The following is a 137443-nucleotide window of genomic DNA, read 5'->3' as shown; positions in this document are numbered from 1 at the left end:
AAGCTAAACGTAAACAAACAACCCGTCCATAGGAAATGCATTAGACTATACTTTGCAGGCTCGTAACTCTGTTTCTACTGAGATACGGGGATGTCCTTTGAGTATGTTTTAGTCCAATTTGTCCCCCATCTAACCATTTTAAAAACTTTGGGCTACGACAAACAGGGGCCGAGTAATTAAGCTAAACGTAAACAAACAACCCGTCCATAGGAAATGCATTAGACTATACTTTGCAGGCCCATAACTCTGTGTCTACTAGAGATACGGGGATGTCCTTAGGATATGTTATAGTCCAAATTATCCCCCATCTAACCATACTAAAAACTTTGGGCTACGACAAACAGGGGCCGAGTAATTAAGCTAAACGTAAACAAACAACCCCTCCATAGGAAATGCATTAGACTATACATTGCAGGCTCGTAACTCTGTTTCTACTGGATATACGGGGATGTCCTTTAAGTATGTTTTAGTCCAGTTTGTCCCCCATCTAACCATAATAAAAACTTTGGGCTACGACAAACAGGGGACGAGTACTTAAGCAAAACGTAAAGAAACAAACCCCCTCCATAGGAAATGAGTTAGACTATACTTTGCAGGCTCGTAACTCTGTTTCTACTGGAGATACGGGGATGTCCTTTGAGTATGTTATAGTCCAATTTGTCCCCCATCTAACCATGCTAAAAACATTGAGCTACGACAAACAGGGGCCGACTAATTAAGCTAAACGTAAACAAACAACCCGTCCATAGGAAATGCATTAGACTATACTTTGCAGGCCCATAACTCTGTGTCTACTAGAGATACGGGGATGTCCTTAGGATATGTTATAGTCCAAATTATCCCTCATCTAACCATACTAAAAACTTTGGGCTACGACAAACAGGGGTTGAGTAATTAAGCTAAACGTAAACAAACAACCCCTCCATAGGAAATGCATTAGACTATACTTTGCAGGCTCGTAACTCTGTTTCTACTGGAGATACGGGGATGTCCTTTGAGTATGTTATAGTCCAATTTGTCCCCCATCTAACCATGGTAAAAACATTGAGCTACGACAAACAGGGGCCGAGTAATTAAGCTAAACGTAAACAAACAACCCCTCCATAGGAAATGCATTAGACTATACATTGCAGGCTCGTAACTCTGTTTCTACTGGATATACGGGGATGTCCTTTGAGTATGTTTTAGTCCAGTTTGTCCCCCATCTAACCATAATAAAAACTTTGGGCTACGACAAACAGGGGCCGAGTACTTAAGCAAAACGTAAAGAAACAAACCCCCTCCATAGGAAATGAGTTAGACTATACTTTGCAGGCTCGTAACTCTGTTTCTACTGGAGATACGGGGATGTCCTTTGAGTATGTTATAGTCCAATTTGTCCCCCATCTAACCATGCTAAAAACATTGAGCTACGACAAACAGGGGCCGAGTAATTAAGCTAAACGTAAACAAACAACCCGTCCATAGGAAATGCATTAGACTATACTTTGCAGGCCCATAACTCTGTGTCTACTAGAGATACGGGGATGTCCTTAGGATATGTTATAGTCCAAATTATCCCCCATCTAACCATACTAAAAACTTTGGGCTACGACAAACAGGGGTTGAGTAATTAAGCTAAACGTAAACAAACAGCCCCTCCATAGGAAATGCATTAGACTATACTTTGCAGGCTCGTAACTCTGTTTCTACTGAGATACGGGGATGTCCTTTGAGTATGTTTTAGTCCAGTTTGTCCCCCATCTAACCATTTTAAAAACATTGAGCTACGATAAACAGGGGCCGAGATATTAAGCAAAATGTTCGTCAACTTTGGTATCGTCTCACTTATTTTTATTATGTTACTTATGATTTTTGCACTAAAGTTTGGAGGCTCATAACTCTTGTTCTACAAGAGATACTGGGATCTCCTTTGGATATGTTATAGTACTCTTTGATCCCCATACAAGGATACTTTAAACTTGAGGCTACCTCAATATCGTCGTCAACTTATTTATTGTCTCACTTATTGTTAGAAGGTTACTTTTGATTTTTGAAAATAAATTTTGCAGGCTCGTAACTCTGTTTCTACTGGAGATACGGGGATGTCCTTTGAATATGTTATTGTCCAATTTGTCCCCCATCTAACCATACTAAAAACTTTGGGCTACGACAAACAGGGGCCGAGTAGTTAAGCTAAACGTAAACAAACAACCCCTCCTTTGGAAATGCATTAGGCTATACATTGCAGGCTCGTAACTCTGTTTCTACTGGATATACGGGGATGTCCTTTGAGTATGTTTTAGTGCAATTTGTCCCCCATCTAACCATAATAAAAACTTTGGGCTACGACAAACAGGGGCCGAGTAATTAAGCTAAACGTAAACAAACAACCCGTCCATAGGAAATGCATTAGACTATACTTTGCAGGCCCATAACTCTGTGTCTACTAGAGATACGGGGATGTCATTAGGATATGTTATAGTCCAAATTATCCCCCATCTAACCATACTAAAAACTTTGGGCTACGACAAACAGGGGCCGAGTAATTAAACTAAACGTAAACAAACAACCCCTCCATAGGAAATGCATTAGACTATACATTGTAGGCTCGTAACTCTGTTTCTACTGGATATACGGGGATGTCCTTTGAGTATGTTTTAGTCCAATTTGTCCCCCATCTAACCATGCTAAAAACATTGAGCTACGACAAACAGGGGCCGAGTAATTAAGCTAAACGTAAACAAACAACCCGTCCATAGGAAATGCATTAGACTATATTTTGCAGGCCCATGACTCTGTGTCTACTAGAGATACGGGGATGTCCTTAGGATATGTTATAGTCCAAATTGTCCCCCATCTAACCATATTAAAAACTTTGGGCTACGACAAACAGGGGCCGAGTAATTAAGCTAAACGTAAACAAACAACCCCTCCTTTGGAAATGCATTAGGCTATACATTGCAGGCTCGTAACTCTGTTTCTACTGGATATACGGGGATGTCCTTTGAGTATGTTTTAGTGCAATTTGTCCGCCATCTAACCATAATAAAAACTTTGGGCTACGACAAACAGGGGCCGAGTAATTAAGCTAAACGTAAACAAACAACCCGTCCATAGGAAATGCATTAGACTATACTTTGCAGGCCCATAACTCTGTGTCTACTAGAGATACGGGGATGTCATTAGGATATGTTATAGTCCAAATTATCCCCCATCTAACCATACTAAAAACTTTGGGCTACGACAAACAGGGGCCGAGTAATTAAGCTAAACGTAAACAAACAACCCCTCCATAGGAAATGCATTAGACTATACATTGTAGGCTCGTAACTCTGTTTCTACTGGATATACGGGGATGTCCTTTGAGTATGTTTTAGTCCAATTTGTCCCCCATCTAACCATGCTAAAAACATTGAGCTACGACAAACAGGGGCCGAGTAATTAAGCTAAACGTAAACAAACAACCCGTCCATAGGAAATGCATTAGACTACACTTTGCAGGCTCGTAACTCTGTTACTACTGAGATACGGGGATGTCCTTTGAGTATGTTTTAGTCCAATTTGTCCCCCATCTAACCATACTAAAAACATTGAGCTACGACAAACAGGGGCCGAGTAATTAAGCTAAACGTAAACAAACAACCCGTCCATAGGAAATGCATTAGACTATATTTTGCAGGCCCATGACTCTGTGTCTACTAGAGATACGGGGATGTCCTTAGGATATGTTATAGTCCAAATTGTCCCCCATCTAACCATATTAAAAACTTTGGGCTACGACAAACAGGGGCCGAGTAATTAAGCTAAACGTAAACAAACAACCCCTCCATAGGAAATGCATTAGACTATACTTTGCAGGCTCGTAACTCTGTTTCTACTGAGATACGGGGATGTCCTTTGAGTATGTTTTAGTCCAATTTGTCCCCCATCTAACCATACTAAAAACATTGAGCTACGACAAACAGGGGCCGAGATATTAAGCAAAATGTTCGTCAACTTTGGTATCGTCTCACTTATTTTTATTATGTTACTTATGATTTTTGCACTAAACTTTGGAGGCTCATAACTCTTGTTCTACAAGAGATACTGGGATCTCCTTTGGATATGTTATAGTACTCTTTGATCCCCATACAAGGATACTTTAAACTTGAGGCTACCTCAATATCGTCGTCAACTTATTTATTGTCTCACTTATTGTTAGAAGGTTACTTTTGATTTTTGAAAATAAATTTTGCAGGCTCGTAACTCTGTTTCTACTGGAGATACGGGGATGTCCTTTGAGTATGTTATTGTCCAATTTGTCCCCCATCTAACCATACTAAAAACTTTGGGCTACGACAAACAGGGGCCGAGTAGTTAAGCTAAACGTAAACAAACAACCCCTCCTTTGGAAATGCATTAGGCTATACATTGCAGGCTCGTAACTCTGTTTCTACTGGATATACGGGGATGTCCTTTGAGTATGTTTTAGTGCAATTTGTCCGCCATCTAACCATAATAAAAACTTTGGGCTACGACAAACAGGGGCCGAGTAATTAAGCTAAACGTAAACAAACAACCCGTCCATAGGAAATGCATTAGACTATACTTTGCAGGCCCATAACTCTGTGTCTACTAGAGATACGGGGATGTCATTAGGATATGTTATAGTCCAAATTATCCCCCATCTAACCATACTAAAAACTTTGGGCTACGACAAACAGGGGCCGAGTAATTAAGCTAAACGTAAACAAACAACCCCTCCATAGGAAATGCATTAGACTATACATTGTAGGCTCGTAACTCTGTTTCTACTGGATATACGGGGATGTCCTTTGAGTATGTTTTAGTCCAATTTGTCCCCCATCTAACCATGCTAAAAACATTGAGCTACGACAAACAGGGGCCGAGTAATTAAGCTAAACGTAAACAAACAACCCGTCCATAGGAAATGCATTAGACTACACTTTGCAGGCTCGTAACTCTGTTACTACTGAGATACGGGGATGTCCTTTGAGTATGTTTTAGTCCAATTTGTCCCCCATCTAACCATACTAAAAACATTGAGCTACGACAAACAGGGGCCGAGTAATTAAGCTAAACGTAAACAAACAACCCGTCCATAGGAAATGCATTAGACTACACTTTGCAGGCTCGTAACTCTGTTACTACTGAGATACGGGGATGTCCTTTGAGTATGTTTTAGTTCAATTTGTCCCCCATCTAACCATACTAAAAACATTGAGCTACGACAAACAGGGGCCGAGTAATTAAGCTAAACGTAAACAAACAACCCGTCCATAGGAAATGCATTAGACTATATTTTGCAGGCCCATGACTCTGTGTCTACTAGAGATACGGGGATGTCCTTAGGATATGTTATAGTCCAAATTGTCCCCCATCTAACCATATTAAAAACTTTGGGCTACGACAAACAGGGGCCGAGTAATTAAGCTAAACGTAAACAAACAACCCCTCCATAGGAAATGCATTAGACTATACTTTGCAGGCTCGTAACTCTGTTTCTACTGAGATACGGGGATGTCCTTTGAGTATGTTTTAGTCCAATTTGTCCCCCATCTAACCATACTAAAAACATTGAGCTACGACAAACAGGGGCCGAGATATTAAGCAAAATGTTCGTCAACTTTGGTATCGTCTCACTTATTTTTATTATGTTACTTATGATTTTTGCACTAAACTTTGGAGGCTCATAACTCTTGTTCTACAAGAGATACTGGGATCTCCTTTGAATATGTTATAGTACTCTTTGATCCCCATACAAGGATACTTTAAACTTGAGGCTACCTCAATATCGTCGTCAACTTATTTATTGTCTCACTTATTGTTAGAAGGTTACTTCTGATTTTTGAAAATAAACTTTGCAGGCCCATAACTCTGTGTCTACTAGAGATACCGGGATGTCCTTAGGATATGTTACAGTCCACTTTGTCCCCCATCTAACCATACTAAAAACTTTGGGCTACGACAAACAGGGGCCGAGTACATAAGCAAAACGTAAAGAAACAAACCCCCTCCATAGGAAATGAGTTAGACTATACTTTGCAGGCTCGTAACTCTGTTTCTACTGGAGATACGGGGATGTCCTTTGAGTATGTTATAGTCCAATTTGTCCCCCATCTAACCATGCTAAAAACATTGAGCTACGACAAACAGGGGCCGAGTAATTAAGCTAAACGTAAACAAACAACCCGTCCATAGGAAATGCATTAGACTATACTTTGCAGGCTCGTAACTCTGTTTCTACTGAGATTCGGGGATGTCCTTTGAGTATGTTTTAGTCCAATTTGTCCCCCATCTAACCATTTTAAAAACATTGAGCTACGACAAACAGGGGCCGAGATATTAAGCAAAATGTTCGTCAACTTTGGTATCGTCTCACTTATTTTTATTATGTTACTTATGATTTTTGCACTAAACTTTGGAGGCTCATAACTCTTGTTCTACAAGAGATACTGGGATCTCCTTTGGATATGTTATAGTACTCTTTGATCCCCATACAAGGATACTTTAAACTTGAGGCTACCTCAATATCGTCGTCAACTTATTTATTGTCTCACTTTCGATAGTTCTAGGAGAGCGATAGCTCTCTTAGATAAGACCTCATACCGACTTCAATGTATAAGGATGGTTTTTTGATTGGTTATAACTTTTTTTGTATCGTATTAACTGCTTTGAAAAAATTCCACAGAACTACAATTCGGGCCCTCAATATGTGGTTAAAATTTCAAGAAGATCCACCCATTAGTTTATTGTATAAAAAATAAAGTTGCTAAGGGTGGTTTTCATTTCCATAAAATTAATCAGCCCTTTTGGTGAAAAAGTTAAATGTTCCCATAGAAATAACATGGAGTTTTTTTCAAATTTAGCCATTTTGTCGCCACCCTTTTGAAATGAAATATTCGTTTGTTACGTTTGGGAACGGTTTTATATCAAAATTTAAACCTTTTTCTAGGACCATTTTTAAGGTTTTTGAGAAAAATTAATTTTAAGTATGTTTAATTTAAAATTTTAAAAACTACCCCAATCTGCGATATTTTAGCATGGATACACTGTTTTATTAGTAGATATCAGCGCGACCAATATTGGCCTTTTTTTACGTATAGTTGCCTCATAATAATCCGATTGTTTATTCTTAATGCCTTTTGGTTGAAATGGCCTATCGATAGTGAGATAAGACTGCTTTAATAGCTCTTTTCCCCTTTTTCACCCCGTTTGTGGCCGCCATTTTTTTTTAAGGGGAAAACATTTTAGAGTGGGTCCTTTTTCGTTGTCATTTTCATATGTTTTGAGGATTTGCTCATGGATGGATTTTAAATATAATATAAAGTAGGTTTCAAGCTTTAATATAAGCCTAATTTCATAATTTTCCACCTTTTTATTGTCCCACAATCTATTTGTAAACTTGGCACTTTTTTTAAGACGGTGAAATTGCGCTAAGCCTTGGCTTAACGTTAATTTTTGCCGTTTATAAAAATGTTTATTTCTCGTTGCCCGTTACTTCGCCTTCTCGTATCGTCGTACTTTAAAAGTTTAGACTTTGAAAGTAGTGCTTTGTTTTCTTAAATATTACTTAATTGTATAAAATTTCAATATTATAATTGCCTAAATCGTCCGTATTAACGAATTCAATGTTTTTTGTTGAAGGGACGCGCCTTGCATTTGAATTTCGTTCCCTCGAAACTACCCCCTTTAAGAGACCGGCCGCCGGAGGCTTTTTCTTTTACGCCCTCTCGGTCGCTCGTTCAGCCCCGATTCCCCCGAAAACAGCTGTAGTGAGTGACTCTGTTATTTACCAAAAATGTATGCGGTCAGTGTGTTGTTTTTGCATTTTAATGCTTCTAATCGTGGTGCACGTCGAGGTTTACGAATCCAACGTGTGTTGCGTAATGAAAATCAAGGGTGGATACTATATGATCTAATGATCTATGCTTTAAAATGAATTTGACGGCGACAGTCATGCAAAAACGGTATTAGGCCTTGCCAAAAGTTGACTAAGCTATAGTGAGCCTTCGTCAGTCAATGATATAAGAAATTGACCCTCGGATATCCTCTGACTAGGAGATGGTTATAAAGTTACTAACTCTCGATTTTGGAGGTAGATACTGTCTAGTGACACTTAAAGTAACGACTTAATCTTATAAACAGACTAACATCATAAGCCCATATCGTAAATTCACCGATGTTGATATCTAAGCTTACTTGAAATACCAATACCAATTTTTTTAACTCAATGAATCTTAAATATCAACATAAAAAATTATCTACTGAAAGAGATATCTACTAATATTCCATTCAAATTTCTCGCAACATTTCAAATTAACGAATAGAAATGTGCAAATGAAGTTCAAACTGATTAATTGGGCAAATTGCTATATTGGTCACCATTACCGATCACAGATAGATTTGCGCCCTTCAGTAGTGTTTATTATGCTTGTAAAATGGTAAGCGAAATCTGTGATTAAAGTTTAAAATAGACATGAGCAAAAAGGGCTTTATAAATATCAACTCGATTACCGAATATCTAAATTTGACCAAAATTAAAAAAATATTCTCTTCGTGATTAAAAATCTTGTTTGAAGCAGCAAGCGGCCATCTAATCCTTATTTACCTTATTTTGAATTAAAAAAAAATAGGTTAATACCTCTTTCAGTAGATGATTCATTGATATTTCAGTTTCATTGAGTTTAAAAAAAATTAGTTCCACCATTGGTTGATTTTCAATATTGACCAATCGATAATCACAAATTTTAATAACTAAATCACAAAAACCGGTTCAAAACCATATTAGTTTTGAAACGATTAAATTATAATTTTAAACATATATATACTAGTTAATTCCTCGTAGTCGTAGGTAATTAGTTTATTTCCTTAGTGAAAATAATGCTGAATATTATATACACAAAGTAAATAATAAATTGACTTCTAAAATTTAAATGTAAAGTGTGTGCATTATTTCCCAATTAATAAAAGATATCCACCTATTTTTCATTCAAATTAATTACTAATTTGTGGATAATGGATAGAAAATGTCGAGCTCTTAAAATAGTATTACAATTTTTTTAATTAAATAATTATTAATAAATTTCAATAAAATAAATTCTGGTTAAATACATAACACTACTTTTTATTAAGTTTCTGAAATTATCAGAGCTAAATATCAAAGAGACACATAATTAATTGTTCTCATAAGGTGAAAACCCAGCTGACTTATAGCGTTTTCCTTTGGGTCCTCGCGGAGCGCTCCCAAGGAGCAATAAAAATGGTAGTAGTAGTTTCCAGCTTCGTTAAAGACTGTTTTTGAAGCATAGGATCTCCTAATTTTATTCCTCCATGGGAGCGCTCCGCGAGGACCCTAATAGCGAATTCCACTTACTGCTCTCGGAGCGCTCCCATGGAGCAATAAATATAGGAGACCCTGATTTAGCATAAACAGTCTTTAACGAAGCCGAGAACTACTTCTCCCATTTATATAGCTCCATGGGAGCGCTCCGCGAGCAGTCAGTGGAAATCGCTATAAGGAAAACGCTATTAGAAGTAAAAAAATACCAGGCTGCCAGGCTGTCTCTTACACAACAGAGTTGGCCATTCTCGCTTATGAGAAATGAATCCTTGTCATATGCATCTCTGGACTTTAGGAGCTCCAGGACTCCCAACTGAATCAGGGTGGGAAATAGGAATTTTTTTAAAACTAGACATTGGGCCAGCGACCCCCTGCCCAGGAATAAATAAACTGGTCCATGACCATTGACCAGGGCGCGGCGTCTGCTAAACTAAAGAAGTGGGTAATTAAAATAGTTGAGATAATGTCTGGACCCTGGTTACCCTAGAATTTCCATTATGGTCGTGTGGACCACTGCTCACCCTCCGATTTAATTTTTAAACTGGTCATTTTCCCGGTGCCACCGCCTTATTTGCAACGCTGATCTGAAGATTTCTTTTGACCGGACCATAGCCTACTCGATCACGCGCAACACGTCGCAAGCTGCTTGCGCTATAGCGCGAGTCAGGGTGGGAAATAAGGATTTTTTTAAACTGGACATTAGGCCAGAGACCCTCCTGACTTGGAATAAATAAACTGGTCCCTGACCATTGGCCAGAGCACGTCGTCTGCTAAGCTAAGGAAGTGGATAATTAAAGTATTAGAATTTTAATGTGTGGACTCTGGTTACCCTTGAATTTTTTAGTAGTCTCGTGGACCACTGACCCCCCTCCGATTTAATTTTTGAACTGTACCAGGCAATTTTTAAACTCGTCATTTGCCCTGTGTTACCGCCTTATTTCCCACGCTGGCGCGAGTTGCTTTGCGTTGTCGAGTGCGTGATGGAGCGGGCTATGCCTGGAGTCCCAACCCCCGTTACTTACTACCAAAATACCCACTAGCATAGCCCACTCGATCACGCTCTCTTTTCCCCGGCTACATATTTTGAAGAGGGCACTTTTTAGGCGTATTTTTAACAATCTTGGATCACCTTTGTGGACTTTTAGGGTAGCCCTTATAAATTGAGTCTTCATTGCCCTGACTATATTGTGTTTAAGGTTTATAAGCTTAATATCAAACAGACGTTAGTTAATGCTACAAAAAAGTTCGAAATTGATAATCTTGGATCGTCTTTGAGAAGTTTTAAGGATATCCGAATTTCATATTGGGCTTATGAAAAGTTTGAGCTAAAGGTTAAACAGACATAAATCAGCGTCTTAAAAAATTGTGTAAAACTGTCAATTTGGTTCGATTTGTGGAATTTTTAGGGGAGCGCCCCGCGTTTCAATAAAGGGTTGTAAAAAATTGTATTATGTTAATTACAATAAGAATACAAACTTTCAATGAGTTACGTTTTTATTTTTTGGAGTATCATTATAAATAAATGACTGATTGAGCTAAAGTTACGGTCGCTTTTATATATGTTTCTGCTTAGTGTAGATTTTGAAAATGTAAAACAGTTTCTTAACAATCTTAATTAAAATGAAGACTGAAGGAACAGATATTAGTCAAAAATGTCTTGATTAGAATCAAGTCCTAAAAAGTATCGATAAGACTGAGGTTATCACTTGACTGAAGGATCAGATATTAACTTTTCTTTTTAATTGAAACTTAAAGGCATGCTTAAGAAAAAACAACGTTCCATTACCGTTTTCCGTTGAAATAACTTATTTTACAGGTAATCAATTTCAAAAATTTACTTATCTCGGGTTTTCGGGCACAATTCCATTCCCCCAAAACATTTTATCATTACATTAATTACTTTTGAGAGATAACGTGTCAAAATAAGCTTTAAAACAATAAAAAACTGAATGAGCGGTCTGTTTAGCCATGACCAAAACCTTCAAATCAGTGTTGCTAATGTTAGAAAGTGGATGTTCCCACTTCCATTTTAAAAATTTGCCGCATTTCCCACACCCCCTTTTTTACAGTCATATTTATCTGGACTATTTTATCATACTAAGTTTAATATGGAATATCACTCCGCATGGCTTTGACAATATGTACAAATGCTTTAAAGCTTTAAAATTCTCAAAATATGCTTTCTTTTTTTCAGTGCCAAACTTAAAATCACCGAATTTATTTCAAAATGTCGCTTGAAATTATTAAACCGAATAAAATTTTCGAAAATGCACTTATTTTAACTGTGCAGTTAAAATTAGTGCATTTTTGAAAATTTTGCACTATTAACCCTTGAACAGGAAAATTCCGACATTTGATTGATTTCGGAAAAATATTACTTTTTCCCCACAGAGCCTAAAACCAAACCTAAATCTCCCACGATGTGAGAAATTACCCACACATTGGCAACACTGCTTTAAAAACTTATAACAAGCACACTTTCGAGACATGTTCTGAACAAATTAGTGCTTAACCCTCTAATAGTACGACCACGGAGAATTGATGTAAACTGTAGTTGAAATATATTCATGTGCGACCTGCGGCACTGAATGGTCTCTAACCATTGTTTGAAACTAGAGAGAGAAATAGTGAGCAGCATTAATCATGTCCTGAGCTATGAGAATGAACAGTATGACTGTTGACTGAAGTACACTAGACATTACATCATTTTGCATAACCACGAGTAAAAATCTAACTGTCCCTACTTAATTTTCCGCCATTGTTTTAAAACGTATCCACTGCGAAGCATGCCGGGCACAAATGAGGGAACCTTTTAAAACTCAATGTCATACACGTACTCTCTCAAAAGTAATTAATGTAATGATAAAATGTTTTGGGGGAATGGAATTGTGCCCGAAAACCCGAGATAAGTAAATTTTTGAAATTGATTACCTGTAAAATAAGTTATTTCAACGGAAAACGGTAATGGAACGTTGTTTTTTCTTAAGCATGCCTTTAAGTTTCAATTAAAAAGAAAAGTTAATATCTGATCCTTCAGTCAAGTGATAACTTCAGTCTTATCGATACTTTTTAGGACTTGATTCTAATCAAGACATTTTTGACTAATGTAGATCATGAACATCTACTAAACAAACTATACAAACAAGGGATCAGAGGAACTGCAAGTGCGTGGCTAAAAAGCTACCTAGAAAATAGACAATGCTACACTAGAGTGGGAAAGGATTTATCGGCGCCAAGTCAATTAATATCTGGAGTTCCCCAGGGCTCTATAATATCACCACTCTTATTTAATCTATTTATAAATGACCTCATTAAACAGGCACCGTCTGGTAACATGTTCATGTACGCAGATGACGCGCTCCTTTTATATAAATCCGCAAACACAATAAATGCAATAGATCAAACAAACCACTACCTAGATAAAATATTTAAGTGGATCACAAATAACGGGCTTCTCCTTAATATAAAAAAAACGGAATGCATAATATTCCATAATAGAGGTAAAGATGTCAGTAGGGTACTAAATGGTATCGAACTAAATAAGGAAAAAATTAAAATACTAGATAAATACAAATATCTAGGCCTATACTTTGATAAACACCTGACCTGGGACAGCCATGTTAATATAATTAGCTCAAAATTAGCCCGAGTGAATGGATTACTTTACCATTGTAGTAAAATGGTACCCAGAAATATTCTAATTGAAATATACCACGCATTATTTAATTCGGTGCTATCTTATGGAATACAATTCTGGGGCAACACAACAAAAGCTAATCAAAACAGGATACATATCCTACAAAAAAGGGCAATTAGATCAATATATAACTTATCATTTAGAGACCATACCCAAGAGTACTTTACTAGGGCAAAAATTCTAAACATACAAGAGAGTATACAGTATAATAGCTTATCTTTCATACACACAAACATTAAGCGTGAAAATAGCCTAGTAAAGATAAACCAGAAAAATAGACATACAAGATCATTAGATCTATTAGATTTACCTAAATGTAACACTTCAAAAAAATTCACGTCTATCTTTTATTCGGGAATAAAATTATATAACACAATATCACCAGAAATTCAAGCCAAACCGAATTTATTTAGATTTAAAAAGACTATAAAATCACTAATATTGGAAAAAAATAAAAAAAACCTTTACTTTTTTATTTAATTTGTTTTTATAAAGCCACCTTTGGCATAACCCATTGTTAAATTTTTTATGTTATACCATGCCATTGTTTAATTTCAAGTGGATATAACATATATACATTAAGTTTTTTCATGAATCTTTAACATTATTTATTATAAGACACCATTGTTAAATCTATTTTTATTTGATTAAATTAAAATTGTTATATTAAATTAAACAGATAGGCACGGGGCTTACAAGTCACAATGTGACTTAGCCCCGTGGTATACTGTATCTGTAATGCAAATAAAATAAACATTTTGAATTGAATTGAATTGTTAGAAGGTTACTTTTGATTTTTGAAAATAAACTTTGCAGGCTCGTAACTCTGTTTCTACTGGAGATACGGGGATGTCCTTTGAGTATGTTATTGTCCAATTTGTCCCCCATCTAACCATACTAAAAACTTTGGGCTACGACAAACAGGGGCCGAGTAATTAAGCTAAACGTAAACAAACAACCCCTCCATAGGAAATGCATTAGACTATACTTTGCAGGCTCGTAACTCTGTTTCTACTGAGATACGGGGATGTCCTTTGAGTATGTTTTAGTCCAATTTGTCCCCCATCTAACCATACTAAAAACATTGAGCTACGACAAACAGGGGCCGAGATATTAAGCAAAATGTTCGTCAACTTTGGTATCGTCTCACTTATTTTTATTATGTTACTTATGATTTTTGCACTAAACTTTGGAGGCTCATAACTCTTGTTCTACAAGAGATACTGGGATCTCCTTTGAATATGTTATAGTACTCTTTGATCCCCATACAAGGATACTTTAAACTTGAGGCTACCTCAATATCGTCGTCAACTTATTTATTGTCTCACTTATTGTTAGAAGGTTACTTCTGATTTTTGAAAATAAACTTTGCAGGCCCATAACTCTGTGTCTACTAGAGATACCGGGATGTCCTTAGGATATGTTATAGTCCACTTTGTCCCCCATCTAACCATACTAAAAACTTTGGGCTACGACAAACAGGGGCCGAGTACATAAGCAAAACGTAAAGAAACAAACCCCCTCCATAGGAAATGAGTTAGACTATACTTTGCAGGCTCGTAACTCTGTTTCTACTGGAGATACGGGGATGTCCTTTGAGTATGTTATAGTCCAATTTGTCCCCCATCTAACCATGCTAAAAACATTGAGCTACGACAAACAGGGGCCGAGTAATTAAGCTAAACGTAAACAAACAACCCGTCCATAGGAAATGCATTAGACTATACTTTGCAGGCTCGTAACTCTGTTTCTACTGAGATTCGGGGATGCCCTTTGAGTATGTTTTAGTCCAATTTGTCCCCCATCTAACCATTTTAAAAACATTGAGCTACGACAAACAGGGGCCGAGATATTAAGCAAAATGTTCGTCAACTTTGGTATCGTCTCACTTATTTTTATTATGTTACTTATGATTTTTGCACTAAACTTTGGAGGCTCATAACTCTTGTTCTACAAGAGATACTGGGATCTCCTTTGGATATGTTATAGTACTCTTTGCTCCCCATACAAGGATACTTTAAACTTGAGGCTACCTCAATATCGTCGTCAACTTATTTTTTGTCTCACTTATTGTTAGAAGGTTACTTTTGATTTTTGAAAATAAACTTTGCAGGCTCGTAACTCTGTTTCTACTGCAGATACGGGGATGTCCTTTGAGTATGTTATTGTCCAATTTGTCCCCCATCTAACCATACTAAAAACTTTGGGCTACGACAAACAGGGGCCGAGTAATTAAGCTAAACGTAAACAAACAACCCCTCCTTAGGAAATGCATTAGACTATACATTGCAGGCTCGTAACTCTGTTTCTACTGGATATACGGGGATGTCCTTTGAGTATGTTTTAGTCCAATTTGTCCCCCATCTAACCATAATAAAAACTTTGGGCTACGACAAACAGGGGCCGAGTAATTAAGCTAAACGTAAACAAACAACCCGTCCATAGGAAATGCATTAGACTATACTTTGCCGGAACAGGAAAATTTGGTCTCGCCGAATTGGTCTCGCCATTTTGGTCTTGCCGATTTGGTCGCGGGACTAATTGGTCTCACCGATTTGGTCTCGGTACTATTTGGTCTCGGGACTCTTTGGTCTCGGGACTATTTGGTATCGTGATTATTTGGTCTCGAGACTATTTGGTATCGTGATTATTTGGTCTCAGGACTATTTGGTATCGTGATTATTTGGTCTCGGGACTATTTGGCATCGTGATTATTTGGTCTCGGGACTATTTGGTATCGTGATTATTTGGTCTCGGGACTATTTGGTATCGTGATTATTTGGTCTCGAGACTATTTGGTATCGTGATTATTTGGTCTCAGGACTATTTGGTATCGTGATTATTTGGTCTCGGGACTATTTGGTATCGTGATTATTTGGTCTCGGGACTATTTGGTATCGTGATTATTTGGTCTCGGGACTATTTGGTATCGTGATTATTTGGTCTCGGGACTATTTGTTATCGTGATTATTTGGTCTCGGGACTATTTGGTATCGTGATTATTTGGTCTCGTGATTATTTGGTTACCTAATTAGTTACCTCCTTTTCCAAAGCAATGGTCCAAATAATTCGTTGCTACCTTTTCCAAAGCAATGGTCCAAATAATTCGTTGCTACCTTTTCCAAAACAATGGTTCCAATAATTCGTTGCCACCTTTTCCAAAATATTCTCCAATTAATTATCTGCCACCTTTTCCAAAACATTCTCCTACTAATTAGCTGCCACCTTTTCCAAAATATTCTCCAATTAATTAGCTGCCACCTTTTCCAAAATATTATCCTATTAATTATCTGACACCTTTTCCAAAACATTCTCCTACTAATTAGCTGCCACCTTTTCCAAAATATTCTCCTAATAGTTAGCTGCCACCTTTTCCAAAATATTCTCCTAATAGTTAGCTGCCACCTTTTCCAAAATATTCTATAATTAATTGGCTGCCACCATTTCCAAAATATTCTCCTATTAATTATCTGACACCTTTTCCAAAACATTCTCCTATTAATTATCTGCCACCTTTTCCAAAACATTCTCCTACTAATTAGCTGCCACCTTTTCCAAAATGTTCTCCTAATAGTTAGCTGCCACCTTTTCCAAAACATTCTCCAATTAATTAGCTGCCACCTTTTCCAAAATATTCTCCTATTAATTGTCTGACACCTTCCAAAATATTTCTATTATGGCTAATAAATTGTTCGTTGTAAGAGGCGGGCTTTTAATACTCATATAAATAATCTTCTTACCTTCAAACAAGGTTGAGTTGGGTTAGGTCCCGAGACCCATTTGTCCCGAGACCCAATTGTCCCGAGACCCAATTGTCCCGAGACCCAATTGTCCCGAGACCCAATAGTCCCGAGACTCATTTGTCCCGAGACCCAATAGTCCCGAGACCCAATAGTCCCGAGACCCAATAGTCCCGAGACCCAATAGTCCCGAGACCCAATAGTCCCGAGACCCAATATTCCCGAGACCCAATAGTCCCGAGACCCAATAGTCCCGAGACCCATTTGTCCCGAGACCCATTTGTCCCGAGACCCATTTGTCCCAAGACCCATTTGTCCCGAGACCCAATTGTCCCGAGACCCATTTGTCCCGAGACCCATTTGTCCCGAGACCCATTTGTCCCGAGACCCAATTGTCCCGAGACCCATTTGTCCCGAGACCAAAACGGCGAGACCAAAACAGCGAGACCAAATCGGCAAGACCATAACGGCGAGACCAAATTGTCGCGTACCGATACTTTGCAGGCCCATAACTCTGTGTCTACTAGAGATACGGGGATGTCCTTAGGATATGTTATAGTCCAAATTATCCCCCATCTAACCATACTAAAAACTTTGGGCTACGACAAACAGGGGCCGAGTAATTAAGCTAAACGTAAACAAACAACCCGTCCATAGGAAATGCATTAGACTATACTTTGCAGGCTCGTAACTCTGTTTCTACTGAGATACGGGGATGTCCTTTGAGTATGTTTTAGTCCAATTTGTCCCCCATCTAACCATTTTAAAAACATTGAGCTACGACAAACAGGGGCCGAGATATTAAGCAAAATGTTCGTCAACTTTGGTATCGTCTCACTTATTTTTATTATGTTACTTATGATTTTTGCACTAAACTTTGGAGGCTCATAACTCTTGTTCTACAAGAGATACTGGGATCTCCTTTGGATATGTTATAGTACTCTTTGATCCCCATACAAGGATACTTTAAACTTGAGGCTACCTCAATATCGTCGTCAACTTATTTATTGTCTCACTTATTGTTAGAAGGTTACTTTTGATTTTTGAAAATAAACTTTGCAGGCTCGTAACTCTGTTTCTACTGGAGATACGGGGATGTCCTTTGAGTATGTTATTGTCCAATTTGTCCCCCATCTAACCATACTGAAAACTTTGGGCTACGATAAACAGGGGCCGAGTAATTAAGCTAAACGTAAACAAACAACCCCTCCTTAGGAAATGCATTAGACTATACATTGCAGGCTCGTAACTCTGTTTCTACTGGATATACGGGGATGTCCTTTGAGTATGTTTTAGTCCAATTTGTCCCCCATCTAACCATAATAAAAACTTTGGGCTACGACAAACAGGGGCCGAGTAATTAAGCTAAACGTAAACAAACAACCCGTCCATAGGAAATGCATTAGACTATACTTTGCAGGCCCATAACTCTGTGTCTACTAGAGATACGGGGATGTCCTTAGGATATGTTATAGTCCAAATTATCCCCCATCTAACCATACTAAAAACTTTGGGCTACGACAAACAGGGGCCGAGTAATTAAGCTAAACGTAAACAAACAACCCCTCCATAGGAAATGCATTAGACTATACATTGCAGGCTCGTAACTCTGTTTCTACTGGATATACGGGGATGTCCTTTGAGTATGTTTTAGTCCAGTTTGTCCCCCATCTAACCATAATAAAAACTTTGGGCTACGACAAACAGGGGACGAGTACTTAAGCAAAACGTAAAGAAACAAACCCCCTCCATAGGAAATGAGTTAGACTATACTTTGCAGGCTCGTAACTCTGTTTCTACTGGAGATACGGGGATGTCCTTTGAGTATGTTATAGTCCAATTTGTCCCCCATCTAACCATGCTAAAAACATTGAGCTACGACAAACAGGGGCCGACTAATTAAGCTAAACGTAAACAAACAACCCGTCCATAGGAAATGCATTAGACTATACTTTGCAGGCCCATAACTCTGTGTCTACTAGAGATACGGGGATGTCCTTAGGATATGTTATAGTCCAAATTATCCCTCATCTAACCATACTAAAAACTTTGGGCTACGACAAACAGGGGTTGAGTAATTAAGCTAAAAGTAAACAAACAACCCCTCCATAGGAAATGCATTAGACTATACTTTGCAGGCTCGTAACTCTGTTTCTACTGGAGATACGGGGATGTCCTTTGAGTATGTTATAGACCAATTTGTCCCCCATCTAACCATGCTAAAAACATTGAGCTACGACAAAAAGGGGCCGAGTAATTAAGCTAAACGTAAACAAACAACCCGTCCATAGGAAATGCCTTAGACTATACTTTGCAGGCTCGTAACTCTGTTTCTACTGAGATACGGGGATGTCCTTTGAGTATGTTTTAGTCCAATTTGTCCCCCATCTAACCATTTTAAAAACATTGAGCTACGACAAACAGGGGCCGAGATATTAAGCAAAATGCTTATCAACTTTGGTATCGTCTCACTTATTTTTATTATGTTACTTATGATTTTTGCACTAAACTTTGGAGGCTCATAACTCTTGTTCTACAAGAGATACTGGGATCTCCTTTGGATATGTTATAGTACTCTTTGATCCCCATACAAGGATACTTTAAACTTGAGGCTACCTCAATATCGTCGTCAACTTATTTATTGTCTCACTTATTGTTAGAAGGTTACTTTTGATTTTTGAAAATAAACTTTGCAGGCTCGTAACTCTGTTTCTACTGGAGATACGGGGATGTCCTTTGAGTATGTTATTGTCCAATTTGTCCCCCATCTAACCATACTAAAAACTTTGGGCTACGACAAACAGGGGCCGAGTAATTAAGCTAAACGTAAACAAACAACCCCTCCTTAGGAAATGCATTAGACTATACATTGCAGGCTCGTAACTCTGTTTCTACTGGATATACGGGGATGTCCTTTGAGTATGTTTTAGTCCAATTTGTCCCCCATCTAACCATAATAAAAACTTTGGGCTACGACAAACAGGGGCCGAGTAATTAAGCTAAACGTAAACAAACAACCCCTCCATAGGAAATGCATTAGACTATACTTTGCAGGCTCGTAACTCTGTTTCTACTGGAGATACGGGGATGTCCTTTGAGTATGTTATAGTCCAATTTGTCCCCCATCTAACCATGCTAAAAACATTGAGCTACGACAAAAAGGGGCCGAGTAATTAAGCTAAACGTAAACAAACAACCCGTCCATAGGAAATGCCTTAGACTATACTTTGCAGGCTCGTAACTCTGTTTCTACTGAGATACGGGGATGTCCTTTGAGTATGTTTTAGTCCAATTTGTCCCCCATCTAACCATTTTAAAAACATTGAGCTACGACAAACAGGGGCCGAGATATTAAGCAAAATGCTTATCAACTTTGGTATCGTCTCACTTATTTTTATTATGTTACTTATGATTTTTGCACTAAACTTTGGAGGCTCATAACTCTTGTTCTACAAGAGATACTGGGATCTCCTTTGGATATGTTATAGTACTCTTTGATCCCCATACAAGGATACTTTAAACTTGAGGCTACCTCAATATCGTCGTCAACTTATTTATTGTCTCACTTATTGTTAGAAGGTTACTTTTGATTTTTGAAAATAAACTTTGCAGGCTCGTAACTCTGTTTCTACTGGAGATACGGGGATGTCCTTTGAGTATGTTATTGTCCAATTTGTCCCCCATCTAACCATACTAAAAACTTTGGGCTACGACAAACAGGGGCCGAGTAATTAAGCTAAACGTAAACAAACAACCCCTCCTTAGGAAATGCATTAGACTATACATTGCAGGCTCGTAACTCTGTTTCTACTGGATATACGGGGATGTCCTTTGAGTATGTTTTAGTCCAATTTGTCCCCCATCTAACCATAATAAAAACTTTGGGCTACGACAAACAGGGGCCGAGTAATTAAGCTAAACGTAAACAAACAACCCGTCCATAGGAAATGCATTAGACTATACTTTGCAGGCCCATAACTCTGTGTCTACTAGGGATACGGGGATGTCCTTAAGATATGTTATAGTCCAAATTATCCCCCATCTAACCATACTAAAAACTTTGGGCTACGACAAACAGGGGCCGAGTAATTAAGCTAAACGTAAACAAACATTCCCTCCATAGGAAATGCATTAGACTATACATTGCAGGCTCGTAACTCTGTTTCTACTGGATATACGGGGATGTCCTTTGAGTATGTTTTAGTCCAGTTTGTCCCCCATCTAACCATAATAAAAACTTTGGGCTACGACAAAAAGGGGCCGAGTACTTAAGCAAAACGTAAAGAAACAAACCCCCTCCATAGGAAATGAGTTAGACTATACTTTGCAGGCTCGTAACTCTGTTTCTACTGGAGATACGGGGATGTCCTTTGAGTATGTTATAGTCTAATTTGTCCCCCATCTAACCATGCTAAAAACATTGAGCTACGACAAACAGGGGCCGACTAATTAAGCTAAACGTAAACAAACAACCCGTCCATAGGATATGCATTAGACTATACTTTGCAGGCCCATAACTCTGTGTCTACTAGAGATACGGGGATGTCCTTAGGATATGTTATAGTCCAAATTATCCCCCATCTAACCATACTAAAAACTTTGGGCTACGACAAACAGGGGTTGAGTAATTAAGCTAAACGTAAACAAACAACCCCTCCATAGGAAATGCATTAGACTATACTTTGCAGGCTCGTAACTCTGTTTCTACTGAGATACGGGGATGTCCTTTGAGTATGTTTTAGTCCAATTTGTCCCCCATCTAACCATTTTAAAAACATTGAGCTACGACAAACAGGGGCCGAGATATTAAGCAAAATGCTTATCAACTTTGGTATCGTCTCACTTATTTTTATTATGTTACTTATGATTTTTGCACTAAACTTTGGAGGCTCATAACTCTTGTTCTACAAGAGATACTGGGATCTCCTTTGGATATGTTATAGTACTCTTTGATCCCCATACAAGGATACTTTAAACTTGAGGCTACCTCAATATCGTCGTCAACTTATTTATTGTCTCACTTATTGTTAGAAGGTTACTTTTGATTTTTGAAAATAAACTTTGCAGGCTCGTAACTCTGTTTCTACTGGAGATACGGGGATGTCCTTTGAGTATGTTATTGTCCAATTTGTCCCCCATCTAACCATACTAAAAACTTTGGGCTACGACAAACAGGGGCCGAGTAATTAAGCTAAACGTAAACAAACAACCCCTCCTTAGGAAATGCATTAGACTATACATTGCAGGCTCGTAACTCTGTTTCTACTGGATATACGGGGATGTCCTTTGAGTATGTTTTAGTCCAGTTTGTCCCCCATCTAACCATAATAAAAACTTTGGGCTACGACAAACAGGGGACGAGTACTTAAGCAAAACGTAAAGAAACAAACCCCCTCCATAGGAAATGAGTTAGACTATACTTTGCAGGCTCGTAACTCTGTTTCTACTGGAGATACGGGGATGTCCTTTGAGTATGTTATAGTCCAATTTGTCCCCCATCTAACCATGCTAAAAACATTGAGCTACGACAAACAGGGGCCGACTAATTAAGCTAAACGTAAACAAACAACCCGTCCATAGGAAATGCATTAGACTATACTTTGCAGGCCCATAACTCTGTGTCTACTAGAGATACGGGGATGTCCTTAGGATATGTTATAGTCCAAATTATCCCTCATCTAACCATACTAAAAACTTTGGGCTACGACAAACAGGGGTTGAGTAATTAAGCTAAACGTAAACAAACAACCCCTCCATAGGAAATGCATTAGACTATACTTTGCAGGCTCGTAACTCTGTTTCTACTGGAGATACGGGGATGTCCTTTGAGTATGTTATAGTCCAATTTGTCCCCCATCTAACCATGCTAAAAACATTGAGCTACGACAAAAAGGGGCCGAGTAATTAAGCTAAACGTAAACAAACAACCCGTCCATAGGAAATGCCTTAGACTATACTTTGCAGGCTCGTAACTCTGTTTCTACTGAGATACGGGGATGTCCTTTGAGTATGTTTTAGTCCAATTTGTCCCCCATCTAACCATTTTAAAAACATTGAGCTACGACAAACAGGGGCCGAGATATTAAGCAAAATGCTTATCAACTTTGGTATCGTCTCACTTATTTTTATTATGTTACTTATGATTTTTGCACTAAACTTTGGAGGCTCATAACTCTTGTTCTACAAGAGATACTGGGATCTCCTTTGGATATGTTATAGTACTCTTTGATCCCCATACAAGGATACTTTAAACTTGAGGCTACCTCAATATCGTCGTCAACTTATTTATTGTCTCACTTATTGTTAGAAGGTTACTTTTGATTTTTGAAAATAAACTTTGCAGGCTCGTAACTCTGTTTCTACTGGAGATACGGGGATGTCCTTTGAGTATGTTATTGTCCAATTTGTCCCCCATCTAACCATACTAAAAACTTTGGGCTACGACAAACAGGGGCCGAGTAATTAAGCTAAACGTAAACAAACAACCCCTCCTTAGGAAATGCATTAGACTATACATTGCAGGCTCGTAACTCTGTTTCTACTGGATATACGGGGATGTCCTTTGAGTATGTTTTAGTCCAATTTGTCCCCCATCTAACCATAATAAAAACTTTGGGCTACGACAAACAGGGGCCGAGTAATTAAGCTAAACGTAAACAAACAACCCGTCCATAGGAAATGCATTAGACTATACTTTGCAGGCCCATAACTCTGTGTCTACTAGGGATACGGGGATGTCCTTAAGATATGTTATAGTCCAAATTATCCCCCATCTAACCATACTAAAAACTTTGGGCTACGACAAACAGGGGCCGAGTAATTAAGCTAAACGTAAACAAACATTCCCTCCATAGGAAATGCATTAGACTATACATTGCAGGCTCGTAACTCTGTTTCTACTGGATATACGGGGATGTCCTTTGAGTATGTTTTAGTCCAGTTTGTCCCCCATCTAACCATAATAAAAACTTTGGGCTACGACAAAAAGGGGCCGAGTACTTAAGCAAAACGTAAAGAAACAAACCCCCTCCATAGGAAATGAGTTAGACTATACTTTGCAGGCTCGTAACTCTGTTTCTACTGGAGATACGGGGATGTCCTTTGAGTATGTTATAGTCTAATTTGTCCCCCATCTAACCATGCTAAAAACATTGAGCTACGACAAACAGGGGCCGACTAATTAAGCTAAACGTAAACAAACAACCCGTCCATAGGATATGCATTAGACTATACTTTGCAGGCCCATAACTCTGTGTCTACTAGAGATACGGGGATGTCCTTAGGATATGTTATAGTCCAAATTATCCCCCATCTAACCATACTAAAAACTTTGGGCTACGACAAACAGGGGTTGAGTAATTAAGCTAAACGTAAACAAACAACCCCTCCATAGGAAATGCATTAGACTATACTTTGCAGGCTCGTAACTCTGTTTCTACTGAGATACGGGGATGTCCTTTGAGTATGTTTTAGTCCAATTTGTCCCCCATCTAACCATTTTAAAAACATTGAGCTACGACAAACAGGGGCCGAGATATTAAGCAAAATGCTTATCAACTTTGGTATCGTCTCACTTATTTTTATTATGTTACTTATGATTTTTGCACTAAACTTTGGAGGCTCATAACTCTTGTTCTACAAGAGATACTGGGATCTCCTTTGGATATGTTATAGTACTCTTTGATCCCCATACAAGGATACTTTAAACTTGAGGCTACCTCAATATCGTCGTCAACTTATTTATTGTCTCACTTATTGTTAGAAGGTTAATTTTGATTTTTGAAAATAAACTTTGCAGGCTCGTAACTCTGTTTCTACTGGAGATACGGGGATGTCCTTTGAGTATGTTATTGTCCAATTTGTCCCCCATCTAACCATACTAAAAACTTTGGGCTACGACAAACAGGGGCCGAGTAATTAAGCTAAACGTAAACAAACAACCCCTCCTTAGGAAATGCATTAGACTATACATTGCAGGCTCGTAACTCTGTTTCTACTGGATATACGGGGATGTCCTTTGAGTATGTTTTAGTCCAGTTTGTCCCCCATCTAACCATAATAAAAACTTTGGGCTACGACAAACAGGGGACGAGTACTTAAGCAAAACGTAAAGAAACAAACCCCCTCCATAGGAAATGAGTTAGACTATACTTTGCAGGCTCGTAACTCTGTTTCTACTGGAGATACGGGGATGTCCTTTGAGTATGTTATAGTCCAATTTGTCCCCCATCTAACCATGCTAAAAACATTGAGCTACGACAAACAGGGGCCGACTAATTAAGCTAAACGTAAACAAACAACCCGTCCATAGGAAATGCATTAGACTATACTTTGCAGGCCCATAACTCTGTGTCTACTAGAGATACGGGGATGTCCTTAGGATATGTTATAGTCCAAATTATCCCTCATCTAACCATACTAAAAACTTTGGGCTACGACAAACAGGGGTTGAGTAATTAAGCTAAACGTAAACAAACAACCCCTCCATAGGAAATGCATTAGACTATACTTTGCAGGCTCGTAACTCTGTTTCTACTGGAGATACGGGGATGTCCTTTGAGTATGTTATAGTCCAATTTGTCCCCCATCTAACCATGCTAAAAACATTGAGCTACGACAAAAAGGGGCCGAGTAATTAAGCTAAACGTAAACAAACAACCCGTCCATAGGAAATGCCTTAGACTATACTTTGCAGGCTCGTAACTCTGTTTCTACTGAGATACGGGGATGTCCTTTGAGTATGTTTTAGTCCAATTTGTCCCCCATCTAACCATTTTAAAAACATTGAGCTACGACAAACAGGGGCCGAGATATTAAGCAAAATGCTTATCAACTTTGGTATCGTCTCACTTATTTTTATTATGTTACTTATGATTTTTGCACTAAACTTTGGAGGCTCATAACTCTTGTTCTACAAGAGATACTGGGATCTCCTTTGGATATGTTATAGTACTCTTTGATCCCCATACAAGGATACTTTAAACTTGAGGCTACCTCAATATCGTCGTCAACTTATTTATTGTCTCACTTATTGTTAGAAGGTTACTTTTGATTTTTGAAAATAAACTTTGCAGGCTCGTAACTCTGTTTCTACTGGAGATACGGGGATGTCCTTTGAGTATGTTATTGTCCAATTTGTCCCCCATCTAACCATACTAAAAACTTTGGGCTACGACAAACAGGGGCCGAGTAATTAAGCTAAACGTAAACAAACAACCCCTCCTTAGGAAATGCATTAGACTATACATTGCAGGCTCGTAACTCTGTTTCTACTGGATATACGGGGATGTCCTTTGAGTATGTTTTAGTCCAATTTGTCCCCCATCTAACCATAATAAAAACTTTGGGCTACGACAAACAGGGGCCGAGTAATTAAGCTAAACGTAAACAAACAACCCGTCCATAGGAAATGCATTAGACTATACTTTGCAGGCCCATAACTCTGTGTCTACTAGAGATACGGGGATGTCCTTAAGATATGTTATAGTCCAAATTATCCCCCATCTAACCATACTAAAAACTTTGGGCTACGACAAACAGGGGCCGAGTAATTAAGCTAAACGTAAACAAACATTCCCTCCATAGGAAATGCATTAGACTATACATTGCAGGCTCGTAACTCTGTTTCTACTGGATATACGGGGATGTCCTTTGAGTATGTTTTAGTCCAGTTTGTCCCCCATCTAACCATAATAAAAACTTTGGGCTACGACAAACAGGGGCCGAGTACTTAAGCAAAACGTAAAGAAACAAACCCCCTCCATAGGAAATGAGTTAGACTATACTTTGCAGGCTCGTAACTCTGTTTCTACTGGAGATACGGGGATGTCCTTTGAGTATGTTATAGTCTAATTTGTCCCCCATCTAACCATGCTAAAAACATTGAGCTACGACAAACAGGGGCCGACTAATTAAGCTAAACGTAAACAAACAACCCGTCCATAGGATATGCATTAGACTATACTTTGCAGGCCCATAACTCTGTGTCTACTAGAGATACGGGGATGTCCTTAGGATATGTTATAGTCCAAATTATCCCCCATCTAACCATACTAAAAACTTTGGGCTACGACAAACAGGGGTTGAGTAATTAAGCTAAACGTAAACAAACAACCCCTCCATAGGAAATGCATTAGACTATACTTTGCAGGCTCGTAACTCTGTTTCTACTGAGATACGGGGATGTCCTTTGAGTATGTTTTAGTCCAATTTGTCCCCCATCTAACCATTTTAAAAACATTGAGCTACGACAAACAGGGGCCGAGATATTAAGCAAAATGCTTATCAACTTTGGTATCGTCTCACTTATTTTTATTATGTTACTTATGATTTTTGCACTAAACTTTGGAGGCTCATAACTCTTGTTCTACAAGAGATACTGGGATCTCCTTTGGATATGTTATAGTACTCTTTGATCCCCATACAAGGATACTTTAAACTTGAGGCTACCTCAATATCGTCGTCAACTTATTTATTGTCTCACTTATTGTTAGAAGGTTAATTTTGATTTTTGAAAATAAACTTTGCAGGCTCGTAACTCTGTTTCTACTGGAGATACGGGGATGTCCTTTGAGTATGTTATTGTCCAATTTGTCCCCCATCTAACCATACTAAAAACTTTGGGCTACGACAAACAGGGGCCGAGTAATTAAGCTAAACGTAAACAAACAACCCCTCCTTAGGAAATGCATTAGACTATACATTGCAGGCTCGTAACTCTGTTTCTACTGGATATACGGGGATGTCCTTTGAGTATGTTTTAGTCCAGTTTGTCCCCCATCTAACCATAATAAAAACTTTGGGCTACGACAAACAGGGGACGAGTACTTAAGCAAAACGTAAAGAAACAAACCCCCTCCATAGGAAATGAGTTAGACTATACTTTGCAGGCTCGTAACTCTGTTTCTACTGGAGATACGGGGATGTCCTTTGAGTATGTTATAGTCCAATTTGTCCCCCATCTAACCATGCTAAAAACATTGAGCTACGACAAACAGGGGCCGACTAATTAAGCTAAACGTAAACAAACAACCCGTCCATAGGAAATGCATTAGACTATACTTTGCAGGCCCATAACTCTGTGTCTACTAGAGATACGGGGATGTCCTTAGGATATGTTATAGTCCAAATTATCCCTCATCTAACCATACTAAAAACTTTGGGCTACGACAAACAGGGGTTGAGTAATTAAGCTAAACGTAAACAAACAACCCCTCCATAGGAAATGCATTAGACTATACTTTGCAGGCTCGTAACTCTGTTTCTACTGGAGATACGGGGATGTCCTTTGAGTATGTTATAGTCCAATTTGTCCCCCATCTAACCATGCTAAAAACATTGAGCTACGACAAAAAGGGGCCGAGTAATTAAGCTAAACGTAAACAAACAACCCGTCCATAGGAAATGCCTTAGACTATACTTTGCAGGCTCGTAACTCTGTTTCTACTGAGATACGGGGATGTCCTTTGAGTATGTTTTAGTCCAATTTGTCCCCCATCTAACCATTTTAAAAACATTGAGCTACGACAAACAGGGGCCGAGATATTAAGCAAAATGCTTATCAACTTTGGTATCGTCTCACTTATTTTTATTATGTTACTTATGATTTTTGCACTAAACTTTGGAGGCTCATAACTCTTGTTCTACAAGAGATACTGGGATCTCCTTTGGATATGTTATAGTACTCTTTGATCCCCATACAAGGATACTTTAAACTTGAGGCTACCTCAATATCGTCGTCAACTTATTTATTGTCTCACTTATTGTTAGAAGGTTACTTTTGATTTTTGAAAATAAACTTTGCAGGCTCGTAACTCTGTTTCTACTGGAGATACGGGGATGTCCTTTGAGTATGTTATTGTCCAATTTGTCCCCCATCTAACCATACTAAAAACTTTGGGCTACGACAAACAGGGGCCGAGTAATTAAGCTAAACGTAAACAAACAACCCCTCCTTAGGAAATGCATTAGACTATACATTGCAGGCTCGTAACTCTGTTTCTACTGGATATACGGGGATGTCCTTTGAGTATGTTTTAGTCCAATTTGTCCCCCATCTAACCATAATAAAAACTTTGGGCTACGACAAACAGGGGCCGAGTAATTAAGCTAAACGTAAACAAACAACCCGTCCATAGGAAATGCATTAGACTATACTTTGCAGGCCCATAACTCTGTGTCTACTAGAGATACGGGGATGTCCTTAAGATATGTTATAGTCCAAATTATCCCCCATCTAACCATACTAAAAACTTTGGGCTACGACAAACAGGGGCCGAGTAATTAAGCTAAACGTAAACAAACATTCCCTCCATAGGAAATGCATTAGACTATACATTGCAGGCTCGTAACTCTGTTTCTACTGGATATACGGGGATGTCCTTTGAGTATGTTTTAGTCCAGTTTGTCCCCCATCTAACCATAATAAAAACTTTGGGCTACGACAAACAGGGGCCGAGTACTTAAGCAAAACGTAAAGAAACAAACCCCCTCCATAGGAAATGAGTTAGACTATACTTTGCAGGCTCGTAACTCTGTTTCTACTGGAGATACGGGGATGTCCTTTGAGTATGTTATAGTCTAATTTGTCCCCCATCTAACCATGCTAAAAACATTGAGCTACGACAAACAGGGGCCGACTAATTAAGCTAAACGTAAACAAACAACCCGTCCATAGGATATGCATTAGACTATACTTTGCAGGCCCATAACTCTGTGTCTACTAGAGATACGGGGATGTCCTTAGGATATGTTATAGTCCAAATTATCCCCCATCTAACCATACTAAAAACTTTGGGCTACGACAAACAGGGGTTGAGTAATTAAGCTAAACGTAAACAAACAACCCCTCCATAGGAAATGCATTAGACTATACTTTGCAGGCTCGTAACTCTGTTTCTACTGAGATACGGGGATGTCCTTTGAGTATGTTTTAGTCCAATTTGTCCCCCATCTAACCATTTTAAAAACATTGAGCTACGACAAACAGGGGCCGAGATATTAAGCAAAATGCTTATCAACTTTGGTATCGTCTCACTTATTTTTATTATGTTACTTATGATTTTTGCACTAAACTTTGGAGGCTCATAACTCTTGTTCTACAAGAGATACTGGGATCTCCTTTGGATATGTTATAGTACTCTTTGATCCCCATACAAGGATACTTTAAACTTGAGGCTACCTCAATATCGTCGTCAACTTATTTATTGTCTCACTTATTGTTAGAAGGTTACTTTTGATTTTTGAAAATAAACTTTGCAGGCTCGTAACTCTGTTTCTACTGGAGATACGGGGATGTCCTTTGAGTATGTTATTGTGCAACTTGTCCCCCATCTAACCATACTAAAAACTTTGGGCTACGACAAACAGGGGCCGAGTAATTAAGCTAAACGTAAACAAACAACCCCTCCTTAGGAAATGCATTAGACTATACATTGCAGGCTCGTAACTCTGTTTCTACTGGATATACGGGGATGTCCTTTGAGTATGTTTTAGTCCAATTTGTCCCCCATCTAACCATAATAAAAACTTTGGGCTACGACAAACAGGGGCCGAGTAATTAAGCTAAACGTAAACAAACAACCCGTCCATAGGAAATGCATTAGACTATACTTTGCAGGCCCATAACTCTGTGTCTACTAGAGATACGGGGATGTCCTTAAGATATGTTATAGTCCAAATTATCCCCCATCTAACCATACTAAAAACTTTGGGCTACGACAAACAGGGGCCGAGTAATTAAGCTAAACGTAAACAAACAACCCCTCCATAGGAAATGCATTAGACTATACATTGCAGGCTCGTAACTCTGTTTCTACTGTATATACGGGGATGTCCTTTGAGTATGTTTTAGTCCAGTTTGTCCCCCATCTAACCATAATAAAAACTTTGGGCTACGACAAACAGGGGCCGAGTACTTAAGCAAAACGTAAAGAAACAAACCCCCTCCATAGGAAATGAGTTAGACTATACTTTGCAGGCTCGTAACTCTGTTTCTACTGGAGATACGGGGATGTCCTTTGAGTATGTTATAGTCTAATTTGTCCCCCATCTAACCATGCTAAAAACATTGAGCTACGACAAACAGGGGCCGACTAATTAAGCTAAACGTAAACAAACAACCCGTCCATAGGATATGCATTAGACTATACTTTGCAGGCCCATAACTCTGTGTCTACTAGAGATACGGGGATGTCCTTAGGATATGTTATAGTCCAAATTATCCCCCATCTAACCATACTAAAAACTTTGGGCTACGACAAACAGGGGTTGAGTAATTAAGCTAAACGTAAACAAACAACCCCTCCATAGGAAATGCATTAGACTATACTTTGCAGGCTCGTAACTCTGTTTCTACTGAGATACGGGGATGTCCTTTGAGTATGTTTTAGTCCAATTTGTCCCCCATCTAACCATTTTAAAAACATTGAGCTACGACAAACAGGGGCCGAGATATTAAGCAAAATGTTCGTCAACTTTGGTATCGTCTCACTTATTTTTATTATGTTACTTATGATTTTTGCACTAAATTTGGAGGCTCATAACTCTTGTTCTACAAGAGATACTGGGATCTCCTTTGGATATGTTATAGTACTCTTTGATCCCCATACAAGGATACTTTAAACTTGAGGCTACCTCAATATCGTCGTCAACTTATTTATTGTCTCACTTATTGTTAGAAGGTTACTTTTGATTTTTGAAAATAAACTTTGCAGGCTCGTAACTCTGTTTCTACTGGAGATACGGGGATGTCCTTTGAGTATGTTATAGTCCAATTTGTCCCCCATCTAACCATGCTAAAAACATTGAGCTACGACAAACAGGGGCCGACTAATTAAGCTAAACGTAAACAAACAACCCGTCCATAGGAAATGCATTAGACTATACTTTGCAGGCCCATAACTCTGTGTCTACTAGAGATACGGGGATGTCCTTAGGATATGTTATAGTCCAAATTATCCCTCATCTAACCATACTAAAAACTTTGGGCTACGACAAACAGGGGTTGAGTAATTAAGCTAAACGTAAACAAACAACCCCTCCATAGGAAATGCATTAGACTATACTTTGCAGGCTCGTAACTCTGTTTCTACTGGAGATACGGGGATGTCCTTTGAGTATGTTATAGTCCAATTTGTCCCCCATCTAACCATGCTAAAAACATTGAGCTACGACAAACAGGGGCCGAGTAATTAAGCTAAACATAAACAAACAACCCGTCCATAGGAAATGCCTTAGACTATACTTTGCAGGCTCGTAACTCTGTTTCTACTGAGATACGGGGATGTCCTTTGAGTATGTTTTAGTCCAATTTGTCCCCCATCTAACCATTTTAAAAACATTGAGCTACGACAAACAGGGGCCGAGATATTAAGCAAAATGCTTATCAACTTTGGTATCGTCTCACTTATTTTTATTATGTTACTTATGATTTTTGCACTAAACTTTGGAGGCTCATAACTCTTGTTCTACAAGAGATACTGGGATCTCCTTTGGATATGTTATAGTACTCTTTGATCCCCATACAAGGATACTTTAAACTTGAGGCTACCTCAATATCGTCGTCAACTTATTTATTGTCTCACTTATTGTTAGAAGGTTACTTTTGATTTTTGAAAATAAACTTTGCAGGCTCGTAACTCTGTTTCTACTGGAGATACGGGGATGTCCTTTGAGTATGTTATTGTCCAATTTGTCCCCCATCTAACCATACTAAAAACTTTGGGCTACGACAAACAGGGGCCGAGTAATTAAGCTAAACGTAAACAAACAACCCCTCCTTAGGAAATGCATTAGACTATACATTGCAGGCTCGTAACTCTGTTTCTACTGGATATACGGGGATGTCCTTTGAGTATGTTTTAGTCCAATTTGTCCCCCATCTAACCATAATAAAAACTTTGGGCTACGACAAACAGGGGCCGAGTAATTAAGCTAAACGTAAACAAACAACCCGTCCATAGGAAATGCATTAGACTATACTTTGCAGGCCCATAACTCTGTGTCTACTAGAGATACGGGGATGTCCTTAGGATATGTTATAGTCCAAATTATCCCCCATCTAACCATACTAAAAACTTTGGGCTACGACAAACATGGGCCGAGTAATTAAGCTAAACGTAAACAAACAACCCCTCCATAGGAAATGCATTAGACTATACATTGCAGGCTCGTAACTCTGTTTCTACTGGATATACGGGGATGTCCTTTGAGTATGTTTTAGTCCAGTTTGTCCCCCATCTAACCATAATAAAAACTTTGGGCTACGACAAACAGGGGCCGAGTACTTAAGCAAAACGTAAAGAAACAAACCCCCTCCATAGGAAATGAGTTAGACTATACTTTGCAGGCTCGTAACTCTGTTTCTACTGGAGATACGGGGATGTCCTTTGAGTATGTTATAGTCTAATTTGTCCCCCATCTAACCATAATAAAAACTTTGGGCTACGACAAACAGGGGCCGAGTAATTAAGCTAAACGTGAACAAACAACCCGTCCATAGGAAATGCATTAGACTATACTTTGCAGGCCCATAACTCTGTGTCTACTAGAGATACGGGGATGTCCTTAGGATATTTTATAGTCCAAATTATCCCCCATCTAACCATACTAAAAACTTTGGGCTACGACAAACAGGGGCCGAGTAATTAAGCTAAACGTAAACAAACAACCCCTCCATAGGAAATGCATTAGACTATACATTGCAGGCTCGTAACTCTGTTTCTACTGGATATACGGGGATGTCCTTTGAGTATGTTTTAGTCCAGTTTGTCCCCCATCTAACCATAATAAAAACTTTGGGCTACGACAAACAGGGGCCGAGTACTTAAGCAAAACGTAAAGAAACAAACCCCCTCCATAGGAAATGAGTTAGACTATACTTTGCAGGCTCGTAACTCTGTTTCTACTGGAGATACGGGGATGTCCTTTGAGTATGTTATAGTCCAATTTGTCCCCCATCTAACCATGCTAAAAACATTGAGCTACGACAAACAGGGGCCGAGTAATTAAGCTAAACGTAAACAAACAACCCGTCCATAGGAAATGCATTAGACTATACTTTGCAGGCTCGTAACTCTGTTTCTACTGAGATACGGGGATGTCCTTAGGATATGTTATAGTCAAAATTATCCCCCATCTAACCATACTAAAAACTTTGGGCTACGACAAACAGGGGTTGAGTAATTAAGCTAAACGTAAACAAACAGCCCCTCCATAGGAAATGCATTAGACTATACTTTGTAGGCTCGTAACTCTGTTTCTACTGAGATACGGGGATGTCCTTTGAGTATGTTTTAGTCCAATTTGTCCCCCATCTAACCATTTTAAAAACATTGAGCTACGACAAACAGGGGTTGAGTAATTAAGCTAAACGTAAACAAACAACCCCTCCATAGGAAATGCATTAGACTATACTTTGCAGGCTCGTAACTCTGTTTCTATTGAGATACGGGGATGTCCTTTGAGTATGTTATAGTCCAATTTGTCCCCCATCTAACCATGGTAAAAACATTGAGCTACGACAAACAGGGGCCGAGTAATTAAGCTAAACGTAAACAAACAACCACTCCATAGGAAATGCATTAGACTATACTTTGCAGGCTCGTAACTCTGTTTCTACTGAGATACGGGGATGTCCTTTGAGTATGTTTTAGTCCAATTTGTCCCCCATCTAACCATTTTAAAAACATTGAGCTACGATAAACAGGGGCCAAGATATTAAGCAAAATGTTCGTCAACTTTGGTATCGTCTCACTTATTTTTATTATGTTACTTATGATTTTTGCACTAAACTTTGGAGGCTCATAACTCTTGTTCTACAAGAGATACTGGGATCTCCTTTGGATATGTTATAGTACTCTTTGATCCCCATACAAGGATACTTTAAACTTGAGGCTACCTCAATATCGTCGTCAACTTATTTATTGTCTCACTTATTGTTAGAAGGTTACTTTTGATTTTTGAAAATAAATTTTGCAGGCTCGTAACTCTGTTTCTACTGGAGATACGGGGATGTCCTTTGAGTATGTTATTGTCCAATTTGTCCCCCATCTAACCATACTAAAAACTTTGGGCTACGACAAACAGGGGCCGAGTAGTTAAGCTAAACGTAAACAAACAACCCCTCCTTTGGAAATGCATTAGGCTATACATTGCAGGCTCGTAACTCTGTTTCTACTGGATATACGGGGATGTCCTTTGAGTATGTTTTAGTGCAATTTGTCCGCCATCTAACCATAATAAAAACTTTGGGCTACGACAAACAGGGGCCGAGTAATTAAGCTAAACGTAAACAAACAACCCGTCCATAGGAAATGCATTAGACTATACTTTGCAGGCCCATAACTCTGTGTCTACTAGAGATACGGGGATGTCATTAGGATATGTTATAGTCCAAATTATCCCCCATCTAACCATACTAAAAACTTTGGGCTACGACAAACAGGGGCCGAGTAATTAAGCTAAACGTAAACAAACAACCCCTCCATAGGAAATGCATTAGACTATACATTGTAGGCTCGTAACTCTGTTTCTACTGGATATACGGGGATGTCCTTTGAGTATGTTTTAGTCCAATTTGTCCCCCATCTAACCATGCTAAAAACATTGAGCTACGACAAACAGGGGCCGAGTAATTAAGCTAAACGTAAACAAACAACCCGTCCATAGGAAATGCATTAGACTACACTTTGCAGGCTCGTAACTCTGTTACTACTGAGATACGGGGATGTCCTTTGAGTATGTTTTAGTCCAATTTGTCCCCCATCTAACCATTTTAAAAACATTGAGCTACGATAAACAGGGGCCGAGATATTAAGCAAAATGTTCGTCAACTTTGGTATCGTCTCACTTATTTTTATTATGTTACTTATGATTTTTGCACTAAACTTTGGAGGCTCATAACTCTTGTTCTACAAGAGATACTGGGATCTCCTTTGGATACGTTATAGAACTCTTTGATCCCCATACAAGGATACTTTAAACTTGAGGCTACCTCAATATCGTCGTCAACTTATTTATTGTCTCACTTATTGTTAGAAGGTTACTTTTGATTTTTGAAAATAAATTTTGCAGGCTCGTAACTCTGTTTCTACTGGAGATACGGGGATGTCCTTTGAGTATGTTATTGTCCAATTTGTCCCCCATCTAACCATACTAAAAACTTTGGGCTACGACAAACAGGGGCCGAGTAGTTAAGCTAAACGTAAACAAACAACCCCTCCTTTGGAAATGCATTAGGCTATACATTGCAGGCTCGTAACTCTGTTTCTACTGGATATACGGGGATGTCCTTTGAGTATGTTTTAGTGCAATTTGTCCGCCATCTAACCATAATAAAAACTTTGGGCTACGACAAACAGGGGCCGAGTAATTAAGCTAAACGTAAACAAACAACCCGTCCATAGGAAATTCATTAGACTATACTTTGCAGGCCCATAACTCTGTGTCTACTAGAGATACGGGGATGTCATTAGGATATGTTATAGTCCAAATTATCCCCCATCTAACCATACTAAAAACTTTGGGCTACGACAAACAGGGGCCGAGTAATTAAGCTAAACGTAAACAAACAACCCCTCCATAGGAAATGCATTAGACTATACATTGTAGGCTCGTAACTCTGTTTCTACTGGATATACGGGGATGTCCTTTGAGTATGTTTTAGTCCAATTTGTCCCCCATCTAACCATGCTAAAAACATTGAGCTACGACAAACAGGGGCCGAGTAATTAAGCTAAACGTAAACAAACAACCCGTCCATAGGAAATGCATTAGACTACACTTTGCAGGCTCGTAACTCTGTTACTACTGAGATACGGGGATGTCCTTTGAGTATGTTTTAGTCCAATTTGTCCCCCATCTAACCATACTAAAAACATTGAGCTACGACAAACAGGGGCCGAGTAATTAAGCTAAACGTAAACAAACAACCCGTCCATAGGAAATGCATTAGACTACACTTTGCAGGCTCGTAACTCTGTTACTACTGAGATACGGGGATGTCCTTTGAGTATGTTTTAGTTCAATTTGTCCCCCATCTAACCATACTAAAAACATTGAGCTACGACAAACAGGGGCCGAGTAATTAAGCTAAACGTAAACAAACAACCCGTCCATAGGAAATGCATTAGACTATATTTTGCAGGCCCATGACTCTGTGTCTACTAGAGATACGGGGATGTCCTTAGGATATGTTATAGTCCAAATTGTCCCCCATCTAACCATATTAAAAACTTTGGGCTACGACAAACAGGGGCCGAGTAATTAAGCTAAACGTAAACAAACAACCCCTCCATAGGAAATGCATTAGACTATACTTTGCAGGCTCGTAACTCTGTTTCTACTGAGATACGGGGATGTCCTTTGAGTATGTTTTAGTCCAATTTGTCCCCCATCTAACCATACTAAAAACATTGAGCTACGACAAACAGGGGCCGAGATATTAAGCAAAATGTTCGTCAACTTTGGTATCGTCTCACTTATTTTTATTATGTTACTTATGATTTTTGCACTAAACTTTGGAGGCTCATAACTCTTGTTCTACAAGAGATACTGGGATCTCCTTTGAATATGTTATAGTACTCTTTGATCCCCATACAAGGATACTTTAAACTTGAGGCTACCTCAATATCGTCGTCAACTTATTTATTGTCTCACTTATTGTTAGAAGGTTACTTCTGATTTTTGAAAATAAACTTTGCAGGCCCATAACTCTGTGTCTACTAGAGATACCGGGATGTCCTTAGGATATGTTATAGTCCACTTTGTCCCCCATCTAACCATACTAAAAACTTTGGGCCACGACAAACAGGGACCGAGTACATAAGCAAAACGTAAAGAAACAAACCCCCTCCATAGGAAATGAGTTAGACTATACTTTGCAGGCTCGTAACTCTGTTTCTACTGGAGATACGGGGATGTCCTTTGAGTATGTTATAGTCCAATTTGTCCCCCATCTAACCATACTAAAAACTTTGGGCCACGACAAACAGGGACCGAGTACATAAGCAAAACGTAAAGAAACAAACCCCCTCCATAGGAAATGAGTTAGACTATACTTTGCAGGCTCGTAACTCTGTTTCTACTGGAGATACGGGGATGTCCTTTGAGTATGTTATAGTCCAATTTGTCCCCCATCTAACCATGCTAAAAACATTGAGCTACGACAAACAGGGGCCGAGTAATTAAGCTAAACGTAAACAAACAACCCGTCCATAGGAAATGCATTAGACTATACTTTGCAGGCTCGTAACTCTGTTTCTACTGAGATTCGGGGATGTCCTTTGAGTATGTTTTAGTCCAATTTGTCCCCCATCTAACCATTTTAAAAACATTGAGCTACGACAAACAGGGGCCGAGATATTAAGCAAAATGTTCGTCAACTTTGGTATCGTCTCACTTATTTTTATTATGTTACTTATGATTTTTGCACTAAACTTTGGAGGCTCATAACTCTTGTTCTACAAGAGATACTGGGATCTCCTTTGGATATGTTATAGTACTCTTTGATCCCCATACAAGGATACTTTAAACTTGAGGCTACCTCAATATCGTCGTCAACTTATTTATTGTCTCACTTTCGATAGTGTAGATCATGAACATCTACTAAACAAACTATACAAACAAGGGATCAGAGGAACTGCAAGTGCGTGGCTAAAAAGCTACCTAGAAAATAGACAATGCTACACTAGAGTGGGAAAGGATTTATCGGCGCCAAGTCAATTAATATCTGGAGTTCCCCAGGGCTCTATAACATCACCACTCTTATTTAATCTATTTATAAATGACCTCATTAAACAGGCACCGTCTGGTAACATGTTCATGTACGCAGATGACGCGCTCCTTTTATATAAATCCGCAAACACAATAAATGCAATAGATCAAACAAACCACTACCTAGATAAAATATTTAAGTGGATCACAAATAACGGGCTTCTCCTTAATATAAAAAAAACGGAATGCATAATATTCCATAATAGAGGTAAAGATGTCAGTAGGGTACTAAATGGTATCGAACTAAATAAGGAAAAAATTAAAATAGTAGATAAATACAAATATCTAGGCCTATACTTTGATAAACACCTGACCTGGGACAGCCATGTTAATATAATTAGCTCAAAATTAGCCCGAGTGAATGGATTACTTTACCATTGTAGTAAAATGGTACCCAGAAATATTCTAATTGAAATATACCACGCATTATTTAATTCGGTGCTATCTTATGGAATACAATTCTGGGGCAACACAACAAAAGCTAATCAAAACAGGATACATATCCTACAAAAAAGGGCAATTAGATCAATATATAACTTATCATTTAGAGACCATACCCAAGAGTACTTTACTAGGGCAAAAATTCTAAACATACAAGAGAGTATACAGTATAATAGCTTATCTTTCATACACACAAACATTAAGCGTGAAAATAGCCTAGTAAAGATAAACCAGAAAAATAGACATACAAGATCATTAGATCTATTAGATTTACCTAAATGTAACACTTCAAAAAAATTCACGTCTATCTTTTATTCGGGAATAAAATTATATAACACAATATCACCAGAAATTCAAGCCAAACCGAATTTATTTAGATTTAAAAAGACTATAAAATCACTAATATTGGAAAAAAATAAAAAAACCTTTACTTTTTTATTTAATTTGTTTTTATAAAGCCACCTTTGGCATAACCCATTGTTAAATTTTTTATGTTATACCATGCCATTGTTTAATTTCAAGTGGATATAACATATATACATTAAGTTTTTTCATGAATCTTTAACATTATTTATTATAAGACACCATTGTTAAATCTATTTTTATTTGATTAAATTAAAATTGTTATATTAAATTAAACAGATAGGCACGGGGCTTACAAGTCACAATGTGACTTAGCCCCGTGGTATACTGTATCTGTAATGCAAATAAAATAAACATTTTGAATTGAATTGAATTGTTAGAAGGTTACTTTTGATTTTTGAAAATAAACTTTGCAGGCTCGTAACTCTGTTTCTACTGGAGATACGGGGATGTCCTTTGAGTATGTTATTGTCCAATTTGTCCCCCATCTAACCATACTAAAAACTTTGGGCTACGACAAACAGGGGCCGAGTAATTAAGCTAAACGTAAACAAACAACCCCTCCATAGGAAATGCATTAGACTATACTTTGCAGGCTCGTAACTCTGTTTCTACTGAGATACGGGGATGTCCTTTGAGTATGTTTTAGTCCAATTTGTCCCCCATCTAACCATACTAAAAACATTGAGCTACGACAAACAGGGGCCGAGATATTAAGCTAAATGTTCGTCAACTTTGGTATCGTCTCACTTATTTTTATTATGTTACTTATGATTTTTGCACTAAACTTTGGAGGCTCATAACTCTTGTTCTACAAGAGATACTGGGATCTCCTTTGAATATGTTATAGTACTCTTTGATCCCCATACAAGGATACTTTAAACTTGAGGCTACCTCAATATCGTCGTCAACTTATTTATTGTCTCACTTATTGTTAGAAGGTTACTTCTGATTTTTGAAAATAAACTTTGCAGGCCCATAACTCTGTGTCTACTAGAGATACCGGGATGTCCTTAGGATATGTTATAGTCCACTTTGTCCCCCATCTAACCATACTAAAAACTTTGGGCTACGACAAACAGGGGCCGAGTACATAAGCAAAACGTAAAGAAACAAACCCCCTCCATAGGAAATGAGTTAGACTATACTTTGCAGGCTCGTAACTCTGTTTCTACTGGAGATACGGGGATGTCCTTTGAGTATGTTATAGTCCAATTTGTCCCCCATCTAACCATGCTAAAAACATTGAGCTACGACAAACAGGGGCCGAGTAATTAAGCTAAACGTAAACAAACAACCCGTCCATAGGAAATGCATTAGACTATACTTTGCAGGCTCGTAACTCTGTTTCTACTGAGATTCGGGGATGTCCTTTGAGTATGTTTTAGTCCAATTTGTCCCCCATCTAACCATTTTAAAAACATTGAGCTACGACAAACAGGGGCCGAGATATTAAGCAAAATGTTCGTCAACTTTGGTATCGTCTCACTTATTTTTATTATGTTACTTATGATTTTTGCACTAAACTTTGGAGGCTCATAACTCTTGTTCTACAAGAGATACTGGGATCTCCTTTGGATATGTTATAGTACTCTTTGCTCCCCATACAAGGATACTTTAAACTTGAGGCTACCTCAATATCGTCGTCAACTTATTTTTTGTCTCACTTATTGTTAGAAGGTAACTTTTGATTTTTGAAAATAAACTTTGCAGGCTCGTAACTCTGTTTCTACTGGAGATACGGGGATGTCCTTTGAGTATGTTATAGACTAATTTGTCCCCCATCTAGCCATACTAAGAATTAGGTCTACGACAAACAGTAGTCGAGTAATTAAGCTAATCGTAAACAAACAAACCCCTCCATAGGAAATACATTAGACTAAATTCTGGAGGCTCGTAACTCTGGTTCTACCTGAGATACGGGGATGTAAATAATGTGACCTTGACAAAAATGTTCGGATAATTATAAAGGTCTTTGCATGTTCCAAGCAAAAAAAAAAAAAACTTCGCGGTTTCGAACCTGTGGCCTTCCGGGAGTGAGGCGGATGCGATAACCGCTACACTAAAAATATGTTATTATTTTTAATCGAAAGAACAGGGTCAAGTTATTAAGCAATACGTGAACAAACAAACCCCTCCTTAGAAAATGCATTAGACTATACTTTGCAGCCCATAACTCTGTGTCTACTAGAGATACGGGGATGTCCTTAGGATATGTTATAGTCCAAATTGTCCCCCATCTAAACATACTAAAAACTTTGGACTACGACAAAAAGGGGCCGAGTAATTAAGCTAAACGTAAACAAACAACCCCTCCATAGGAAATGCATTAGACTATACTTTGCAGGCTCGTAACTCTGTTTCTACTGGAGATACGGGGATGTCCTTTAAGTATGTTTTAGTCCAATTTGCCCCCCATCTAACCATACTAAAAACATTGAGCTACGACAAACAAAGGCCGAGATATTAAGCAACAAGTTCGTCAACTTTCGTATCGTCTCACTTATTTTTATTATTTTACTTATGATTTTTGCACTAAACTTTGGAGGCTCATATCTCTTGTTCTACAAGAGATACTGGGATCTCCTTTGGATATGTTATAGTACTCTTTGCTCCCCATACAAGGATACTTTAAACTTGAGGCTACCTCAATATCATCGTCAACTTATTTTTTGTCTCACTTATTGTTAGAAGGTTTACTTTTGATTTTTGAAAATAAACAGTGCAGGCTCGTAACTCTGTTTCTACTGGAGATACGGGGATGTCCTTTGAGTATGTTATAGACCAATTTGTCCCCCATCTAGCCATACTAAGAATTAGGGCTACGACAAACAGTAGTCGAGTAATTAAGCCAATCGTAAACAAACAAACCCCTCCATAGGAAATACATTAGACTAAATTCTGGAGGCTCGTCACTCTGGTTCTACCAGAGATACGGGGATGTAAATAATGTCACCTTGACACAAATGTTCGGATAAATATAAAGGTCTTTGCATGTTCCAAGCAAAAAAAAAAAACTTCGCGGTTTCGAACCTGTGGCCTTCCGGGAGTGAGGCGGATGCGATAACCGCTACACTAAAGATATGTTATTATTTTTAATCGAAAGAACAGGGTCAAGTAATTAAGCAATACATGAAAACAAACAAACCCCTCCATAGAAAATGCATTAGACTATACTTTGCAGGCCCATAACTCTGTGTCTACTAGAGATACCGGGATGTCCTTAGGATATGTTATAGTCCAATTTGTCCCCCATCTAACCATACTAAAATATTTGGGTTACGACAAACAGGGGCCGAGTCCTTAAGCAAAACGTAAAGAAACAAACCCCCTCCATAGGAAATGAGTTAGGCTATATTTTGCAGGCTCGTATCTCTGTTTCTACTGGAGATACGGGGATGTCCTTTGAGTATGTTATAGTCCAATTTGCCCCCATCTAACCATACTAAGAATTAGGGCTACGACAAACAGTAGTCGAGTAATTAAGCTAATCGTAAACAAACAAACCCCTCCATAGGAAATACATTAGACTAAATTCTGGAGGCTCGTCACTCTGGTTCTACCAGAGATACGGGGATGTAAATAATGTGACCTTGACACAAATGTTCGGATAATTATAAAGGTCTTTGCATGTTCCAAGCAAAAAAAAAACTTCGCGGTTTCGAACCTGTGGCCTTCCGGGAGTGAGGCGGATGCGATAACCGCTACACTAAAGCTATGTTATTATTTTTAATCGAAAGAACAGGGGCAAGTAATTAAGCAATACGTGAACAAGCAAACCCCTCCATAGAAAATGCATTAGACTATACTTTGCAGGCCCATAACTCTACTAGAGATACCGGGATGTCCTTAGGATATGTTATAGTCCAATTTGTCTAGCACTCTCGGCAACGGCCATATCACGCTGAAGACACCGGTTCTCGTCCGATCACCGAAGTTAAGCAGCGTCGAGCGCAGTCAGTACTTGGGAGGGAGACCACTAAGGAACACTGCGTGCCGTTGGCTTTTTCACTTTTTTTCCTCTTTTTAATTTTAATAGATATGAAAAAAGCAAACATGTTTTCTTATTGTTATTGTTTTAAAATGATGAAGGTTAATTTGTCTCACTTAATTTAAATTCGAATTATGAACTAGCACTCTTGGCAACGGCCACATCACGCTGAAAACACCGGTTCTCGTCCGATCACCGAAGTTAAGCAGCGTCGAGCGCATACAGTACTTGGGAGGGAGACCACTTAGGAACACTGCGTGCCGTTGGCTTTTTCACTTTTTTTTCCTCTTTTTAATTTTAATAGATATGAAAAAAGCAAACATGTTTTCTTATTGTTATTGTTTTAAAATGATGAAGGTTAATTTGTCTCACTTAATTTAAATTCGAATTATTAACTAGCACTCTCGGCAACGGCCATATCACGCTGAAAACACCGGTTCTCGTCCGATCACCGAAGTTAAGCAGCGTCGAGCGCATACAGTACTTGGGAATTCTGCGTGCCGTTTGCTTTTTCACTTTTGTTTCCTCTTTCAAATTCCACCAGATATGAAAAAAGCAAACATATCTTCATTTTGATATAGTTTTATAAAGATGAAAGTTAATTAAATTCAAATTATTAACTAGCACTCTCGGCAACGGCCATATCACGCTGAATACACCGGTTCTCGTCCGTTCACTGAAGTTAAGCAGCGTCGAGCGCAGTCAGTACTTGGGAGGGAGACCACTTAGGAACACAGCGTGCCGTTGGCTTTTTCACTTTTTTTTCCTCTTTTAATTTTTAATAGATATGAAAAAAGCAAACATGTTTTCTTTTTGTTATTGTTTTAAAATGATGAAGGTTAATTTGTCTCACTTAATTTAAATTCGAATTATTAACTAGCACTCTCGGCAACGGCCACATCACGCTGAAAACACCGGTTCTCGTCCGATCACCGAAGTTAAGCAGCGTCGAGCGCATACAGTACTTGGGAGGGAGACCACTTAGGAACACTGCGTGCCGTTGGCTTTTTCACTTTTTTTTCCTCTTTTAAATTCCAATAGATATGAAAAAAGCAAACATATCTTCTTTTTGTTATTGTTTTATTAAGATGAAAGTAAATTAAATTCAAATTAATAACGAGCACTCTCGGCAACGGCCTTATCACGCTGAATACACCGGTTCTCGTCCGATAACCGAAGTTAAGCAGCGTCGAGCGCAGTCACTACTTGGGAGGGAGACCACTTAGGAACACTGCGTGCCGTTGGCTTTTTCACTTTTTTTTCCTCTTTTAAATTTTAATAGATATGAAAAAAGCAAACATGTTTTCTTTTTGTTATTGTGTTAAAATGATGAAGGTTAATTTGTCTCACTTAATTTAAATTCGAATTATTAACTATCACTCTAGGCAACGGCCATATCACGCTGAAAACACCGGTTCTCGTCCGTTCACCGAAGTTAAGCAGCGTCGACTGCATACAGTACTTGGGAGGGAGACCACTTAGGAACACTGCGTGCCGTTGGCTTTTTCACTTTTTTTCCTCTTTTAAATTTTAATAGATATGAAAAAATCAAACATGTTTTCTTTTTGTTATTGTTTTAAAAAGATGATGGTTAATTTGTCTCACCTAATTTAAATTCGAATTATTATCTAGCACTCTCGGCAACGGCCATATCACGCTGAAGACACCGGTTCTCGTCCGATCACCGAAGTTAAGCAGCGTCGAGCGCAGTCAGTACTTGGAAACTCTGCGTGCCGTTGGCTTTTTCACTTTTATTTCCTCTTTAAAATTCCATCAGATATGGAAAAAGCAAACATATCTTCAATTTGTTATTGTTTTATAAAGATGAATGTTAATTAAATTCAAATTATTAAATAGCCCTCTCGGCAACGGCCATATCACGCTGAAATCACCGGTTCTCGTCCGATCACCGAAGTTAAGCAGCGTCGAGCGGAGTCAGTACTTGGGAGGGAGACCACTAAGGAACACTGCGTGCCGTTGGCTTTTTCACTTTTTTTCCTCTTTTAAATTCCAATAGATATGAAAAAAGCAAACATGTTTTCTTTTTGTTATTGTTTTAAAATGATGAAGGTTAATTTGTCTCACTTAATTTAAATTCGAATTATTAACTAGCACTCTCGGCAACGGCCATATCACGCTGAAAACACCGGTTCTCGTCCAGTACCGAAGTTAAGCAGCGTCGAGCGCATACAGTACTTGGGAATACTGCGTGCCGTTTGCTTTTTCACTTTTGTTTTCTCTTTCAAATTCCACCAGATATGAAAAAAGCAAACATATCTTCATTTTGATATTGTTTTATAAAGATGAAAGTTAATTAAATTCAAATTATTAACCAGCACTCTCGGCAACGGCCATATCACGCTGAATACACCGGTTCTCGTCCGTTCACCGAAGTTAAGCAGCGTCGAGCGCAGTCAGTACTTGGGAGGGAGACCACTTAGGAACACTGCGTGCCCTTGGCTTTTTCACTTTTTTTCCTCTTTTAATTTTTAATAGATATGAAAAAAGCAAACATGTTTTCTTTTTGTTATTGTTTTAAAATGATGAAGGTTAATTTGTCTCGCTTAATTTAAATTCGAATTATTAACTAGCACTCTCGGCAACGGCCACATCACGCTGAAAACACCTTTTCTCGTCCGATCACCGAAGTTAAGCAGCGTCGAGCGCATACAGTACTTGGGAGGGAGACCACTTAGGAACACTGCGTGCCGTTGGCTTTTTCACTTTTTTTTCCTCTTTTAAATTCCAATGGATATGAAAAAAGCAAACATATCTTCTTTTTTATTGTTTTATAAAGATGAAAGTAAATTAAATTCAAATTATTAACTAGCACTCTCGGCAACGGCCATATCACGCTGAATACACCGGTTCTCGTCCGATAACCGAAGTTAAGCAGCGTCGAGCGCAGTCACTACGTGGGAGGGAGACCACTTAGGAACGCTGCGTGCCGTTGGCTTTTTCACTTTTTTTTCCTCTTTGAAATTTTAATAGATATGAAAAAAGCAAACATGTTTTCTTTTTGTTATTGTTTTAAAATGATGAAGGTTAATTTGTCTCACTTAATTTAAATTCGAATTATTAACTATCACTCTCGGCAACGGCCATATCACGCTGAAAACACCGGTTCTCGTCCGTTCACCGAAGTTAAGCAGCGTCGAGCGCAGTCACTACGTGGGAGGGAGACCACTTAGGAACGCTGCGTGCCGTTGGCTTTTTCACTTTTTTTTCCTCTTTGAAATTTTAATAGATATGAAAAAAGCAAACATGTTTTCTTTTTGTTATTGTTTTAAAAAGATGATGGTTAATTTGTCTCACCTAATTTAAATTCGAATTGCAGGCTCGTAACTCTGTTTCTACTGGAGATACGGGGATGTCCTTTGAGTATGTCATAGTCCAATTTGACCCACATCTAACCATGCTAAAAACATTGAGCTACGACAAACAGGGGCCGAGTAATTAAGCTAAACGTAAACAAACAACCCGTCCATAGGAAATGCATTAGACTATACTTTGCAGGCTCGTCACTCTGTTACTACTGAGATACGGGGATGTCCTTTGAGTATGTTTTAGTCCAATTAGTCCCCCATCTAACCATATTAAAAACATTGAGCTACGACAAACAGGGGCCGAGTAATTAAGCTAAACGTAAACAAACAACCCGTCCATAGGAAATGCATTAGACTATACTTTGCAGGCCCATAACTCTGTGTCTACTAGAGATACGGGGATGTCCTTAGGATATGTTATAGTCCAAATTATCCCCCATCTAACCATACTAAAAACTTTGGGCTACGATAAACAGGGGCCAAGTAATTAAGCTAAACGTAAACAAACAACCCCTCCATAGGAAATGCATTAGACTATACATTGCAGGCTCGTAACTCTGTTTCTACTGGAGATACGGGGATGTCCTTTGAGTATGTTTTAGTCCAGTTTGTCCCCCATCTAACCATAATAAAAACTTTGGGCTAGGACAAACAGGGGCCGAGTAATTAAGCTAAACGTAAACAAACAACCCGTCCATAGGAAATGCATTAGACTATACTTTGCAGGCTCGTAACTCTGTTACTACTGAGATACGGGGATGTCCTTTGAGTATGTTTTAGTCCAATTTGTCCCCCATCTAACCATACTAAAAACATTGAGCTACGACAAACAGGGGCCGAGTAATTAAGCTAAACGTAAACAAACAAACCGTCCATAGGAAATGCATTAGACAATACTTTGCAGGCCCATAACTCTGTGTTCACTAGAGATACGGGGATGTCCTTAGGATATGTTATAGTCCAAATTGTCCCCCATCTAACCATACTAAAAACTTTGGGCTACGACAAACAGGGGCCGAGTAATTAAGCTAAACGTAAACAAACAACCCCTCCATAGGAGATGCATTAGACTATACTTTGCAGGCTCGTAACTCTGTTTCTACTGAGATACGGGGAAGTCCTTTGAGTATGTTTTAATCCAATTTGTCCCCCATCTAACCATACTAAAAACATTGAGCTACGACAAACAGGGGCCGAGTAATTAAGCTAAACGTAAACAAACAACCCGTCCATGGGAAATGCATTAGACTATACTTTGCAGGCTCGTAACTCTGTTACTACTGAGATACGGGGATGTCCTTTGAGTATGTATTAGTCCAATTTGTCCCCCATCTAACCATACTAAAAACTTTGGGCTACGACAAACAGGGGCCGAGTAATTAAGCTAAACGTTAACAAACAACCCCTCCGTAGGAAATGCATTAGACTATACTTTGCAGGCTCGTAACTCTGTTTCTACTGAGATACGGGGATGTCCTTTGAGTATGTTTTAGTCCAATTTGTCCCCCATCTAACCATACTAAAAACATTGAGCTACGACAAACAGGGTCCGAGTAATTAAGCTAAACGTAAACAAACAACCCGTCCATAGGAAATGCATTAGACTATACTTTGCAGGCCCATAACTCTGTGTCTACTAGAGATACGGGGATGTCTTTAGGATATGTTATAGTCCAAATTATCCCCCATCTAACCATACTAAAAACATTGGGCTACGACAAACAGGGGCCGAGTAATTAAGCTAAACGTAAACAAACAACCCCTCCATAGGAAATGCATTAGACTATACATTGCAGGCTCGTAACTCTGTTTCTACTGGATATACGGGGATGTCCTTTGAGTATGTTTTAGTCCAGTTTGTCCCCCATCTAACCATAATAAAAACTTTGGGCTACGACAAACAGGGGCCGAGTACTTAAGCAAAACGTAAAGAAACAAACCCCCTCCATAGGAAATGAGTTAGACTATACTTTGCAGGCTCGTAACTCTGTTTCTACTGGAGATACGGGGATGTCCTTTGAGTATGTTATAGTCCAATTTGTCCCCCATCTAACCATTTTAAAAACATTGAGCTACGACAAACAGGGGCCGAGATATTAAGCAAAATGTTCGTCAACTTTGCTATCGTCTCACTTATTTTTATTATGTTACTTATGATTTTTGCTCTAAACTTTGGAGGCTCATAACTCTTGTTCTACAAGAGATACTGGGTTCTCCTTTGGATATGTTATAGTACTCTTTGATCCCCATACAAGGATACTTTAAACTTGAGGCTACCTCAATATCGTCGTCAACTTATTTATTGTCTCACTTATTGTTAGAAGGTTACTTTTGATTTTTGAAAAAAAACTTTGCAGGCTCGTAACTCTGTTTCTACTGGAGATACGGGGATGTCCTTTGAGTATGTTATTGTCCAATTTGTCCCCCATCTAACCATACTAAAAACTTTGGGCTACGACAAACAGGGGCCGAGTAATTAAGCTAAACGTAAACAAACAACCCCTCCTTAGGAAATGCATTAGACTATACATTGCAGGCTCGTAACTCTGTTTCTACTGGATATACGGGGATGTCCTTTGAGTATGTTTTAGTCCAATTTGTCCCCCATCTAACCATAATAAAAACTTTGGGCTACGACAAACAGGGGCCGAGTAATTAAGCTAAACGTAAACAAACAACCCGTCCATAGGAAATGCATTAGACTATACTTTGCAGGCCCATAACTCTGTGTCTACTAGAGATACGGGGATGTCCTTAGGATATGTTATAGTCCAAATTATCCCCCATCTAACCATACTAAAAACTTTGGGCTACGACAAACAGGGGCCGAGTAATTAAGCCAAACGTAAACAAACAACCCCTCCATAGGAAATGCATTAGACTATACATTGCAGGCTCGTAACTCTGTTTCTACTGAGATACGGGGAAGTCCTTTGAGTATGTTTTAGTCCAATTTGTCCCCCATCTAACCATACTAAAAACATTGAGCTACGACAAACAGGGGCCGAGTAATTAAGCTAAACGTAAACAAACAACCCGTCCATGGGAAATGCATTAGACTATACTTTGCAGGCTCGTAACTCTGTTTCTACTGGAGATACGGGGATGTCCTTTGAGTATGTTTTAGTCCAGTTTGTCCCCCATCTATCCGTAATAAAAACTTTGGGCTAGGACAAACAGGGGCCGAGTAATTAAGCTAAACGTAAACAAACAACCCGTCCATAGGAAATGCATTAGACTATACTTTGCAGGCTCGTAACTCTGTTACTACTGAGATACGGGGATGTCCTTTGAGTATGTTTTAGTCCAATTTGTCCCCCATCTAACCATAATAAAAACTTTGGGCTACGACAAACAGGGGCCGAGTAATTAAGCTAAACGTAAACAAACAACCCATCCATAGGAAATGCATTAGACTATACTTTGCAGGCCCATAACTCTGTGTCTACTAGAGATACGGGGATGTCCTTAGGATATGTTATAGTCCAAATTATCCCCCATCTAACCATACTAAAAACTTTGGGCTACGACAAACAGGGGCCGAGTAATTAAGCTAAACGTAAACAAACAACCCCTCCATAGGAAATGCATTAGACTATACATTGCAGGCTCGTAACTCTGTTTCTACTGGATATACGGGGATGTCCTTTGAGTATGTTTTAGTCCAGTTTGTCCCCCATCTAACCATAATAAAAACTTTGGGCTACGACAAACAGGGGCCGAGTACTTAAGCAAAACGTAAAGAAACAAACCCCCTCCATAGGAAATGAGTTAGACTATACTTTGCAGGCTCGTAAGTCTGTTTCTACTGGAGATACGGGGATGTCCTTTGAGTATGTTATAGTCCAATTTGTCCCCCATCTAACCATGCTAAAAACATTGAGCTACGACAAACAGGGGCCGAGTAATTAAGCTAAACGTAAACAAACAACCCCTCCATAGGAAATGCATTAGACTATACATTGCAGGCTCGTAACTCTGTTTCTACTGAGATACGGGGAAGTCCTTTGAGTATGTTTTAGTCCAATTTGTCCCCCATCTAACCATACTAAAAACATTGAGCTACGACAAACAGGGGCCGAGTAATTAAGCTAAACGTAAACAAACAACCCGTCCATGGGAAATGCATTAGACTATACTTTGCAGGCTCGTAACTCTGTTTCTACTGGAGATACGGGGATGTCCTTTGAGTATGTTTTAGTCCAGTTTGTCCCCCATCTATCCGTAATAAAAACTTTGGGCTAGGACAAACAGGGGCCGAGTAATTAAGCTAAACGTAAACAAACAACCCGTCCATAGGAAATGCATTAGACTATACTTTGCAGGCTCGTAACTCTGTTACTACTGAGATACGGGGATGTCCTTTGAGTATGTTTTAGTCCAATTTGTCCCCCATCTAACCATAATAAAAACTTTGGGCTACGACAAACAGGGGCCGAGTAATTAAGCTAAACGTAAACAAACAACCCGTCCATAGGAAATGCATTAGACTATACTTTGCAGGCCCATAACTCTGTGTCTACTAGAGATACGGGGATGTCCTTAGGATATGTTATAGTCCAAATTATCCCCCATCTAACCATACTAAAAACTTTGGGCTACGACAAACAGGGGCCGAGTAATTAAGCTAAACGTAAACAAACAACCCCTCCATAGGAAATGCATTAGACTATACATTGCAGGCTCGTAACTCTGTTTCTACTGGATATACGGGGATGTCCTTTGAGTATGTTTTAGTCCAGTTTGTCCCCCATCTAACCATAATAAAAACTTTGGGCTACGACAAACAGGGGCCGAGTACTTAAGCAAAACGTAAAGAAACAAACCCCCTCCATAGGAAATGAGTTAGACTATACTTTGCAGGCTCGTAAGTCTGTTTCTACTGGAGATACGGGGATGTCCTTTGAGTATGTTATAGTCCAATTTGTCCCCCATCTAACCATGCTAAAAACATTGAGCTACGACAAACAGGGGCCGAGTAATTAAGCTAAACGTAAACAAACAACCCCTCCATAGGAAATGCATTAGACTATACATTGCAGGCTCGTAACTCTGTTTCTACTGAGATACGGGGAAGTCCTTTAAGTATGTTTTAGTCCAATTTGTCCCCCATCTAACCATACTAAAAACTTTGGGCTAGGACAAACAGGGGCCGAGTAATTAAGCTAAACGTAAACAAACAACCCGTCCATAGGAAATGCATTAGACTATACTTTGCAGGCTCGTAACTCTGTTACTACTGAGATACGGGGATGTCCTTTGAGTATGTTTTAGTCCAATTTGTCCCCCATCTAACCATAATAAAAACTTTGGGCTACGACAAACAGGGGCCGAGTAATTAAGCTAAACGTAAACAAACAACCCGTCCATAGGAAATGCATTAGACTATACTTTGCAGGCCCATAACTCTGTGTCTACTAGAGATACGGGGATGTCCTTAGGATATGTTATAGTCCAAATTATCCCCCATCTAACCATACTAAAAACTTTGGGCTACGACAAACAGGGGCCGAGTAATTAAGCTAAACGTAAACAAACAACCCCTCCATAGGAAATGCATTAGACTATACATTGCAGGCTCGTAACTCTGTTTCTACTGGAGATACGGGGATGTCCTTTGAGTATGTTTTAGTCCAGTTTGTCCCCCATCTATCCGTAATAAAAACTTTGGGCTAGGACAAACAGGGGCCGAGTAATTAAGCTAAACGTAAACAAACAACCCGTCCATAGGAAATGCATTAGACTATACTTTGCAGGCTCGTAACTCTGTTACTACTGAGATACGGGGATGTCCTTTGAGTATGTTTTAGTCCAATTTGTCCCCCATCTAACCATAATAAAAACTTTGGGCTACGACAAACAGGGGCCGAGTAATTAAGCTAAACGTAAACAAACAACCCGTCCATAGGAAATGCATTAGACTATACTTTGCAGGCCCATAACTCTGTGTCTACTAGAGATACGGGGATGTCCTTAGGATATGTTATAGTCCAAATTATCCCCCATCTAACCATACTAAAAACTTTGGGCTACGACAAACAGGGGCCGAGTAATTAAGCTAAACGTAAACAAACAACCCCTCCATAGGAAATGCATTAGACTATACATTGCAGGCTCGTAACTCTGTTTCTACTGGATATACGGGGATGTCCTTTGAGTATGTTTTAGTCCAGTTTGTCCCCCATCTAACCATAATAAAAACTTTGGGCTACGACAAACAGGGGCCGAGTACTTAAGCAAAACGTAAAGAAACAAACCCCCTCCATAGGAAATGAGTTAGACTATACTTTGCAGGCTCGTAAGTCTGTTTCTACTGGAGATACGGGGATGTCCTTTGAGTATGTTATAGTCCAATTTGTCCCCCATCTAACCATGCTAAAAACATTGAGCTACGACAAACAGGGGCCGAGTAATTAAGCTAAACGTAAACAAACAACCCCTCCATAGGAAATGCATTAGACTATACATTGCAGGCTCGTAACTCTGTTTCTACTGAGATACGGGGAAGTCCTTTGAGTATGTTTTAGTCCAATTTGTCCCCCATCTAACCATACTAAAAACATTGAGCTACGACAAACAGGGGCCGAGTAATTAAGCTAAACGTAAACAAACAACCCGTCCATGGGAAATGCATTAGACTATACTTTGCAGGCTCGTAACTCTGTTTCTACTGGAGATACGGGGATGTCCTTTGAGTATGTTTTAGTCCAGTTTGTCCCCCATCTATCCGTAATAAAAACTTTGGGCTAGGACAAACAGGGGCCGAGTAATTAAGCTAAACGTAAACAAACAACCCGTCCATAGGAAATGCATTAGACTATACTTTGCAGGCTCGTAACTCTGTTACTACTGAGATACGGGGATGTCCTTTGAGTATGTTTTAGTCCAATTTGTCCCCCATCTAACCATAATAAAAACTTTGGGCTACGACAAACAGGGGCCGAGTAATTAAGCTAAACGTAAACAAACAACCCGTCCATAGGAAATGCATTAGACTATACTTTGCAGGCCCATAACTCTGTGTCTACTAGAGATACGGGGATGTCCTTAGGATATGTTATAGTCCAAATTATCCCCCATCTAACCATACTAAAAACTTTGGGCTACGACAAACAGGGGCCGAGTAATTAAGCTAAACGTAAACAAACAACCCCTCCATAGGAAATGCATTAGACTATACATTGCAGGCTCGTAACTCTGTTTCTACTGGAGATACGGGGATGTCCTTTGAGTATGTTTTAGTCCAGTTTGTCCCCCATCTATCCGTAATAAAAACTTTGGGCTAGGACAAACAGGGGCCGAGTAATTAAGCTAAACGTAAACAAACAACCCGTCCATAGGAAATGCATTAGACTATACTTTGCAGGCTCGTAACTCTGTTACTACTGAGATACGGGGATGTCCTTTGAGTATGTTTTAGTCCAATTTGTCCCCCATCTAACCATAATAAAAACTTTGGGCTACGACAAACAGGGGCCGAGTAATTAAGCTAAACGTAAACAAACAACCCGTCCATAGGAAATGCATTAGACTATACTTTGCAGGCCCATAACTCTGTGTCTACTAGAGATACGGGGATGTCCTTAGGATATGTTATAGTCCAAATTATCCCCCATCTAACCATACTAAAAACTTTGGGCTACGACAAACAGGGGCCGAGTAATTAAGCTAAACGTAAACAAACAACCCCTCCATAGGAAATGCATTAGACTATACATTGCAGGCTCGTAACTCTGTTTCTACTGGATATACGGGGATGTCCTTTGAGTATGTTTTAGTCCAGTTTGTCCCCCATCTAACCATAATAAAAACTTTGGGCTACGACAAACAGGGGCCGAGTACTTAAGCAAAACGTAAAGAAACAAACCCCCTCCATAGGAAATGAGTTAGACTATACTTTGCAGGCTCGTAAGTCTGTTTCTACTGGAGATACGGGGATGTCCTTTGAGTATGTTATAGTCCAATTTGTCCCCCATCTAACCATGCTAAAAACATTGAGCTACGACAAACAGGGGCCGAGTAATTAAGCTAAACGTAAACAAACAACCCCTCCATAGGAAATGCATTAGACTATACATTGCAGGCTCGTAACTCTGTTTCTACTGAGATACGGGGAAGTCCTTTGAGTATGTTTTAGTCCAATTTGTCCCCCATCTAACCATACTAAAAACATTGAGCTACGACAAACAGGGGCCGAGTAATTAAGCTAAACGTAAACAAACAACCCGTCCATGGGAAATGCATTAGACTATACTTTGCAGGCTCGTAACTCTGTTTCTACTGGAGATACGGGGATGTCCTTTGAGTATGTTTTAGTCCAGTTTGTCCCCCATCTATCCGTAATAAAAACTTTGGGCTAGGACAAACAGGGGCCGAGTAATTAAGCTAAACGTAAACAAACAACCCGTCCATAGGAAATGCATTAGACTATACTTTGCAGGCTCGTAACTCTGTTACTACTGAGATACGGGGATGTCCTTTGAGTATGTTTTAGTCCAATTTGTCCCCCATCTAACCATAATAAAAACTTTGGGCTACGACAAACAGGGGCCGAGTAATTAAGCTAAACGTAAACAAACAACCCGTCCATAGGAAATGCATTAGACTATACTTTGCAGGCCCATAACTCTGTGTCTACTAGAGATACGGGGATGTCCTTAGGATATGTTATAGTCCAAATTATCCCCCATCTAACCATACTAAAAACTTTGGGCTACGACAAACAGGGGCCGAGTAATTAAGCTAAACGTAAACAAACAACCCCTCCATAGGAAATGCATTAGACTATACATTGCAGGCTCGTAACTCTGTTTCTACTGGATATACGGGGATGTCCTTTGAGTATGTTTTAGTCCAGTTTGTCCCCCATCTAACCATAATAAAAACTTTGGGCTACGACAAACAGGGGCCGAGTACTTAAGCAAAACGTAAAGAAACAAACCCCCTCCATAGGAAATGAGTTAGACTATACTTTGCAGGCTCGTAAGTCTGTTTCTACTGGAGATACGGGGATGTCCTTTGAGTATGTTATAGTCCAATTTGTCCCCCATCTAACCATGCTAAAAACATTGAGCTACGACAAACAGGGGCCGAGTAATTAAGCTAAACGTAAACAAACAACCCCTCCATAGGAAATGCATTAGACTATACATTGCAGGCTCGTAACTCTGTTTCTACTGAGATACGGGGAAGTCCTTTGAGTATGTTTTAGTCCAATTTGTCCCCCATCTAACCATACTAAAAACATTGAGCTACGACAAACAGGGGCCGAGTAATTAAGCTAAAAGTAAACAAACAACCCGTCCATGGGAAATGCATTAGACTATACTTTGCAGGCTCGTAACTCTGTTTCTACTGGAGATACGGGGATGTCCTTTGAGTATGTTTTAGTCCAGTTTGTCCCCCATCTATCCGTAATAAAAACTTTGGGCTAGGACAAACAGGGGCCGAGTAATTAAGCTAAACGTAAACAAACAACCCGTCCATAGGAAATGCATTAGACTATACTTTGCAGGCTCGTAACTCTGTTACTACTGAGATACGGGGATGTCCTTTGAGTATGTTTTAGTCCAATTTGTCCCCCATCTAACCATAATAAAAACTTTGGGCTACGACAAACAGGGGCCGAGTAATTAAGCTAAACGTAAACAAACAACCCGTCCATAGGAAATGCATTAGACTATACTTTGCAGGCCCATAACTCTGTGTCTACTAGAGATACGGGGATGTCCTTAGGATATGTTATAGTCCAAATTATCCCCCATCTAACCATACTAAAAACTTTGGGCTACGACAAACAGGGGCCGAGTAATTAAGCTAAACGTAAACAAACAACCCCTCCATAGGAAATGCATTAGACTATACATTGCAGGCTCGTAACTCTGTTTCTACTGGATATACGGGGATGTCCTTTGAGTATGTTTTAGTCCAGTTTGTCCCCCATCTAACCATAATAAAAACTTTGGGCTACGACAAACAGGGGCCGAGTACTTAAGCAAAACGTAAAGAAACAAACCCCCTCCATAGGAAATGAGTTAGACTATACTTTGCAGGCTCGTAAGTCTGTTTCTACTGGAGATACGGGGATGTCCTTTGAGTATGTTATAGTCCAATTTGTCCCCCATCTAACCATGCTAAAAACATTGAGCTACGACAAACAGGGGCCGAGTAATTAAGCTAAACGTAAACAAACAACCCCTCCATAGGAAATGCATTAGACTATACATTGCAGGCTCGTAACTCTGTTTCTACTGAGATACGGGGAAGTCCTTTGAGTATGTTTTAGTCCAATTTGTCCCCCATCTAACCATACTAAAAACATTGAGCTACGACAAACAGGGGCCGAGTAATTAAGCTAAAAGTAAACAAACAACCCGTCCATGGGAAATGCATTAGACTATACTTTGCAGGCTCGTAACTCTGTTTCTACTGGAGATACGGGGATGTCCTTTGAGTATGTTTTAGTCCAGTTTGTCCCCCATCTATCCGTAATAAAAACTTTGGGCTAGGACAAACAGGGGCCGAGTAATTAAGCTAAACGTAAACAAACAACCCGTCCATAGGAAATGCATTAGACTATACTTTGCAGGCTCGTAACTCTGTTACTACTGAGATACGGGGATGTCCTTTGAGTATGTTTTAGTCCAATTTGTCCCCCATCTAACCATAATAAAAACTTTGGGCTACGACAAACAGGGGCCGAGTAATTAAGCTAAACGTAAACAAACAACCCGTCCATAGGAAATGCATTAGACTATACTTTGCAGGCCCATAACTCTGTGTCTACTAGAGATACGGGGATGTCCTTAGGATATGTTATAGTCCAAATTATCCCCCATCTAACCATACTAAAAACTTTGGGCTACGACAAACAGGGGCCGAGTAATTAAGCTAAACGTAAACAAACAACCCCTCCATAGGAAATGCATTAGACTATACATTGCAGGCTCGTAACTCTGTTTCTACTGGATATACGGGGATGTCCTTTGAGTATGTTTTAGTCCAGTTTGTCCCCCATCTAACCATAATAAAAACTTTGGGCTACGACAAACAGGGGCCGAGTACTTAAGCAAAACGTAAAGAAACAAACCCCCTCCATAGGAAATGAGTTAGACTATACTTTGCAGGCTCGTAAGTCTGTTTCTACTGGAGATACGGGGATGTCCTTTGAGTATGTTATAGTCCAATTTGTCCCCCATCTAACCATGCTAAAAACATTGAGCTACGACAAACAGGGGCCGAGTAATTAAGCTAAACGTAAACAAACAACCCCTCCATAGGAAATGCATTAGACTATATATTGCAGGCTCGTAACTCTGTTTCTACTGGATATACGGGGATGTCCTTTGAGTATGTTTTAGTCCAGTTTGTCCCCCATCTAACCATAATAAAAACTTTGGGCTACGACAAACAGGGGCCGAGTACTTAAGCAAAACGTAAAGAAACAAACCCCCTCCATAGGAAATGAGTTAGACTATACTTTGCAGGCTCGTAACTCTGTTTCTACTGGAGATACGGGGATGTCCTTTGAGTATGTTATAGTCCAATTTGTCCCCATCTAACCATGCTAAAAACATTGAGCTACGACAAACAGGGGCCGAGTAATTAAGCTAAACGTAAACAAACAACCCGTCCATAGGAAATGCATTAGACTATACTTTGCAGGCCCATAACTCTGTGTCTACTAGAGATACGGGGATGTCCTTAGGATATGTTATAGTCCAAATTATCCCCCATCTAACCATACTAAAAACTTTGGGCTACGACAAACAGGGGTTGAGTAATTAAGCAAAACGTAAACAAACAACCCCTCCATAGGAAATGCATTAGACTATACTTTGCAGGCTCGTAACTCTGTTTCTACTGAGATACGGGGATGTCCTTTGAGTATGTTTTAGTCCAATTTGTCCCCCATCTAACCATTTTAAAAACATTGAGCTACGACAAACAGGGGCCGAGATATTAAGCAAAATGTTCGTCAACTTTGGTATCGTCTCACTTATTTTTATTATGTTACTTATGATTTTTGCACTAAACTTTGGAGGCTCATAACTCTTGTTCTACAAGAGATACTGGGATCTCCTTTGGATATGTTATAGTACTCTTTGATCCCCATACAAGGATACTTTAAACTTGAGGCTACCTCAATATCGTCGTCAACTTATTTATTGTCTCACTTATTGTTAGAAGGTTACTTTTGATTTTGAAAATAAACTTTGCAGGCTCGTAACTCTGTTTCTACTGGAGATACGGGGATGTCCTTTAAGTATGTTATTGTCCAATTTGTCCCCCATCTAACCATACTAAAAACTTTGGGCTACGACAAACAGGGGCCGAGTAGTTAAGCTAAACGTAAACAAACAACCCCTCCTTAGGAAATGCATTAGACTATACATTGCAGGCTCGTAACTCTGTTTCTACTGGAGATACGGGGATGTCCTTTGAGTATGTTTTAGTCCAAATTATCCCCCATCTAACCATACTAAAAACTTTGGGCTACGACAAACAGGGGCCGAGTAATTAAGCTAAACGTAAACAAACAACCCCTCCATAGGAAATGCATTAGACTATACATTGCAGGCTCGTAACTCTGTTTCTACTGGATATACGGGGATGTCTTTTGAGTATGTTTTAGTCCAGTTTGTCCCCCATCTAACCATAATAAAAACTTTGGGCTACGACAAACAGGGGCCGAGTACTTAAGCAAAACGTAAAGAAACAAACCCCCTCCATAGGAAATGAGTTAGACTATACTTTGCAGGCTCGTAACTCTGTTTCTACTGGAGATACGGGGATGTCCTTTGAGTATGTTATAGTCCAATTTGTCCCCATCTAACCATGCTAAAATCATTGAGCTACGACAAACAGGGGCCGAGTAATTAAGCTAAACGTAAACAAACAACCCGTCCATAGGAAATGCATTAGACTATACTTTGCAGGCCCATAACTCTGTGTCTACTAGAGATAAGGGATGTCCTTAGGATATGTTATAGTCCAAATTATCCATCATCTAACCATACTAAAAACTTTGGGCTACGACAAACAGGGGTTGAGTAATTAAGCAAAACGTAAACAAACAACCCCTCCATAGGAAATGCATTAGACTATACTTTGCAGGCTCGTAACTCTGTTTCTACTGAGATACGGGGATGTCCTTTGAGTATGTTTTAGTCCAATTTGTCCCCCATCTAACCATTTTAAAAACATTGAGCTACGACAAACAGGGGCCGAGATATTAAGCAAAATGTTCGTCAACTTTGGTATCGTCTCACTTATTTTTATTATGTTACTTATGATTTTTGCACTAAACTTTGGAGGCTCATAACTCTTGTTCTACAAGAGATACTGGGATCTCCTTTGGATATGTTATAGTACTCTTTGATCCCCATACAAGGATACTTTAAACTTGAGGCTACCTCAATATCGTCGTCAACTTATTTATTGTCTCACTTATTGTTAGAAGGTTACTTTTGATTTTGAAAATAAACTTTGCAGGCTCGTAACTCTGTTTCTACTGGAGATACGGGGATGTCCTTTGAGTATGCTATTGTCCAATTTGTCCCCCATCTAACCATACTAAAAACTTTGGGCTACGACAAACAGGGGCCGAGTAGTTAAGCTAAACGTAAACAAACAACCCCTCCTTAGGAAATGCATTAGACTATACATTGCAGGCTCGTAACTCTGTTTCTACTGGAGATACGGGGATGTCCTTTGAGTATGTTTTAGTCCAAATTATCCCCCATCTAACCATACTAAAAACTTTGGGCTACGACAAACAGGGGCCGAGTAATTAAGCTAAACGTAAACAAACAACCCCTCCATAGGAAATGCATTAGACTATACATTGCAGGCTCGTAACTCTGTTTCTACTGGATATACGGGGATGTCCTTTGAGTATGTTTTAGTCCAGTTTGTCCCCCATCTAACCATAATAAAAACTTTGGGCTACGACAAACAGGGGCCGAGTAATTAAGCTAAACGTAAACAAACAACCCGTCCATAGGAAATGCATTAGACTATACTTTGCAGGCCCATAACTCTGTGTCTACTAGAGATACGGGGATGTCCTTAGGATATGTTATAGTCCAAATTATCCCCCATCTAACCATACTAAAAACATTGGGCTACGACAAACAGGGGTTGAGTAATTAAGCTAAACGTAAACAAACAACCCCTCCATAGGAAATGCATTAGACTATACTTTGCAGGCTCGTAACTCTGTTTCTACTGAGATACGGGGATGTCCTTTGAGTATGTTTTAGTCCAATTTGTCCCCCATCTAACCATTTTAAAAACATTGAGCTACGACAAACAGGGGCCGAGATATTAAGCAAAATGTTCGTCAACTTTGGTATCGTCTCACTTATTTTTATTATGTTACTTATGATTTTTGCACTAAACTTTGGAGGCTCATAACTCTTGTTCTCCATATCACGCTGAAAACACCGGTTCTCGTCCGATCACCAAAGTTAAGCAGCGTCGAGCGCAGTCAGTACTTGGGAGGGAGACCACTTAGGAACACTGCGTGCCGTTGGCTTTTTCACTTTTTTTTCCTCATTTAAATTCCAATAGATATGAAAAAAGCAAACATATTTTCTTTTTGTTATTGTTTTAAAAAGATGAAGGTTAATTTGTCTCACTTAATTTAAATTCGAATTAAAAAATAGCACTCTCGGCAACGGCCATATCACGCTGAAAACACCGGTTCTCGTTCATAACCAAAGTTAAGCAGCGTCGAGCGCAGTCACAACTTGGGAGGGAGACCACTTAGGAACACTGCGTGCCGTTGGCTTTTTCACTTTTTTTTCCTCTTTTAAATTCCAATAGATATGAAAAAAGCATACATATTTTCTTTTTGTTATTGTTTTAAAAAGATGAAGGTTAATTTGTCTCACTTAATTTAAATTCGAATTATTAAATAGCACTCTCCGCAACGGCCATATCACGCTGAAAACACCGGTTCTCGTCCGATCACCAAAGTTAAGCAGCGTCGAGCGCAGTCAGTACTTGGGAGGGAGACCACTTAGGAACACTGCGTGCCGTTGGCTTTTTCACTTTTTTTTCCTCATTTAAAATCCAATAGATATGAAAAAAGCAAACATATTTTCTTATTGTTATTGTTTTAGAAAGATGATGGTCAATTTGTCTCACTTAATTTAAATTCGAATTATTATCTAGCACTCTTGGCAACGGCCATATCACGCTGAAAACACCGGTTCTCGTCGGATCACCGAAGTTAAGCAGCGTCGAGCGCAGTCAGTACTTGGGAGGGAGACCACTTAGGAACACTGCGTGCCGTTGGATTTTTCACTTTTTTTTCCTCTTTTAAATTCCAATAGATATGAAAAAAGCAAACATATTTTCTTTTTGTTATTGATTTAAAAAGATGAAGGTTAATTTGTCTCACTTAATTTAAATTCGAATTATTAAATAGCACTCTCGGCAACGGCCATATCACGCTGAAAACACCGGTTCTCGTCCGATCACCGAAGTTAAGCAGCGTCGAGCGCAGTCAGTACTTGGAAACTTTGCGTGCCGTTGGCTTTTTCACTTTTATTTCCTCTTTTAAATTCCATGAGATATGAAAAAAGCAAACATATCTTCTCTTTCTTATTGATTTATAAAGATGAAGGTTAATTAAATTCGAATTATTAAATAGCACTCTCGGCAACGGCCATATCACGCTGAAAACACCGGTTCTCGTCCGATAACCGAAGTTAAGCAGCGTCGAGCGCAGTCAGTACTTGGGAGGGAGACCACTTAGGAACACTGCGTGCCGTTGGCTTTTTCACTTTTTTTTCCTCTTTTAAATTCCAATAGATATGAAAAAAACAAACATATTTTCTTTTTGTTATTGTTTTAAAAAGATGAAGGTTAATTTGTCTCACTTAATTTAGATTCGAATTATTAAATAGCACTCTCGGCAACGGCCATATCACGCTGAAAACACCGGTTCTCGTCCGATCACCAAAGTTAAGCAGCGTCGAGCGCAGTCAGTACTTGGGAGGGAGACCTGTTAAATGTCGTATTTCAAGTAGGCTTTCGGGTGAATGGGAATTTAAGCGAACTGGGGATTTGGACAATTTATCTCAATGTGGCTAAAGGAATTATCTATTTTATGAAGACAACCAGGATTTATTAACTTAAACTTTTTTTAAAATGCATATAGTTATAACACCGCGTCTTGGGATTGATTAAACAACAAACTAACTCAAGAAATATCTAGGCTAGAACTGATGATTAAATTGATTCTGAGTTAGTTTTTATATACAAATGATAGTAATTTAAAAAACATCATCCGGCTGGTCTATTTTTTAACGATAACGTTTAAGTTTAAAATCTAATCTAATTTTTGCCAACATTAAATATTATTTTTAGATACAGTTCTAATCTACTTTTTAACATCCTCCCCCCGATAATATTTTGTGTTGAGAGTCGCTATCCTTTAGTTCCATTGGGTACAGGAGTTGCACCGGTCTGCGAAGAGTACCCTTTGCTGTTTTCACTAAGCATGCTCTAATTGTTCCGTCTCTGCCGGGATATAGCTCTTCAATTCGTCCAATTCGCCAAAGGTGTCGAGGGCACTTGTCTTCATGTATCAAGACCTGGTCATTGATTTGTAGATACATCGAGGGTTTGGTGTCAGAAGACATATGGGCAGATCTTAGTTCGAGCAAATATTCGTTGCGCCAGCGTTGCCAGAATTTATTGAGCAATGATTCTCGATACAGCCATCTTTTTGTCATGTCGCTCCGGTTTGAAATTTCCTTCAGTTGAATCTTCGGTGGAAGGGAATTGAGGCGTCTTCCAATTAATAGATGAGCGGGCGTCAATGGAGATGGCTCGGATGGGTCGCTGTTGAAATAAGTTAATGGTCTAGAGTTTATAGTACCTTCGATTTCGACCAATAAGGTTTCCAGTTCTTCATATTTGACTAAGGCGCGACCTAAGGTTTTCTTTAAACATGTCTTGACCGTTCTCACTAGGCGTTCGAAAAATCCTCCCCACCATGGTGCTCGTTCGACGTTGAATTTCCATTTGATGTTAAAGGTGATGAAGAATTCTTTGAGTTCGGTTTTAGATATCTTCTTCCAGAGGTCCTGTATTTCTCCATTGGCTCTCTTGAACGTCTTGGCATTGTCGGATAGAATTACTTCGCATATGCCCCGTCTTCCGATGAATCGTTTCAGCGCTAGTATAAACGTTTCCGTGCTGAGGTTGGTTGCAAGTTCTAAGTGAACTGCTCGACTCGTTGCGCATGTGAATAGTACGACGTACGTTTTCTCCGTTCTTGTTTCGGTGTTGACTTTTACGAAAATCGGACCCGCAAAGTCGATGCCCGTTGCTTGGAATGGGATTGTGTTGGAAATACGATCTCGTGGCCAGGGTGCGGTTTCTTGAGTGATGGCTTTCGCTTGTAGCTTTCGGCATATCCAGCACTTTGACAGGAGTTGTTTAACGACTTGACGCCCTTTTGGGATCCAAAAACGATCTCGAAGATGTGTTAGAGTACTAGTGAGGCCCAAGTGGAACATCCTTTCATGGCTGTTGATAATTTGTAGTTTGGCAAAGTGAGTATTCCCAGGGAGAATTATAGGACGAGAAACGTCGAAGTCGAATTGAGATTGTTGTAGTCGCCCTCCTACTCGTAGAATGAGTTGGTCGTCTAGGAAAGGTCGAAGGTTCTTGATCTTGGAGTCATGTTTTATTTCTTGATTGCTTGCTAGGCACTTGATTTCGTCGGAAAAGACTTCAAGTTGAACAAGTTTCATCCAATAAGTAGTAGCTGCGTCCAAGTCGGTGATCTCCAGTTCATTACCATGTCGTCTATTAGTTTTGTGTCTGAGATTGTGGTAATATCGCAGGACCCAGGCAGTGACGCGTAGAAGTCGGTTAAGGGCGCTAAAGCGTGTAGCAACTATGACGGGCTCTTGGATTCGAATGTGGCAGGTCGCTTGTGTAATTTGGACTATCTTCCTTTGTCGTCGCAATTCTGGATCTTGTAATTCTTCAGTTGGCTGCGTTGGTTGAATCTTCTTCGGCCAAAGATCGTTTGGTTTTGAGAGGAATTGGGTCCATGCCACCAGTTTGCACTGTTGTGTAAAGCTTCTATTTTCATGCCTCGGCTGAGAATGTCGGCTGGATTATCGGGACAGGGTACGTGGGACCATTGACTGGGTTCTGAATTCATCTGGATTTCCACGATGCGATTCGAGACGAATGGCTTCCAGTTGGTGGCTGCGTCTCTTATCCAATGGTAGACAATCATGCTGTCCGTCCAGAAATGTTGAGTTGGTTGATCGTTCTCGAAACAGGTAGCGACGGATTTCATAAGCCGTGATCCTATTACGGCGGCTAATAACTCTAATCTTGGGATCGTTGCTTTCTTGAGTGGAGCAACACGGGTCTTTGCAGATACGATGTTAACTTCAAATACATTATTGGGAAATGCCGTTCTCAGGTAAACCACAGCGCCGTAAGCCCTTTCGCTTGCGTCCGTGAAGCAATGAAGTTCATGGAAAATTCGTTGTTTCTTCGGTAGCGCGTGGTAACATCTGGGAATCTTTATTGCGTTGATTTTAGGAAGATCTTGACACCATTCGTTCCATTTCTTCAATAGATCTTGAGGGAGGGTTTCATCCCAAGTGCTTCCTCGTTCCCACATCTCTTGGAAAAGGCATTTGATAAGAATGACGTACGGCGATAGAAAACCAATTGGATCGAAGATACGAGAAGCGGTTTTGAGAACGAATCTCTTGGTGTCCCATTTGAGAGTCAGCATTTCTAGAAGCGGACTTGCGTCGAACTGAAAGATATCTTCCTCTGGTTTCCATATTACGCCAAGAACTTTTAGAAGCGTTGTTGTTGTTTCGACTGCGTCGTTTTTAGTTTGCAGATGAATGGTTTCCGAGGGAAATACTTTGCTCCAATGTCCTTGCAATTCCAATGAGTTGGTCTTCCATTTTCTAAGAGGCATTTGAGCTGTCGCTAGGATTCTTTCTGCGTCCGTTGTGAGTTCCAGAGCTTCGTTGACGTCGTCCGCTCCCGCTACCAAGTCGTCCACGTATAAGCATTTCATTAACATTTCACAAGCTTTCGGGCATCTTTCCTTGAATTGTAGAAGATGCTTCTTTATGGTGCTGGCGAGAAGATATGGACTGGCATTTACGCCAAAAAGAACCCTGGACATGCGTAGAGGAATGACTTTGAGACGTTCAGGATCATTTATGTTTCCGTCGATCCAAAGGAATCTTGCAACGTCCTTGTCTTGTTCATTGAGACTGATTTGTAGGTACGCCTACTCGATGTCAGCCATGAAACCGATTGAAAATCTTCGAAAGCGAATGAGAATTCCCAGAAGGCTTGGATTAAGATTAGGTCCGGTGTACAGGCAATCGTTTAGGGAAGGATAATTCTTGGCCCTTGAAGATGCGTCGAAGACGATTCGTAACTTCGTTGAAACTCGATCATTCTTTACAATTCCTCGGTGTGGCATGTAATAAACTTCTCCGTTAGTGGCGTGACCAGGAACTCTCTCTACGATCTTTCGTTGCAAATAGTCGTTAATGACAGCGGAATATAGGGCGAAGCAAGTGGGATTTTTCTGGAATTGTTTAATCAGGTTACGGAATCGGCAAGCTGCGACGTTGTAGTTGTCACCCAGTTCTTTGCGGGAGGTCTTCCACGGCAAGTGTACTTGATATCGACCGTTTTCGTCTTGTGTTATAGAGTCTTCGTAATGTTGGAGTGTTTGCTTTTCTGTATCATCTTGCTGTACTTGATCGATGATTCCCAATGCCTCCACTTCCCAAAACGTTTTTAGTTGCTGGGTGAGCTGAATTTCTTCGACCGTCTCTTGCTGTCTGGGCGTTATGATCGAGGATTGAGAGATTCCCAGGTTCATGGAAGAGATTGTCGTAGGGCCGTGAATGGTCCAACCCAGCATCGTGTGTACCGCCGTAAGCGAATGTGAGAGCCGTTTGACATCGCCGTTAACCATTCTCCAGTAGAAGTCCGCGCCGACAAGAACCATTATTTCTTTCGAGCAGTCGGGTTGGATTAAGGATTGATCGGCTAAGCGAAGACCTCGGGATTTCATTTGGACCATTATCTCGTGACCAGGTACTTCTATCAAGGCACTGCTGATTTTCGGCGTTTCTAGGGCTTCGATGCAAATTGATTCCGTGCCGTCTGGATTGCTCAGAGTTAAGCGGACCCGATTTCTGCTCTGTGGGATGACGTGTTCGCTTTCGAAAGAGTGAATGGAAACGGTTTCGACTCCAATTACTGGTAGATTTAGAAGTCTTGAAATGGATTCCTTTACGAATGTTCGCTGACTCTTTTCGAGTTGAATTCGGCGATGGCATAGGCTGTTTGTAGAAGAACGGTCGTTTTGTCAGATTCCCTTAGTTCAGAGGCGACTGCTTTCACGTTGACGTTTGCTGAGCTTGCTGATGACTCTTCGGTTCGAGGATATGTTATTGGACAGACGGTTTCGTGATGCCGGGCTTGACAAAAATGACATTTTGTCTTAGATTTGCATCTTCTCGATAAGTGTCCTTTCTTGGCGCAAACGAAGCATCGTCCAGTCTTCTTGAATTTTTCCTTTCTTTCTTCGAAATTTAGTTCCTTGCATTCTTCGATTCCATGATCTTCGGATTGGCAGAAGGTGCATTTAGTTTCTTCGTTTGAGACCGCTTTGACTTGAGTGTTGAGAGCGGATGTAGACGCATGAAATTTTGAAGATTTCCATTGATTTTTGTAATTTCGTTTCTCCCAGGGATCTGTTTTGTTCGTATCGAGGTTAGTATACGTCGTATTATGATCTCGGGTGGTTAATTGGAAGGTTCTTTCTCTGCTTTCAAGTTCCTTCTGTAGAAATTCCAAAAGTCGATCAACACTCCATTCGGCGTCCGCCTCGAAACTGCGACTGAACTGTAAGACGATTTCTTCGGGGATTCTTTGCATTAGAATAGGACATAACAGTGTTCCATACGTCTTAGATTCGATTCCCAACGAGGCTAAGCTTCTTATTTGTAGTTCGCAAGCGTCATGTAGTCTTCGGAGGCCAGTGAGGTCCTTCGCTTGTCGTACTGGTTGAAGATTTAGCAACTTGTTCATGTGGGCGTTTATAATCAGGTCTGTTCTTCCGAAGCGATTCTTCAGGATTTTCACGGCTTCGCCGTAGTTGTTGCCGGAAAGAGATAAACCTGCGATGGCATTGAATGCGACCCCACTTAGATAAGTTTTGAGGTAAGTGAATTTTTCGGTGTCTTCTAGATCGGTGTCATGTATTGCTGCTTTGAATTGCGACCAGAAATCTTGCCATCGGCTTGCGTCTCCATCGTAATTTTCGATGGTTATTGTCGGAAGTTTGACGTTCATTCTAACGGTACGGTTTGCTTCTTGTCTGGCTTCTGGAATTGGAGATCGCGTTCTGCGGGCTCCGTCGTTATTTTCTCGTACGCTTCGAAGTCGTTGATCAGTCCTAGTCATAGTTGCCGTTATTCTTTCCGAATAGTCCATGTTTCTGCGGACTTCTTCTTCTTATGCAACTTCGTCTACTATCTCGGCTTCTATAGATTCATCAAGTTCCTTCATTAGTTTCTCCTTAACTTTCAGTTGTTCCAAGAGTTGTTCAATCTCTCTGATATCGTCGTCGGCGTAATCTTCAACGGTGATCAGGTCGTCCAAGCTTTGCAGAAGTTTCGTAGTGGCTGTTCTAACTATCTTGCGTTTCTTCTTGCATTTTTCTAACTCGTTCATCGTTCACTGATTGTTCTGTAATTCCTTTGTCCCGGGTTTCGGCACCAATGTTAAATGTCGTATTTCAAGTAGGCTTTCGGGTGAATGGGAATTTAAGCGAACTGGGGATTTGGACAATTTATCTCAATGTGGCTAAAGGAATTATCTATTTTATGAAGACAACCAGGATTTATTAACTTAAACTTTATTTAAAATGCATATAGTTATAACACCGCGTCTTGGGATTGATTAAACAACAAACTAACTCAAGAAATATCTAGGCTAGAACTGATGATTAAATTGATTCTGAGTTAGTTTTTATATACAAATGATAGTAATTTAAAAAACATCATCCGGCTGGTCTATTTTTTAACGATAACGTTTAAGTTTAAAATCTAATCTAATTTTTGCCAACATTAAATATTATTTTTAGATACAGTTCTAATCTATTTTTTAACAAGACCACTTAGGAACACTGCGTGCCGTTGGCTTTTTCACTTTTTTTTCCTCTTTTAAATTCCAATAGATATGAAAAAAACAAACATATTTTCTTTTTGTTATTGTTTTAAAAAGATGAAGGTTAATTTGTCTCACTTAATTTAAATTCGAATTATTAAATAGCACTCTCGGCAACGGCCATATCACGCTGAAAACACCGGTTCTCGTCCGATCACCAAAGTTAAGCAGCGTCGAGCGCAGTCAGTACTTGGGAGGGAGACCACTTAGGAACACTGCGTGCCGTTGGCTTTTTCACTTTTTTTTCCTCTTTTAAATTCCAATAGATATGAAAAAAGCAAACATATTTTCTTTTTGTTATTGTTTTAAAAAGATGAAGGTTAATTTGTCTCACTTAATTTAAATTCGAATTATTAAATAGCACTCTCGGCAACGGCCATATCACGCTGAAAACACCGGTTCTCGTCCGATCACCGAAGTTAAGCAGCGTCGAGCGCAGTCAGTACTTGGAAACTTTGCGTGCCGTTGGCTTTTTCACTTTTATTTCCTCTTTTAAATTCCATGAGATATGAAAAAAGCAAACATATCTTCTCTTTCTTATTGATTTATAAAGATGAAGGTTAATTAAATTCGAATTATTAAATAGCACTCTCGGCAACGGCCATATCACGCTGAAAACACCGGTTCTCGTCCGATAACCGAAGTTAAGCAGCGTCGAGCGCAGTCAGTACTTGGGAGGGAGACCACTTAGGAACACTGCGTGCCGTTGGCTTTTTCACTTTTTTTTCCTCTTTTAAATTCCAATAGATATGAAAAAAGCAAACATATTTTCTTTTTGTTATTGTTTTAAAAATATGAAGGTTAATTTGTCTCACTTAATTTAAATTCGAATTATTAAATAGCACTCTCGGCAACGGACATATCACGCTGAAAACACCGGTTCTCGTCCGATCACCGAAGTTAAGCAGCGTCGAGCGCAGTCAGTACTTGGAAACTTTGCGTGCCGTTGGCTTTTTCACTTTTATTTCCTCTTTTAAATTCCATGAGATATGAAAAAAGCAAACATATCTTCTCTTTCTTATTGATTTATAAAGATGAAGGTTAATTAAATTCGAATTATTAAATAGCACTCTCGGCAACGGCCATATCACGCTGAAAACACCGTTTCTCGTCCGATAACCGAAGTTAAGCAGCGTCGAGCGCAGTCAGTACTTGGGAGGGAGACCACTTAGGAACACTGCGTGCCGTTGGCTTTTTCACTTTTTTTTCCTCTTTTAAATTCCTATAGATATGAAAAAAGCAAACATATTTTCTTTTTGTTATTTTTTAAAAAGATGAAGGTTAATTTGTCTCACTTAATTTAAATTCGAATTATTAAATAGCACTCTCGGCAACGGCCATATCACGCTGAAAACACCGGTTCTCGTCCGATCACCAAAGTTAAGCAGCGTCGAGCGCAGTCAGTACTTGGGAGGGAGACCACTTAGGAACACTGCGTGCCGTTGGCTTTTTCACTTTTTTTCCTCATTTAAAATCCAATAGATATGAAAAAAACAAACATATTTTCTTTTTGTTATTGTTTTAGAAAGATGAAGGTCAATTTGTCTCACTTAATTTAAATTCGAATTATTATCTAGCACTCTTGGCAACGGCCATATCACGCTGAAAACACCGGTTCTCGTCCGATCACCAAAGTTAAGCAGCGTCGAGCGCAGTCAGTACTTGGGAGGGAGACCACTTAGGAACACTGCGTGCCGTTGGCTTTTTCACTTTTTTTCCTCTTTTAAATTCCAATAGATATGAAAAAAGCAAACATATTTTCTTTTTGTTATTGTTTTAAAAAGATGAAGGTTAATTTGTCTCACTTAATTTAAATTCGAATTATTAAATAGCACTCTCGGCAACGGCCATATCACGCTGAAAACACCGGTTCTCGTCCGATCACCGAAGTTAAGCAGCGTCGAGCGCAGTCAGTACTTGGAAACTTTGCGTGCCGTTGGCTTTTTCACTTTTATTTCCTCTTTTAAATTCCATGAGATATGAAAAAAGCAAACATATCTTCTCTTTCTTATTGATTTATAAAGATGAAGGTTAATTAAATTCGAATTATTAAATAGCACTCTCGGCAACGGCCATATCACGCTGAAAACACCGGTTCTCGTCCGATAACCGAAGTTAAGCAGCGTCGAGCGCAGTCAGTACTTGGGAGGGAGACCACTTAGGAACACTGCGTGCCGTTGGCTTTTTCACTTTTTTTTCCTCTTTTAAATTCCAATAGATATGAAAAAAGCAAACATATTTTCTTTTTGTTATTGTTTTAAAAAGATGAAGGTTAATTTGTCTCACTTAATTTAAATTCGAATTATTAAATAGCACTCTCGGCAACGGACATATCACGCTGAAAACACCGGTTCTCGTCCGATCACCGAAGTTAAGCAGCGTCGAGCGCAGTCAGTACTTGGAAACTTTGCGTGCCGTTGGCTTTTTCACTTTTATTTCCTCTTTTAAATTCCATGAGATATGAAAAAAGCAAACATATCTTCTCTTTCTTATTGATTTATAAAGATGAAGGTTAATTAAATTCGAATTATTAAATAGCACTCTCGGCAACGGCCATATCACGCTGAAAACACCGTTTCTCGTCCAATAACCGAAGTTAAGCAGCGTCGAGCGCAGTCAGTACTTGGGAGGGAGACCACTTAGGAACACTGCGTGCCGTTGGCTTTTTCACTTTTTTTTCCTCTTTTAAATTCCTATAGATATGAAAAAAGCAAACATATTTTCTTTTTGTTATTTTTTAAAAAGATGAAGGTTAATTTGTCTCACTTAATTTAAATTCGAATTATTAAATAGCACTCTCGGCAACGGCCATATCACGCTGAAAACACCGGTTCTCGTCCGATCACCAAAGTTAAGCAGCGTCGAGCGCAGTCAGTACTTGGGAGGGAGACCACTTAGGAACACTGCGTGACGTTGGCTTTTTCACTTTTTTTCCTCATTTAAAATCCAATAGATATGAAAAAAACAAACATATTTTCTTTTTGTTATTGTTTTAGAAAGATGAAGGTCAATTTGTCTCACTTAATTTAAATTCGAATTATTATCTAGCACTCTTGGCAACGGCCATATCACGCTGAAAACACCGGTTCTCGTCGGATCACCGAAGTTAAGCAGCGTCGAGCGCAGTCAGTACTTGGGAGGGAGACCACTTAAGAACACTGCGTGCCGTTGGCTTTTTCACTTTTTTTTCCTCTTTTAAATTCCAATAGATATGAAAAAAGCAAACATATTTTCTTTTTGTTATTGTTTTAAAAAGATGAAGGTTAATTTGTCTCACTTAATTTAAATTCGAATTATTAAATAGAACTCTCGGCAACGGCCATATCACGCTGAAAACACCGGTTCTCGTCCGATCACCAAAGTTAAGCAGCGTCGAGCGCAGTCAGTACTTGGGAGGGAGACCACTTAGGAACACTGCGTGCCGTTCGCTTTTTCACTTTTTTTTCCTCTTTTAAATTCCAATAGATATGAAAAAAGCAAACATATTTTCTTTTTGTTATTGTTTTAAAAAGATGAAGGTTAATTTGTCTCACTTAATTTAAATTCGAATTATTAAATAGCACTCTCGGCAACGGCCATATAGCGCTGAAAACACCGGTTCTCGTCCGATCACCGAAGTTAAGCAGCGTCGAGCGCAGTCAGTACTTGGAAACTTTGCGTGCCGTTGGCTTTTTCACTTTTATTTCCTCTTTTAAATTCCATGAGATATGAAAAAAGCAAACATATCTTCTCTTTCTTATTGATTTATAAAGATGAAGGTTAATTAAATTCGAATTATTAAATAGCACTCTCGGCAACGGCCATATCACGCTGAAAACACCGTTTCTCGTCCAATAACCGAAGTTAAGCAGCGTCGAGCGCAGTCAGTACTTGGGAGGGAGACCACTTAGGAACACTGCGTGCCGTTGGCTTTTTCACTTTTTTTTCCTCTTTTAAATTCCTATAGATATGAAAAAAGCAAACATATTTTCTTTTTGTTATTTTTTAAAAAGATGAAGGTTAATTTGTCTCACTTAATTTAAATTCGAATTATTAAATAGCACTCTCGGCAACGGCCATATCACGCTGAAAACACCGGTTCTCGTCCGATCACCAAAGTTAAGCAGCGTCGAGCGCAGTCAGTACTTGGGAGGGAGACCACTTAGGAACACTGCGTGACGTTGGCTTTTTCACTTTTTTTCCTCATTTAAAATCCAATAGATATGAAAAAAACAAACATATTTTCTTTTTGTTATTGTTTTAGAAAGATGAAGGTCAATTTGTCTCACTTAATTTAAATTCGAATTATTATCTAGCACTCTTGGCAACGGCCATATCACGCTGAAAACACCGGTTCTCGTCGGATCACCGAAGTTAAGCAGCGTCGAGCGCAGTCAGTACTTGGGAGGGAGACCACTTAAGAACACTGCGTGCCGTTGGCTTTTTCACTTTTTTTTCCTCTTTTAAATTCCAATAGATTTGAAAAAAGCAAACATATTTTCTTTTTGTTATTGTTTTAAAAAGATGAAGGTTAATTTGTCTCACTTAATTTAAATTCGAATTATTAAATAGAACTCTCGGCAACGGCCATATCACGCTGAAAACACCGGTTCTCGTCCGATCACCAAAGTTAAGCAGCGTCGAGCGCAGTCAGTACTTGGGAGGGAGACCACTTAGGAACACTGCGTGCCGTTCGCTTTTTCACTTTTTTTTCCTCTTTTAAATTCCAATAGATATGAAAAAAGCAAACATATTTTCTTTTTGTTATTGTTTTAAAAAGATGAAGGTTAATTTGTCTCACTTAATTTAAATTCGAATTATTAAATAGCACTCTCGGCAACGGCCATATAGCGCTGAAAACACCGGTTCTCGTCCGATCACCGAAGTTAAGCAGCGTCGAGCGCAGTCAGTACTTGGAAACTTTGCGTGCCGTAGGCTTTTTCACTTTTATTTCCTCTTTTAAATTCCATGAGATATGAAAAAAGCAAACATATCTTCTCTTTCTTATTGATTTATAAAGATGAAGGTTAATTAAATTCGAATTATTAAATAGCACTCTCGGCAACGGCCATATCACGCTGAAAACACCGGTTCTCGTCCGATAACCGAAGTTAAGCAGCGTCGAGCGCAGTCAGTACTTGGGAGGGAGACCACTTAGGAACACTGCGTGCCGTTGGCTTTTTCACTTTTTTTCCTCTTTTAAATTCCTATAGATATGAAAAAAGCAAACATATTTTCTTTTTGTTATTTTTTAAAAAGATGAAGGTTAATTTGTCTCACTTAATTTAAATTCGAATTATTAAATAGCACTCTCGGCAACGGCCATATCACGCTGAAAACACCGGTTCTCGTCCGATCACCAAAGTTAAGCAGCGTCGAGCGCAGTCAGTACTTGGGAGGGAGACCACTTAGGAACACTGCGTGCCGTTGGCTTTTTCACTTTTTTTCCTCATTTAAAATCCAATAGATATGAAAAAAACAAACATATTTTCTTTTTGTTATTGTTTTAGAAAGATGAAGGTCAATTTGTCTCACTTAATTTAAATTCGAATTATTATCTAGCACTCTTGGCAACGGCCATATCACGCTGAAAACACCGGTTCTCGTCGGATCACCGAAGTTAAGCAGCGTCGAGCGCAGTCAGTACTTGGGAGGGAGACCACTTAAGAACACTGCGTGCCGTTGGCTTTTTCACTTTTTTTTCCTCTTTTAAATTCCAATAGATATGAAAAAAGCAAACATATTTTCTTTTTGTTATTGTTTTAAAAAGATGAAGGTTAATTTGTCTCACTTAATTTAAATTCGAATTATTAAATAGAACTCTCGGCAACGGCCATATCACGCTGAAAACACCGGTTCTCGTCCGATCACCAAAGTTAAGCAGCGTCGAGCGCAGTCAGTACTTGGGAGGGAGACCACTTAGGAACACTGCGTGCCGTTGGCTTTTTCACTTTTTTTTCCTCTTTTAAATTCCAATAGATATGAAAAAAGCAAACATATTTTCTTTTTGTTATTGTTTTAAAAAGATGAAGGTTAATTTGTCTCACTTAATTTAAATTCGAATTATTAAATAGCACTCTCGGCAACGGCCATATAGCGCTGAAAACACCGGTTATCGTCCGATCACCGAAGTTAAGCAGCGTCGAGCGCAGTCAGTACTTGGAAACTTTGCGTGCCGTAGGCTTTTTCACTTTTATTTCCTCTTTTAAATTCCATGAGATATGAAAAAAGCAAACAAATTTTCTTTTTGTTATTGTTTTAAAAAGATGAAGGTTAATTTGTCTCACTTAACTTAAATTCGAATTATTAAATAGCACTCTCGGCAACGGCCATATCACGCTGAAAACACCGGTTCTCGTCCGATCACCGAAGTTAAGCAGCGTCGAGCGCAGTCAGTACTTGGAAACTTTGCGTGCCGTTGGCTTTTTCACTTTTATTTCCTCTTTTAAATTCCATGAGATATGAAAAAAGCAAACATATCTTCTCTTTCTTATTGATTTATAAAGATGAAGGTTAATTAAATTCGAATTATTAAATAGCACTCTCGGCAACGGCCATATCACGCTGAAAACACCGGTTCTCGTCCGATCACCGAAGTTAAGCAGCGTCGAGCGCAGTCAGTACTTGGGAGAGAGACCACTTAGGAACACTGCGTGCCGTTGGCTTTTTCACTTTTTTTTCCTCTTTTAAAATCCAATAGATATGAAAAAAGCAAACATATTTTCTTTTTGTTATTGTTTTAAAAAGATGATGGTTAATTTGTCTCACTTAATTTAAATTCGAATTATTATCTAAAACTCTCGGCAACGGCCATATCACGCTGAAAACACCGGTTCTCGTCCGATCACCGAAGTTAAGCAGCGTCGAGCGCAGTCAGTACTTGGAAACTTTGCGTGCCGTTGGCTTTTTCACTTTTATTTCCTCTTTTAAATTCCATGAGATATGAAAAAAGCAAACATATCTTCTCTCTTTCTTATTGATTTATAAAGATGAAGGTTAATTAAATTCGAATTATTAAATAGCACTCTCGGCAACGGCCATATCACGCTGAAAACACCGGTTCTCGTCCGATAACCGAAGTTAAGCAGCGTCGAGCGCAGTCAGTACTTGGGAGGGAGACCACTTAGGAACACTGCGTGCCGTTGGCTTTTTCACTTTTTTTTCCTCTTTTAAATTCCAATAGATATGAAAAAAGCCAACATATTTTCTTTTTGTTATTGTTTTAAAAAGATGAAGGTTAATTTGTCTCACTTAATTTAAATTCGAATTATTAAATAGCACTCTCGGCAACGGCCATATCACGCTGAAAACACCGGTTCTCGTCGGATCACCGAAGTTAAGCAGCGTCGAGCGCAGTCAGTACTTGGGAGGGAGACCACTTAGGAACACTGCGTGCCGTTGGCTTTTTCACGTTTTTTTCCTCTTTTAAATTCCAATAGATATGAAAAAAGCCAACATATTTTCTTTTTGTTATTGTTTTAAAAAGATGAAGGTTAATTTGTCTCACTTAATTTAAATTCGAATTATTAAATAGCACTCTCGGCAACGGCCATATCACGCTGAAAACACCGGTTCTCGTCCGATCACCGAAGTTAAGCAGCGTCGAGCGCAGTCAGTACTTGGAAACTTTGCGTGCCGTTGGCTTTTTCACTTTTTTTTCCTCTTTTAAATTCCAATAGATATGAAAAAAGCAAACATATTTTCTTTTTGTTATTGTTTTAAAAAGATGAAGGTTAATTTGTCTCACTTAATTTAAATTCGAATTATTAAATAGCACTCTCGGCAACGGACATATCACGCTGAAAACACCGGTTCTCGTCCGATCACCGAAGTTAAGCAGCGTCGAGCGCAGTCAGTACTTGGAAACTTTGCGTGCCGTTGGCTTTTTCACTTTTATTTCCTCTTTTAAATTCCATGAGATATGAAAAAAGCAAACATATCTTCTCTTTCTTATTGATTTATAAAGATGAAGGTTAATTAAATTCGAATTATTAAATAGCACTCTCGGCAACGGCCATATCACGCTGAAAACACCGGTTCTCGTCCGATCACCAAAGTTAAGCAGCGTCGAGCGCAGTCAGTACTTGGGAGGGAGACCACTTAGGAACACTGCGTGCCGTTGGCTTTTTCACTTTTTTTTCCTCATTTAAAATCCAATAGATATGAAAAAAGCAAACATATTTTCTTTTTGTTATTGTTTTAGAAAGATGAAGGTCAATTTGTCTCACTTAATTTAAATTCGAATTATTATCTAGCACTCTTTGCAACGGCCATATCACGCTGAAAACACCGGTTCTCGTCGGATCACCGAAGTTAAGCAGCGTCGAGCGCAGTCAGTACTTGGGAGGGAGACCACTTAGGAACACTGCGTGCCGTTGGCTTTTTCACTTTTTTTTCCTCTTTTAAATTCCAATAGATATGAAAAAAGCAAACATATTTTCTTTTTGTTATTGTTTTAAAAAGATGAAGGTCAATTTGTCTCACTTAATTTAAATTCGAATTATTATCTAGCACTCTTTGCAACGGCCATATCACGCTGAAAACACCGGTTCTCGTCGGATCACCGAAGTTAAGCAGCGTCGAGCGCAGTCAGTACTTGGGAGGGAGACCACTTAGGAACACTGCGTGCCGTTGGCTTTTTCACTTTTTTTCCTCTTTTAAATTCCAATAGATATGAAAAAAGCAAACATATTTTCTTTTTGTTATTGTTTTAAAAAGATGAAAGTTAATTTGTCTCACTTAATTTAAATTCGAATTATTAAATAGCACTCTCGGCAACGGCCATATCACGCTGAAAACACCGGTTCTCGTCCGATCACCGAAGTTAAGCAGCGTCGAGCGCAGTCAGTACTTGGAAACTTTGCGTGCCGTTGGCTTTTTCACTTTTATTTCCTCTTTTAAATTCCATGAGATATGAAAAAAGCAAACATATCTTCTCTTTCTTATTGATTTATAAAGATGAAGGTTAATTAAATTCGAATTATTAAATAGCACTCTCGGCAACGGCCATATCACGCTGAAAACACCGGTTCTCGTCCGATAACCGAAGTTAAGCAGCGTCGAGCGCAGTCAGTACTTGGGAGGGAGACCACTTAGGAACACTGCGTGCCGTTGGCTTTTTCACTTTTTTTTCCTCTTTTAAATTCCAATAGATATGAAAAAAGCAAACATATTTTCTTTTTGTTATTGTTTTAAAAAGATGAAGGTTAATTTGTCTCACTTAATTTAAATTCGAATTATTAAATAGCACTCTCGGCAACGGACATATCACGCTGAAAACACCGGTTCTCGTCCGATCACCGAAGTTAAGCAGCGTCGAGCGCAGTCAGTACTTGGAAACTTTGCGTGCCGTTGGCTTTTTCACTTTTATTTCCTCTTTTAAATTCCATGAGATATGAAAAAAGCAAACATATCTTCTCTTTCTTATTGATTTATAAAGATGAAGGTTAATTAAATTCGAATTATTAAATAGCACTCTCGGCAACGGCCATATCACGCTGAAAACACCGGTTCTCGTCCGATCACCAAAGTTAAGCAGCGTCGAGCGCAGTCAGTACTTGGGAGGGAGACCACTTAGGAACACTGCGTGCCGTTGGCTTTTTCACTTTTTTTTCCTCATTTAAAATCCAATAGATATGAAAAAAGCAAACATATTTTCTTTTTGTTATTGTTTTAGAAAGATGAAGGTCAATTTGTCTCACTTAATTTAAATTCGAATTATTATCTAGCACTCTTTGCAACGGCCATATCACGCTGAAAACACCGGTTCTCGTCGGATCACCGAAGTTAAGCAGCGTCGAGCGCAGTCAGTACTTGGGAGGGAGACCACTTAGGAACACTGCGTGCCGTTGGCTTTTTCACTTTTTTTTCCTCTTTTAAATTCCAATAGATATGAAAAAAGCAAACATATTTTCTTTTTGTTATTGTTTTAAAAAGATGATGGTTAATTTGTCTCACTTAATTTAAATTCGAATTATTATCTAAAACTCTCGGCAACGGCCATATCACGCTGAAAACACCGGTTCTCGTCCGATCACCGAAGTTAAGCAGCGTCGAGCGCAGTCAGTACTTGGAAACTTTGCGTGCCGTTGGCTTTTTCACTTTTATTTCCTCTTTTAAATTCCATGAGATATGAAAAAAGCAAACATATCTTCTCTCTTTCTTATTGATTTATAAAGATGAAGGTTAATTAAATTCGAATTATTAAATAGCACTCTCGGCAACGGCCATATCACGCTGAAAACACCGGTTCTCGTCCGATCACCGAAGTTAAGCAGCGTCGAGCGCAGTCAGTACTTGGGAGGGAGACCACTTAGGAACACTGCGTGCCGTTGGCTTTTTCACTTTTTTTTTCTTTTAAATTCCTATAGATATGAAAAAAGCAAACATATTTTCTTTTTGTTATTGTTGTAAAAAGATGAAGGTCAATTTGTCTCACTTAATTTAAATTCGAATTATTAAATAGCACTCTCGGCAACGGCCATATCACGCTGAAAACACCGGTTCTCGTCGGATCACCGAAGTTAAGCAGCGTCGAGCGCAGTCAGTACTTGGGAGGGAGACCACTTAGGAACACTGCGTGCCGTTGGCTTTTTCACGTTTTTTTCCTCTTTTAAATTCCAATAGATATGAAAAAAGCCAACATATTTTCTTTTTGTTATTGTTTTAAAAAGATGAAGGTTAATTTGTCTCACTTAATTTAAATTCGAATTATTAAATAGCACTCTCGGCAACGACCATATCACGCTGAAAACACCGGTTCTCGTCCGATCACCGAAGTTAAGCAGCGTCGAGCGCAGTCAGTACTTGGGAGGGAGACTACTTAGGAACACTGCGTGCCGTTGGCTTTTTCACTTTTTTTTCCTCTTTTAAATTCCAATAGATATGAAAAAAGCAAACATATTTTCTTTTTGTTATTGTTTTAAAAAGATGAAAGTTAATTTGTCTCACTTAATTTAAATTCGAATTATTAAATAGCACTCTCGGCAACGGCCATATCACGCTGAAAACACCGGTTCTCGTCCGATCACCGAAGTTAAGCAGCGTCGAGCGCAGTCAGTACTTGGAAACTTTGCGTGCCGTTGGCTTTTTCACTTTTATTTCCTCTTTTAAATTCCATGAGATATGAAAAAAGCAAACATATCTTCTCTTTCTTATTTATTTATAAAGATGAAGGTTAATTAAATTCGAATTATTAAATAGCACTCTCGGCAACGGCCATATCACGCTGAAAACACCGGTTCTCGTCCGATAACCGAAGTTAAGCAGCGTCGAGCGCAGTCAGTACTTGGGAGGGAGACCACTTAGGAACACTGCGTGCCGTTGGCTTTTTCACTTTTTTTTCCTCTTTTAAATTCCAATAGATATGAAAAAGCAAACATATTTTCTTTTTGTTATTGTTTTAAAAAGATGAAGGTTAATTTGTCTCACTTAATTTAAATTCGAATTATTAAATAGCACTCTCGGCAACGGACATATCACGCTGAAAACACCGGTTCTCGTCCGATCACCGAAGTTAAGCAGCGTCGAGCGCAGTCAGTACTTGGAAACTTTGCGTGCCGTTGGCTTTTTCACTTTTATTTCCTCTTTTAAATTCCATGAGATATGAAAAAAGCAAACATATCTTCTCTTTCTTATTGATTTATAAAGATGAAGGTTAATTAAATTCGAATTATTAAATAGCACTCTCGGCAACGGCCATATCACGCTGAAAACACCGGTTCTCGTCCGATCACCAAAGTTAAGCAGCGTCGAGCGCAGTCAGTACTTGGGAGGGAGACCACTTAGGAACACTGCGTGCCGTTGGCTTTTTCACTTTTTTTTCCTCATTTAAAATCCAATAGATATGAAAAAAGCAAACATATTTTCTTTTTGTTATTGTTTTAGAAAGATGAAGGTCAATTTGTCTCACTTAATTTAAATTCGAATTATTATCTAGCACTCTTTGCAACGGCCATATCACGCTGAAAACACCGGTTCTCGTCGGATCACCGAAGTTAAGCAGCGTCGAGCGCAGTCAGTACTTGGGAGGGAGACCACTTAGGAACACTGCGTGCCGTTGGCTTTTTCACTTTTTTTTCCTCTTTTAAATTCCAATAGATATGAAAAAAGCAAACATATTTTCTTTTTGTTATTGTTTTAAAATGATGAAGGTCAATTTGTCTCACTTAATTTAAATTCGAATTATTATCTAGCACTCTTTGCAACGGCCATATCACGCTGAAAACACCGGTTCTCGTCGGATCACCGAAGTTAAGCAGCGTCGAGCGCAGTCAGTACTTGGGAGGGAGACCACTTAGGAACACTGCGTGCCGTTGGCTTTTTCACTTTTTTTTCCTCTTTTAAATTCCAATAGATATGAAAAAAGCAAACATATTTTCTTTTTGTTATTGTTTTAAAAAGATGAAGGTTAATTTGTCTCACTTAATTTAAATTCGAATTATTAAATAGCACTCTCGGCAACGGCCATATCACGCTGAAAACACCGGTTCTCGTCGGATCACCGAAGTTAAGCAGCGTCGAGCGCAGTCAGTACTTGGGAGGGAGACCACTTAGGAACACTGCGTGCCGTTGGCTTTTTCACGTTTTTTTCCTCTTTTAAATTCCAATAGATATGAAAAAAGCCAACATATTTTCTTTTTGTTATTGTTTTAAAAAGATGAAGGTTAATTTGTCTCACTTAATTTAAATTCGAATTATTAAATAGCACTCTCGGCAACGACCATATCACGCTGAAAACACCGGTTCTCGTCCGATCACCGAAGTTAAGCAGCGTCGAGCGCAGTCAGTACTTGGGAGGGAGACTACTTAGGAACACTGCGTGCCGTTGGCTTTTTCACTTTTTTTTCCTCTTTTAAATTCCAATAGATATGAAAAAAGCAAACATATTTTCTTTTTGTTATTGTTTTAAAAAGATGAAAGTTAATTTGTCTCACTTAATTTAAATTCGAATTATTAAATAGCACTCTCGGCAACGGCCATATCACGCTGAAAACACCGGTTCTCGTCCGATCACCGAAGTTAAGCAGCGTCGAGCGCAGTCAGTACTTGGAAACTTTGCGTGCCGTTGGCTTTTTCACTTTTATTTCCTCTTTTAAATTCCATGAGATATGAAAAAAGCAAACATATCTTCTCTTTCTTATTGATTTATAAAGATGAAGGTTAATTAAATTCGAATTATTAAATAGCACTCTCGGCAACGGCCATATCACGCTGAAAACACCGGTTCTCGTCCGATAACCGAAGTTAAGCAGCGTCGAGCGCAGTCAGTACTTGGGAGGGAGACCACTTAGGAACACTGCGTGCCGTTGGCTTTTTCACTTTTTTTTCCTCTTTTAAATTCCAATAGATATGAAAAAAGCAAACATATTTTCTTTTTGTTATTGTTTTAAAAAGATGAAGGTTAATTTGTCTCACTTAATTTAAATTCGAATTATTAAATAGCACTCTCGGCAACGGACATATCACGCTGAAAACACCGGTTCTCGTCCGATCACCGAAGTTAAGCAGCGTCGAGCGCAGTCAGTACTTGGAAACTTTGCGTGCCGTTGGCTTTTTCACTTTTATTTCCTCTTTTAAATTCCATGAAATATGAAAAAAGCAAACATATCTTCTCTTTCTTATTGATTTATAAAGATGAAGGTTAATTAAATTCGAATTATTAAATAGCACTCTCGGCAACGGCCATATCACGCTGAAAACACCGGTTCTCGTCCGATCACCAAAGTTAAGCAGCGTCGAGCGCAGTCAGTACTTAGGAGGGAGACCACTTAGGAACACTGCGTGCCGTTGGCTTTTTCACTTTTTTTTCCTCATTTAAAATCCAATAGATATGAAAAAAGCAAACATATTTTCTTTTTGTTATTGTTTTAGAAAGATGAAGGTCAATTTGTCTCACTTAATTTAAATTCGAATTATTATCTAGCACTCTTTGCAACGGCCATATCACGCTGAAAACACCGGTTCTCGTCGGATCACCGAAGTTAAGCAGCGTCGAGCGCAGTCAGTACTTGGGAGGGAGACCACTTAGGAACACTGCGTGCCGTTGGCTTTTTCACTTTTTTTTCCTCTTTTAAATTCCAATAGATATGAAAAAAGCAAACATATTTTCTTTTTGTTATTGTTTTAAAAAGATGAAGGTCAATTTGTCTCACTTAATTTAAATTCGAATTATTATCTAGCACTCTTTGCAACGGCCATATCACGCTGAAAACACCGGTTCTCGTCGGATCACCGAAGTTAAGCAGCGTCGAGCGCAGTCAGTACTTGGGAGGGAGACCACTTAGGAACACTGCGTGCCGTTGGCTTTTTCACTTTTTTTTCCTCTTTTAAATTCCAATAGATATGAAAAAAGCAAACATATTTTCTTTTTGTTATTGTTTTAAAAAGATGAAGGTTAATTTGTCTCACTTAATTTAAATTCGAATTAAAAAATAGCACTCTCGGCAACGGCCATATCACGCTGAAAACACCGGTTCTCGTCCGATCACCAAAGTTAAGCAGCGTCGAGCGCAGTCAGTACTTGGGAGGGAGACCACTTAGGAACACTGCCTGCCGTTGGCTTTTTCACTTTTTTTTCCTCTTTTAATTTCCTATAGATATGAAAAAAGCAAACATATTTTCTTTTTGTTATTGTTTTAAAAAGATGGTCAATTTGTCTCACTAAATTTAAATTCGAATTATTATCTAGCACTCTTGGCAACGGCCATATCACGCTGAAAACACCGGTTCTCGTCGGATCACCGAAGTTAAGCAGCGTCGAGCGCAGTCAGTACTTGGGAGGGAGACCACTTACGAACACTGCGTGCCGTTGGCTTTTTCACTTTTTTTTCCTCTTTTAAATTCCAATAGATATGAAAAAAGCAAACATATTTTCTTTTTGTTATTGTTTTAAAAAGATGAAGGTTAATTTGTCTCACTAAATTTAAATTCGAATTATTAAATAGCACTCTCGGCAACGGCCATATCACGCTGAAAACACCGGTTCTCGTCCGATCACCAAAGTTAAGCAGCGTCGAGCGCAGTCAGTACTTGGGAGGGAGACCACTTGGGAACACTGCGTGCCGTTGGCTTTTTCACTTTTTTTCCTCATTTAAAATCCAATAGATATGAAAAAAGCAAACATATTTTCTTTTTGTTATTGTTTTAGAAAGATGAAGGTTAATTTGTCTCACTTAATTTAAATTCGAATTAAAAAATAGCACTCTCGGCAGCGGCCATATCACGCTGAAAACACCGGTTCTCGTCCGATCACCAAAGTTAAGCAGCGTCGAGCGCAGTCAGTACTTGGGAGGGAGACCACTTAGGAACACTGCGTGCCGTTGGCTTTTTCACTTTTTTTTCCTCATTTAAAATCCAATAGATATGAAAAAAGCTAACATATTTTCTTTTTGTTATTGTTTTAGAAAGATGAAGGTCAATTTGTCTCACTTAATTTAAATTCGAATTATTATCTAGCACTCTTTGCAACGGCCATATCACGCTGAAAACACCGGTTTTCGTCGGATCACCGAAGTTAAGCAGCGTCGAGCGCAGTCAGTACTTGGGAGGGAGACCACTTAGGAACACTGCGTGCCGTTGGCTTTTTCACTTTTTTTTCCTCTTTTAAATTCCAATAGATATGAAAAAAGCAAACATATTTTCTTTTTGTTATTGTTTTAAAAAGATGAAGGTTAATTTGTCTCACTTAATTTAAATTCGAATTATTAAATAGCACTCTCGGCAACGGCCATATCACGCTGAAAACACCGGTTCTCGTCCGATCACCGAAGTTAAGCAGCGTCGAGCGCAGTCAGTACTTGGGAGAGAGACCACTTAGGAACACTGCGTGCCGTTGGCTTTTTCACTTTTTTTTCCTCTTTTAAAATCCAATAGATATGAAAAAAGCAAACATATTTTCTTTTTGTTATTGTTTTAAAAAGATGATGGTTAATTTGTCTCACTTAATTTAAATTCGAATTATTATCTAAAACTCTCGGCAACGGCCATATCACGCTGAAAACACCGGTTCTCGTCCGATCACCGAAGTTAAGCAGCGTCGAGCGCAGTCAGTACTTGGAAACTTTGCGTGCCGTTGGCTTTTTCACTTTTATTTCCTCTTTTAAATTCCATGAGATATGAAAAAAGCAAACATATCTTCTCTCTTTCTTATTGATTTATAAAGATGAAGGTTAATTAAATTCGAATTATTAAATAGCACTCTCGGCAACGGCCATATCACGCTGAAAACACCGGTTCTCGTCCGATAACCGAAGTTAAGCAGCGTCGAGCGCAGTCAGTACTTGGGAGGGAGACCACTTAGGAACACTGCGTGCCGTTGGCTTTTTCACTTTTTTTTCCTCTTTTAAATTCCAATAGATATGAAAAAAGCCAACATATTTTCTTTTTGTTATTGTTTTAAAAAGATGAAGGTTAATTTGTCTCACTTAATTTAAATTCGAATTATTAAATAGCACTCTCGGCAACGGCCATATCACGCTGAAAACACCGGTTCTCGTCGGATCACCGAAGTTAAGCAGCGTCGAGCGCAGTCAGTACTTGGGAGGGAGACCACTTAGGAACACTGCGTGCCGTTGGCTTTTTCACGTTTTTTTCCTCTTTTAAATTCCAATAGATATGAAAAAAGCCAACATATTTTCTTTTTGTTATTGTTTTAAAAAGATGAAGGTTAATTTGTCTCACTTAATTTAAATTCGAATTATTAAATAGCACTCTCGGCAACGGCCATATCACGCTGAAAACACCGGTTCTCGTCCGATCACCGAAGTTAAGCAGCGTCGAGCGCAGTCAGTACTTGGGAGGGAGACTACTTAGGAACACTGCGTGCCGTTGGCTTTTTCACTTTTTTTTCCTCTTTTAAATTCCAATAGATATGAAAAAAGCAAACATATTTTCTTTTTGTTATTGTTTTAAAAAGATGAAAGTTAATTTGTCTCACTTAATTTAAATTCGAATTATTAAATAGCACTCTCGGCAACGGCCATATCACGCTGAAAACACCGGTTCTCGTCCGATCACCGAAGTTAAGCAGCGTCGAGCGCAGTCAGTACTTGGAAACTTTGCGTGCCGTTGGCTTTTTCACTTTTATTTCCTCTTTTAAATTCCATGAGATATGAGAAAAGCAAACATATCTTCTCTTTCTTATTGATTTATAAAGATGAAGGTTAATTAAATTCGAATTATTAAATAGCACTCTCGGCAACGGCCATATCACGCTGAAAACACCGGTTCTCGTCCGATAACCGAAGTTAAGCAGCGTCGAGCGCAGTCAGTACTTGGGAGGGAGACCACTTAGGAACACTGCGTGCCGTTGGCTTTTTCACGTTTTTTTCCTCTTTTAAATTCCAATAGATATGAAAAAAGCCAACATATTTTCTTTTTGTTATTGTTTTAAAAAGATGAAGGTTAATTTGTCTCACTTAATTTAAATTCGAATTATTAAATAGCACTCTCGGCAACGGCCATATCACGCTGAAAACACCGGTTCTCGTCCGATCACCGAAGTTAAGCAGCGTCGAGCGCAGTCAGTACTTGGGAGGGAGACTACTTAGGAACACTGCGTGCCGTTGGCTTTTTCACTTTTTTTTCCTCTTTTAAATTCCAATAGATATGAAAAAAGCAAACATATTTTCTTTTTGTTATTGTTTTAAAAAGATGAAAGTTAATTTGTCTCACTTAATTTAAATTCGAATTATTAAATAGCACTCTCGGCAACGGCCATATCACGCTGAAAACACCGGTTCTCGTCCGATCACCAAAGTTAAGCAGCGTCGAGCGCAGTCAGTACTTGGGAGGGAGACCACTTAGGAACACTGCGTGCCGTTGGCTTTTTCACTTTTTTTTCCTCTTTTAAATTCCAATAGATATGAAAAAAGCAAACATATTTTCTTTTTGTTATTGTTTTAAAAAGATGAAGGTTAATTTGTCTCACTTAATTTAAATTCGAATTATTAAATAGCACTCTCGGCAACGGCCATATAGCGCTGAAAACACCGGTTCTCGTCCGATCACCGAAGTTAAGCAGCGTCGAGCGCAGTCAGTACTTGGAAACTTTGCGTGCCGTTGGCTTTTTCACTTTTATTTCCTCTTTTAAATTCCATGAGATATGAAAAAAGCAAACATATCTTCTCTTTCTTATTGATTTATAAAGATGAAGGTTAATTAAATTCGAATTATTAAATAGCACTCTCGGCAACGGCCATATCACGCTGAAAACACCGGTTCTCGTCGGATCACCGAAGTTAAGCAGCGTCGAGCGCAGTCAGTACTTGGGAGGGAGACCACTTAGGAACACTGCGTGCCGTTGGCTTTTTCACTTTTTTTTCCTCTTTTAAATTCCAATAGATATGAAAAAAGCAAACATATTTTCTTTTTGTTATTGTTTTAAAAAGATGAAGGTTAATTTGTCTCACTTAATTTAAATTCGAATTATTAAATAGCACTCTCGGCAACGGCCATATTACGCTGAAAACACCGGTTCTCGTCCGATCACCGAAGTTAAGCAGCGTCGAGCGCAGTCAGTACTTGGAAACTTTGCGTGCCGTTGGCTTTTTCACTTTTATTTCCTCTTTTAAATTCCATGAGATATGAAAAAAGCAAACATATCTTCTCTTTCTTATTGATTTATAAAGATGAAGGTTAATTAAATTCGAATTATTAAATAGCACTCTCGGCAACGGCCATATCACGCTGAAAACACCGGTTCTCGTCCGATAACCGAAGTTAAGCAGCGTCGAGCGCAGTCAGTACTTGGGAGGGAGACCACTTAGGAACACTGCCTGCCGTTGGCTTTTTCACTTTTTTTTCCTCTTTTAATTTCCTATAGATATGAAAAAAGCAAACATATTTTCTTTTTGTTATTGTTTTAAAAAGATGAAGGTTAATTTGTCTCACTTAATTTAAATTCGAATTATTAAATAGCACTCTCGGCAACGGCCATATCACGCTGAAAACACCGGTTCTCGTCCGATCACCGAAGTTAAGCAGCGTCGAGCGCAGTCAGTACTTGGGAGGGAGACTACTTAGGAACACTGCGTGCCGTTGGCTTTTTCACTTTTTTTTCCTCTTTTAAATTCCAATAGATATGAAAAAAGCAAACATATTTTCTTTTTGTTATTGTTTTAAAAAGATGAAAGTTAATTTGTCTCACTTAATTTAAATTCGAATTATTAAATAGCACTCTCGGCAACGGCCATATCACGCTGAAAACACCGGTTCTCGTCCGATCACCAAAGTTAAGCAGCGTCGAGCGCAGTCAGTACTTGGGAGGGAGACCACTTAGGAACACTGCGTGCCGTTGGCTTTTTCACTTTTTTTTCCTCTTTTAAATTCCAATAGATATGAAAAAAGCAAACATATTTTCTTTTTGTTATTGTTTTAAAAAGATGAAGGTTAATTTGTCTCACTTAATTTAAATTCGAATTATTAAATAGCACTCTCGGCAACGGCCATATAGCGCTGAAAACACCGGTTCTCGTCCGATCACCGAAGTTAAGCAGCGTCGAGCGCAGTCAGTACTTGGAAACTTTGCGTGCCGTTGGCTTTTTCACTTTTATTTCCTCTTTTAAATTCCATGAGATATGAAAAAAGCAAACATATCTTCTCTTTCTTATTGATTTATAAAGATGAAGGTTAATTAAATTCGAATTATTAAATAGCACTCTCGGCAACGGCCATATCACGCTGAAAACACCGGTTCTCGTCGGATCACCGAAGTTAAGCAGCGTCGAGCGCAGTCAGTACTTGGGAGGGAGACCACTTAGGAACACTGCGTGCCGTTGGCTTTTTCACTTTTTTTTCCTCTTTTAAATTCCAATAGATATGAAAAAAGCAAACATATTTTCTTTTTGTTATTGTTTTAAAAAGATGAAGGTTAATTTGTCTCACTTAATTTAAATTCGAATTATTAAATAGCACTCTCGGCAACGGCCATATTACGCTGAAAACACCGGTTCTCGTCCGATCACCGAAGTTAAGCAGCGTCGAGCGCAGTCAGTACTTGGAAACTTTGCGTGCCGTTGGCTTTTTCACTTTTATTTCCTCTTTTAAATTCCATGAGATATGAAAAAAGCAAACATATCTTCTCTTTCTTATTGATTTATAAAGATGAAGGTTAATTAAATTCGAATTATTAAATAGCACTCTCGGCAACGGCCATATCACGCTGAAAACACCGGTTCTCGTCCGATAACCGAAGTTAAGCAGCGTCGAGCGCAGTCAGTACTTGGGAGGGAGACCACTTAGGAACACTGCCTGCCGTTGGCTTTTTCACTTTTTTTTCCTCTTTTAATTTCCTATAGATATGAAAAAAGCAAACATATTTTCTTTTTGTTATTGTTTTAAAAAGATGGTCAATTTGTCTCACTAAATTTAAATTCGAATTATTATCTAGCACTCTTGGCAACGGCCATATCACGCTGAAAACACCGGTTCTCGTCGGATCACCGAAGTTAAGCAGCGTCGAGCGCAGTCAGTACTTGGGAGGGAGACCACTTACGAACACTGCGTGCCGTTGGCTTTTTCACTTTTTTTTCCTCTTTTAAATTCCAATAGATATGAAAAAAGCAAACATATTTTCTTTTTGTTATTGTTTTAAAAAGATGAAGGTTAATTTGTCTCACTAAATTTAAATTCGAATTATTAAATAGCACTCTCGGCAACGGCCATATCACGCTGAAAACACCGGTTCTCGTCCGATCACCAAAGTTAAGCAGCGTCGAGCGCAGTCAGTACTTGGGAGGGAGACCACTTGGGAACACTGCGTGCCGTTGGCTTTTTCACTTTTTTTCCTCATTTAAAATCCAATAGATATGAAAAAAGCAAACATATTTTCTTTTTGTTATTGTTTTAGAAAGATGAAGGTTAATTTGTCTCACTTAATTTAAATTCGAATTATTATCTAGCACTCTTGGCAACGGCCATATCACGCTGAAAACACCGGTTCTCGTCGGATCACCGAAGTTAAGCAGCGTCGAGCGCAGTCAGTACTTGGAAACTTTGCGTGCCGTTGGCTTTTTCACTTTTATTTCCTCTTTTAAATTCCATGAGATATGAAAAAAGCAAACATATCTTCTCTTTCTTATTGATTTATAAAGATGAAGGTTAATTAAATTCGAATTATTAAATAGCACTCTCGGCAACGGCCATATCACGCTGAAAACACCGGTTCTCGTCCGATCACCGAAGTTAAGCAGCGTCGAGCGCAGTCAGTACTTGGGAGGGAGACCACTTAGGAACACTGCGTGCCGTTGGCTTTTTCACTTTTTTTTTCTTTTAAATTCCTATAGATATGAAAAAAGCAAACATATTTTCTTTTTGTTATTGTTTTAAAAAGATGAAGGTCAATTTGTCTCACTTAATTTAAATTCGAATTATTATCCAGCACTCTCGGCAACGGCCATATCACGCTGAAAACACCGGTTCTCGTCGGATCACGGAAGTTAAGCAGCGTCGAGCGCAGTCAGTACTTGGGAAGGAGACCACTTAGGAACACTGCGTGCCGTTGGCTTTTTCACTTTTTTTTCCTCTTTTAAATTCCAATAGATATGAAAAAAGCAAACATATTTTCTTTTTGTTATTGTTTTAAAAAGATGAAGGTTAATTTGTCTCACTTAATTTAAATTCGAATTATTAAATAGCACTCTCGGCAACGGCCATATCACGCTGAAAACACCGGTTCTCGTCCGATCACCGAAGTTAAGCAGCGTCGAGCGCAGTCAGTACTTGGGAGAGAGACCACTTAGGAACACTGCGTGCCGTTGGCTTTTTCACTTTTTTTTCCTCTTTTAAAATCCAATAGATATGAAAAAAGCAAACATATTTTCTTTTTGTTATTGTTTTAAAAAGATGATGGTTAATTTGTCTCACTTAATTTAAATTCGAATTATTATCTAAAACTCTCGGCAACGGCCATATCACGCTGAAAACACCGGTTCTCGTCCGATCACCGAAGTTAAGCAGCGTCGAGCGCAGTCAGTACTTGGAAACTTTGCGTGCCGTTGGCTTTTTCACTTTTATTTCCTCTTTTAAATTCCATGAGATATGAAAAAAGCAAACATATCTTCTCTCTTTCTTATTGATTTATAAAGATGAAGGTTAATTAAATTCGAATTATTAAATAGCACTCTCGGCAACGGCCATATCACGCTGAAAACACCGGTTCTCGTCCGATAACCGAAGTTAAGCAGCGTCGAGCGCAGTCAGTACTTGGGAGGGAGACCACTTAGGAACACTGCGTGCCGTTGGCTTTTTCACTTTTTTTTCCTCTTTTAAATTCCAATAGATATGAAAAAAGCCAACATATTTTCTTTTTGTTATTGTTTTAAAAAGATGAAGGTTAATTTGTCTCACTTAATTTAAATTCGAATTATTAAATAGCACTCTCGGCAACGGCCATATCACGCTGAAAACACCGGTTCTCGTCGGATCACCGAAGTTAAGCAGCGTCGAGCGCAGTCAGTACTTGGGAGGGAGACCACTTAGGAACACTGCGTGCCGTTGGCTTTTTCACGTTTTTTTCCTCTTTTAAATTCCAATAGATATGAAAAAAGCCAACATATTTTCTTTTTGTTATTGTTTTAAAAAGATGAAGGTTAATTTGTCTCACTTAATTTAAATTCGAATTATTAAATAGCACTCTCGGCAACGGCCATATCACGCTGAAAACACCGGTTCTCGTCCGATCACCGAAGTTAAGCAGCGTCGAGCGCAGTCAGTACTTGGGAGGGAGACTACTTAGGAACACTGCGTGCCGTTGGCTTTTTCACTTTTTTTTCCTCTTTTAAATTCCAATAGATATGAAAAAAGCAAACATATTTTCTTTTTGTTATTGTTTTAAAAAGATGAAAGTTAATTTGTCTCACTTAATTTAAATTCGAATTATTAAATAGCACTCTCGGCAACGGCCATATCACGCTGAAAACACCGGTTCTCGTCCGATCACCGAAGTTAAGCAGCGTCGAGCGCAGTCAGTACTTGGAAACTTTGCGTGCCGTTGGCTTTTTCACTTTTATTTCCTCTTTTAAATTCCATGAGATATGAAAAAAGCAAACATATCTTCTCTTTCTTATTGATTTATAAAGATGAAGGTTAATTAAATTCGAATTATTAAATAGCACTCTCGGCAACGGCCATATCACGCTGAAAACACCGGTTCTCGTCCGATAACCGAAGTTAAGCAGCGTCGAGCGCAGTCAGTACTTGGGAGGGAGACCACTTAGGAACACTGCGTGCCGTTTGCTTTTTCACTTTTTTTTCCTCTTTTCAATTCCTATAGCTAAACGTAAACAAACAACCCCTCCATAGGAAATGCATTAGACTATACTTTGCAGGCTCGTAACTCTGTTTCTACTGAGATACGGGGATGTCCTTTGAGTATGTTTTAGTCCAATTTGTCCCCCATCTAACCATTTTAAAAACATTGAGCTACGACAAACAGGGGCCGAGATATTAAGCAAAATGTTCGTCAACTTTGGTATCGTCTCACTTATTTTTATTATGTTACTTATGATTTTTGCACTTAACTTTGGAGGCTCATAACTCTTGTTCTACAAGAGATACTGGGATCTCCTTTGGATATGTTATAGTACTCTTTGATCCCCATACAAGGATACTTTAAACTTGAGGCTACCTCAATATCGTCGTCAACTTATTTATTGTCTCACTTATTGTTAGAAGGTTACTTTTGATTTTTGAAAATAAACTTTGCAGGCTCGTAACTCTGTTTCTACTGGAGATACGGGGATGTTCTTTGAGTATGTTATTGTCCAATTTGTCCCCCATCTAACCATACTAAAAACTTTGGGCTACGACAAACAGGGGCCGAGTAATTAAGCTAAACGTAAACAAACAACCCCTCCTTAGGAAATGCATTAGACTATACATTGCAGGCTCGTAACTCTGTTTCTACTGAATATACGGGGATGTCCTTTGAGTATGTTTTAGTCCAATTTGTCCTCCATCTAACCATACTAAAAACATTGAGCTACGACAAACAGGGTCCGAGTAATTAAGCTAAACGTAAACAAACAACCCGTCCATAGGAAATGCATTAGACTATACTTTGCAGGCCCATAACTCTGTGTCTACTAGAGATACGGGGATGTCCTTAGGATATGTTATAGTCCAAATTATCCCCCATCTAACCGTACTAAAAACTTTGGGCTACGACAAACAGGGGCCGAGTAATTAAGCTAAACGTAAACAAACAACCCCTCCATAGGAAATGCATTAGACTATATATTGCAGGCTCGTAACTCTGTTTCTACTGGATATACGGGGATGTCCTTTGAGTATGTTTTAGTCCAGTTTGTCCCCCATCTAACCATAATAAAAACTTTGGGCTACGAAAAACCGGGGCCGAGTACTTAAGCAAAACGTAAAGAAACAAACCCCCTCCATAGGAAATGAGTTAGACTATATTTGCAGGCTCGTAACTCTGTTTCTACTGGAGATACGGGGATGTCCTTTGAGTATGTTATAGTCCAATTTGTCCCCCATCTAACCATGCTAAAAACATTGAGCTACGACAAACAGGGGCCGAGTAATTAAGCTAAACGTAAACAAACAACCCGTCCATAGGAAATGCATTAGACTATACTTTGCAGGCTCGTAACTCTGTTTCTACTGAGATACGGGGATGTCCTTTGAGTATGTTTTAGTCCAATTTGTCCCCCATCTAACCATTTTAAAAACATTGAGCTACGACAAACAGGGGCCGAGATATTAAGCAAAATGTTCGTCAACTTTGGTATCGTCTCACTTATTTTTATTATGTTACTTATGATTTTTGCACTAAACTTTGGAGGCTCATAACTCTTGTTCTACAAGAGATACTGGGATCTCCTTTGGATATGTTATAGTACTCTTTGATCCCCATACAAGGATACTTTAAACTTGAGGCTACCTCAATATCGTCGTCAACTTATTTATTGTCTCACTTATTGTTAGAAGGTTACTTTTGATTTTTGAAAATAAACTTTGCAGGCTCGTAACTCTGTTTCTACTGGAGATACGGGGATGTCCTTTGAGTATGTTATTGTCCAATTTGTCCCCCATCTAACCATACTGAAAACTTTGGGCTACCACAAACAGGGGCCGAGTAATTAAGCTAAACGTAAACAAACAACCCCTCCTTAGGAAATGCATTAGACTATACATTGCAGGCTCGTAACTCTGTTTCTACTGGATATACGGGGATGTCCTTTGAGTATGTTTTAGTCCAATTTGTCCCCCATCTAACCATAATAAAAACTTTGGGCTACGACAAACAGGGGCCGAGTAATTAAGCTAAACGTAAACAAACAACCCGTCCATAGGAAATGCATTAGACTATACTTTGCAGGCCCATAACTCTGTGTCTACTAGAGATACGGGGATGTCCTTAGGATATGTTATAGTCCAAATTATCCCCCATCTAACCATACTAAAAACTTTGGGCTACGACAAACAGGGGCCGAGTAATTAAACTAAACGTAAACAAACAACCCCTCCATAGGAAATGCATTAGACTATACATTGCAGGCTCGTAACTCTGTTTCTACTGGATATACGGGGATGTCCTTTGAGTATGTTTTAGTCCAGTTTGTCCCCCATCTAACCATAATAAAAACTTTGGGCTACGACAAACAGGGGCCGAGAACTTAAGCAAAACGTAAAGAAACAAACCCCCTCCATAGGAAATGAGTTAGACTATACTTTGCAGGCTCGTAACTCTGTTTCTACTGGAGATACGGGGATGTCCTTTGAGTATGTTATAGTCCAATTTGTCCCCCATCTAACCATGCTAAAATCATTGAGCTACGACAAACAGGGGCCGAGTAATTAAGCTAAACGTAAACAAACAACCCCTCCATAGGAAATGCATTAGACTATACATTGCAGGCTCGTAACTCTGTTTCTACTGGATATACGGGGATGTCCTTTGAGTATGTTTTAGTCCAGTTTGTCCCCCATCTAACCATAATAAAAACTTTGGGCTACGACAAACAGGGGCCGAGTACTTAAGCAAACGTAAAGAAACAAACCCCCTCCATAGGAAATGAGTTAGACTATACTTTGCAGGCTCGTAACTCTGTTTCTACTGGAGATACGGGGATGTCCTTTGAGTATGTTATAGTCTAATTTGTCCCCCATCTAACCATGCTAAAAATATTGAGCTACGACAAACAGGGGCCGACTAATTAAGCTAAACGTAAACAAACAACCCGTCCATAGGAAATGCATTAGACTATACTTTGCAGGCCCATAACTCTGTGTCTACTAGAGATACGGGGATGTCCTTAGGATATGTTATAGTCCAAATTATCCCAGATCTAACTATACTAAAAACTTTGGGCTACGACAAACAGGGGTTGAGTAATTAAGCTAAACGTAAACAAACAACCCCTCCATAGGAAATGCATTAGACTATACTTTGCAGGCTCGTAACTCTGTTTCTACTGGAGATACGGGGATGTCCTTTGAGTATGTTATAGTCCAATTTGTCCCCCATCTAACCATGCTAAAATCATTGAGCTACGACAAACAGGGGCCGAGTAATTAAGCTAAACGTAAACAAACAACCCCTCCATAGGAAATGCATTAGACTATACATTGCAGGCTCGTAACTCTGTTTCTACTGGATATACGGGGATGTCCTTTGAGTATGTTTTAGTCCAGTTTGTCCCCCATCTAACCATAATAAAAACTTTGGGCTACGACAAACAGGGGCCGAGTACTTAAGCAAACGTAAAGAAACAAACCCCCTCCATAGGAAATGAGTTAGACTATACTTTGCAGGCTCGTAACTCTGTTTCTACTGGAGATACGGGGATGTCCTTTGAGTATGTTATAGTCTAATTTGTCCCCCATCTAACCATGCTAAAAATATTGAGCTACGACAAACAGGGGCCGACTAATTAAGCTAAACGTAAACAAACAACCCGTCCATAGGAAATGCATTAGACTATACTTTGCAGGCCCATAACTCTGTGTCTACTAGAGATACGGGGATGTCCTTAGGATATGTTATAGTCCAAATTATCCCAGATCTAACTATACTAAAAACTTTGGGCTACGACAAACAGGGGTTGAGTAATTAAGCTAAACGTAAACAAACAACCCCTCCATAGGAAATGCATTAGACTATACTTTGCAGGCTCGTAACTCTGTTTCTACTGGAGATACGGGGATGTCCTTTGAGTATGTTATAGTCCAATTTGTCCCCCATCTAACCATGCTAAAAACATTGAGCTACGACAAACAGGGGCCGAGTAATTAAGCTAAACGTAAACAAACAACCCGTCCATAGGAAATGCATTAGACTATACTTTGCAGGCTCGTAACTCTGTTTCTACTGGAGATACGGGGATGTCCTTTGAGTATGTTATAGTCCAATTTGTCCCCCATCTAACCATGCTAAAAACATTGAGCTACGACAAACAGGGGCCGAGTAATTAAGCTAAACGTAAACAAACAACCCCTCCATAGGAAATGCATTAGACTATACATTGCAGGCTCGTAACTCTGTTTCTACTGGATATACGGGGATGTCCTTTGAGTATGTTTTAGTCCAGTTTGTCCCCCATCTAACCATAATAAAAACTTTGGGCTACGACAAACAGGGGCCGAGTACTTAAGCAAACGTAAAGAAACAAACCCCCTCCATAGGAAATGAGTTAGACTATACTTTGCAGGCTCGTAACTCTGTTTCTACTGGAGATACGGGGATGTCCTTTGAGTATGTTATAGTCTAATTTGTCCCCCATCTAACCATGCTAAAAATATTGAGCTACGACAAACAGGGGCCGACTAATTAAGCTAAACGTAAACAAACAACCCGTCCATAGGAAATGCATTAGACTATACTTTGCAGGCCCATAACTCTGTGTCTACTAGAGATACGGGGATGTCCTTAGGATATGTTATAGTCCAAATTATCCCAGATCTAACTATACTAAAAACTTTGGGCTACGACAAACAGGGGTTGAGTAATTAAGCTAAACGTAAACAAACAACCCCTCCATAGGAAATGCATTAGACTATACTTTGCAGGCTCGTAACTCTGTTTCTACTGGAGATACGGGGATGTCCTTTGAGTATGTTATAGTCCAATTTGTCCCCCATCTAACCATGCTAAAAACATTGAGCTACGACAAACAGGGGCCGAGTAATTAAGCTAAACGTAAACAAACAACCCGTCCATAGGAAATGCATTAGACTATACTTTGCAGGCTCGTAACTCTGTTTCTACTGGAGATACGGGGATGTCCTTTGAGTATGTTATAGTCCAATTTGTCCCCCATCTAACCATGCTAAAAACATTGAGCTACGACAAACAGGGGCCGAGTAATTAAGCTAAACGTAAACAAACAACCCCTCCATAGGAAATGCATTAGACTATACATTGCAGGCTCGTAACTCTGTTTCTACTGGATATACGGGGATGTCCTTTGAGTATGTTTTAGTCCAGTTTGTCCCCCATCTAACCATAATAAAAACTTTGGGCTACGACAAACAGGGGCCGAGTACTTAAGCAAACGTAAAGAAACAAACCCCCTCCATAGGAAATGAGTTAGACTATACTTTGCAGGCTCGTAACTCTGTTTCTACTGGAGATACGGGGATGTCCTTTGAGTATGTTATAGTCTAATTTGTCCCCCATCTAACCATGCTAAAAATATTGAGCTACGACAAACAGGGGCCGACTAATTAAGCTAAACGTAAACAAACAACCCGTCCATAGGAAATGCATTAGACTATACTTTGCAGGCCCATAACTCTGTGTCTACTAGAGATACGGGGATGTCCTTAGGATATGTTATAGTCCAAATTATCCCAGATCTAACTATACTAAAAACTTTGGGCTACGACAAACAGGGGTTGAGTAATTAAGCTAAACGTAAACAAACAACCCCTCCATAGGAAATGCATTAGACTATACTTTGCAGGCTCGTAACTCTGTTTCTACTGGAGATACGGGGATGTCCTTTGAGTATGTTATAGTCCAATTTGTCCCCCATCTAACCATGCTAAAAACATTGAGCTACGACAAACAGGGGCCGAGTAATTAAGCTAAACGTAAACAAACAACCCGTCCATAGGAAATGCATTAGACTATACTTTGCAGGCTCGTAACTCTGTTTCTACTGGAGATACGGGGATGTCCTTTGAGTATGTTATAGTCCAATTTGTCCCCCATCTAACCATGCTAAAAACATTGAGCTACGACAAACAGGGGCCGAGTAATTAAGCTAAACGTAAACAAACAACCCCTCCATAGGAAATGCATTAGACTATACATTGCAGGCTCGTAACTCTGTTTCTACTGGATATACGGGGATGTCCTTTGAGTATGTTTTAGTCCAGTTTGTCCCCCATCTAACCATAATAAAAACTTTGGGCTACGACAAACAGGGGCCGAGTACTTAAGCAAACGTAAAGAAACAAACCCCCTCCATAGGAAATGAGTTAGACTATACTTTGCAGGCTCGTAACTCTGTTTCTACTGGAGATACGGGGATGTCCTTTGAGTATGTTATAGTCTAATTTGTCCCCCATCTAACCATGCTAAAAATATTGAGCTACGACAAACAGGGGCCGACTAATTAAGCTAAACGTAAACAAACAACCCGTCCATAGGAAATGCATTAGACTATACTTTGCAGGCCCATAACTCTGTGTCTACTAGAGATACGGGGATGTCCTTAGGATATGTTATAGTCCAAATTATCCCAGATCTAACTATACTAAAAACTTTGGGCTACGACAAACAGGGGTTGAGTAATTAAGCTAAACGTAAACAAACAACCCCTCCATAGGAAATGCATTAGACTATACTTTGCAGGCTCGTAACTCTGTTTCTACTGGAGATACGGGGATGTCCTTTGAGTATGTTATAGTCCAATTTGTCCCCCATCTAACCATGCTAAAAACATTGAGCTACGACAAACAGGGGCCGAGTAATTAAGCTAAACGTAAACAAACAACCCGTCCATAGGAAATGCATTAGACTATACTTTGCAGGCTCGTAACTCTGTTTCTACTGGAGATACGGGGATGTCCTTTGAGTATGTTATAGTCCAATTTGTCCCCCATCTAACCATGCTAAAAACATTGAGCTACAACAAACAGGGGCCGATTAATTAAGCTAAACGTAAACAAACAACCCCTCCATAGGAAATGCATTAGACTATACATTGCAGGCTCGTAACTCTGTTTCTACTGGAGATACGGGGATGTCCTTTGAGTATGTTATAGTCCAATTTGTCCCCCATCTAACCATGCTAAAAACATTGAGCTACGACAAACAGGGGCCGACTAATTAAGCTAAACGTAAACAAACAACCCGTCCATAGGAAATGCATTAGACTATACTTTGCAGGCCCATAACTCTGTGTCTACTAGAGATACGGGGATGTCCTTAGGATATGTTATAGTCCAAATTATCCCCCATCTAACCGTACTAAAAACTTTGGGCTACGACAAACAGGGGCCGAGTAATTAAGCTAAACGTAAACAAACAACCCCTCCATAGGAAATGCATTAGACTATATATTGCAGGCTCGTAACTCTGTTTCTACTGGATATACGGGGATGTCCTTTGAGTATGTTTTAGTCCAGTTTGTCCCCCATCTAACCATAATAAAAACTTTGGGCTACGAAAAACCGGGGCCGAGTACTTAAGCAAAACGTAAAGAAACAAACCCCCTCCATAGGAAATGAGTTAGACTATATTTGCAGGCTCGTAACTCTGTTTCTACTGGAGATACGGGGATGTCCTTTGAGTATGTTATAGTCCAATTTGTCCCCCATCTAACCATGCTAAAAACATTGAGCTACGACAAACAGGGGCCGAGTAATTAAGCTAAACGTAAACAAACAACCCGTCCATAGGAAATGCATTAGACTATACTTTGCAGGCTCGTAACTCTGTTTCTACTGAGATACGGGGATGTCCTTTGAGTATGTTTTAGTCCAATTTGTCCCCCATCTAACCATTTTAAAAACATTGAGCTACGACAAACAGGGGCCGAGATATTAAGCAAAATGTTCGTCAACTTTGGTATCGTCTCACTTATTTTTATTATGTTACTTATGATTTTTGCACTAAACTTTGGAGGCTCATAACTCTTGTTCTACAAGAGATACTGGGATCTCCTTTGGATATGTTATAGTACTCTTTGATCCCCATACAAGGATACTTTAAACTTGAGGCTACCTCAATATCGTCGTCAACTTATTTATTGTCTCACTTATTGTTAGAAGGTTACTTTTGATTTTTGAAAATAAACTTTGCAGGCTCGTAACTCTGTTTCTACTGGAGATACGGGGATGTCCTTTGAGTATGTTATTGTCCAATTTGTCCCCCATCTAACCATACTGAAAACTTTGGGCTACCACAAACAGGGGCCGAGTAATTAAGCTAAACGTAAACAAACAACCCCTCCTTAGGAAATGCATTAGACTATACATTGCAGGCTCGTAACTCTGTTTCTACTGGATATACGGGGATGTCCTTTGAGTATGTTTTAGTCCAATTTGTCCCCCATCTAACCATAATAAAAACTTTGGGCTACGACAAACAGGGGCCGAGTAATTAAACTAAACGTAAACAAACAACCCCTCCATAGGAAATGCATTAGACTATACATTGCAGGCTCGTAACTCTGTTTCTACTGGATATACGGGGATGTCCTTTGAGTATGTTTTAGTCCAGTTTGTCCCCCATCTAACCATAATAAAAACTTTGGGCTACGACAAACAAGGGCCGAGAACTTAAGCAAAACGTAAAGAAACAAACCCCCTCCATAGGAAATGAGTTAGACTATACTTTGCAGGCTCGTAACTCTGTTTCTACTGGAGATACGGGGATGTCCTTTGAGTATGTTATAGTCCAATTTGTCCCCCATCTAACCATGCTAAAAACATTGAGCTACGACAAACAGGGGCCGATTAATTAAGCTAAACGTAAACAAACAACCCCTCCATAGGAAATGCATTAGACTATACATTGCAGGCTCGTAACTCTGTTTCTACTGGATATACGGGGATGTCCTTTGAGTATGTTTTAGTCCAGTTTGTCCCCCATCTAACCATAATAAAAACTTTGGGCTACGACAAACAGGGGCCGAGTACTTAAGCAAACGTAAAGAAACAAACCCCCTCCATAGGAAATGAGTTAGACTATACTTTGCAGGCTCGTAACTCTGTTTCTACTGGAGATACGGGGATGTCCTTTGAGTATGTTATAGTCTAATTTGTCCCCCATCTAACCATGCTAAAAATATTGAGCTACGACAAACAGGGGCCGACTAATTAAGCTAAACGTAAACAAACAACCCGTCCATAGGAAATGCATTAGACTATACTTTGCAGGCCCATAACTCTGTGTCTACTAGAGATACGGGGATGTCCTTAGGATATGTTATAGTCCAAATTATCCCAGATCTAACTATACTAAAAACTTTGGGCTACGACAAACAGGGGTTGAGTAATTAAGCTAAACGTAAACAAACAACCCCTCCATAGGAAATGCATTAGACTATACTTTGCAGGCTCGTAACTCTGTTTCTACTGGAGATACGGGGATGTCCTTTGAGTATGTTATAGTCCAATTTGTCCCCCATCTAACCATGCTAAAAACATTGAGCTACGACAAACAGGGGCCGAGTAATTAAGCTAAACGTAAACAAACAACCCGTCCATAGGAAATGCATTAGACTATACTTTGCAGGCTCGTAACTCTGTTTCTACTGGAGATACGGGGATGTCCTTTGAGTATGTTATAGTCCAATTTGTCCCCCATCTAACCATGCTAAAAACATTGAGCTACGACAAACAGGGGCCGAGTAATTAAGCTAAACGTAAACAAACAACCCCTCCATAGGAAATGCATTAGACTATACATTGCAGGCTCGTAACTCTGTTTCTACTGGATATACGGGGATGTCCTTTGAGTATGTTTTAGTCCAGTTTGTCCCCCATCTAACCATAATAAAAACTTTGGGCTACGACAAACAGGGGCCGAGTACTTAAGCAAACGTAAAGAAACAAACCCCCTCCATAGGAAATGAGTTAGACTATACTTTGCAGGCTCGTAACTCTGTTTCTACTGGAGATACGGGGATGTCCTTTGAGTATGTTATAGTCTAATTTGTCCCCCATCTAACCATGCTAAAAATATTGAGCTACGACAAACAGGGGCCGACTAATTAAGCTAAACGTAAACAAACAACCCGTCCATAGGAAATGCATTAGACTATACTTTGCAGGCCCATAACTCTGTGTCTACTAGAGATACGGGGAAGTCCTTAGGATATTTTATAGTCCAAATTATCCCCCATCTAACCATACTAAAAACTTTGGGCTACGACAAACAGGGGCCGAGTAATTAAACTAAACGTAAACAAACAACCCCTCCATAGGAAATGCATTAGACTATACATTGCAGGCTCGTAACTCTGTTTCTACTGGATATACGGGGATGTCCTTTGAGTATGTTTTAGTCCAGTTTGTCCCCCATCTAACCATAATAAAGACTTTGGGCTACGACAAACAGGGGCCGAGAACTTAAGCAAAACGTAAAGAAACAAACCCCCTCCATAGGAAATGAGTTAGACTATACTTTGCAGGCTCGTAACTCTGTTTCTACTGGAGATACGGGGATGTCCTTTGAGTATGTTATAGTCCAATTTGTCCCCCATCTAACCATGCTAAAATCATTGAGCTACGACAAACAGGGGCCGAGTAATTAAGCTAAACGTAAACAAACAACCCCTCCATAGGAAATGCATTAGACTATACATTGCAGGCTCGTAACTCTGTTTCTACTGGATATACGGGGATGTCCTTTGAGTATGTTTTAGTCCAGTTTGTCCCCCATCTAACCATAATAAAAACTTTGGGCTACGACAAACAGGGGCCGAGTACTGAAGCAAACGTAAAGAAACAAACCCCCTCCATAGGAAATGAGTTAGACTATACTTTGCAGGCTCGTAACTCTGTTTCTACTGGAGATACGGGGATGTCCTTTGAGTATGTTATAGTCTAATTTGTCCCCCATCTAACCATGCTAAAAATATTGAGCTACGACAAACAGGGGCCGACTAATTAAGCTAAACGTAAACAAACAACCCGTCCATAGGAAATGCATTAGACTATACTTTGCAGGCCCATAACTCTGTGTCTACTAGAGATACGGGGATGTCCTTAGGATATGTTATAGTCCAAATTATCCCCCATCTAACCATACTAAAAACTTTGGGCTACGACAAACAGGGGTTGAGTAATTAAGCTAAACGTAAACAAACAACCCCTCCATAGGAAATGCATTAGACTATACTTTGCAGGCTCGTAACTCTGTTTCTACTGGAGATACGGGGATGTCCTTTGAGTATGTTATAGTCCAATTTGTCCCCCATCTAACCATGCTAAAAACATTGAGCTACGACAAACAGGGGCCGAGTAATTAAGCTAAACGTAAACAAACAACCCGTCCATAGGAAATGCATTAGACTATACTTTGCAGGCTCGTAACTCTGTTTCTACTGGAGATACGGGGATGTCCTTTGAGTATGTTATAGTCCAATTTGTCCCCCATCTAACCATGCTAAAAACATTGAGCTACGACAAACAGGGGCCGAGTAATTAAGCTAAACGTAAACAAACAACCCCTCCATAGGAAATGCATTAGACTATACATTGCAGGCTCGTAACTCTGTTTCTACTGGATATACGGGGATGTCCTTTGAGTATGTTTTAGTCCAGTTTGTCCCCCATCTAACCATAATAAAAACTTTGGGCTACGACAAACAGGGGCCGAGTACTTAAGCAAACGTAAAGAAACAAACCCCCTCCATAGGAAATGAGTTAGACTATACTTTGCAGGCTCGTAACTCTGTTTCTACTGGAGATACGGGGATGTCCTTTGAGTATGTTATAGTCTAATTTGTCCCCCATCTAACCATGCTAAAAATATTGAGCTACGACAAACAGGGGCCGACTAATTAAGCTAAACGTAAACAAACAACCCGTCCATAGGAAATGCATTAGACTATACTTTGCAGGCCCATAACTCTGTGTCTACTAGAGATACGGGGATGTCCTTAGGATATGTTATAGTCCAAATTATCCCCCATCTAACCGTACTAAAAACTTTGGGCTACGACAAACAGGGGCCGAGTAATTAAGCTAAACGTAAACAAACAACCCCTCCATAGGAAATGCATTAGACTATATATTGCAGGCTCGTAACTCTGTTTCTACTGGATATACGGGGATGTCCTTTGAGTATGTTTTAGTCCAGTTTGTCCCCCATCTAACCATAATAAAAACTTTGGGCTACGAAAAACCGGGGCCGAGTACTTAAGCAAAACGTAAAGAAACAAACCCCCTCCATAGGAAATGAGTTAGACTATATTTGCAGGCTCGTAACTCTGTTTCTACTGGAGATACGGGGATGTCCTTTGAGTATGTTATAGTCCAATTTGTCCCCCATCTAACCATGCTAAAAACATTGAGCTACGACAAACAGGGGCCGAGTAATTAAGCTAAACGTAAACAAACAACCCGTCCATAGGAAATGCATTAGACTATACTTTGCAGGCTCGTAACTCTGTTTCTACTGAGATACGGGGATGTCCTTTGAGTATGTTTTAGTCCAATTTGTCCCCCATCTAACCATTTTAAAAACATTGAGCTACGACAAACAGGGGCCGAGATATTAAGCAAAATGTTCGTCAACTTTGGTATCGTCTCACTTATTTTTATTATGTTACTTATGATTTTTGCACTAAACTTTGGAGGCTCATAACTCTTGTTCTACAAGAGATACTGGGATCTCCTTTGGATATGTTATAGTACTCTTTGATCCCCATACAAGGATACTTTAAACTTGAGGCTACCTCAATATCGTCGTCAACTTATTTATTGTCTCACTTATTGTTAGAAGGTTACTTTTGATTTTTGAAAATAAACTTTGCAGGCTCGTAACTCTGTTTCTACTGGAGATACGGGGATGTCCTTTGAGTATGTTATTGTCCAATTTGTCCCCCATCTAACCATACTGAAAACTTTGGGCTACCACAAACAGGGGCCGAGTAATTAAGCTAAACGTAAACAAACAACCCCTCCTTAGGAAATGCATTAGACTATACATTGCAGGCTCGTAACTCTGTTTCTACTGGATATACGGGGATGTCCTTTGAGTATGTTTTAGTCCAATTTGTCCCCCATCTAACCATAATAAAAACTTTGGGCTACGACAAACAGGGGCCGAGTAATTAAGCTAAACGTAAACAAACAACCCGTCCGTAGGAAATGCATTAGACTATACTTTGCAGGCCCATAACTCTGTGTCTACTAGAGATACGGGGATGTCCTTAGGATATGTTATAGTCCAAATTATCCCCCATCTAACCATACTAAAAACTTTGGGCTACGACAAACAGGGGCCGAGTAATTAAACTAAACGTAAACAAACAACCCCTCCATAGGAAATGCATTAGACTATACATTGCAGGCTCGTAACTCTGTTTCTACTGGATATACGGGGATGTCCTTTGAGTATGTTTTAGTCCAGTTTGTCCCCCATCTAACCATAATAAAAACTTTGGGCTACGACAAACAAGGGCCGAGAACTTAAGCAAAACGTAAAGAAACAAACCCCCTCCATAGGAAATGAGTTAGACTATACTTTGCAGGCTCGTAACTCTGTTTCTACTGGAGATACGGGGATGTCCTTTGAGTATGTTATAGTCCAATTTGTCCCCCATCTAACCATGCTAAAAACATTGAGCTACGACAAACAGGGGCCGATTAATTAAGCTAAACGTAAACAAACAACCCCTCCATAGGAAATGCATTAGACTATACATTGCAGGCTCGTAACTCTGTTTCTACTGGATATACGGGGATGTCCTTTGAGTATGTTTTAGTCCAGTTTGTCCCCCATCTAACCATAATAAAAACTTTGGGCTACGACAAACAGGGGCCGAGTACTTAAGCAAACGTAAAGAAACAAACCCCCTCCATAGGAAATGAGTTAGACTATACTTTGCAGGCTCGTAACTCTGTTTCTACTGGAGATACGGGGATGTCCTTTGAGTATGTTATAGTCTAATTTGTCCCCCATCTAACCATGCTAAAAATATTGAGCTACGACAAACAGGGGCCGACTAATTAAGCTAAACGTAAACAAACAACCCGTCCATAGGAAATGCATTAGACTATACTTTGCAGGCCCATAACTCTGTGTCTACTAGAGATACGGGGATGTCCTTAGGATATGTTATAGTCCAAATTATCCCCCATCTAACCATACTAAAAACTTTGGAATACGACAAACAGGGGTTGAGTAATTAAGCTAAACGTAAACAAACAACCCCTCCATAGGAAATGCATTAGACTATACTTTGCAGGCTCGTAACTCTGTTTCTACTGGAGATACGGGGATGTCCTTTGAGTATGTTATAGTCCAATTTGTCCCCCATCTAACCATGCTAAAAACATTGAGCTACGACAAACAGGGGCCGAGTAATTAAGCTAAACGTAAACAAACAACCCGTCCATAGGAAATGCATTAGACTATACTTTGCAGGCTCGTAACTCTGTTTCTACTGGAGATACGGGGATGTCCTTTGAGTATGTTATAGTCCAATTTGTCCCCCATCTAACCATGCTAAAAACATTGAGCTACGACAAACAGGGGCCGAGTAATTAAGCTAAACGTAAACAAACAACCCCTCCATAGGAAATGCATTAGACTATACATTGCAGGCTCGTAACTCTGTTTCTACTGGATATACGGGGATGTCCTTTGAGTATGTTTTAGTCCAGTTTGTCCCCCATCTAACCATAATAAAAACTTTGGGCTACGACAAACAGGGGCCGAGTACTTAAGCAAACGTAAAGAAACAAACCCCCTCCATAGGAAATGAGTTAGACTATACTTTGCAGGCTCGTAACTCTGTTTCTACTGGAGATACGGGGATGTCCTTTGAGTATGTTATAGTCTAATTTGTCCCCCATCTAACCATGCTAAAAATATTGAGCTACGACAAACAGGGGCCGACTAATTAAGCTAAACGTAAACAAACAACCCGTCCATAGGAAATGCATTAGACTATACTTTGCAGGCCCATAACTCTGTGTCTACTAGAGATACGGGGATGTCCTTAGGATATGTTATAGTCCAAATTATCCCCCATCTAACCGTACTAAAAACTTTGGGCTACGACAAACAGGGGCCGAGTAATTAAGCTAAACGTAAACAAACAACCCCTCCATAGGAAATGCATTAGACTATATATTGCAGGCTCGTAACTCTGTTTCTACTGGATATACGGGGATGTCCTTTGAGTATGTTTTAGTCCAGTTTGTCCCCCATCTAACCATAATAAAAACTTTGGGCTACGAAAAACCGGGGCCGAGTACTTAAGCAAAACGTAAAGAAACAAACCCCCTCCATAGGAAATGAGTTAGACTATATTTGCAGGCTCGTAACTCTGTTTCTACTGGAGATACGGGGATGTCCTTTGAGTATGTTATAGTCCAATTTGTCCCCCATCTAACCATGCTAAAAACATTGAGCTACGACAAACAGGGGCCGAGTAATTAAGCTAAACGTAAACAAACAACCCGTCCATAGGAAATGCATTAGACTATACTTTGCAGGCTCGTAACTCTGTTTCTACTGAGATACGGGGATGTCCTTTGAGTATGTTTTAGTCCAATTTGTCCCCCATCTAACCATTTTAAAAACATTGAGCTACGACAAACAGGGGCCGAGATATTAAGCAAAATGTTCGTCAACTTTGGTATCGTCTCACTTATTTTTATTATGTTACTTATGATTTTTGCACTAAACTTTGGAGGCTCATAACTCTTGTTCTACAAGAGATACTGGGATCTCCTTTGGATATGTTATAGTACTCTTTGATCCCCATACAAGGATACTTTAAACTTGAGGCTACCTCAATATCGTCGTCAACTTATTTATTGTCTCACTTATTGTTAGAAGGTTACTTTTGATTTTTGAAAATAAACTTTGCAGGCTCGTAACTCTGTTTCTACTGGAGATACGGGGATGTCCTTTGAGTATGTTATTGTCCAATTTGTCCCCCATCTAACCATACTGAAAACTTTGGGCTACCACAAACAGGGGCCGAGTAATTAAGCTAAACGTAAACAAACAACCCCTCCTTAGGAAATGCATTAGACTATACATTGCAGGCTCGTAACTCTGTTTCTACTGGATATACGGGGATGTCCTTTGAGTATGTTTTAGTCCAATTTGTCCCCCATCTAACCATAATAAAAACTTTGGGCTACGACAAACAGGGGCCGAGTAATTAAGCTAAACGTAAACAAACAACCCGTCCATAGGAAATGCATTAGACTATACTTTGCAGGCCCATAACTCTGTGTCTACTAGAGATACGGGGATGTCCTTAGGATATGTTATAGTCCAAATTATCCCCCATCTAACCATACTAAAAACTTTGGGCTACGACAAACAGGGGCCGAGTAATTAAACTAAACGTAAACAAACAACCCCTCCATAGGAAATGCATTAGACTATACATTGCAGGCTCGTAACTCTGTTTCTACTGGATATACGGGGATGTCCTTTGAGTATGTTTTAGTCCAGTTTGTCCCCCATCTAACCATAATAAAAACTTTGGGCTACGACAAACAGGGGTTGAGTAATTAAGCTAAACGTAAACAAACAACCCCTCCATAGGAAATGCATTAGACTATACTTTGCAGGCTCGTAACTCTGTTTCTACTGGAGATACGGGGATGTCCTTTGAGTATGTTATAGTCCAATTTGTCCCCCATCTAACCATGCTAAAAACATTGAGCTACGACAAACAGGGGCCGAGTAATTAAGCTAAACGTAAACAAACAACCCCTCCATAGGAAATGCATTAGACTATACATTGCAGGCTCGTAACTCTGTTTCTACTGGATATACGGGGATGTCCTTTGAGTATGTTTTAGTCCAGTTTGTCCCCCATCTAACCATAATAAAAACTTTGGGCTACGACAAACAGGGGCCGAGTACTTAAGCAAACGTAAAGAAACAAACCCCCTCCATAGGAAATGAGTTAGACTATACTTTGCAGGCTCGTAACTCTGTTTCTACTGGAGATACGGGGATGTCCTTTGAGTATGTTATAGTCTAATTTGTCCCCCATCTAACCATGCTAAAAATATTGAGCTACGACAAACAGGGGCCGACTAATTAAGCTAAACGTAAACAAACAACCCGTCCATAGGAAATGCATTAGACTATACTTTGCAGGCCCATAACTCTGTGTCTACTAGAGATACGGGGATGTCCTTAGGATATGTTATAGTCCAAATTATCCCCCATCTAACCATACTAAAAACTTTGGAATACGACAAACAGGGGTTGAGTAATTAAGCTAAACGTAAACAAACAACCCCTCCATAGGAAATGCATTAGACTATACTTTGCAGGCTCGTAACTCTGTTTCTACTGGAGATACGGGGATGTCCTTTGAGTATGTTATAGTCCAATTTGTCCCCCATCTAACCATGCTAAAAACATTGAGCTACGACAAACAGGGGCCGAGTAATTAAGCTAAACGTAAACAAACAACCCGTCCATAGGAAATGCATTAGACTATACTTTGCAGGCTCGTAACTCTGTTTCTACTGGAGATACGGGGATGTCCTTTGAGTATGTTATAGTCCAATTTGTCCCCCATCTAACCATGCTAAAAACATTGAGCTACGACAAACAGGGGCCGAGTAATTAAGCTAAACGTAAACAAACAACCCCTCCATAGGAAATGCATTAGACTATACATTGCAGGCTCGTAACTCTGTTTCTACTGGATATACGGGGATGTCCTTTGAGTATGTTTTAGTCCAGTTTGTCCCCCATCTAACCATAATAAAAACTTTGGGCTACGACAAACAGGGGCCGAGTACTTAAGCAAACGTAAAGAAACAAACCCCCTCCATAGGAAATGAGTTAGACTATACTTTGCAGGCTCGTAACTCTGTTTCTACTGGAGATACGGGGATGTCCTTTGAGTATGTTATAGTCTAATTTGTCCCCCATCTAACCATGCTAAAAATATTGAGCTACGACAAACAGGGGCCGACTAATTAAGCTAAACGTAAACAAACAACCCGTCCATAGGAAATGCATTAGACTATACTTTGCAGGCCCATAACTCTGTGTCTACTAGAGATACGGGGATGTCCTTAGGATATGTTATAGTCCAAATTATCCCAGATCTAACTATACTAAAAACTTTGGGCTACGACAAACAGGGGTTGAGTAATTAAGCTAAACGTAAACAAACAACCCCTCCATAGGAAATGCATTAGACTATACTTTGCAGGCTTGTAACTCTGTTTCTACTGGAGATACGGGGATGTCCTTTGAGTATGTTATAGTCCAATTTGTCCCCCATCTAACCATGCTAAAAACATTGAGCTACGACAAACAGGGGCCGAGTAATTAAGCTAAACGTAAACAAACAACCCGTCCATAGGAAATGCATTAGACTATACTTTGCAGGCTCGTAACTCTGTTTCTACTGGAGATACGGGGATGTCCTTTGAGTATGTTATAGTCCAATTTGTCCCCCATCTAACCATGCTAAAAACATTGAGCTACGACAAACAGGGGCCGAGTAATTAAGCTAAACGTAAACAAACAACCCCTCCATAGGAAATGCGTTAGACTATACATTGCAGGCTCGTAACTCTGTTTCTACTGGATATACGGGGATGTCCTTTGAGTATGTTTTAGTCCAGTTTGTCCCCCATCTAACCATAATAAAAACTTTGGGCTACGACAAACAGGGGCCGAGTACTTAAGCAAACGTAAAGAAACAAACCCCCTCCATAGGAAATGAGTTAGACTATACTTTGCAGGCTCGTAACTCTGTTTCTACTGGAGATACGGGGATGTCCTTTGAGTATGTTATAGTCTAATTTGTCCCCCATCTAACCATGCTAAAAATATTGAGCTACGACAAACAGGGGCCGACTAATTAAGCTAAACGTAAACAAACAACCCGTCCATAGGAAATGCATTAGACTATACTTTGCAGGCCCATAACTCTGTGTCTACTAGAGATACGGGGATGTCCTTAGGATATGTTATAGTCCAAATTATCCCCCATCTAACCATACTAAAAACTTTGGGCTACGACAAACAGGGGTTGAGTAATTAAGCTAAACGTAAACAAACAACCCCTCCATAGGAAATGCATTAGACTATACTTTGCAGGCTCGTAACTCTGTTTCTACTGGAGATACGGGGATGTCCTTTGAGTATGTTATAGTCCAATTTGTCCCCCATCTAACCATGCTAAAAACATTGAGCTACGACAAACAGGGGCCGAGTAATTAAGCTAAACGTAAACAAACAACCCGTCCATAGGAAATGCATTAGACTATACTTTGCAGGCTCGTAACTCTGTTTCTACTGAGATACGGGGATGTCCTTTGAGTATGTTTTAGTCCAATTTGTCCCCCATCTAACTATTTTAAAAACATTGAGCTACGACAAACAGGGGCCGAGTACTTAAGCAAAACGTAAAGAAACAAACCCCCTCCATAGGAAATGAGTTAGACTATACTTTGCAGGCTCGTAACTCTGTTTCTACTGGTGATACGGGGATGTCCTTTGATTATGTTATAGTCTAATTTGTCCCCCATCTAACCATGCTAAAAATATTGAGCTACGACAAACAGGGGCCGACTAATTAAGCTAAACGTAAACAAACAACCCGTCCATAGGAAATGCATTAGACTATACTTTGCAGGCCCATAACTCTGTGTCTACTAGAGATACGGGGATGTCCTTAGGATATGTTATAGTCCAAATTATCCCCCATCTAACCATACTAAAAACTTTGGGCTACGACAAACAGGGGTTGAGTAATTAAGCTAAACGTAAACAAACAACCCCTCCATAGGAAATGCATTAGACTATACTTTGCAGGCTCGTAACTCTGTTTCTACTGGAGATACGGGGATGTCCTTTGAGTATGTTATAGTCCAATTTGTCCCCCATCTAACCATGCTAAAAACATTGAGCTACGACAAACAGGGGCCGAGTAATTAAGCTAAACGTAAACAAACAACCCGTCCATAGGAAATGCATTAGACTATACTTTGCAGGCTCGTAACTCTGTTTCTACTGAGATACGAGGATGTCCTTTGAGTATGTTTTAGTCCAATTTGTCCCCCATCTAACTATTTTAAAAACATTGAGCTACGACAAACAGGGGCCGAGATATTAAGCAAAATGTTCGTCAACTTTGGTATCGTCTCACTTATTTTTATTATGTTACTTATGATTTTTGCACTAAACTTTCGAGGCTCATAACTCTTGTTCTACAAGAGATACTGGGATCTCCTTTGGATATGTTATAGTACTCTTTGATCCCCATACAAGGATACTTTAAACTTGAGGCTACCTCAATATCGTCGTCAACTTATTTATTGTCTCACTTATTGTTAGAAGGTTACTTTTGATTTTTGAAAATAAACTTTGCAGGCTCGTAACTCTGTTTCTACTGGAGATACGGGGATGTCCTTTGAGTATGTTATTGTCCAATTTGTCCCCCATCTAACCATACTAAAAACTTTGGGCTACGACAAACAGGGGCCGAGTAATTAAGCTAAACGTAAACAAACAACCCCTCCTTAGGAAATGCATTAGACTATATATTGCAGGCTCGTAACTCTGTTTCTACTGGATATACGGGGATGTCCTTTGAGTATGTTTTAGTCCAATTTGTCCCCCATCTAACCATAATAAAAACTTTGGGCTACGACAAACAGGGGCCGAGTAATTAAGCTAAACGTAAACAAACAACCCGTCCATAGGAAATGCATTAGACTATACTTTGCAGGCCCATAACTCTGTGTCTACTAGAGATACGGGGATGTCCTTAGGATATGTTATAGTCCAAATTATCCCCCATCTAACCATACTAAAAACATTGAGCTACGACAAACAGGGGCCGAGTAATTAAGCTAAACGTAAACAAACAACCCCTCCATAGGAAATGCATTAGACTATACTTTGCAGGCTCGTAACTCTGTTTCTACTGGAGATACGGGGATGTCCTTTGAGTATGTTATTGTCCAAATTATCCCCCATCTAACCATACTAAAAACTTTGGGCTACGACAAACAGGGGCCGAGTAATTAAACTAAACGTAAACAAACAACCCCTCCATAGGAAATGCATTAGACTATACATTGCAGGCTCGTAACTCTGTTTCTACTGGATATACGGGGATGTCCTTTGAGTATGTTTTAGTCCAGTTTGTCCCCCATCTAACCATAATAAAAACTTTGGGCTACGACAAACAGGGGCCGAGAACTTAAGCAAAACGTAAAGAAACAAACCCCCTCCATAGGAAATGAGTTAGACTATACTTTGCAGGCTCGTAACTCTGTTTCTACTGGAGATACGGGGATGTCCTTTGAGTATGTTATAGTCCAATTTGTCCCCCATCTAACCATGCTAAAAACATTGAGCTACGACAAACAGGGGCCGAGTAATTAAGCTAAACGTAAACAAACAACCCCTCCATAGGAAATGCATTAGACTATACTTTGCAGGCCCATAACTCTGTGTCTACTAGAGATACGGGGATGTCCTTAGGATATGTTATAGTCCAAATTATCCCCCATCTAACCATACTAAAAACTTTGGGCTACGACAAACAGGGGTTGAGTAATTAAGCTAAACGTAAACAAACAACCCCTCCATAGGAAATGCATTAGACTATACTTTGCAGGCTCGTAACTCTGTTTCTACTGGAGATACGGGGATGTCCTTTGAGTATGTTATAGTCCAATTTGTCCCCCATCTAACCATGCTAAAAACATTGAGCTACGACAAACAGGGGCCGAGTAATTAAGCTAAACGTAAACAAACAACCCCTCCATAGGAAATGCGTTAGACTATACATTGCAGGCTCGTAACTCTGTTTCTACTGGATATACGGGGATGTCCTTTGAGTATGTTTTAGTCCAGTTTGTCCCCCATCTAACCATAATAAAAACTTTGGGCTACGACAAACAGGGGCCGAGTACTTAAGCAAACGTAAAGAAACAAACCCCCTCCATAGGAAATGAGTTAGACTATACTTTGCAGGCTCGTAACTCTGTTTCTACTGGAGATACGGGGATGTCCTTTGAGTATGTTATAGTCTAATTTGTCCCCCATCTAACCATGCTAAAAATATTGAGCTACGACAAACAGGGGCCGACTAATTAAGCTAAACGTAAACAAACAACCCGTCCATAGGAAATGCATTAGACTATACTTTGCAGGCCCATAACTCTGTGTCTACTAGAGATACGGGGATGTCCTTAGGATATGTTATAGTCCAAATTATCCCCCATCTAACCATACTAAAAACTTTGGGCTACGACAAACAGGGGTTGAGTAATTAAGCTAAACGTAAACAAACAACCCCTCCATAGGAAATGCATTAGACTATACTTTGCAGGCTCGTAACTCTGTTTCTACTGGAGATACGGGGATGTCCTTTGAGTATGTTATAGTCCAATTTGTCCCCCATCTAACCATACTAAAAACATTGAGCTACGACAAACAGGGGCCGAGTAATTAAGCTAAACGTAAACAAACAACCCCTCCATAGGAAATGCATTAGACTATACTTTGCAGGCTCGTAACTCTGTTTCTACTGGAGATACGGGGATGTCCTTTGAGTATGTTATTGTCCAAATTATCCCCCATCTAACCATACTAAAAACTTTGGGCTACGACAAACAGGGGCCGAGTAATTAAACTAAACGTAAACAAACAACCCCTCCATAGGAAATGCATTAGACTATACATTGCAGGCTCGTAACTCTGTTTCTACTGGATATACGGGGATGTCCTTTGAGTATGTTTTAGTCCAGTTTGTCCCCCATCTAACCATAATAAAAACTTTGGGCTACGACAAACAGGGGCCGAGAACTTAAGCAAAACGTAAAGAAACAAACCCCCTCCATAGGAAATGAGTTAGACTATACTTTGCAGGCTCGTAACTCTGTTTCTACTGGAGATACGGGGATGTCCTTTGAGTATGTTATAGTCCAATTTGTCCCCCATCTAACCATGCTAAAAACATTGAGCTACGACAAACAGGGGCCGAGTAATTAAGCTAAACGTAAACAAACAACCCCTCCATAGGAAATGCATTAGACTATACTTTGCAGGCCCATAACTCTGTGTCTACTAGAGATACGGGGATGTCCTTAGGATATGTTATAGTCCAAATTATCCCCCATCTAACCATACTAAAAACTTTGGGCTACGACAAACAGGGGTTGAGTAATTAAGCTAAACGTAAACAAACAACCCCTCCATAGGAAATGCATTAGACTATACTTTGCAGGCTCGTAACTCTGTTTCTACTGGAGATACGGGGATGTCCTTTGAGTATGTTATAGTCCAATTTGTCCCCCATCTAACCATGCTAAAAACATTGAGCTACGACAAACAGGGGCCGAGTAATTAAGCTAAACGTAAACAAACAACCCCTCCATAGGAAATGCGTTAGACTATACATTGCAGGCTCGTAACTCTGTTTCTACTGGATATACGGGGATGTCCTTTGAGTATGTTTTAGTCCAGTTTGTCCCCCATCTAACCATAATAAAAACTTTGGGCTACGACAAACAGGGGCCGAGTACTTAAGCAAACGTAAAGAAACAAACCCCCTCCATAGGAAATGAGTTAGACTATACTTTGCAGGCTCGTAACTCTGTTTCTACTGGAGATACGGGGATGTCCTTTGAGTATGTTATAGTCTAATTTGTCCCCCATCTAACCATGCTAAAAATATTGAGCTACGACAAACAGGGGCCGACTAATTAAGCTAAACGTAAACAAACAACCCGTCCATAGGAAATGCATTAGACTATACTTTGCAGGCCCATAACTCTGTGTCTACTAGAGATACGGGGATGTCCTTAGGATATGTTATAGTCCAAATTATCCCCCATCTAACCATACTAAAAACTTTGGGCTACGACAAACAGGGGTTGAGTAATTAAGCTAAACGTAAACAAACAACCCCTCCATAGGAAATGCATTAGACTATACTTTGCAGGCTCGTAACTCTGTTTCTACTGGAGATACGGGGATGTCCTTTGAGTATGTTATAGTCCAATTTGTCCCCCATCTAACCATGCTAAAAACATTGAGCTACGACAAACAGGGGCCGAGTAATTAAGCTAAACGTAAACAAACAACCCGTCCATAGGAAATGCATTAGACTATACTTTGCAGGCTCGTAACTCTGTTTCTACTGAGATACGGGGATGTCCTTTGAGTATGTTTTAGTCCAATTTGTCCCCCATCTAACTATTTTAAAAACATTGAGCTACGACAAACAGGGGCCGAGTACTTAAGCAAAACGTAAAGAAACAAACCCCCTCCATAGGAAATGAGTTAGACTATACTTTGCAGGCTCGTAACTCTGTTTCTACTGGTGATACGGGGATGTCCTTTGATTATGTTATAGTCTAATTTGTCCCCCATCTAACCATGCTAAAAATATTGAGCTACGACAAACAGGGGCCGACTAATTAAGCTAAACGTAAACAAACAACCCGTCCATAGGAAATGCATTAGACTATACTTTGCAGGCCCATAACTCTGTGTCTACTAGAGATACGGGGATGTCCTTAGGATATGTTATAGTCCAAATTATCCCCCATCTAACCATACTAAAAACTTTGGGCTACGACAAACAGGGGTTGAGTAATTAAGCTAAACGTAAACAAACAACCCCTCCATAGGAAATGCATTAGACTATACTTTGCAGGCTCGTAACTCTGTTTCTACTGGAGATACGGGGATGTCCTTTGAGTATGTTATAGTCCAATTTGTCCCCCATCTAACCATGCTAAAAACATTGAGCTACGACAAACAGGGGCCGAGTAATTAAGCTAAACGTAAACAAACAACCCGTCCATAGGAAATGCATTAGACTATACTTTGCAGGCTCGTAACTCTGTTTCTACTGAGATACGAGGATGTCCTTTGAGTATGTTTTAGTCCAATTTGTCCCCCATCTAACTATTTTAAAAACATTGAGCTACGACAAACAGGGGCCGAGATATTAAGCAAAATGTTCGTCAACTTTGGTATCGTCTCACTTATTTTTATTATGTTACTTATGATTTTTGCACTAAACTTTCGAGGCTCATAACTCTTGTTCTACAAGAGATACTGGGATCTCCTTTGGATATGTTATAGTACTCTTTGATCCCCATACAAGGATACTTTAAACTTGAGGCTACCTCAATATCGTCGTCAACTTATTTATTGTCTCACTTATTGTTAGAAGGTTACTTTTGATTTTTGAAAATAAACTTTGCAGGCTCGTAACTCTGTTTCTACTGGAGATACGGGGATGTCCTTTGAGTATGTTATTGTCCAATTTGTCCCCCATCTAACCATACTAAAAACTTTGGGCTACGACAAACAGGGGCCGAGTAATTAAGCTAAACGTAAACAAACAACCCCTCCTTAGGAAATGCATTAGACTATATATTGCAGGCTCGTAACTCTGTTTCTACTGGATATACGGGGATGTCCTTTGAGTATGTTTTAGTCCAATTTGTCCCCCATCTAACCATAATAAAAACTTTGGGCTACGACAAACAGGGGCCGAGTAATTAAGCTAAACGTAAACAAACAACCCGTCCATAGGAAATGCATTAGACTATACTTTGCAGGCCCATAACTCTGTGTCTACTAGAGATACGGGGATGTCCTTAGGATATGTTATAGTCCAAATTATCCCCCATCTAACCATACTAAAAACATTGAGCTACGACAAACAGGGGCCGAGTAATTAAGCTAAACGTAAACAAACAACCCCTCCATAGGAAATGCATTAGACTATACTTTGCAGGCTCGTAACTCTGTTTCTACTGGAGATACGGGGATGTCCTTTGAGTATGTTATTGTCCAAATTATCCCCCATCTAACCATACTAAAAACTTTGGGCTACGACAAACAGGGGCCGAGTAATTAAACTAAACGTAAACAAACAACCCCTCCATAGGAAATGCATTAGACTATACATTGCAGGCTCGTAACTCTGTTTCTACTGGATATACGGGGATGTCCTTTGAGTATGTTTTAGTCCAGTTTGTCCCCCATCTAACCATAATAAAAACTTTGGGCTACGACAAACAGGGGCCGAGAACTTAAGCAAAACGTAAAGAAACAAACCCCCTCCATAGGAAATGAGTTAGACTATACTTTGCAGGCTCGTAACTCTGTTTCTACTGGAGATACGGGGATGTCCTTTGAGTATGTTATAGTCCAATTTGTCCCCCATCTAACCATGCTAAAAACATTGAGCTACGACAAACAGGGGCCGAGTAATTAAGCTAAACGTAAACAAACAACCCCTCCATAGGAAATGCATTAGACTATACATTGCAGGCTCGTAACTCTGTTTCTACTGGATATACGGGGATGTCCTTTGAGTATGTTTTAGTCCAGTTTGTCCCCCATCTAACCATAATAAAAACTTTGGGCTACGACAAACAGGGGCCGAGTACTTAAGCAAAACGTAAAGAAACAAACCCCCTCCATAGGAAATGAGTTAGACTATACTTTGCAGGCTCGTAACTCTGTTTCTACTGGAGATACGGGGATGTCCTTTGAGTATGTTATAGTCCAATTTGTCCCCCATCTAACCATGCTAAAAACATTGAGCTACGACAAACAGGGGCCGAGTAATTAAGCTAAACGTAAACAAACAACCCGTCCATAGGAAATGCATTAGACTATACTTTGCAGGCTCGTAACTCTGTTTCTACTGAGATACGGGGATGTCCTTTGAGTATGTTTTAGTCCAATTTGTCCCCCATCTAACTATTTTAAAAACATTGAGCTACGACAAACAGGGGCCGAGATATTAAGCAAAATGTTCGTCAACTTTGGTATCGTCTCACTTATTTTTATTATGTTACTTATGATTTTTGCACTAAACTTTCGAGGCTCATAACTCTTGTTCTACAAGAGATACTGGGATCTCCTTTGGATATGTTATAGTACTCTTTGATCCCCATACAAGGATACTTTAAACTTGAGGCTACCTCAATATCGTCGTCAACTTATTTATTGTCTCACTTATTGTTAGAAGGTTACTTTTGATTTTTGAAAATAAACTTTGCAGGCTCGTAACTCTGTTTCTACTGGAGATACGGGGATGTCCTTTGAGTATGTTATTGTCCAATTTGTCCCCCATCTAACCATACTAAAAACTTTGGGCTACGACAAACAGGGGCCGAGTAATTAAGCTAAACGTAAACAAACAACCCCTCCTTAGGAAATGCATTAGACTATATATTGCAGGCTCGTAACTCTGTTTCTACTGGATATACGGGGATGTCCTTTGAGTATGTTTTAGTCCAATTTGTCCCCCATCTAACCATAATAAAAACTTTGGGCTACGACAAACAGGGGCCGAGTAATTAAGCTAAACGTAAACAAACAACCCGTCCATAGGAAATGCATTAGACTATACTTTGCAGGCCCATAACTCTGTGTCTACTAGAGATACGGGGATGTCCTTAGGATATGTTATAGTCCAAATTATCCCCCATCTAACCATACTAAAAACATTGAGCTACGACAAACAGGGGCCGAGTAATTAAGCTAAACGTAAACAAACAACCCCTCCATAGGAAATGCATTAGACTATAATTTGCAGGCTCGTAACTCTGTTTCTACTGGAGATACGGGGATGTCCTTTGAGTATGTTATTGTCCAAATTATCCCCCATCTAACCATACTAAAAACTTTGGGCTACGACAAACAGGGGCCGAGTAATTAAACTAAACGTAAACAAACAACCCCTCCATAGGAAATGCATTAGACTATACATTGCAGGCTCGTAACTCTGTTTCTACTGGATATACGGGGATGTCCTTTGAGTATGTTTTAGTCCAGTTTGTCCCCCATCTAACCATAATAAAAACTTTGGGCTACGACAAACAGGGGCCGAGAACTTAAGCAAAACGTAAAGAAACAAACCCCCTCCATAGGAAATGAGTTAGACTATACTTTGCAGGCTCGTAACTCTGTTTCTACTGGAGATACGGGGATGTCCTTTGAGTATGTTATAGTCTAATTTGTCCCCCATCTAACCATGCTAAAAATATTGAGCTACGACAAACAGGGGCCGACTAATTAAGCTAAACGTAAACAAACAACCCGTCCATAGGAAATGCATTAGACTATACTTTGCAGGCCCATAACTCTGTGTCTACTAGAGATACGGGGATGTCCTTAGGATATGTTATAGTCCAAATTATCCCCCATCTAACCATACTAAAAACTTTGGGCTACGACAAACAGGGGTTGAGTAATTAAGCTAAACGTAAACAAACAACCCCTCCATAGGAAATGCATTAGACTATACTTTGCAGGCTCGTAACTCTGTTTCTACTGGAGATACGGGGATGTCCTTTGAGTATGTTATAGTCCAATTTGTCCCCCATCTAACCATGCTAAAAACATTGAGCTACGACAAACAGGGGCCGAGTAATTAAGCTAAACGTAAACAAACAACCCGTCCATAGGAAATGCATTAGACTATACTTTGCAGGCTCGTAACTCTGTTTCTACTGAGATACGGGGATGTCCTTTGAGTATGTTTTAGTCCAATTTGTCCCCCATCTAACTATTTTAAAAACATTGAGCTACGACAAACAGGGGCCGAGATATTAAGCAAAATGTTCGTCAACTTTGGTATCGTCTCACTTATTTTTATTATGTTACTTATGATTTTTGCACTAAACTTTCGAGGCTCATAACTCTTGTTCTACAAGAGATACTGGGATCTCCTTTGGATATGTTATAGTACTCTTTGATCCCCATACAAGGATACTTTAAACTTGAGGCTACCTCAATATCGTTGTCAACTTATTTATTGTCTCACTTATTGTTAGAAGGTTACTTTTGATTTTTGAAAATAAACTTTGCAGGCTCGTAACTCTGTTTCTACTGGAGATACGGGGATGTCCTTTGAGTATGTTATTGTCCAATTTGTCCCCCATCTAACCATACTAAAAACTTTGGGCTACGACAAACAGGGGCCGAGTAATTAAGCTAAACGTAAACAAACAACCCCTCCTTAGGAAATGCATTAGACTATATATTGCAGGCTCGTAACTCTGTTTCTACTGGATATACGGGGATGTCCTTTGAGTATGTTTTAGTCCAATTTGTCCCCCATCTAACCATAATAAAAACTTTGGGCTACGACAAACAGGGGCCGAGTAATTAAGCTAAACGTAAACAAACAACCCGTCCATAGGAAATGCATTAGACTATACTTTGCAGGCCCATAACTCTGTGTCTACTAGAGATACGGGGATGTCCTTAGGATATGTTATAGTCCAAATTATCCCCCATCTAACCATACTAAAAACTTTGGGCTACGACAAACAGGGGTTGAGTAATTAAGCTAAACGTAAACAAACAACCCCTCCATAGGAAATGCATTAGACTATACTTTGCAGGCTCGTAACTCTGTTTCTACTGGAGATACGGGGATGTCCTTTGAGTATGTTATAGTCCAATTTGTCCCCCATCTAACCATGCTAAAAACATTGAGCTACGACAAACAGGGGCCGAGTAATTAAGCTAAACGTAAACAAACAACCCGTCCATAGGAAATGCATTAGACTATACTTTGCAGGCTCGTAACTCTGTTTCTACTGAGATACGAGGATGTCCTTTGAGTATGTTTTAGTCCAATTTGTCCCCCATCTAACTATTTTAAAAACATTGAGCTACGACAAACAGGGGCCGAGATATTAAGCAAAATGTTCGTCAACTTTGGTATCGTCTCACTTATTTTTATTATGTTACTTATGATTTTTGCACTAAACTTTCGAGGCTCATAACTCTTGTTCTACAAGAGATACTGGGATCTCCTTTGGATATGTTATAGTACTCTTTGATCCCCATACAAGGATACTTTAAACTTGAGGCTACCTCAATATCGTCGTCAACTTATTTATTGTCTCACTTATTGTTAGAAGGTTACTTTTGATTTTTGAAAATAAACTTTGCAGGCTCGTAACTCTGTTTCTACTGGAGATACGGGGATGTCCTTTGAGTATGTTATTGTCCAATTTGTCCCCCATCTAACCATACTAAAAACTTTGGGCTACGACAAACAGGGGCCGAGTAATTAAGCTAAACGTAAACAAACAACCCCTCCTTAGGAAATGCATTAGACTATATATTGCAGGCTCGTAACTCTGTTTCTACTGGATATACGGGGATGTCCTTTGAGTATGTTTTAGTCCAAATTATCCCCCATCTAACCATACTAAAAACATTGAGCTACGACAAACAGGGGCCGAGTAATTAAGCTAAACGTAAACAAACAACCCCTCCATAGGAAATGCATTAGACTATACTTTGCAGGCTCGTAACTCTGTTTCTACTGGAGATACGGGGATGTCCTTTGAGTATGTTATTGTCCAAATTATCCCCCATCTAACCATACTAAAAACTTTGGGCTACGACAAACAGGGGCCGAGTAATTAAACTAAACGTAAACAAACAACCCCTCCATAGGAAATGCATTAGACTATACATTGCAGGCTCGTAACTCTGTTTCTACTGGATATACGGGGATGTCCTTTGAGTATGTTTTAGTCCAGTTTGTCCCCCATCTAACCATAATAAAAACTTTGGGCTACGACAAACAGGGGCCGAGAACTTAAGCAAAACGTAAAGAAACAAACCCCCTCCATAGGAAATGAGTTAGACTATACTTTGCAGGCTCGTAACTCTGTTTCTACTGGAGATACGGGGATGTCCTTTGAGTATGTTATAGTCTAATTTGTCCCCCATCTAACCATGCTAAAAATATTGAGCTACGACAAACAGGGGCCGACTAATTAAGCTAAACGTAAACAAACAACCCGTCCATAGGAAATGCATTAGACTATACTTTGCAGGCCCATAACTCTGTGTCTACTAGAGATACGGGGATGTCCTTAGGATATGTTATAGTCCAAATTATCCCCCATCTAACCATACTAAAAACTTTGGGCTACGACAAACAGGGGTTGAGTAATTAAGCTAAACGTAAACAAACAACCCCTCCATAGGAAATGCATTAGACTATACTTTGCAGGCTCGTAACTCTGTTTCTACTGGAGATACGGGGATGTCCTTTGAGTATGTTATAGTCCAATTTGTCCCCCATCTAACCATGCTAAAAACATTGAGCTACGACAAACAGGGGCCGAGTAATTAAGCTAAACGTAAACAAACAACCCGTCCATAGGAAATGCATTAGACTATACTTTGCAGGCTCGTAACTCTGTTTCTACTGAGATACGGGGATGTCCTTTGAGTATGTTTTAGTCCAATTTGTCCCCCATCTAACTATTTTAAAAACATTGAGCTACGACAAACAGGGGCCGAGATATTAAGCAAAATGTTCGTCAACTTTGGTATCGTCTCACTTATTTTTATTATGTTACTTATGATTTTTGCACTAAACTTTCGAGGCTCATAACTCTTGTTCTACAAGAGATACTGGGATCTCCTTTGGATATGTTATAGTACTCTTTGATCCCCATACAAGGATACTTTAAACTTGAGGCTACCTCAATATCGTCGTCAACTTATTTATTGTCTCACTTATTGTTAGAAGGTTACTTTTGATTTTTGAAAATAAACTTTGCAGGCTCGTAACTCTGTTTCTACTGGAGATACGGGGATGTCCTTTGAGTATGTTATTGTCCAATTTGTCCCCCATCTAACCATACTAAAAACTTTGGGCTACGACAAACAGGGGCCGAGTAATTAAGCTAAACGTAAACAAACAACCCCTCCTTAGGAAATGCATTAGACTATATATTGCAGGCTCGTAACTCTGTTTCTACTGGATATACGGGGATGTCCTTTGAGTATGTTTTAGTCCAATTTGTCCCCCATCTAACCATAATAAAAACTTTGGGCTACGACAAACAGGGGCCGAGTAATTAAGCTAAACGTAAACAAACAACCCGTCCATAGGAAATGCATTAGACTATACTTTGCAGGCCCATAACTCTGTGTCTACTAGAGATACGGGGATGTCCTTAGGATATGTTATAGTCCAAATTATCCCCCATCTAACCATACTAAAAACATTGAGCTACGACAAACAGGGGCCGAGTAATTAAGCTAAACGTAAACAAACAACCCCTCCATAGGAAATGCATTAGACTATACTTTGCAGGCTCGTAACTCTGTTTCTACTGGAGATACGGGGATGTCCTTTGAGTATGTTTTAGTCCAGTTTGTCCCCCATCTAACCATAATAAAAACTTTGGGCTACGACAAACAGGGGCCGAGTACTTAAGCAAAACGTAAAGAAACAAACCCCCTCCATAGGAAATGAGTTAGACTATACTTTGCAGGCTCGTAACTCTGTTTCTACTGGAGATACGGGGATGTCCTTTGAGTATGTTATAGTCTAATTTGTCCCCCATCTAACCATGCTAAAAATATTGAGCTACGACAAACAGGGGCCGACTAATTAAGCTAAACGTAAACAAACAACCCGTCCATAGGAAATGCATTAGACTATACTTTGCAGGCCCATAACTCTGTGTCTACTAGAGATACGGGGATGTCCTTAGGATATGTTATAGTCCAAATTATCCCCCATCTAACCATACTAAAAACTTTGGGCTACGACAAACAGGGGTTGAGTAATTAAGCTAAACGTAAACAAACAACCCCTCCATAGGAAATGCATTAGACTATACTTTGCAGGCTCGTAACTCTGTTTCTACTGGAGATACGGGGATGTCCTTTGAGTATGTTATAGTCCAATTTGTCCCCCATCTAACCATGCTAAAAACATTGAGCTACGACAAACAGGGGCCGAGTAATTAAGCTAAACGTAAACAAACAACCCGTCCATAGGAAATGCATTAGACTATACTTTGCAGGCTCGTAACTCTGTTTCTACTGAGATACGGGGATGTCCTTTGAGTATGTTTTAGTCCAATTTGTCCCCCATCTAACTATTTTAAAAACATTGAGCTACGACAAACAGGGGCCGAGATATTAAGCAAAATGTTCGTCAACTTTGGTATCGTCTCACTTATTTTTATTATGTTACTTATGATTTTTGCACTAAACTTTCGAGGCTCATAACTCTTGTTCTACAAGAGATACTGGGATCTCCTTTGGATATGTTATAGTACTCTTTGATCCCCATACAAGGATACTTTAAACTTGAGGCTACCTCAATATCGTCGTCAACTTATTTATTGTCTCACTTATTGTTAGAAGGTTACTTTTGATTTTTGAAAATAAACTTTGCAGGCTCGTAACTCTGTTTCTACTGGAGATACGGGGATGTCCTTTGAGTATGTTATTGTCCAATTTGTCCCCCATCTAACCATACTAAAAACTTTGGGCTACGACAAACAGGGGCCGAGTAATTAAGCTAAACGTAAACAAACAACCCCTCCTTAGGAAATGCATTAGACTATATATTGCAGGCTCGTAACTCTGTTTCTACTGGATATACGGGGATGTCCTTTGAGTATGTTTTAGTCCAATTTGTCCCCCATCTAACCATAATAAAAACTTTGGGCTACGACAAACAGGGGCCGAGTAATTAAGCTAAACGTAAACAAACAACCCGTCCATAGGAAATGCATTAGACTATACTTTGCAGGCCCATAACTCTGTGTCTACTAGAGATACGGGGATGTCCTTAGGATATGTTATAGTCCAAATTATCCCCCATCTAACCATACTAAAAACATTGAGCTACGACAAACAGGGGCCGAGTAATTAAGCTAAACGTAAACAAACAACCCCTCCATAGGAAATGCATTAGACTATACTTTGCAGGCTCGTAACTCTGTTTCTACTGGAGATACGGGGATGTCCTTTGAGTATGTTATTGTCCAAATTATCCCCCATCTAACCATGCTAAAAACATTGAGCTACGACAAACAGGGGCCGAGTAATTAAGCTAAACGTAAACAAACAACCCCTCCATAGGAAATGCATTAGACTATACATTGCAGGCTCGTAACTCTGTTTCTACTGGATATACGGGGATGTCCTTTGAGTATGTTTTAGTCCAGTTTGTCCCCCATCTAACCATAATAAAAACTTTGGGCTACGACAAACAGGGGCCGAGTACTTAAGCAAAACGTAAAGAAACAAACCCCCTCCATAGGAAATGAGTTAGACTATACTTTGCAGGCTCGTAACTCTGTTTCTACTGGAGATACGGGGATGTCCTTTGAGTATGTTATAGTCTAATTTGTCCCCCATCTAACCATGCTAAAAATATTGAGCTACGACAAACAGGGGCCGACTAATTAAGCTAAACGTAAACAAACAACCCGTCCATAGGAAATGCATTAGACTATACTTTGCAGGCCCATAACTCTGTGTCTACTAGAGATACGGGGATGTCCTTAGGATATGTTATAGTCCAAATTATCCCCCATCTAACCATACTAAAAACTTTGGGCTACGACAAACAGGGGTTGAGTAATTAAGCTAAACGTAAACAAACAACCCCTCCATAGGAAATGCATTAGACTATACTTTGCAGGCTCGTAACTCTGTTTCTACTGGAGATACGGGGATGTCCTTTGAGTATGTTATAGTCCAATTTGTCCCCCATCTAACCATGCTAAAAACATTGAGCTACGACAAACAGGGGCCGAGTAATTAAGCTAAACGTAAACAAACAACCCGTCCATAGGAAATGCATTAGACTATACTTTGCAGGCTCGTAACTCTGTTTCTACTGAGATACGGGGATGTCCTTTGAGTATGTTTTAGTCCAATTTGTCCCCCATCTAACTATTTTAAAAACATTGAGCTACGACAAACAGGGGCCGAGATATTAAGCAAAATGTTCGTCAACTTTGGTATCGTCTCACTTATTTTTATTATGTTACTTATGATTTTTGCACTAAACTTTCGAGGCTCATAACTCTTGTTCTACAAGAGATACTGGGATCTCCTTTGGATATGTTATAGTACTCTTTGATCCCCATACAAGGATACTTTAAACTTGAGGCTACCTCAATATCGTCGTCAACTTATTTATTGTCTCACTTATTGTTAGAAGGTTACTTTTGATTTTTGAAAATAAACTTTGCAGGCTCGTAACTCTGTTTCTACTGGAGATACGGGGATGTCCTTTGAGTATGTTATTGTCCAATTTGTCCCCCATCTAACCATACTAAAAACTTTGGGCTACGACAAACAGGGGCCGAGTAATTAAGCTAAACGTAAACAAACAACCCCTCCTTAGGAAATGCATTAGACTATATATTGCAGGCTCGTAACTCTGTTTCTACTGGATATACGGGGATGTCCTTTGAGTATGTTTTAGTCCAATTTGTCCCCCATCTAACCATAATAAAAACTTTGGGCTACGACAAACAGGGGCCGAGTAATTAAGCTAAACGTAAACAAACAACCCGTCCATAGGAAATGCATTAGACTATACTTTGCAGGCCCATAACTCTGTGTCTACTAGAGATACGGGGATGTCCTTAGGATATGTTATAGTCCAAATTATCCCCCATCTAACCATACTAAAAACATTGAGCTACGACAAACAGGGGCCGAGTAATTAAGCTAAACGTAAACAAACAACCCCTCCATAGGAAATGCATTAGACTATACTTTGCAGGCTCGTAACTCTGTTTCTACTGGAGATACGGGGATGTCCTTTGAGTATGTTATTGTCCAAATTATCCCCCATCTAACCATAATAAAAACTTTGGGCTACGACAAACAGGGGCCGAGTACTTAAGCAAAACGTAAAGAAACAAACCCCCTCCATAGGAAATGAGTTAGACTATACTTTGCAGGCTCGTAACTCTGTTTCTACTGGAGATACGGGGATGTCCTTTGAGTATGTTATAGTCTAATTTGTCCCCCATCTAACCATGCTAAAAATATTGAGCTACGACAAACAGGGGCCGACTAATTAAGCTAAACGTAAACAAACAACCCGTCCATAGGAAATGCATTAGACTATACTTTGCAGGCCCATAACTCTGTGTCTACTAGAGATACGGGGATGTCCTTAGGATATGTTATAGTCCAAATTATCCCCCATCTAACCATACTAAAAACTTTGGGCTACGACAAACAGGGGTTGAGTAATTAAGCTAAACGTAAACAAACAACCCCTCCATAGGAAATGCATTAGACTATACTTTGCAGGCTCGTAACTCTGTTTCTACTGGAGATACGGGGATGTCCTTTGAGTATGTTATAGTCCAATTTGTCCCCCATCTAACCATGCTAAAAACATTGAGCTACGACAAACAGGGGCCGAGTAATTAAGCTAAACGTAAACAAACAACCCGTCCATAGGAAATGCATTAGACTATACTTTGCAGGCTCGTAACTCTGTTTCTACTGAGATACGGGGATGTCCTTTGAGTATGTTTTAGTCCAATTTGTCCCCCATCTAACTATTTTAAAAACATTGAGCTACGACAAACAGGGGCCGAGATATTAAGCAAAATGTTCGTCAACTTTGGTATCGTCTCACTTATTTTTATTATGTTACTTATGATTTTTGCACTAAACTTTCGAGGCTCATAACTCTTGTTCTACAAGAGATACTGGGATCTCCTTTGGATATGTTATAGTACTCTTTGATCCCCATACAAGGATACTTTAAACTTGAGGCTACCTCAATATCGTCGTCAACTTATTTATTGTCTCACTTATTGTTAGAAGGTTACTTTTGATTTTTGAAAATAAACTTTGCAGGCTCGTAACTCTGTTTCTACTGGAGATACGGGGATGTCCTTTGAGTATGTTATTGTCCAATTTGTCCCCCATCTAACCATACTAAAAACTTTGGGCTACGACAAACAGGGGCCGAGTAATTAAGCTAAACGTAAACAAACAACCCCTCCTTAGGAAATGCATTAGACTATATATTGCAGGCTCGTAACTCTGTTTCTACTGGATATACGGGGATGTCCTTTGAGTATGTTTTAGTCCAATTTGTCCCCCATCTAACCATAATAAAAACTTTGGGCTACGACAAACAGGGGCCGAGTAATTAAGCTAAACGTAAACAAACAACCCGTCCATAGGAAATGCATTAGACTATACTTTGCAGGCCCATAACTCTGTGTCTACTAGAGATACGGGGATGTCCTTAGGATATGTTATAGTCCAAATTATCCCCCATCTAACCATACTAAAAACATTGAGCTACGACAAACAGGGGCCGAGTAATTAAGCTAAACGTAAACAAACAACCCCTCCATAGGAAATGCATTAGACTATACTTTGCAGGCTCGTAACTCTGTTTCTACTGGAGATACGGGGATGTCCTTTGAGTATGTTATTGTCCAAATTATCCCCCATCTAACCATGCTAAAAACATTGAGCTACGACAAACAGGGGCCGAGTAATTAAGCTAAACGTAAACAAACAACCCCTCCATAGGAAATGCATTAGACTATACATTGCAGGCTCGTAACTCTGTTTCTACTGGATATACGGGGATGTCCTTTGAGTATGTTTTAGTCCAGTTTGTCCCCCATCTAACCATAATAAAAACTTTGGGCTACGACAAACAGGGGCCGAGTACTTAAGCAAAACGTAAAGAAACAAACCCCCTCCATAGGAAATGAGTTAGACTATACTTTGCAGGCTCGTAACTCTGTTTCTACTGGAGATACGGGGATGTCCTTTGAGTATGTTATAGTCTAATTTGTCCCCCATCTAACCATGCTAAAAATATTGAGCTACGACAAACAGGGGCCGACTAATTAAGCTAAACGTAAACAAACAACCCGTCCATAGGAAATGCATTAGACTATACTTTGCAGGCCCATAACTCTGTGTCTACTAGAGATACGGGGATGTCCTTAGGATATGTTATAGTCCAAATTATCCCCCATCTAACCATACTAAAAACTTTGGGCTACGACAAACAGGGGTTGAGTAATTAAGCTAAACGTAAACAAACAACCCCTCCATAGGAAATGCATTAGACTATACTTTGCAGGCTCGTAACTCTGTTTCTACTGGAGATACGGGGATGTCCTTTGAGTATGTTATAGTCCAATTTGTCCCCCATCTAACCATGCTAAAAACATTGAGCTACGACAAACAGGGGCCGAGTAATTAAGCTAAACGTAAACAAACAACCCGTCCATAGGAAATGCATTAGACTATACTTTGCAGGCTCGTAACTCTGTTTCTACTGAGATACGGGGATGTCCTTTGAGTATGTTTTAGTCCAATTTGTCCCCCATCTAACTATTTTAAAAACATTGAGCTACGACAAACAGGGGCCGAGATATTAAGCAAAATGTTCGTCAACTTTGGTATCGTCTCACTTATTTTTATTATGTTACTTATGATTTTTGCACTAAACTTTCGAGGCTCATAACTCTTGTTCTACAAGAGATACTGGGATCTCCTTTGGATATGTTATAGTACTCTTTGATCCCCATACAAGGATACTTTAAACTTGAGGCTACCTCAATATCGTCGTCAACTTATTTATTGTCTCACTTATTGTTAGAAGGTTACTTTTGATTTTTGAAAATAAACTTTGCAGGCTCGTAACTCTGTTTCTACTGGAGATACGGGGATGTCCTTTGAGTATGTTATTGTCCAATTTGTCCCCCATCTAACCATACTAAAAACTTTGGGCTACGACAAACAGGGGCCGAGTAATTAAGCTAAACGTAAACAAACAACCCCTCCTTAGGAAATGCATTAGACTATATATTGCAGGCTCGTAACTCTGTTTCTACTGGATATACGGGGATGTCCTTTGAGTATGTTTTAGTCCAATTTGTCCCCCATCTAACCATAATAAAAACTTTGGGCTACGACAAACAGGGGCCGAGTAATTAAGCTAAACGTAAACAAACAACCCGTCCATAGGAAATGCATTAGACTATACTTTGCAGGCCCATAACTCTGTGTCTACTAGAGATACGGGGATGTCCTTAGGATATGTTATAGTCCAAATTATCCCCCATCTAACCATACTAAAAACATTGAGCTACGACAAACAGGGGCCGAGTAATTAAGCTAAACGTAAACAAACAACCCCTCCATAGGAAATGCATTAGACTATACTTTGCAGGCTCGTAACTCTGTTTCTACTGGAGATACGGGGATGTCCTTTGAGTATGTTATTGTCCAAATTATCCCCCATCTAACCATAATAAAAACTTTGGGCTACGACAAACAGGGGCCGAGTACTTAAGCAAAACGTAAAGAAACAAACCCCCTCCATAGGAAATGAGTTAGACTATACTTTGCAGGCTCGTAACTCTGTTTCTACTGGAGATACGGGGATGTCCTTTGAGTATGTTATAGTCTAATTTGTCCCCCATCTAACCATGCTAAAAATATTGAGCTACGACAAACAGGGGCCGACTAATTAAGCTAAACGTAAACAAACAACCCGTCCATAGGAAATGCATTAGACTATACTTTGCAGGCCCATAACTCTGTGTCTACTAGAGATACGGGGATGTCCTTAGGATATGTTATAGTCCAAATTATCCCCCATCTAACCATACTAAAAACTTTGGGCTACGACAAACAGGGGTTGAGTAATTAAGCTAAACGTAAACAAACAACCCCTCCATAGGAAATGCATTAGACTATACTTTGCAGGCTCGTAACTCTGTTTCTACTGGAGATACGGGGATGTCCTTTGAGTATGTTATAGTCCAATTTGTCCCCCATCTAACCATGCTAAAAACATTGAGCTACGACAAACAGGGGCCGAGTAATTAAGCTAAACGTAAACAAACAACCCGTCCATAGGAAATGCATTAGACTATACTTTGCAGGCTCGTAACTCTGTTTCTACTGAGATACGGGGATGTCCTTTGAGTATGTTTTAGTCCAATTTGTCCCCCATCTAACTATTTTAAAAACATTGAGCTACGACAAACAGGGGCCGAGATATTAAGCAAAATGTTCGTCAACTTTGGTATCGTCTCACTTATTTTTATTATGTTACTTATGATTTTTGCACTAAACTTTCGAGGCTCATAACTCTTGTTCTACAAGAGATACTGGGATCTCCTTTGGATATGTTATAGTACTCTTTGATCCCCATACAAGGATACTTTAAACTTGAGGCTACCTCAATATCGTCGTCAACTTATTTATTGTCTCACTTATTGTTAGAAGGTTACTTTTGATTTTTGAAAATAAACTTTGCAGGCTCGTAACTCTGTTTCTACTGGAGATACGGGGATGTCCTTTGAGTATGTTATTGTCCAATTTGTCCCCCATCTAACCATACTAAAAACTTTGGGCTACGACAAACAGGGGCCGAGTAATTAAGCTAAACGTAAACAAACAACCCCTCCTTAGGAAATGCATTAGACTATATATTGCAGGCTCGTAACTCTGTTTCTACTGGATATACGGGGATGTCCTTTGAGTATGTTTTAGTCCAATTTGTCCCCCATCTAACCATAATAAAAACTTTGGGCTACGACAAACAGGGGCCGAGTAATTAAGCTAAACGTAAACAAACAACCCGTCCATAGGAAATGCATTAGACTATACTTTGCAGGCCCATAACTCTGTGTCTACTAGAGATACGGGGATGTCCTTTGAGTATGTTTTAGTCCAATTTGTCCCCCATCTAACTATTTTAAAAACATTGAGCTACGACAAACAGGGGCCGAGATATTAAGCAAAATGTTCGTCATTTTTGGTATCGTCTCACTAATTTTTATTATGTTACTTATGATTTTTGCACTAAACTTTCGAGGCTCATAACTCTTGTTCTACAAGAGATACTGGGATCTCCTTTGGATATGTTATAGTACTCTTTGATCCCCATACAAGGATACTTTAAACTTGAGGCTACCTCAATATCGTCGTCAACTTATTTATTGTCTCACTTATTGTTAGAAGGTTACTTTTGATTTTTGAAAATAAACTTTGCAGGCTCGTAACTCTGTTTCTACTGGAGATACGGGGATGTCCTTTGAGTATGTTATTGTCCAAATTATCCCCCATCTAACCATGCTAAAAACATTGAGCTACGACAAACAGGGGCCGAGTAATTAAGCTAAACGTAAACAAACAACCCCTCCATAGGAAATGCATTAGACTATACATTGCAGGCTCGTAACTCTGTTTCTACTGGATATACGGGGATGTCCTTTGAGTATGTTTTAGTCCAGTTTGTCCCCCATCTAACCATAATAAAAACTTTGGGCTACGACAAACAGGGGCCGAGTACTTAAGCAAAACGTAAAGAAACAAACCCCCTCCATAGGAAATGAGTTAGACTATACTTTGCAGGCTCGTAACTCTGTTTCTACTGGAGATACGGGGATGTCCTTTGAGTATGTTATAGTCTAATTTGTCCCCCATCTAACCATGCTAAAAATATTGAGCTACGACAAACAGGGGCCGACTAATTAAGCTAAACGTAAACAAACAACCCGTCCATAGGAAATGCATTAGACTATACTTTGCAGGCCCATAACTCTGTGTCTACTAGAGATACGGGGATGTCCTTAGGATATGTTATAGTCCAAATTATCCCCCATCTAACCATACTAAAAACTTTGGGCTACGACAAACAGGGGTTGAGTAATTAAGCTAAACGTAAACAAACAACCCCTCCATAGGAAATGCATTAGACTATACTTTGCAGGCTCGTAACTCTGTTTCTACTGAGATACGGGGATGTCCTTTGAGTATGTTTTAGTCCAGTTTGTCCCCCATCTAACCATAATAAAAACTTTGGGCTACGACAAACAGGGGCCGAGTACTTAAGCAAAACGTAAAGAAACAAACCCCCTCCATAGGAAATGAGTTAGACTATACTTTGCAGGCTCGTAACTCTGTTTCTACTGGAGATACGGGGATGTCCTTTGAGTATGTTATAGTCTAATTTGTCCCCCATCTAACCATGCTAAAAATATTGAGCTACGACAAACAGGGGCCGACTAATTAAGCTAAACGTAAACAAACAACCCGTCCATAGGAAATGCATTAGACTATACTTTGCAGGCCCATAACTCTGTGTCTACTAGAGATACGGGGATGTCCTTAGGATATGTTATAGTCCAAATTATCCCCCATCTAACCATACTAAAAACTTTGGGCTACGACAAACAGGGGTTGAGTAATTAAGCTAAACGTAAACAAACAACCCCTCCATAGGAAATGCATTAGACTATACTTTGCAGGCTCGTAACTCTGTTTCTACTGAGATACGGGGATGTCCTTTGAGTATGTTTTAGTCCAATTTGTCCCCCATCTAACTATTTTAAAAACATTGAGCTACGACAAACAGGGGCCGAGATATTAAGCAAAATGTTCGTCAACTTTGGTATCGTCTCACTTATTTTTATTATGTTACTTATGATTTTTGCACTAAACTTTCGAGGCTCATAACTCTTGTTCTACAAGAGATACTGGGATCTCCTTTGGATATGTTATAGTACTCTTTGATCCCCATACAAGGATACTTTAAACTTGAGGCTACCTCAATATCGTCGTCAACTTATTTATTGTCTCACTTATTGTTAGAAGGTTACTTTTGATTTTTGAAAATAAACTTTGCAGGCTCGTAACTCTGTTTCTACTGGAGATACGGGGATGTCCTTTGAGTATGTTATTGTCCAATTTGTCCCCCATCTAACCATACTAAAAACTTTGGGCTACGATAAACAGGGGCCGAGTAATTAAGCTAAACGTAAACAAACAACCCCTCCTTAGGAAATGCATTAGACTATATATTGCAGGCTCGTAACTCTGTTTCTACTGGATATACGGGGATGTCCTTTGAGTATGTTTTAGTCCAATTTGTCCCCCATCTAACCATAATAAAAACTTTGGGCTACGACAAACAGGGGCCGAGTAATTAAGCTAAACGTAAACAAACAACCCGTCCATAGGAAATGCATTAGACTATACTTTGCAGGCCCATAACTCTGTGTCTACTAGAGATACGGGGATGTCCTTAGGATATGTTATAGTCCAAATTATCCCCCATCTAACCATACTAAAAACATTGAGCTACGACAAACAGGGGCCGAGTAATTAAGCTAAACGTAAACAAACAACCCCTCCATAGGAAATGCATTAGACTATACTTTGCAGGCTCGTAACTCTGTTTCTACTGGAGATACGGGGATGTCCTTTGAGTATGTTATTGTCCAAATTATCCCCCATCTAACCATACTAAAAACTTTGGGCTACGACAAACAGGGGCCGAGTAATTAAACTAAACGTAAACAAACAACCCCTCCATAGGAAATGCATTAGACTATACATTGCAGGCTCGTAACTCTGTTTCTACTGGATATACGGGGATGTCCTTTGAGTATGTTTTAGTCCAGTTTGTCCCCCATCTAACCATAATAAAAACTTTGGGCTACGACAAACAGGGGCCGAGAACTTAAGCAAAACGTAAAGAAACAAACCCCCTCCATAGGAAATGAGTTAGACTATACTTTGCAGGCTCGTAACTCTGTTTCTACTGGAGATACGGGGATGTCCTTTGAGTATGTTATAGTCCAATTTGTCCCCCATCTAACCATGCTAAAAACATTGAGCTACGACAAACAGGGGCCGAGTAATTAAGCTAAACGTAAACAAACAACCCCTCCATAGGAAATGCATTAGACTATAAATTGCAGGCTCGTAACTCTGTTTCTACTGGATATACGGGGATGTCCTTTGAGTATGTTTTAGTCCAGTTTGTCCCCCATCTAACCATAATAAAAACTTTGGGCTACGACAAACAGGGGCCGAGAACTTAAGCAAAACGTAAAGAAACAAACCCCCTCCATAGGAAATGAGTTAGACTATACTTTGCAGGCTCGTAACTCTGTTTCTACTGGAGATACGGGGATGTCCTTTGAGTATGTTATAGTCCAATTTGTCCCCCATCTAACCATGCTAAAAACATTGAGCTACGACAAACAGGGGCCGAGTAATTAAGCTAAACGTAAACAAACAACCCGTCCATAGGAAATGCATTAGACTATACTTTGCAGGCTCGTAACTCTGTTTCTACTGAGATACGGGGATGTCCTTTGAGTATGTTTTAGTCCAATTTGTCCCCCATCTAACTATTTTAAAAACATTGAGCTACGACAAACAGGGGCCGAGATATTAAGCAAAATGTTCGTCAACTTTGGTATCGTCTCACTTATTTTTATTATGTTACTTATGATTTTTGCACTAAACTTTCGAGGCTCATAACTCTTGTTCTACAAGAGATACTGGGATCTCCTTTGGATATGTTATAGTACTCTTTGATCCCCATACAAGGATACTTTAAACTTGAGGCTACCTCAATATCGTCGTCAACTTATTTATTGTCTCACTTATTGTTAGAAGGTTACTTTTGATTTTTGAAAATAAACTTTGCAGGCTCGTAACTCTGTTTCTACTGGAGATACGGGGATGTCCTTTGAGTATGTTATTGTCCAATTTGTCCCCCATCTAACCATACTAAAAACTTTGGGCTACGACAAACAGGGGCCGAGTAATTAAGCTAAACGTAAACAAACAACCCCTCCTTAGGAAATGCATTAGACTATATATTGCAGGCTCGTAACTCTGTTTCTACTGGATATACGGGGATGTCCTTTGAGTATGTTTTAGTCCAATTTGTCCCCCATCTAACCATAATAAAAACTTTGGGCTACGACAAACAGGGGCCGAGTAATTAAGCTAAACGTAAACAAACAACCCGTCCATAGGAAATGCATTAGACTATACTTTGCAGGCCCATAACTCTGTGTCTACTAGAGATACGGGGATGTCCTTAGGATATGTTATAGTCCAAATTATCCCCCATCTAACCATACTAAAAACATTGAGCTACGACAAACAGGGGCCGAGTAATTAAGCTAAACGTAAACAAACAACCCCTCCATAGGAAATGCATTAGACTATACTTTGCAGGCTCGTAACTCTGTTTCTACTGGAGATACGGGGATGTCCTTTGAGTATGTTATTGTCCAAATTATCCCCCATCTAACCATACTAAAAACTTTGGGCTACGACAAACAGGGGCCGAGTAATTAAACTAAACGTAAACAAACAACCCCTCCATAGGAAATGCATTAGACTATACATTGCAGGCTCGTAACTCTGTTTCTACTGGATATACGGGGATGTCCTTTGAGTATGTTTTAGTCCAGTTTGTCCCCCATCTAACCATAATAAAAACTTTGGGCTACGACAAACAGGGGCCGAGAACTTAAGCAAAACGTAAAGAAACAAACCCCCTCCATAGGAAATGAGTTAGACTATACTTTGCAGGCTCGTAACTCTGTTTCTACTGGAGATACGGGGATGTCCTTTGAGTATGTTATAGTCCAATTTGTCCCCCATCTAACCATGCTAAAAACATTGAGCTACGACAAACAGGGGCCGAGTAATTAAGCTAAACGTAAACAAACAACCCCTCCATAGGAAATGCATTAGACTATAAATTGCAGGCTCGT

At 39.5% G+C, this 137443-nt stretch overlaps 1 protein-coding gene, 1 long non-coding RNA gene, 47 other non-coding genes and 63 pseudogenes across 49 annotated transcripts; 111 read left to right on the top strand and 1 right to left on the bottom strand.

The window, feature by feature from the left end:
* Positions 1 to 6101: 6101 nt before the first annotated feature.
* LOC149716138 (uncharacterized) lies at positions 6102 to 8977 on the top strand. The gene is made up of 2 exons (XR_016371529.1): positions 6102 to 7311; positions 7630 to 8977. It is a non-coding gene; the product is annotated as an uncharacterized LOC149716138 (long non-coding RNA).
* Positions 8978 to 43226: 34249 nt separating this feature from the next.
* LOC149716137 (5S ribosomal RNA) lies at positions 43227 to 43345 on the top strand. The gene has a single exon (XR_016374208.1). It is a non-coding gene; the product is annotated as a 5S ribosomal RNA (ribosomal RNA).
* A 136-nt stretch (positions 43346 to 43481) lies between these two features.
* Positions 43482 to 43600, top strand: LOC149716136 (5S ribosomal RNA; annotated as a pseudogene).
* A 137-nt stretch (positions 43601 to 43737) lies between these two features.
* Positions 43738 to 43840, top strand: LOC149716135 (5S ribosomal RNA; annotated as a pseudogene).
* Positions 43841 to 43962: 122 nt separating this feature from the next.
* On the top strand, positions 43963 to 44081 carry LOC149716134 (5S ribosomal RNA; annotated as a pseudogene).
* Positions 44082 to 44218: 137 nt separating this feature from the next.
* On the top strand, positions 44219 to 44337 carry LOC149716133 (5S ribosomal RNA; annotated as a pseudogene).
* Positions 44338 to 44459: 122 nt separating this feature from the next.
* LOC149716132 (5S ribosomal RNA) lies at positions 44460 to 44578 on the top strand (annotated as a pseudogene).
* Positions 44579 to 44715: 137 nt separating this feature from the next.
* Positions 44716 to 44834, top strand: LOC149716131 (5S ribosomal RNA; annotated as a pseudogene).
* Positions 44835 to 44970: 136 nt separating this feature from the next.
* LOC149716130 (5S ribosomal RNA) lies at positions 44971 to 45073 on the top strand (annotated as a pseudogene).
* Positions 45074 to 45195: 122 nt separating this feature from the next.
* LOC149716129 (5S ribosomal RNA) lies at positions 45196 to 45314 on the top strand. Its single transcript, XR_016374087.1, has one exon. It is a non-coding gene; the product is annotated as a 5S ribosomal RNA (ribosomal RNA).
* A 360-nt stretch (positions 45315 to 45674) lies between these two features.
* On the top strand, positions 45675 to 45793 carry LOC149716128 (5S ribosomal RNA; annotated as a pseudogene).
* Positions 45794 to 45929: 136 nt separating this feature from the next.
* LOC149716127 (5S ribosomal RNA) lies at positions 45930 to 46048 on the top strand (annotated as a pseudogene).
* Positions 46049 to 46168: 120 nt separating this feature from the next.
* Positions 46169 to 46287, top strand: LOC149716126 (5S ribosomal RNA; annotated as a pseudogene).
* Positions 46288 to 46424: 137 nt separating this feature from the next.
* On the top strand, positions 46425 to 46543 carry LOC149716125 (5S ribosomal RNA; annotated as a pseudogene).
* Positions 46544 to 61077: 14534 nt separating this feature from the next.
* Positions 61078 to 61196, top strand: LOC149716124 (5S ribosomal RNA; annotated as a pseudogene).
* A 392-nt stretch (positions 61197 to 61588) lies between these two features.
* Positions 61589 to 61707, top strand: LOC149716123 (5S ribosomal RNA; annotated as a pseudogene).
* A 137-nt stretch (positions 61708 to 61844) lies between these two features.
* LOC149716122 (5S ribosomal RNA) lies at positions 61845 to 61963 on the top strand (annotated as a pseudogene).
* Positions 61964 to 62100: 137 nt separating this feature from the next.
* LOC149716121 (5S ribosomal RNA) lies at positions 62101 to 62203 on the top strand (annotated as a pseudogene).
* A 122-nt stretch (positions 62204 to 62325) lies between these two features.
* On the top strand, positions 62326 to 62444 carry LOC149716120 (5S ribosomal RNA). The gene has a single exon (XR_016374236.1). It is a non-coding gene; the product is annotated as a 5S ribosomal RNA (ribosomal RNA).
* Positions 62445 to 63057: 613 nt separating this feature from the next.
* On the bottom strand, positions 63058 to 68185 carry LOC149716119 (uncharacterized). Its single transcript, XM_089844840.1, has 4 exons — positions 66984 to 68185; positions 65962 to 66906; positions 64630 to 65841; positions 63058 to 64561 (listed from the first exon to the last, which is right to left on the bottom strand). The coding sequence occupies exons 1-4, from the start codon at positions 68183 to 68185 to the stop codon at positions 63058 to 63060; spliced, it is 4863 nt and encodes a 1620-aa protein (XP_089700966.1).
* Positions 68186 to 69032: 847 nt separating this feature from the next.
* LOC149716118 (5S ribosomal RNA) lies at positions 69033 to 69151 on the top strand. The gene has a single exon (XR_016374159.1). It is a non-coding gene; the product is annotated as a 5S ribosomal RNA (ribosomal RNA).
* A 137-nt stretch (positions 69152 to 69288) lies between these two features.
* LOC149716117 (5S ribosomal RNA) lies at positions 69289 to 69391 on the top strand (annotated as a pseudogene).
* Positions 69392 to 69513: 122 nt separating this feature from the next.
* On the top strand, positions 69514 to 69632 carry LOC149716116 (5S ribosomal RNA). The gene has a single exon (XR_016374234.1). It is a non-coding gene; the product is annotated as a 5S ribosomal RNA (ribosomal RNA).
* Positions 69633 to 69769: 137 nt separating this feature from the next.
* On the top strand, positions 69770 to 69872 carry LOC149716115 (5S ribosomal RNA; annotated as a pseudogene).
* Positions 69873 to 69994: 122 nt separating this feature from the next.
* On the top strand, positions 69995 to 70113 carry LOC149716114 (5S ribosomal RNA; annotated as a pseudogene).
* A 136-nt stretch (positions 70114 to 70249) lies between these two features.
* Positions 70250 to 70368, top strand: LOC149716113 (5S ribosomal RNA). The gene has a single exon (XR_016374157.1). It is a non-coding gene; the product is annotated as a 5S ribosomal RNA (ribosomal RNA).
* A 136-nt stretch (positions 70369 to 70504) lies between these two features.
* LOC149716112 (5S ribosomal RNA) lies at positions 70505 to 70623 on the top strand. Its single transcript, XR_016374156.1, has one exon. It is a non-coding gene; the product is annotated as a 5S ribosomal RNA (ribosomal RNA).
* Positions 70624 to 70759: 136 nt separating this feature from the next.
* LOC149716111 (5S ribosomal RNA) lies at positions 70760 to 70862 on the top strand (annotated as a pseudogene).
* Positions 70863 to 70984: 122 nt separating this feature from the next.
* LOC149716110 (5S ribosomal RNA) lies at positions 70985 to 71103 on the top strand. The gene has a single exon (XR_016374233.1). It is a non-coding gene; the product is annotated as a 5S ribosomal RNA (ribosomal RNA).
* A 137-nt stretch (positions 71104 to 71240) lies between these two features.
* On the top strand, positions 71241 to 71343 carry LOC149716109 (5S ribosomal RNA; annotated as a pseudogene).
* Positions 71344 to 71465: 122 nt separating this feature from the next.
* Positions 71466 to 71584, top strand: LOC149716108 (5S ribosomal RNA; annotated as a pseudogene).
* Positions 71585 to 71720: 136 nt separating this feature from the next.
* On the top strand, positions 71721 to 71839 carry LOC149716107 (5S ribosomal RNA; annotated as a pseudogene).
* A 136-nt stretch (positions 71840 to 71975) lies between these two features.
* LOC149716106 (5S ribosomal RNA) lies at positions 71976 to 72094 on the top strand. The gene has a single exon (XR_016374140.1). It is a non-coding gene; the product is annotated as a 5S ribosomal RNA (ribosomal RNA).
* Positions 72095 to 72231: 137 nt separating this feature from the next.
* Positions 72232 to 72350, top strand: LOC149716105 (5S ribosomal RNA; annotated as a pseudogene).
* A 137-nt stretch (positions 72351 to 72487) lies between these two features.
* On the top strand, positions 72488 to 72590 carry LOC149716104 (5S ribosomal RNA; annotated as a pseudogene).
* A 122-nt stretch (positions 72591 to 72712) lies between these two features.
* LOC149716103 (5S ribosomal RNA) lies at positions 72713 to 72831 on the top strand (annotated as a pseudogene).
* A 136-nt stretch (positions 72832 to 72967) lies between these two features.
* Positions 72968 to 73086, top strand: LOC149716102 (5S ribosomal RNA; annotated as a pseudogene).
* Positions 73087 to 73222: 136 nt separating this feature from the next.
* Positions 73223 to 73341, top strand: LOC149716101 (5S ribosomal RNA). The gene has a single exon (XR_016374139.1). It is a non-coding gene; the product is annotated as a 5S ribosomal RNA (ribosomal RNA).
* Positions 73342 to 73478: 137 nt separating this feature from the next.
* Positions 73479 to 73597, top strand: LOC149716100 (5S ribosomal RNA; annotated as a pseudogene).
* A 362-nt stretch (positions 73598 to 73959) lies between these two features.
* LOC149716099 (5S ribosomal RNA) lies at positions 73960 to 74078 on the top strand. The gene has a single exon (XR_016374232.1). It is a non-coding gene; the product is annotated as a 5S ribosomal RNA (ribosomal RNA).
* A 135-nt stretch (positions 74079 to 74213) lies between these two features.
* On the top strand, positions 74214 to 74332 carry LOC149716098 (5S ribosomal RNA). Its single transcript, XR_016374155.1, has one exon. It is a non-coding gene; the product is annotated as a 5S ribosomal RNA (ribosomal RNA).
* Positions 74333 to 74468: 136 nt separating this feature from the next.
* On the top strand, positions 74469 to 74587 carry LOC149716097 (5S ribosomal RNA). The gene has a single exon (XR_016374138.1). It is a non-coding gene; the product is annotated as a 5S ribosomal RNA (ribosomal RNA).
* A 137-nt stretch (positions 74588 to 74724) lies between these two features.
* On the top strand, positions 74725 to 74843 carry LOC149716096 (5S ribosomal RNA). The gene has a single exon (XR_016374154.1). It is a non-coding gene; the product is annotated as a 5S ribosomal RNA (ribosomal RNA).
* A 377-nt stretch (positions 74844 to 75220) lies between these two features.
* Positions 75221 to 75323, top strand: LOC149716095 (5S ribosomal RNA; annotated as a pseudogene).
* A 122-nt stretch (positions 75324 to 75445) lies between these two features.
* LOC149716094 (5S ribosomal RNA) lies at positions 75446 to 75564 on the top strand. Its single transcript, XR_016374282.1, has one exon. It is a non-coding gene; the product is annotated as a 5S ribosomal RNA (ribosomal RNA).
* A 137-nt stretch (positions 75565 to 75701) lies between these two features.
* On the top strand, positions 75702 to 75804 carry LOC149716093 (5S ribosomal RNA; annotated as a pseudogene).
* Positions 75805 to 75928: 124 nt separating this feature from the next.
* Positions 75929 to 76047, top strand: LOC149716092 (5S ribosomal RNA). The gene has a single exon (XR_016374231.1). It is a non-coding gene; the product is annotated as a 5S ribosomal RNA (ribosomal RNA).
* Positions 76048 to 76184: 137 nt separating this feature from the next.
* On the top strand, positions 76185 to 76303 carry LOC149716091 (5S ribosomal RNA). Its single transcript, XR_016373810.1, has one exon. It is a non-coding gene; the product is annotated as a 5S ribosomal RNA (ribosomal RNA).
* Positions 76304 to 76440: 137 nt separating this feature from the next.
* LOC149716090 (5S ribosomal RNA) lies at positions 76441 to 76543 on the top strand (annotated as a pseudogene).
* A 137-nt stretch (positions 76544 to 76680) lies between these two features.
* On the top strand, positions 76681 to 76783 carry LOC149716089 (5S ribosomal RNA; annotated as a pseudogene).
* A 122-nt stretch (positions 76784 to 76905) lies between these two features.
* Positions 76906 to 77024, top strand: LOC149716088 (5S ribosomal RNA). The gene has a single exon (XR_016374153.1). It is a non-coding gene; the product is annotated as a 5S ribosomal RNA (ribosomal RNA).
* Positions 77025 to 77161: 137 nt separating this feature from the next.
* On the top strand, positions 77162 to 77280 carry LOC149716087 (5S ribosomal RNA; annotated as a pseudogene).
* A 137-nt stretch (positions 77281 to 77417) lies between these two features.
* LOC149716086 (5S ribosomal RNA) lies at positions 77418 to 77536 on the top strand (annotated as a pseudogene).
* Positions 77537 to 77672: 136 nt separating this feature from the next.
* Positions 77673 to 77775, top strand: LOC149716085 (5S ribosomal RNA; annotated as a pseudogene).
* A 122-nt stretch (positions 77776 to 77897) lies between these two features.
* On the top strand, positions 77898 to 78016 carry LOC149716084 (5S ribosomal RNA). The gene has a single exon (XR_016374230.1). It is a non-coding gene; the product is annotated as a 5S ribosomal RNA (ribosomal RNA).
* Positions 78017 to 78153: 137 nt separating this feature from the next.
* On the top strand, positions 78154 to 78256 carry LOC149716083 (5S ribosomal RNA; annotated as a pseudogene).
* A 122-nt stretch (positions 78257 to 78378) lies between these two features.
* LOC149716082 (5S ribosomal RNA) lies at positions 78379 to 78497 on the top strand. The gene has a single exon (XR_016374152.1). It is a non-coding gene; the product is annotated as a 5S ribosomal RNA (ribosomal RNA).
* A 137-nt stretch (positions 78498 to 78634) lies between these two features.
* Positions 78635 to 78753, top strand: LOC149716081 (5S ribosomal RNA; annotated as a pseudogene).
* A 137-nt stretch (positions 78754 to 78890) lies between these two features.
* On the top strand, positions 78891 to 78993 carry LOC149716080 (5S ribosomal RNA; annotated as a pseudogene).
* A 124-nt stretch (positions 78994 to 79117) lies between these two features.
* Positions 79118 to 79236, top strand: LOC149716079 (5S ribosomal RNA). Its single transcript, XR_016372041.1, has one exon. It is a non-coding gene; the product is annotated as a 5S ribosomal RNA (ribosomal RNA).
* A 135-nt stretch (positions 79237 to 79371) lies between these two features.
* On the top strand, positions 79372 to 79490 carry LOC149716078 (5S ribosomal RNA). Its single transcript, XR_016373798.1, has one exon. It is a non-coding gene; the product is annotated as a 5S ribosomal RNA (ribosomal RNA).
* A 137-nt stretch (positions 79491 to 79627) lies between these two features.
* On the top strand, positions 79628 to 79746 carry LOC149716077 (5S ribosomal RNA; annotated as a pseudogene).
* Positions 79747 to 79883: 137 nt separating this feature from the next.
* On the top strand, positions 79884 to 79986 carry LOC149716076 (5S ribosomal RNA; annotated as a pseudogene).
* A 122-nt stretch (positions 79987 to 80108) lies between these two features.
* LOC149716075 (5S ribosomal RNA) lies at positions 80109 to 80227 on the top strand. The gene has a single exon (XR_016374229.1). It is a non-coding gene; the product is annotated as a 5S ribosomal RNA (ribosomal RNA).
* Positions 80228 to 80363: 136 nt separating this feature from the next.
* LOC149716074 (5S ribosomal RNA) lies at positions 80364 to 80466 on the top strand (annotated as a pseudogene).
* Positions 80467 to 80588: 122 nt separating this feature from the next.
* On the top strand, positions 80589 to 80707 carry LOC149716073 (5S ribosomal RNA). Its single transcript, XR_016374151.1, has one exon. It is a non-coding gene; the product is annotated as a 5S ribosomal RNA (ribosomal RNA).
* A 137-nt stretch (positions 80708 to 80844) lies between these two features.
* On the top strand, positions 80845 to 80963 carry LOC149716072 (5S ribosomal RNA; annotated as a pseudogene).
* A 137-nt stretch (positions 80964 to 81100) lies between these two features.
* LOC149716071 (5S ribosomal RNA) lies at positions 81101 to 81219 on the top strand (annotated as a pseudogene).
* Positions 81220 to 81356: 137 nt separating this feature from the next.
* LOC149716070 (5S ribosomal RNA) lies at positions 81357 to 81475 on the top strand. The gene has a single exon (XR_016373787.1). It is a non-coding gene; the product is annotated as a 5S ribosomal RNA (ribosomal RNA).
* A 137-nt stretch (positions 81476 to 81612) lies between these two features.
* On the top strand, positions 81613 to 81731 carry LOC149716069 (5S ribosomal RNA; annotated as a pseudogene).
* A 137-nt stretch (positions 81732 to 81868) lies between these two features.
* Positions 81869 to 81971, top strand: LOC149716068 (5S ribosomal RNA; annotated as a pseudogene).
* Positions 81972 to 82093: 122 nt separating this feature from the next.
* On the top strand, positions 82094 to 82212 carry LOC149716067 (5S ribosomal RNA). Its single transcript, XR_016374228.1, has one exon. It is a non-coding gene; the product is annotated as a 5S ribosomal RNA (ribosomal RNA).
* Positions 82213 to 82349: 137 nt separating this feature from the next.
* LOC149716066 (5S ribosomal RNA) lies at positions 82350 to 82452 on the top strand (annotated as a pseudogene).
* Positions 82453 to 82574: 122 nt separating this feature from the next.
* Positions 82575 to 82693, top strand: LOC149716065 (5S ribosomal RNA). The gene has a single exon (XR_016374218.1). It is a non-coding gene; the product is annotated as a 5S ribosomal RNA (ribosomal RNA).
* A 137-nt stretch (positions 82694 to 82830) lies between these two features.
* LOC149716064 (5S ribosomal RNA) lies at positions 82831 to 82949 on the top strand (annotated as a pseudogene).
* A 137-nt stretch (positions 82950 to 83086) lies between these two features.
* On the top strand, positions 83087 to 83205 carry LOC149716063 (5S ribosomal RNA; annotated as a pseudogene).
* A 137-nt stretch (positions 83206 to 83342) lies between these two features.
* Positions 83343 to 83461, top strand: LOC149716062 (5S ribosomal RNA; annotated as a pseudogene).
* A 134-nt stretch (positions 83462 to 83595) lies between these two features.
* Positions 83596 to 83714, top strand: LOC149716061 (5S ribosomal RNA). The gene has a single exon (XR_016374308.1). It is a non-coding gene; the product is annotated as a 5S ribosomal RNA (ribosomal RNA).
* A 137-nt stretch (positions 83715 to 83851) lies between these two features.
* LOC149716060 (5S ribosomal RNA) lies at positions 83852 to 83970 on the top strand. The gene has a single exon (XR_016372294.1). It is a non-coding gene; the product is annotated as a 5S ribosomal RNA (ribosomal RNA).
* Positions 83971 to 84106: 136 nt separating this feature from the next.
* LOC149716059 (5S ribosomal RNA) lies at positions 84107 to 84225 on the top strand (annotated as a pseudogene).
* Positions 84226 to 84362: 137 nt separating this feature from the next.
* LOC149716058 (5S ribosomal RNA) lies at positions 84363 to 84481 on the top strand (annotated as a pseudogene).
* Positions 84482 to 84618: 137 nt separating this feature from the next.
* LOC149716057 (5S ribosomal RNA) lies at positions 84619 to 84737 on the top strand. Its single transcript, XR_016374280.1, has one exon. It is a non-coding gene; the product is annotated as a 5S ribosomal RNA (ribosomal RNA).
* A 137-nt stretch (positions 84738 to 84874) lies between these two features.
* On the top strand, positions 84875 to 84977 carry LOC149716056 (5S ribosomal RNA; annotated as a pseudogene).
* A 124-nt stretch (positions 84978 to 85101) lies between these two features.
* LOC149716055 (5S ribosomal RNA) lies at positions 85102 to 85220 on the top strand. The gene has a single exon (XR_016374227.1). It is a non-coding gene; the product is annotated as a 5S ribosomal RNA (ribosomal RNA).
* Positions 85221 to 85357: 137 nt separating this feature from the next.
* Positions 85358 to 85476, top strand: LOC149716054 (5S ribosomal RNA). Its single transcript, XR_016373776.1, has one exon. It is a non-coding gene; the product is annotated as a 5S ribosomal RNA (ribosomal RNA).
* Positions 85477 to 85613: 137 nt separating this feature from the next.
* Positions 85614 to 85732, top strand: LOC149716053 (5S ribosomal RNA). The gene has a single exon (XR_016373640.1). It is a non-coding gene; the product is annotated as a 5S ribosomal RNA (ribosomal RNA).
* Positions 85733 to 85869: 137 nt separating this feature from the next.
* LOC149716052 (5S ribosomal RNA) lies at positions 85870 to 85972 on the top strand (annotated as a pseudogene).
* Positions 85973 to 86094: 122 nt separating this feature from the next.
* Positions 86095 to 86213, top strand: LOC149716051 (5S ribosomal RNA). Its single transcript, XR_016374226.1, has one exon. It is a non-coding gene; the product is annotated as a 5S ribosomal RNA (ribosomal RNA).
* Positions 86214 to 86350: 137 nt separating this feature from the next.
* On the top strand, positions 86351 to 86469 carry LOC149716050 (5S ribosomal RNA). Its single transcript, XR_016373639.1, has one exon. It is a non-coding gene; the product is annotated as a 5S ribosomal RNA (ribosomal RNA).
* Positions 86470 to 86606: 137 nt separating this feature from the next.
* On the top strand, positions 86607 to 86725 carry LOC149716049 (5S ribosomal RNA). Its single transcript, XR_016374150.1, has one exon. It is a non-coding gene; the product is annotated as a 5S ribosomal RNA (ribosomal RNA).
* A 137-nt stretch (positions 86726 to 86862) lies between these two features.
* Positions 86863 to 86965, top strand: LOC149716048 (5S ribosomal RNA; annotated as a pseudogene).
* A 122-nt stretch (positions 86966 to 87087) lies between these two features.
* LOC149716047 (5S ribosomal RNA) lies at positions 87088 to 87206 on the top strand. The gene has a single exon (XR_016373764.1). It is a non-coding gene; the product is annotated as a 5S ribosomal RNA (ribosomal RNA).
* A 137-nt stretch (positions 87207 to 87343) lies between these two features.
* LOC149716046 (5S ribosomal RNA) lies at positions 87344 to 87446 on the top strand (annotated as a pseudogene).
* A 122-nt stretch (positions 87447 to 87568) lies between these two features.
* On the top strand, positions 87569 to 87687 carry LOC149716045 (5S ribosomal RNA; annotated as a pseudogene).
* A 137-nt stretch (positions 87688 to 87824) lies between these two features.
* LOC149716044 (5S ribosomal RNA) lies at positions 87825 to 87943 on the top strand. Its single transcript, XR_016373638.1, has one exon. It is a non-coding gene; the product is annotated as a 5S ribosomal RNA (ribosomal RNA).
* A 137-nt stretch (positions 87944 to 88080) lies between these two features.
* On the top strand, positions 88081 to 88199 carry LOC149716043 (5S ribosomal RNA). Its single transcript, XR_016374149.1, has one exon. It is a non-coding gene; the product is annotated as a 5S ribosomal RNA (ribosomal RNA).
* Positions 88200 to 88336: 137 nt separating this feature from the next.
* LOC149716042 (5S ribosomal RNA) lies at positions 88337 to 88439 on the top strand (annotated as a pseudogene).
* A 122-nt stretch (positions 88440 to 88561) lies between these two features.
* On the top strand, positions 88562 to 88680 carry LOC149716041 (5S ribosomal RNA). The gene has a single exon (XR_016373753.1). It is a non-coding gene; the product is annotated as a 5S ribosomal RNA (ribosomal RNA).
* A 137-nt stretch (positions 88681 to 88817) lies between these two features.
* Positions 88818 to 88920, top strand: LOC149716040 (5S ribosomal RNA; annotated as a pseudogene).
* A 122-nt stretch (positions 88921 to 89042) lies between these two features.
* On the top strand, positions 89043 to 89161 carry LOC149716039 (5S ribosomal RNA; annotated as a pseudogene).
* Positions 89162 to 89295: 134 nt separating this feature from the next.
* LOC149716038 (5S ribosomal RNA) lies at positions 89296 to 89414 on the top strand. The gene has a single exon (XR_016374307.1). It is a non-coding gene; the product is annotated as a 5S ribosomal RNA (ribosomal RNA).
* Positions 89415 to 89551: 137 nt separating this feature from the next.
* Positions 89552 to 89670, top strand: LOC149716037 (5S ribosomal RNA). Its single transcript, XR_016372293.1, has one exon. It is a non-coding gene; the product is annotated as a 5S ribosomal RNA (ribosomal RNA).
* Positions 89671 to 89806: 136 nt separating this feature from the next.
* LOC149716036 (5S ribosomal RNA) lies at positions 89807 to 89909 on the top strand (annotated as a pseudogene).
* Positions 89910 to 90031: 122 nt separating this feature from the next.
* On the top strand, positions 90032 to 90150 carry LOC149716035 (5S ribosomal RNA). Its single transcript, XR_016372039.1, has one exon. It is a non-coding gene; the product is annotated as a 5S ribosomal RNA (ribosomal RNA).
* Positions 90151 to 90285: 135 nt separating this feature from the next.
* On the top strand, positions 90286 to 90404 carry LOC149716034 (5S ribosomal RNA; annotated as a pseudogene).
* Positions 90405 to 90541: 137 nt separating this feature from the next.
* LOC149716033 (5S ribosomal RNA) lies at positions 90542 to 90660 on the top strand. Its single transcript, XR_016374279.1, has one exon. It is a non-coding gene; the product is annotated as a 5S ribosomal RNA (ribosomal RNA).
* A 137-nt stretch (positions 90661 to 90797) lies between these two features.
* LOC149716032 (5S ribosomal RNA) lies at positions 90798 to 90900 on the top strand (annotated as a pseudogene).
* Positions 90901 to 91024: 124 nt separating this feature from the next.
* On the top strand, positions 91025 to 91143 carry LOC149716031 (5S ribosomal RNA). Its single transcript, XR_016374225.1, has one exon. It is a non-coding gene; the product is annotated as a 5S ribosomal RNA (ribosomal RNA).
* Positions 91144 to 91280: 137 nt separating this feature from the next.
* On the top strand, positions 91281 to 91399 carry LOC149716030 (5S ribosomal RNA). The gene has a single exon (XR_016373742.1). It is a non-coding gene; the product is annotated as a 5S ribosomal RNA (ribosomal RNA).
* A 137-nt stretch (positions 91400 to 91536) lies between these two features.
* Positions 91537 to 91655, top strand: LOC149716029 (5S ribosomal RNA). The gene has a single exon (XR_016373636.1). It is a non-coding gene; the product is annotated as a 5S ribosomal RNA (ribosomal RNA).
* A 137-nt stretch (positions 91656 to 91792) lies between these two features.
* LOC149716028 (5S ribosomal RNA) lies at positions 91793 to 91895 on the top strand (annotated as a pseudogene).
* Positions 91896 to 92017: 122 nt separating this feature from the next.
* Positions 92018 to 92136, top strand: LOC149716027 (5S ribosomal RNA; annotated as a pseudogene).
* The last annotated feature ends 45307 nt before the right edge of the window (positions 92137 to 137443 follow it).

This window comes from Phalangium opilio, unplaced genomic scaffold (assembly GCF_054372755.1).
Source record: "Phalangium opilio isolate 3A_F unplaced genomic scaffold, DU_Popi_V2 ptg000009l_1, whole genome shotgun sequence".
NCBI classification, from domain to species: domain Eukaryota; kingdom Metazoa; phylum Arthropoda; class Arachnida; order Opiliones; family Phalangiidae; genus Phalangium; species Phalangium opilio.
The sequence above is the reverse complement of the archived record's forward strand: the minus strand, read 5'-3'. Positions and strand labels throughout refer to the sequence as shown.

Coding starts and splice junctions, on each gene's coding strand:
- LOC149716119 (XM_089844840.1), bottom strand. CDS start 68,185: ATGGACTATTCGGAAAGAATAACGGCAACTATGACTAGGACTGATCAA. Junction 65,842..65,961: donor GGTTTCATGGCTGACATCGA/GTAGGCGTACCT, acceptor ACGCATGTCCAG/GGTTCTTTTTGGCGTAAATG. Junction 64,562..64,629: donor TGCGACGACAAAGGAAGATA/GTCCAAATTACA, acceptor TACACGCTTTAG/CGCCCTTAACCGACTTCTAC.